Source organism: Astyanax mexicanus, chromosome 19, assembly GCF_023375975.1.
Source record: "Astyanax mexicanus isolate ESR-SI-001 chromosome 19, AstMex3_surface, whole genome shotgun sequence".
Taxonomy (NCBI): Eukaryota; Metazoa; Chordata; class Actinopteri; order Characiformes; family Acestrorhamphidae; genus Astyanax; species Astyanax mexicanus.
Genome location: NC_064426.1, coordinates 5,255,279 through 5,377,174, shown reverse-complemented (window position 1 = coordinate 5,377,174; position 121,896 = coordinate 5,255,279). Strand labels below are relative to the sequence as shown.

The following is a 121,896-nucleotide window of genomic DNA, read 5'->3' as shown; positions in this document are numbered from 1 at the left end:
AGATTATAAAGATTATAAACATTATCATCAACTGAATATGGCTCAAAAACTTGATGATCCAAAATTGTCTGGCTTTCAAATAAAAAATGTGCAATTTAAATATACATTGTTTATTAGTGCAGTGATACAGAATACTGAATGTACCCTTTGTCTGCAGGTTAAATGGTACAAATCTGTAATTATTGCTGTTAGAAATGACTTTGTACTTCAGAGGGAACAAATCTGACCCTGTAAAGAACTTTATATATATATAAAAAATGTACCTTTGAGTACAAAAAAAGTACTCATATCATACCTTTGTTTTTTAGAGTGTAATAGTAGCAGGTTGTTTCGATTGTGGTTATTAAACAAATCAATACATAACCAGTTTATGGAGCATTAACTGTTATCATCTTTAGGTTCAAATTGGCAGCAGACAGTATAACAAATGTTTGAGTCCATTATTCCTGAATTAATCCCATTAGAACATTCTCCAAAAGCCCCTCTGCCCCTGTTTAGCCGCAGCAGCCTGGACCTGACCGCTGAAGGCTGTTTAGGCTGCTGACTGGACAGTACACGCCAAGAGTGGACTTGGGGTTAATAGGGGTAATTCATCTAAGTGGCAGGAATACTATTACTGGCACCATTCCCTCCCTGTCTGCCTCTCTTTCTCTCTCTCTCTCTCTCTCTCTCTCTCTCTCTCTCTAACTTTCTTTCTTTCTTTCTCTCTCTTTAATCCTAAACAGATCTACACTACTCTCTGTGCAGGTGTGTGAGTAGGCCATGGCCTGAGCTTTATGAATCAAGGCCGTATCATCTGTAAAAGAGAGAGAGAGAGAGAGACAGAGAGAGAGAGAGTGTGTGTGTGTGTGTGTGTGTATATATAATCCAGTGTGTAGATTTGCCTGTGTGTAGATCTCAGCATCTGCTGCTGGAGGCCGCTGACGTAAGCATCGGTCAGTCAGAGTGTATTTAAACCTGCAGAGACAGAGCAAGAGAACACACACACACACACCCAGAGGGGTCTCCAAAGCAACAACGATACCAAAACACACACACAAGGTAAGACCATCTTCAATATACTGTAATTTATTTTAAATTCTAGTCATCAGCATTCAGATCTGTAATGTTATTTCATATTTTATTGAATTATAATGTTACAGTTATATTAATGATTTTATTTTTTATCTTCAAGTTATGTAGTGATGAGAGTTAAGAAAGTAAGAAGTATGTTGGCCTAAACCATACTGAAAGAGCAGGGGTGTCCAAACTACGGCCCGCGGGCCATTTGCGGCCCGTTTCCTTTTTTGAAGCAGCCCGCGAGGTATTATAGAAATTGAATGAAAGTTGGCCCGCTGTTAAGCAGGTTTTTATGTGAGATTCAAAGTTTGAACGCTAGGTGTCAGAAACGGGCCAAAGAGTCTAAAAGCGGAGAGGGTGCGCATTTCTAGCACAGAAAAATGGGCCAAAGAGTCTAAAAGCGGAGAGGGTGCGCATTTCTAGCACAGAAAAATGGGCCAAAGAGTCTAAAAGCGGAGAGAGTGCGCATTTCTAGCACAGAAAAATGGGCCAAAGAGTCTAAAAGTTGCCGTAATTAAGGAGTTTAATATTAAGAGACATCATGAAGTTAAACATCAATTTGAAAAATCTTAGTTTACACAACACTGTCAAAGATAAAGATAGTAAGTCAAGTAAAATGGTGTGTAAATGAAATAATCAGGAAAATGTATTATTTAAAGTGGTATATTTCATTATTTTTTTATTACAGAGTCTGTGGCCCGTGACTTCAAATATATTTCTCCTTCTGGCCCCCAACAAAAAAAGTTTGAGCACCCCTGTGATAGAGAATGGTTAAAGAATACCCCAAGCAGTATGAATAAATTTTAGTTGACTGTGTGGCTTTATGCATTTAAAAAAATTATCCACTAGTGGTCCCTATAAGGTCTGTGTTTAGCATTTATCAGTAAAAGTTTATATTCATTATAGAATATAGTTGTATGTCTATATATTTAGTATTTTCTTCGTATAATGTGTGAATTAGTAGAAGGTCTATATTCAGTATTTATCAGTCTCTATCCAGACAACCTAATGAAAGGAAGAGCAAGAGTTACCTCTGTTGCACCTAAATGCTTCTTTACATAGTATTTTTTGGTTTTAACACTTTTAAGTTACTACATGATTCCTTATGTGTTCCTTCATAATTTGGATCACTTCAATATTAATTTATAACAAAATAAAAGAATAGAATGAGTAGGTGTGTCCAAACTTTTTTCTTGTATTATATATAGAGTAAAAAGGTCTGTATTTAGTAAAATATACCAGTTCTGTGATCTATATGCACTTCGACAGCTCTGGAAAAAAAATAAGAGACAACTTAAAAATTGAAAACCAATGGAATATAATCAAGAGGAAGATGGATGATCACAAACTGCTTGAATTTTTGCACCAGGAGTAAAGGCATAAAGATATCCAAAAGCAGTGTGTAAGACTGGTGGAGGAGAACATGATTCCAAGATGCATGAAAACTGTAATTAAAAACCAGGATTATTCCATCAAATATTGATTTCTGAATTCTTAAAATTGTATGAATATGAACTTGTTTTCATTGCATTATTTGAGGTCTGAAAGCTCTGCATCTTTGCAAAATCAGTAGTCTCTAATTTTTTTGCAGAGCTGTATAGACTATATTGTGTGTTCCACAGGGAGAGACTGGAAAGAGATGTCATCAACCAGTAGCAGTTCCAGTAGCAGTAACATTGGTGTCAGTGATGTGTCCAGCTGCCCAACTCGAGCCATCAATGGACCCACCACACCCAGGAAAGGACCACCAAAGTTCAAACAGAGGATGACCAGACACTTCAAGAGCAAACCGCCCAAGAAGGGAGTGAAAGGGTAGGGTTAAAGCAGGGGTCTTTAGTTCCAGTCCTGGGGGGCTACGGTTCTGTATAGTGGGGTTTATTTCGGTCATACTATACTTTTTTTTCCACACAGATTTGGAGATGAAATCCCTGGAATGGAGGGACTGGGGAATGGTGAGTACGATGTAGGACTGTTTAGGACAGTTTATATTCAACGATAATAAAACATATATGAAATAAAATGCTTCTCTGGAGAGCTTTTGTTTACATCCCTCCCCTCTCTCTCTCTCTGTCGCACTCGGCGTGACTTTAGTTTCTTCCGTTCTTGTTTTTTCCACCCGTTCTCGGGCTCCCTACCTCCTTATAAGGGCTTTTTTTTTCCTGGTCATGTCCCAATTCAAGAAATAAACTCTTAAAATAGATCACTCTGTTTGAAATACATCTATATAATATATGAGTTTCACATTTTGAACTAAATTACTGAAATAAAGTATCTTTTCAATGATATTCTAATTTATGAGATGCACTAGTATAAGGAACAAAACACATGATTAATAACATTTATTATTTCACACAATGATTTCTTTACAGACATAAAAAAAAAACTTGGATCAGTTCTTTTATTCTTTATTGTCAAACAAACAACTGTACAAAAGTAGAGGACATTATTACGGTTCTCTTAAAAACTTTTTTTTTTTTACATCTGTATGAAGACCAAAGCTGATCGCTTGCGTAATAATAATGTTCCTAATGTTTACAGAATTAAGGCTCTTTATACAAAACTGATAAATGAATAGACTGCCCAGACATACATTATTAATATTTTTTTATACTGTCGGACCGAAGCTGTTCTGTTTTAAGATACAATTTTCACAGAAAACAATTTTTTAACATCGACATCATGAATGCAGTTATTCATTAGCTACAGATAGGAGTACCTTCACTTGTTTGTTAATTCGCAAAATTTGTACAGTGCAAATACTCAACAGCAGGAGACCCTGTGGACACTGATTAGCCAGAACATTAAAACCACTGAGGGATGAAGCGAGGAGCAGTGATTATTTGGTTATTATGGCACCTGATAGGAGGTGGGAGTCAGTTAACAGTCAGTTTTTGAAGTTGATAAGCTGGAAGCAGAACAAATAAGTCAAGCTGTGATGACTGGACGACGACTGGAGGATGAAAACATCTCCAAGTTCTGGGCAGGTTTTGTATTATTTAGGTGTTATTAGTATGCATTGGACAATACCTACCAAACGCTGATCAATAAATAAGAACTATTTGCTGAACTGGAGGCTCTCACTGATTTGTGCAGAGCTTAAAGAAGGCTAATGTTAGTCTTGGTGCCAAAAAGGTCTTGTGGAGTGGTTATAATGATATGGCGGTTTATGGATGCATGTTCTGAAAAACTGTATAAAATCTTCAGCAAGGCTCAACATTGTGTCTGGTCTTGCCAGAACATTAAATCAATAACACTGTGCAAAAAAAACGTAAATCTGTGTGAGATTTTCTCAACTCTTCACAATCAGTGAAAAGAAGTGTTGAAGAAATGTATCGTTTGATTAACAAAAAAACAACAAAAAACACATAGCTAAATTAGCCTACGTTCGTAATAAAATGTTGAGTTTCTTTGATTTGACCAAATTGGATGATCACAAGCCATCAAACCAAACTGAACTGCTCGAATTTTTGCACCAGGAGTAAAGCAGCATAAAGTTATCCAAAAGCAGTGTGTAAGACTGGTGGAGGAGAACATGATGCCAAGATTCACAAAAACTGTGGTTAAAAACCAGGGTTATTCCACCAAATATTGATTGATTTCTGAACTCTTAAAACTTTAGAAATATGAGCTTGTTTTCTCTGCATTATTTGAGGTCTGAAAGCTCTGCATCTTTTTTGTTATTTCAGCCATTTCTCATTTTCTGCAAATAAATGCTCTAAATGAGGAAATGTCTCTTATTTTTTTCCAGAGCTGTATTATATGGCTATTATACAGATTTCTATTGGCCACTTTCAACTTTAGGAGGGGAGTCTGAAAATGAGTGAAAAATGAATTAAAATCAAAACATAGCTATAATCAGTGTACTTTAATTACGAAGAGCTGATGAAACTCTCAGCTCAGCTCTAATTTTGGCTCCACCTGGTCCAGCAAACTAAGGCAGTCACTATGGTTTGAATCGTGGATCAAGCATCAGCAGCCGGAGTCTGAGAGAGAGCAACGAGCAATGGTGGCCATGCTTTCTTCACACATCAGTCCAATAGTGTGATGTTAGTCAGCACAGACATCTGTTAGCTGATGTATCAGAGCTGGGGATCCGGCGCTTTCCTCTGATTGCATTGGCTTCTATCGAGGAGGGATTTGAGCAATTTGTCTAACATTAAATAGAAAATGGGGTAAAATTTGAAATGAATTATTAAAAAAAATCAATTTAATCGAAAGATGCTTTAACTTTGTCCTTTATGTCAACAGGATCTTTTAAAAATAATAATGGTGCTTTAAATGGTTCTTTAAGCAAATTTTGAGCAATTTTTGTTCCGTTAAGGACCATATCAGTTACAAAAAAAAAAAAAAAAAAGACTGTAAAGAACCCTAAACTTTGTCTAACATTTAAAAGGCTCTTCACAATCGTAGATCTCTATTAAACTATAAGCCTCGTTCACCAATACATTCCTAAGAATTTACCTAAAATTCCCAAGAATTGACTTAAAACTCCCAAGAATTTTCTTAAAATTCCCAAGAATTTCCTTAAACAGAAAGTCTACATTAGATTTAGGATGTGTTTTAAAATGCAGAACAAAAAATTAGCGAATGTCGGACTCTCAATATTTTAAGACGATCTTCTTAAGACTGCTTGGTGAATAAGGCCAGTGATTCTTAAACCATTTGAAGTACCATTATTTTTAAGATTATATTTAACATTAAACATATTAAACAAAATGCCAAAATCCAAAAATGCAAGAAATGTGAAAGAACATATAGATTTAGGGGTGATGAGAATATGATGGATGAAAAAAAAAACAAAGGCTTCAAAAGCAATAAATAAACACAGTGGTGCAGCAGTGCAAAACGTAAAAATGCTTTGTAATGTGCTCGCTTTGTAAACCAACAGGCAGCAAAACGTCTACACTCTAACTCAACTGAGCCCTTAAATTATTATTAACAAAAGACCTGGATACAATATGAAGAGTCCAGAAACTAAAGAGTGTGGAAAGTGTCCTGAAACACACACCAGCTTCATTAAACAGTCTGTTAAATCCCAGCCTTCGTTAAAACACTGTCTTTCAGCTCTGAGACCCGGAGAGTTTTTTTCTCAGAATCAGTATGAATTCTCTGTCTCTGAAGGAAATGTCTTCCAGGTGTATCCAGGCCTTTACTGGTATCGCCTGTGGGCTGCAGGTGTGTGTCCGCCATGTCTGGAACGTATTTAATCTGTTGAGCGTCTCCAGATCCTGCCTGCTGCAGTCAGGGGGCTCCAACAGCGAGGGTGGGCAGAAGGCGAGCGAGGGTATGGAGGGCCGGTGGTCATCATGTGTGAGCCAGGTGCAGCTCCTCCAGACCATGCTTACCCAGGTGATAGCGAGCAAGATCCTTCCTGGTCACCAACCCAACGACCTTCACATGAAAAAAACAAAACAAAAAAAAAAAACAGAGGACAACAGGCAAGACTGGATTAAGAACTGTTTTGGTTGTCAAAAACTAGTCAGATACTTTATTTATTATTATTATTATTCTTATAGCTATTATATTATTACTTTTATTATTTTTAATACTTTTGTATTTTTGCTTTTTATCTTATTTTGATTTTCTTTTATTGTTATTACTATTTTTATAATTATTATTGCTTTTCTTTTTGTTAGTTCATTTATTTACAAGTTAGTTTTAGCTAATTTTAACCCATTTTTGTTGTATTAGTCTTACTTTCTTTTGATTTAAATTTTTTGTCAATTAAACCATACTTAATTATGATCATTAATTTTACCATTATTATTATTTATTATTATTATTATTATTATTTATTATTTTTTTGTATCTATTTTTATATTTTATTTACTGCTATTTTACAATAATGAAATTTAGCTTTTATTTTCTCTGTTATGTCAATCCCTGTTTCTGTAAATGCTCGGCTACATTGAAAATTAGGGCTGCCCTCAATGTACATCAGAATTAAAATAAAGGTTGATTGATTGATTGATTTATTCTTTTAACAGAGAATTTCTAGCAAAAATTGTCGTCAAAAATCCCAAAACTATGGGAGCGGACCTGGAAGTGACATTTAATCCTGCAGGGGATCTGTAGGGAGTTTTCCCCAATACAGTAAATATACCGCAATCTCTATACATAATCAGAACGTTAAACATATTTTCTTTTTCTTGTTCTTTGTGAAAAACAATACAAGTCTATGGTTAGAATTTGTCTATGGAACACCACCAGTGAAGTACAACTGAGATAGGTAGGTGTATGTTTACAACAGTCCTGTTACCCTGGTTAAAAGCATAAAACTGTCTAGACCTGGACTACCCTGGACTATGTGTAAGTAACTATGTTTACATAGTAACTATGTTTAAATAGGATCTCCGGTGGATTTTGCATTTTACAGAGACTCTAAGACTATAGGTCAGTGGCTGAACTGCACTTAATAGGGCATTATTACACATGTTGTAAAGTAACATATGAGATTGCAAAGACAAAGACAATGCTATTAGTGTAAAAATGTCTTTATTTTAAAATGTTTCTAACTGTTGTCTCGTCTCGCTGCTTCCTGGTGTCGCATTGCTGTTAGCAAATCAGAGGCAATACGTTTGCACTTGTGAATATTTGTTAGCGAGAACCAAACTGTAATGATGTCATATGTGTATTTTGTCGCTGTCCAATGAAAAACAAGTATCTCCATTTGTGTCGATTTCTGGTTTACTACGTAATTGTTACACACAAACCGTCCCTTACACTGAGCCAAAATGTATTGATAAATGGATCAATAGAAACGCTTCAAAATTACCTAAAATAAAATATTTTTACATTGACTTCCATTGAAAGAAGGCTTTTTCTCTCTCCTGGAAAGTTGCTGTTTTTTTCATTGGATAGCAACCATATACACGGATACTGCAGTGCTTTTTGTTTGTTTAGAGTGAGAATTTATTATTTATTACTATTATTAATACATGGCTTGTTGGGTTTGGCTAATACTTGAACCCACACGACTGAAAAACCAATAAAGAAAATGTAAAAGAAAAATTCAATAAAATAAATAAAACCAATAAATACTAGACAATTACTAGTCACATATAAAGACAATTAGAGGAATTTTACATAAAATAAAAATAATAATAAAACTACACCTAAAAACAACAAATTCAACCTGGATTTAAATCGCTAGTAAACTTCTTACCCTGTTTTCATCATCCACCACCACCAAGTGCCTGAGCCCCAGCGGCCGGAACAGCTTAAACACACGAGGGAGCGACGTTTCCTAAAGAAAAGCAACAGCAGCAGCAGGCTCAACAAAAACAACACTGCTATGTAATGGTTCCATAAAGAACAAAAAATGAAATTTATGAAATCAAAAATGTTTTTTTAGAAGCAAAAAAAAAATTGAATTTATTCAAAGAAATGATATAAATATTGCAATTTTCAACTTGTTGTTTGCAGCCCCCTAGTGGGGTATGATGGTACTGCAAGGAAAGTATGTGCCAATTAAGGCTGGCTTATTACCGCTTCAAAAAATTAAAATACTTAAAATGCGTATGATTAGGACAGGAGGGAATGTGTGGTCAATTGCTTGGGCTGGAAAAGTCTGAGATTTTTTATTCCCCCCCAAAAAGTATAAAGCCATTCTAGAACATTAATTTAGTGAGTCTAATGAGTCTGAGAACAGCAAGTTATAAGAAGGATCATCCAGGATACATCCATCAGAACCAGAACAGACCAACAGTGTCCAATTCTTCAACCCTGGCAAGGATTTACAGCAGGGAAACCCATGGTAAAGAAGCACATGGTGCTTTTCCCCCCCTTTTATTTCAATGTTCTTCGCCTTGATTCAGGAAAATTACCTTTATTTTCACTTTGTATCGGCACATGTCTACATACTTTCGAACATACAGTGCTTAAACACTGCAGAGTAACTAAGTAGTTACAGGGTATACCTGAGGCACAGTGTAGGGGGTCGGGTTCATGAACTCCGTCAGGTCCATCATGCACTCCCTCTCGTCCTGGGACACGTGGATGGACTGGATCGGAGGGAATCGTGGGTAGGCATCTCTGAAGTCCTTCAGCTGCAGCTTACGCTGACTCAGCCTTGAACGAGCCCTCTCCACAAACACCTGAAACACAAATATCATACTCATATCAAACAGCAGGATTAATTCAGCTTGGAAAACAGTTAGCATTATCAGCTAGCCATTAACTATTATGACTAATTCACCATTTTGGGCTTCATAATAAAAGCCATTAGGCCGAAACATGTTGCAAGTCCATTGTTGCAATAACAAACATCCAGTTTTTATTTTATTTAAACTACTTAATTTTACTTGGATTTTACCAAGTAAACCTTTGATCAAATGGTGATGATGGTCAAATATTTAAATTATGTTAATTCTGTTTAGCATTTAAAGCAGGTCTGGTATCTTTTATTATTCCAAAGCCACATATTTAAGCTATTAATGTAAAAACGTATTAGACTATATTTACTCTTTAAGACACATTTGAGTCGTCTAGAATCTCCTGTAAATAACCTTTGGTATGTGTGAGCGTCTGCTATAATAGTTTTGTAGGTTTTAGGTGAATAAAGGAGCAGCTATAATTAAATAGTCTAGTGTTGTAAGAGATATACAGTATTTACACCATCTGTTACAGACTGATATTCATTACAGGGAGCTTTTAAATCTACAGCAATTATTCATTCATTCATTTATTCATTTATTTATTAATTCGCTACTCAGCTCAAAATTCAATTGAATTGTATAGTTTAAAATAGTTTCTTAGCAAAACGTGATAATTGCAATTAATTTGAACAAATTAATCACAGCTTGCCAGCACTAATAACAATCATATTAATGTTTTAATAGTAGTGATTACCTTGTGCTTCAGAAGAACGATGAGCTGAGAACGAAGGATGAGGCCGCAGAGCTTCCCGGGCTGTGGGAACAAACAGAACAGGGTCAGCAGAGGTCACAAAAACACACACACAGACACACACAGACAAACACACTGCAGCAGTACCTCTTCACTGGCAGCAGCCTGGATGATCACAGGGAAACCGTTGTGATTGGTAGACGTGTTGCTGAGAACATCCACGATGGTGCCCACCTTCTCCACTCGGTTAAAGCAGGTAACTGGAGAGCTCATGACCTCTCTGTTAAACAGACGAACAGAAGAACAAAAACCTCATTAGTCCTAATTGCTGTACAGAGCCTACCAAGGCCTAATATGTCCCAATTAATTTAATGGCTCCCTTAAAGAGAAAGAGAGAGAGAGTCTTTGGTTTTACTATGAGTGAATGAGCTACGGAGCTTCTGAGTTTCCCCTTCTGAAGTCTCCATTGCTCCACCAGTCGCTCGCGTTCAGTAAAACCTCTTTTCCGTCATGTCTACCTACACTAATGTTTGAATATAATACTCCTGTTTTAATGGGAATGTTACATTCAGTCTGGCTCCCTTTATAAACTGACCATAAATCTTTTCTTGTCCATAAAACTAAATAAGACTAAAAGCTAAATTACCTTGCTGTCAGCCAGTGAGAGGTAGCAGGAGCCTCCCAGTGCAGGAAAGGAACACTCTGCAGCTTAATGTGTACATCGTAAAGGCCCTGTTAACAAAAATCAGATATGTTATTGCACAGTTATAAGCAAATCTCTAGCTATATTTAAAAAAGCTGATTATTAAAAAAAAAAAGCAGTAAACACAATCTTATCAGCAAGTTATTATCACTATTATACTATTATTATAATTTACAACTAAAAAGGACTATAATAATTATGGTACACATTTTTTTTATAATGCAAATGTTAATATTATTGCATATCGGATTACGTAAACAACTAAACAATATAAAATAAAACGATAATAAGAGTAACCAAAAATATGCAAATGCTTGGAAACCCTACTCAATTAAAACGTCTCAGCCCTTTGACTTCCACAGTTCCCCTTAATTGCCATTTCTTAATTACTTTTGACTGTGATAACTGAGTTATTTAAGACCTTTTTTATCACATATTATGTATATATACTGCACTACTTCATATCTACGACTACTTACTTCCACACTTTGTATAGCTTTTTGTATTTATATATTTATGTATATATTTTAAAGTTTTAGTTTTAGAATTTTTATTTTATAGTTTAGAGTCTTATATCCCTCACTGTGCTCTCTTATTGTACTACACTTATTGTTTGTTTGTTTCTACTGTGTTGTGTAACTGATACTGGCTGCTAAATTTCCTTCGGGATAAATGAAGTAAGTATCTATCTATCTATCTATCTATCTATCTATCTATCTATCTATCTATCTATCTATCTATCTATCTATCTATCTATCATATTTGCTTAGTCATTGGTTTAAAGACAAAAAGATGCATTACATTTATATTATGCTCTATTAATGTTAGTTCTTCATTAATTCTTGAAAAGTTAAATAAGGCCAAAAATATCAATCTTTTTTATTTATTTATTTATTGAATTTATTTATGAACTGTTCTGAAAGCTATTCCAACTTTTTAAGTTTATTTCTTTTAGGTAGATTAAATATCCAGTGACTGAATTCTTCAAGTGGATTGATTGAAAATGTTTCATCATCAGGTACATAAAATGGACCAATGCATATGTATGTAATATATAGGTTAAAAAGGAGAAAAATACAGTTTTTAAATGTCTCCCAATGCCTTAAAAAGACTTCCTGGTTTTAAATGCGTCCCTTACTTCAATAAAATAGTCTCCCACAATCTTGGCAGTCAACAGCACCAGCATGATGGGCAGACCGTAGGTAACGTTTCCTGTCGCTTCCACCAGAATGACTGTCAGACTCAGCGTCATTCTCACAATTCCACCTGAGGAATAAAAATAGCTTCAGCGCAGGACACACCTCAATCAGCTGCTATAAAAACCTCAGGAACTCAGTGTTCCTCTGTGAGCACATGCAATACAGACAGACAGCAAACACTACGACAATACAGCATTCCTGAAGTCTCCTGGCACAGCACAAGGAAGCTGCTCTAAACATTTGACATGATTTTAAAACAACCCAGTGACTCACCGAGCTGAGCTGCAGCTCCCATCAGCGCGTACTTTCCAGGATCCGCCCATACCTAAAAAAACACAGACCCAAAAAACACATCAGCCGCTCTGCACAGCTCTATCAGCACTTTAAATATATATGAAAGAACAAGAAAAATGTTTATTTAACCACATGAATATTAGATCTTCATTTTATCAAACATTGAAAGACATCAAATTTTAGAAACAAAAAAGAGAGCACTTAAAAATTGAGTTTCTTTGATTTTACCAATTTGAAAAACTCTGGAATATAATCAAGAGGAAGATGGATGATCACAAACCATCAAACCACCAAACTGAACTGCTTGACTTTTTGCACCAGGAGTAAAGCAGCATAAAGTTATCCAAAATCAGTGTGTAAGACTGGTGGAGGAGAACATGATGGCAAGTTATTCCACCAAATATTGATTTCTAAAATCTCTTTATGAATATGAACTTGTTTTCTTTGCATTATTTGAGGTCTGAAAGCTCTTCATCTTTTTTGTTATTTCAGACGTTTCTCATTTTCTGCAAATAAATGCTTTAAATGGCAATATTTTTTTTTGGAATTTGGAAAGAATGTTGTCCGTAGTTTATAAAATAAAAAAACAAACAATGTCCATTATACTTAAACATATACCTATATATAGCAAAATGAGTAGTTTTTGCCATAATAGCTTCAATAGGATATGGCAAAAGTCATGGGACACGGTACTAGATTATGTCCCATGACTTCTGGCATGTCGTTGTATGGTTGTATTCCAAAAAAAATGCTTTCTTTACTTTCTTGAAGCATTCATTTTGTCTATTACCTGATAGCTACATAAGTTGGAGTCAGGGGGTCGAGGCACAAACTTACCAGTTTTCCGGTGGTCATGAGGGACAACAGTAAGCCGAAGAGCCGCCCCCAGGCTGCCCCGATCAGCAGTGAGGGAATGAAGACTCCTGCTGAAACGGTCAGGCCGTACGTCCAGCACGCCAGGAAGAAGTAGGTCAGGGTGAAGAGGCCGAGGGTCAGCGGGTTATAGGTGCCTGAGAGAGGGCAGGACACACGTCAAACAGGGCAAAGACCAAACTGTGGGCATAAACCCACCCAACAACTGGTTTGACTACTGCAGTGCAATGCTAACGGGCCTCCTGCCCTGCGTTGTAAAACCACTTTAAATGATCCAGAAGGTAGCAGCATGCCTCATCTTCAACAAGCCAAAACCAATGGGCACGTCACCCCACTGTTTATTAAACTTCACTGGCTCCCAGTTGCTGCACTAATCAAATTCAAAGCTCTTACAATCGCCTTCAAGGTGATGACAGAACAGCTCCTTCCTACCTGCACTGATCACTACTGAAGGCTTACGCTACCTCCCGGCCGCTGCGCTCCTCCAATGAACGTCGCCTCGCTTTACCAAACAAACATTCACACAAAGCAATCCAGACTGTTCTCATACAGAGTTCCCCAATGGTGGAACAAACTACCTTCTACTACCAGATCAGGAGAATCTCTCACTATCTTTAATAAACTCCTGAAGACAGAGCTCTTCAAAGAGCATTTACTCTCCTAACACCTCTAACTAACTACCTTCTACTACCAGATCAGGAGAATCTCTCACTATCTTTAATAAACTCCTGAAGACAGAGCTCTTTAAAGAGCACTTACTCTCCTAACACCTCTAACACACTAACTACTTCTAACCTCATTTCCTTCTTCCCCTCCTTCACTCCTCTATTCCACTACTCTTCTTTGGGCTCCTTTTGCCATGCTGAGCAATATGAGATCAAATGTTAAGAGTGTCTCCACATTTATAACGTGTTTGCAGAGGTGACATGCATAAACCAATCAACGAATCAGACACAGCTTACTAACATCAATAAATGTGATCAGTCAATATCCACCAAATCTGATTAGGGCAAAAAAAATCTGTATGGATTATTGAGGCTTGTAATGTGAACTTAAACTGGAGTCAACGTTAAAATTCTACAGCTCATTTCTACACTGATTACACTATACTACAAGTGCCCAATTATCCAGCCAGCTGTTTTCCTCGAGTCTTAACACTTTACAGACGTTTTTAACAAGCTCATACACCTCTCTTGGCAAAAATGGTGCGTACATGTGTCTAAATGTCGCATAACAGCTTTGCAGCGCTTGTAAACACACCGCCTAATTTAAAGCGATCCAGAAGGAATCTGAATACCTGCAGCAGGGGAACATCTGCTGGATGGTTATAGCCCAGTTAACACGGTGCTTTCAGAAGGCAACACACCACAATCACAAACAAGCTTAAAGGAATACTGCAGTGTTTTAATGCAACCCCATCTCCACCTGATAATACTCAGTGGTGTGCAGTTAATATAGTGGGTACCCCTTCTGCAGCTCCCAGTCCCAGTCAATCAGATAAGAGTCCTGTAGCAACTGAAAAACACAGACTAATTCTTTGAATTAGTGGCTGTTTTTTATTTTAGTTAATTTATAAAATATATGCTTATAGTTTACAATAACTATAATATATATATATATATTTATATTTCCATATTAAATATTATGTAATGCTTTAAATGCACCTAATGTCACCCCTCCTCTGAAGGATGACTGCACACCACTGCCAATACTACTATAATAGGGCTGCACGATATTGGAAAAATTTACATTGCAAATATTCTTTTTTCAACGATATATATTGCGATATTAAACAATGCAGGGCCCATGATGTCACCAGCCCCACCCCACCCACCAATCAGCACCGAGCTCAACTCAAAAGAGCAAAACAACAGTAATCTGCCCTTTAATCAGGCATTTATATGGCTTTGTAAAAGGTAAATAAGAGTGTTTTTTTTCTGGGAGTAAAAGCATGAATTCAGCTGTAACTGGAAATATCTGCGCAAAACTGTGCTGGGCTTTCAGCACAGCTGTCTCTGCAGTGCTCCCTCAGGTTTAACTGTGCTATAGGTTGGTGTGGATGATGTGTTTGGGTACTTATCACAAAATGCATAGCAGTAAATCAATAACACCCCACCTTCCCCCAACTGGCATCCAGCCATTTGCGGCTCCCTGCTATTAGGGACACACTACTACTGCTCTTCCTCTTGCCCTGCCTCTAAACCCATACATCACCCAGTGCACTGCCCAAAGTACTCCTCCTGTTTTTTTTTTTTTTGCTTTTTTCAAATTAGAGCTGAGGGTGGGGCCAGCTAAAATCAGGGGGTTTAGTGACTCTTTAACAATCAGGTTTGATTGATCTGATTCATTACACATGTCATTCTTATATATGTAGAAGTGTCAGTCTACACTAAGTAATTATAACGCTGATGCATCTGTGCCACCCAGCCCTGTGGCAGTATGATGAAGTTGCTAAGGGCCTCAGCTCGGAGCTCAGTACTAGAGCTCTACTTCTCTGGGAAAGCTATCAGCGTCTGGCCTTCATGAGTGGGAGGTGAGTGTCAGGGGGGTGGAGTAGCCTGGTTGATCCAGTCAGCTGACTAACAGCCCTGTGTGCAGTTTTAAATCTGCTCAGAGACCCAGCCAGCCAGAAACACACAGACACACTACTCACTCCACCAGATGGAATTTACACAAATAAATAAGCAACAAGAAAAAGGATTAATGAGTGTGGACTGTGGGACTATCACTATCTATTGTAATATTAACCAAGTACGTTACTGACTGTTTTATAAAATCAATTAAGTAATCATTCCAGAAGCGGCAAAATAATTGTTTGGGACAAAATCTAACAAAACATTTTTAGTGAAGGCCGAATTTGCCTTCAAATATTTGTTCACTATTCAATTTTTGAATTTACATCAGCAATGCTATTCTAATCATAATTTTACACCAGTAGGGCTATTTAATCATAGATGTACCTCAGCTGTGCAATTGTAGTCATAAATTTAGCTTAGCTGTGTTATTCTAATCATGGCTTTACCTCAGCAGTACAATTCTAATCATACATTTAGCTCAGCATTGCTACTCTTATTATAAATTTACCTCAGTAGTGCTACTTTAATCAAATATTTACCTCAGCAGGGCCATTTAATCAAAATGTACCTCAGTAGTGCTATTCAAATCATACATTAACCTTATTAGTGCTATTTTAATGAAATATTTACATAATCCGTGCTATTCTAATCATACATTTACCTCAGCAGTGCTATTCAGCCGCCAGACTTTGTTGTTAGCTCAGCTAAATCTTAGCCCTAAACAGCAATATGTAAAGAGGTAGCATACTAAGACCCAGTGTGATAAATTATGCAATTTTTTCATTTAATTTGTGCATAAATTGTTTGTTATAAAGTATTTAATCATTTTACTTATTCAGATAAACACCAAATACATTTTTGGTGCCTCCCCTAGTAACCGGAGATGTTTAATTAGGTCAAACTATGAAAAAGACTTAACTCAGCCGGTCTGATCATTACTATAACACAGAAAACACACACACACACACACACACACCTGGGGGATTATGGAACAGACTTCTCACGCTCCTCTCGGGTGTGTTGAAGAACGCTGTTGCCATGGCGTTGTATTCTCCATCAGCACAGAAGAGCTGAAAAGCAGAAACATCTTTTCAATCAGAACAGCTGGAGTAGGAGCTACACTAGCAACTGCAGCAGATCATCTCTACCACCTTAAAACAACTAACAAATAACTGCATAAAATAACAGAAGACTAATACAGCTGCTGCTGCTGCTGCTTCAGAATTGTAAGATTTTAAGAACGTTATAAAATTGCAGTTACAACATTCTGCAGAGGGCTTTTAAAGGGTAACAATGGATTCAGGAAGTGGAGATACATGCTTTTACACCCAACCCAGTCCAACCTGATTTAATTAACCTGATTTGCAGTGTGACTGTGTACTCTAAACCTTTATACATCCATACCAAACACAAGGACCTCCTTTTAAAAAACAGAGCTTTGACATAACCTAAAAATAGGGCTGCACTATTTTGGGGGAAAAAATAGATTGCAATATTGTACTTTGATAGTTGTGGCATGAAATGCATGGTTTAATTTGCCTTATGTGAGCTTCCTGGATCTGGATTTCTTTCTTTTTTTATGCAGATATTTGTTTTCTTTTGTTGGATTTTGGTCTTTATGCCCGAAATCCATTTGAAGCAAAAACTTTGTGGGTTTTTTTTTTTTCTTTTTTTTTTATTGCAAAAAATAGGGCCCTACACTGCAAATCCTTAATAGTTACACTGAATAGTAGTTCAATGCTCTTATTAGAAAATTTCAGCTTAAATCTTGAGTATCTATGTGGAAATCTATCCCCAGAGACCATGCTAAAGAAAGTGCTCTAAATCTGTTTGTGTCATTATGAATAATACTTAATTGCAGTGCTTTTTTGCTGTTATAATACAACGTTACAATGTTCTTTATACTATGACTCTTTACCAGACTTGGAATAGGCCATTTGAAAAAAAAAGGAGATTATAAAGTGTGATGATTTTGAATTTTTTTTTTTTTTTTTACAATGGGGTTCAAAAACACTTGTATTGAATCTTTTATCTCTTAGAACCAGAGTTCATATTATGAGCATAAAGCCAACTCCAGAGTCGCACAACATGACCACATCATGAACTGAAACTCACAAAATGTCTGACACTACCTACACCATGTTTACAGACTTCTTATTCAAAATACACCCACCTGTAGAGGATAATCCTCAGATGTCACCGTTTCCAGAGGCTGGCAGTCATTAGAGAAATAGATCATAGCGAAGGACACGGTGGCCGTCACCGCGGCGACCAGCATGGCCTCCATCACTTGCAGACACGGCCGGTGCATGTACCTACAGATCATTCAGTTAATGATTAAGTTAATACAGCAACACCCTCCCAATCCGCTGAAATCACTTCACTCAAAGATCTTTACCTGATCCTGAAAATCGTCAGCCAGTAGTTGAGAACGTTGAACAGCGCTCCCAAAACTCCACCTGAGGAGGAGCAGAAGAATAAATTTGTCTCTCTGTGTTCAGAAACAATACTATATATATATATAAATATATAAAAGTGAATGAGGTCAAATACGGAACTTACCTATCGCTCCCATTATTATGAAGAGAGGAATCTCATAGAGACTGTACTCCACATTCTGCACAACAAAACAAAACAAAAAAAAATGCAATATATACATATACAAACAATATAACAATATTAACCTAAACAACTATCTAGAACCTTCTGAGGGCAAACTAGATTAAGCATAGCTAACAGCTAAAAAGTACTTAAGTATGGCTGTTATGATCACATCTTATGTCAACTAAACTTCTTTTGTTTTCTGCCCTGTCACAATAGCTCTTTTCTTTACGATAAATATTGTTTAAACAATAAACAACATTCTTTTGTATGTGTAAATACAGATATACATATTAAACACTGTTCTTAATTTAATTCAACATACCAGCTCAATCACATTAATACAATTTCCTCAAAAACACTGGTTTTGGGGTCACGGTACAGATAATTTTTACCATACAAAGACAAACCAGTCATTCGTTGTGCTAATAGAGGTGATGATGCAGGGTTTACTTGTCTATTAAGTTCTTTCCAGAGCCCAAATATGTTTTATCTGAAAATATATATATATGTTCTTTTAATCCTTTTAATCCTTTAATCCTTTTGGCGATATGACAAAACACTGAATTAATACAATTATTTCAGCAATACACTACTGCAACAGTGAAAATAAAATGTTATTATTGCATATGATATGTTATGGCACACTTCTAACAGAGAAATTAAATAATACAAGAATTTTATCAGATTTGTAACAGAAGTTAATTATCCTGAATGTCATGATATTAATAATAATTCACTCCATATATCTCCATATATCCAGGTTTAAAGTAAAATAAATGATACTGGACGGATATAATCTCTATAGTCTCTAGTAGATAAATAATGGGGAAATGAGAACAGCGTGAATTTTTTCTTTTGCTAAAAACAGCAAAAAAAAAAAAAAAAAAAAAAAAAAAAAAAAGTACCCTGATGTAATAAGAAGTGGATGATAAGGCACCATTTTTAAGGGTATAATATTGTTCACGAAATTAAAAAATGTTGGCGATATTAATGCGTATATATATGATATGGCACACCCCTAATGATCAGCATATTTACTGTGTGTTAACATCTGATTCTTGCCAAGATAAATGGAGAATGAAAAATAATGGCAAGTCAAAAATAAAAAAGGAAAAACAAAAAAGTGATAACTTACATCCATGTCGAATCTTCCGAAGTTGATGAGACCAGGACTGGACAGCTCTCCAGGTTTTTTGTGATAAATACTCAGGAAAAAGTTCAAGGTGAACGTGGAGACCATTGAGGCGAAGAACTAGATGAAGAAAAGAGAACAATTAAACAAAAAATAATTTTTGTTTTTGTACCTCCAAAATACCAAGAAGAAAAATATCTGAATTTTAATATGTCAATGGTTTTAGTAGGTAATAATTAATTTTTGATTATTTGTATTTTATCTATTTCTTGAAAACAACTACCACAGTCACATCATGTCAAAACACATATCAGATAACATGGAAATGAGCAGTTTTCCAAAAATAAAAGACTGCGTATTGAATCAGCAACTCTTAAAGGCAATTGATCATATTTCAACACAAATCAAACATCACTAATAAACACCCTCAACCTCTGTGATGACTGTAAAACAAAAATCCACTGATGGCTTTAAAGTCCCAATCACCACAATAATATGCATTTCCAAAAATAATATTAATATTAATACTATATATTCTTGTACTCACAATCCTCCAGGTCAGCATCTGGTTCCAGAAAGATGCTCCTTCTTCTAAACTGAACAGAACTCCACCTATTATCAAAAGGAGGAAATAAAAATATTATATTTCTTTCCCAGAAATAACTGTGATAAACAATACTTGGTGGTTGGTAGAACAGTTTAGCTGTGAAATAAAGGTGATTGGATTAAAATCCCAGCACCACACTGAGCGGGTATTACTGGTCCTGACCCTCAGTCAAGACTTTTAATCCTCCACTGCCCCAGTCAATTCTGTGCTGCCCCCAGACTGGACTTCATCAGACAAGAAAACCCGACCCTTATATATAAGCTGATGAACTTATCCTGTGCAACAGAGACAACTCTTGGCCTTCCTTTCCTAGGGTGGTCCTGGTGAGGGCCAGTTTCATCATAATGTTTTTAAAAGTCTTTGAGACTGCACTTGGCAATACTTCGGAATTTCTTAACATTTTTCAAATTGACTGACCTTCATTCCTTAAATATTAAGAAAACTATCATTTTTAATACATTTTCTTTGCTTGAGCGGTTGAGAAGTTGTTGCAATAATCTGGATTAGAACGTTACTCAAATATTCACTATTTACTGTATACCTGTAACTCTACCTCTTCACTACTTTACTTCTACTGATGCTCTCAAACACTTTATTAAGAGACAAGAAATTCAAGTAATTAACTCTTAATGAGTTCAGCACAGCTGTTAACTGAAAGCCTGAATTCCAGGTGACTCTACCTCATAAAGCTGACTGAGAAAATCCAGCCAAGACGTGCAAAGCTGTTACCTAAACAAGAAGTGCTACTTTGAAGAGTCTAAAATATTAAAAGATTTTGGTTTGTTAACTGGTTTGTTTAACCATGTTTTTCTTCATAGGCTTAAGTATTAATCTACAATGCATAACATTTTGAAATAATGAAAAATCAGTGAACTTAAGGTGTAGCTAAACTTTTTACTGGTACTGTAAAAAGTGTGGCTGATGCTGTATCTGTTACTGTAAATGCACTCTTCGGCAATTAAAATGATACAATTTGATTTATGTAAAATATGTAGCATGATTTCATACTTACAAACGAATTATCATTTTGTACACACAAGATCACCCACTGCGTGTAAACAATTTAGCAGTTTTTTTTCTTGCTTTTTCATTGTTTTGTTGTTTGATAGCAGTGAGGGGGAAGGGGAAATAATAATGGGGAAACAAACAAAATGGTAATGATGTAAATGATATATTACACATACAACGGTGAATGACAATAAACTTATAGTAGCTAACAGCATTCATTAGAAGGAGTATCCACAAACATTTGGACATCCAGTGTATTTTGCACAAGACAGTTAAATTAGTTTTTAAACACAGGCCAGTGTTTACCCATCAACAGTGCAACACGTGCACACCACAGCATGCAGCAACACAGTGTAACAACATGAAGTGTCAGTCTTACTACCTAATCCAAGATTACAATAAACAGAGCCTGTCTGTGTGTCCACTCACCAACAGGAGCTCCAAACGCAGCAGAGACTCCAGCAGCAGCTCCAGCAGACACAAAGTCTCTCTTCTCTGTGTCCCGGCGGAAATACTCAAAAATCTGCAGGAGAAAAACTGGCCACGGTTAGAAACCTGCACTGACAGAGTTACTCAAAATACTATTTCTACATGTAACTGCAAGCTGAAAACATAGGTTTAATATCTAATTTAAATAAATAAATAAATAAATAATATAAGTGTAAAAAATGGCCTCATATATCAGAGGAAAAGAATCTAAATTAAATCTGGGGTAACAGCTCGGTAGAAAAAACAAAAATTTATCAATTTTTTTTTTTTTTTTTTTTTTTTTAGATTTTGGCAGTTTCGCAATGGTCATTTTAATTTTAATAGATGGCAGCATGTAAACTGAGCATGAAGCGTTACCTTAGGGGACCTGTATGAGTTGTGAGATTTTATCTTGTGAGTGAGGCTGAACACCTGTCAACACTGCTGCCATTGAGCCGCTAGCTGCATTCCAGTGTTCTGAGTTCAATAACTAAAGACTGGAATAAACTATATAACCTATTAATCTGACCAGCACTGGAAACAATAAAAATATACTATATATATATATATATATATATATATATATATATATATATATATATATATATATATATATACAGTTGTGGTCAAAAGTTTACATACACTTGTAAAAAAACATAATGTTATGGCTGTCTTGAGTTTTCAATAAGTTCTACAACTCTTATTTTTCTGTGATAGAGTGATCGGAACACATACATGTTTGTCACAAAAAACAGTCATAAAATTTGGTTCTTTCATAAATTTATTATGGGTCTGCTGAAAATGTCACCAAATCTGCTGGGTCAAAAATATACATACAGCAACAAAATTTGTCAATTTTGGTGATGTAGCGAGTTGTGTCAATCAAATTAGCTTCATGTCATGGCCTCTTCACTTCTTGTAAGTGATTCTGATTGACTACAGCTGTTGACTTCTCATGAGCCCATTTAAATAGGGCTCATTTGACCCAGTGATTAGACTCAGCTACAAAAGCTACAATGGGAAAGTCAAAGGAACTCAGTGTGGATCTGAAAAAGCGAATTATTGACTTGAACAAGTCAGGGAAGTCACTTGGAGCCATTTCAAAGCAGCTACAGGTCCCAAGAGCAACTGTGCAGACAATTATACGCAAGTATAAAGTGCATGGAACAGTTGTGTCACTGCCACGATCAGGAAGAAAACGCAAGCTATCACATGCTGCCGAGAGGAGATTGGTCAGGATGGTCAAGAGTCAACCAAGAATCACCAAGAAGCAGGTCTGCAAGGATTTGGAAGCTGATGGAACACAGGTGTCAGTCTCCACAGTCAAGCGTGTTTTACATCGCCATGGACTGAGAGGCTGCCGTGCAAGAAAGAAGCCCTTGCTCCAGAAAAGGCACCTTAAGACTCGGCTGAAGTTTGCTGCTGATCACATGGACAAAGATAAAACCTTCTGGAGGAAAGTTCTCTGGTCAGACGAAACAAAAATTGAGCTGTTTGGCCACAACACCCAGCAATATGTTTGGAGGAGAAAAGGTGAGGCCTTTAATCCCAGGAACACCATGCCTACTGTCAAGCATGGTGGTGGTAGTATTATGCTCTGGGGATGTTTTGCTGCCAGTGGAACTGGTTCTTTGCAGAAAGTAAATGGGATAATGAAGAAGGAGGATTACCTCCAAATTCTGCAGGAAAACTTAAAACCATCAGCCCGAAGGTTGGGTCTTGGGCGCAGTTGGGTGTTCCAACAAGACAATGACCCAAAACACACATCAAAAGTGGTAAAGGAATGGCTAAACCAGGCTAGAATTAAGGTTTTAGAATGGCCTTCCCAAAGTCCTGACTTAAACCCCATTGAGAACATGTGGACAGTGCTAAAGAAACGGGTTCATGCAAGAAAACCATCACATTTAGCTGAACTGCACCAATTCTGTCAAGAAGAGTGGTCAAACATTCGACCTGAAGCTTGCCAGGAGCTTGTGGATGGCTACCAAAAGCGCCTAGTTGCCGTGAAAATGGCCAAGGGACATGTAACCAAATACTAATGTTGCTGTATGTATATTTTTGACCCAGCAGATTTGGTGACATTTTCAGCAGACCCATAATAAATTTATGAAAGAACCAAATTTTATGACTGTTTTTTGTGACAAACATGTATGTGTTCCGATCACTCTATCACAGAAAAATAAGAGTTGTAGAACTTATTGAAAACTCAAGACAGCCATAACATTATGTTTTTTTACAAGTGTATGTAAACTTTTGACCACAACTGTATATATATAATTTTATAATTTAAACTTCATTGTATAACCCTGAAAAGAATTATAAAAATAAATAAATAAAATAAATAACCTTGAAGTCCCTCTTTAGTGAGGTGCTCCTGCCCTGCGACACACCAGCTGCCACCACAGCTCCAGAGTGGATCATAGGCCCTTCCTGGGGGAGAAAAGAGAAAGGTATTAGTATATAATTCCTTTCTAGAACGAGCATTATCTATAGTTGAGTAATATAAATTAAAAACATTGCCATTAACAATCCTCCAGTAAATGAACCTTCCTACAAGTTACACTTCCCAAATTCATCCTTAACACAAACTCAATTAGAAAATCAGGAATCTATGAGTTTAGATAGATTAGGTAGGTTGAACTAAAGCCTAAAGGTAGGTAGATCATCCATGGTGTTTATATATAAAAAAAAAAAATAAATAAAATAGTCAGTCTTTTAATCCTCCTTCTCACCTTTCCCACAGCCAGGCCTCCCGCTACAGAGCAGATCACACCAAACACCTTCACCAGTAGAGTCTACACATACAGACACACAGACACAAGAGAGAGAATTATAGTACAAAAAAATATATTTCCTTGAGATTAAAGTTTGTTTTTTAATCTGAACAACGTAAATATGACAAAAATACAAAAACAAAAGAAATCTGTAAGGGGAAAATACTTTTTTACACCACTATATGAAGTACTGTAATATCTGTCTATAAAAAAACAAAAAACAAAACAAAAAAAACTTAGTCTGGCTAGCTCTTACAGCCAGTTTTTTATTCGCTTCATATTGGTGCAACATTACAGCAACCATGAGGTAGTGGTTGACTAGTGAGTTTCAACATTGATAATATTTTCCATGTCAGATTAGGGTTCAATTCCCAGTTTGGCAAGCACACCACAGTAAACTAATAATAGTCAATGAAATTGTATTCTATATAATTTATATTGTGATCTATTATATTACATACATATTACACATATTACAGAATATATAGCATTTTACAGAATGTGAAGGATGCACTGCTATGGCTTTAACTGTTTAAATCCATGACACCAAACACATACTACATTTTCTCTGTACTGTGTTATTCTATAGCAGATGAAGGGCCTCTAATTTGGTCTAAGTCTGTGGGGCAGGGGTTGTTTACCTTGAGCCGGACGACTCGAGGAACCTTCACTCCGTTCAGATAGCATTTAATCTGAGGAATTCCACTACCTGCTGCAACAGGCTGAAATACAGACAAAAGAAAAAAAATCAGACAGATCGAATCACTCCACTGTGGTAAAACTGGAATTTACAGAGGAAGCCAGGAATAGAAAGGAGAATTGCAAGACAACACAGTCCTTTACCTCAAAGAACGCAACCGCCAATGCACCGACCATGACGAAAGCAGAGTTCAGCACCGCCCAGAGGATCAAGGAGATGGAGAGACCTCCAACTTCTGTGAACTTCTCTATGTCTGAGTGATTGGTTAAGGAAATGGTCAACAATAAAACAAATTACAAAGCGATGGACTTTGGAGAGGGGGATCTGGTTAGTGTTCTAATTGTCATAACAATCTGTTATGCCTGTTTTTACTACAGAACACCAGTCAGTTACAATCGTCCTGTCTTTTAAATACCTGGGCAGCATCTCATTAGAAAGCTGTAACATTGACCACGAAATCCACAAACAGATAAAAGCAAGCCTCTGCAACCTTGGCAAGACTCTGATGTAGTTTTTTTTTTTTTTTTTTTTAAATAAGCATCTCCAACTAAAAATTAAAAAGCTACATCAACACTCTTCTGTACAGCTGTGAAGTCTGGGTCACATACAGCCACCACCTAAGATTGCTGGAGCAATACCACATAAACTGCTTGCAATGAATTATGGGGATTACACAGAGTGAACATAATCCCTATTCTGAAGTGTTTCCGAGACTGGCTGCAAAAGCATAGAGGCCACAATCACTCAACATCAACTGCGTTGGGTTGGGCATGTTGTCAAAAGGCCTCAGGAGCGCCTACCTTGGCAAATCCTGTATGGACATCTTTATCTGGAATATATAAAATATAAAGACCAGTTAAAAGCATCACTAGGGACATGCCAAATTGATCCCTCACATTAGCCACTGCTAAATGCTTCACATGTGGAATCTGGGAGGAATCACATGCACAACATGCAATACGATTTGTGGATCAAAGATTGGACTTCATTCTCATCAAACAACTCACCATTAATGAAGTGGAATGTAATAGTTGGATATGGTTGGATAGAATACCACAAGCAAGTATGCAATGGGCTAAGAGATGTACTCTTGAGAGGGTTTTCTGGTTAGTGTTATGACACCGTAGTTCCATCTAATGGCTGAACAAGAAACTGAAGCACCCATTGAGTAGGGAGTCTCACACAGATATATATTATCCCTCGTTCATTTATGTAGGTATTGTCCCTCATTCATTTAATAACCTAACCAGCAAATCATTAGGGAAAAAATAATATATGCAGACATGAACCGGCAGTTTCAGATATTTTTCAAATCCACCATAAGAATGTAAAAAAACGTCAACATGCCAACATGCCTTTCTAGACCAAGAAAAACAGCCATTTAGAGGTAAGGATACTCTCTTTGACTAAATCATACTTCACTCCAGCCAGATACTCCACCGCAATGTCAATGAAGCAAGCGATGAGTCCGGTCAGAAAACCGATGAGACCACAGATGACCCAGCGACTGATCTCCAGACATCTGAAGCTCTGCAGAATTTGATCATATGGTCACATATCAGGAATAAAAATGTTTTTTGTTTTTTTTTGGCCAAAGCCAAAAAACTAAGATTTGGCTGAATATTGAACTCAGCATTGTTTTGTTTGTTAACTGGTTTTCAGTTACTTTAGCTCAGATAATAATGTATAAGTAATTTTGTCTTGCTGTTTTAAAGAAAAAGTAACAAAAACTAATAATTACAAAATGCAATAAAAAAAAAAAAAAAAAAAAAAAATATATATATATATATATATATATATATATATATATATATATATATATATATATATATATATATATATGTTTCCTATTCCTATTTGTATTGAATATCCTATTTGCTGAATATTCAGTGCATCTCAAACACATAGATTTAAAGTTAAATTGAAAAAAGGTAAACCCCCTCAGTGCTTTGTACTTGCTCAGTGAAGCACAAAGAAAATAAACTAATACTGGTGGTTAATTCTGTGTATTGGCAGTGTTTTGGCTCACCATGTGACTCATGCGCCTTTCCTCCTCCAGAAATAACTGATTCTCACTGTTGTCATAGTCCAGACTCTGAAATACAGAAATTATACATTTACAGATATAATCCACATTCATTTATATTTGTGATGTTTTATTTTTAGCACAAAAGATACATTTGTAAACACTTCTCCACAGGAACTAAAGCTCATTCACAGCTTAATTAAAGTCAGTCTGCTGACTCATGGTGACGTAGCTTATAGAGGAAGATAGGAACAGAAAAGAAGGGGGAAAGGGAGCATCAGGATCTGAAAGCAATCCGATTCAGCGCCGGACTGAGAGACTTGTGTCCACTGAGGTCAGTCGAGTCATCATAAGTGAATTACCTCGTACTTGAGCGAAAGCAGCTTTTCATTGTGTGGAATCTCCTTTGGTTTGCTCCTCACAGGATCCTGTGGAAAAACAAAACAGCATTCATGAATCAATCATATTAACCCATTTAATCCCAAATTCTTCCTAGACATGGACATATCCAAATCACCCATCAACCCTTCTGAAGTAATTGATTACTGATTTGAAAAAACAGTAAAAAAAATAGGTAAAAAGGTGAGTTTTATGGTCCATCACAATAGTAATCAGATAAAATATAGCATACCAAATTAACATTTGCATTTCATGCAGTCATTAAATTCCTTACGTATTATCAGTATTTACATGTATATACAATATTATCATGCATATACAATATTCATCATACTTGATATATATTTGCAGAATATAGATATTTATATCCAGAACAATATATAACATCGCTCTCCAAACCATCACTGACCATCAGTAAATTTTGCATTTCATTTGGAAATTAAGAGAGCAGAGTCTGGAGGAAGAGTGGAGAAACACACAGTCCAAACTGCTCGAGGTCTAGTGACTGTGAGTCTAAAGGTCTAGATAGTTTGACTCATCTAAATTTTTTATTTTTTTATTTTTATTTTTTTAGAATTACAGTTTTGTTTACTTAGCTTAACTTATCTTAACCTTACAGGTTTTGCCACCCAGTGGCAAGATTTGCTGAATTAGAAGGGAAAAATGCTGACACCCTTGTTCCTTACTAGTGTCACATAAAATGCACATTATAATCCGGAGCATCCTTAAGTATGAAAACAGACCAGAAAATAAGACGTTTATTGATAGTGCGCCTTACAATGTGGTGCACCTTACAGTGAGAAAAATATGGTATAAGCTAGACTTTTTGTAGTTTTTAGCTTTGTTTGCTAGCTAGCTAACTCCTGGTACTCTCTTAAAAACCGCGCAGCAGGTGTTTCGGTAAATTGATTAAATAACTTCCAGCCTTCAGCATCCAAGCTTTTTTTCACATTTTAGGCGTCTTTTTCTTTTGCGTTTCTACACTTAAATATCTCCAAACAAACAATTTTTTAGTCAAAGCAACAGCAAGTTATTTGAGAGTCTGCTGAAAGTGTAAAATGCAGAAAAATATGGTACAAGCTGGACTTTTTGTAGTTAGCTTTGTTTGCTAGCTAGCTAACTCCTGGTACTCTCTTAAAGAACAGCTCAGCAGGTGTTTCATTAAACTGATTAAGTAACTTCCAGCCTTCAGCATGCAAGCTTTTTTCACATTTTAGGCGTCTTTTTCTTCTGCGTTTCTACACGAACTTTTAGTCAAAGCAACAGCTAGTTACTTGAGAGTCTGCTGAAAGTGTAAAATGCAGAATTAAAACCTGGATTGAGGATGTCTGTAACATTAACGTTATGGCGGTTTATGGTCCAGAGCAAACAGTGGTCTTGAATATGGACTGAATATAAGGAAGTGGTGTTATATAAGGAATATTATGGCTGATCTGTGTAACTACGGTACAATATGGAATTTCTTCCATATCAGGCAGCCCCCGAACGTCCCTACCAGTAAAATAGTAACACATTCAGAAATGAATCAGGTGGAAAAATGACACTAGTGTGTGCCAGCTCAGGGAACACATGTCTCATAAACAACACGTTGCTAAAACTAGAGCATGAAGCATCTGAATCATAGTTCTGTTCCTGCAGTGTGGAAGAGTCTCCCAAACCTCAGTATAAACCACACAGTTCCAACAAGCTATTCACACAAAGCCCTCTAATCCGGCTGCACATGTAACAGAGCTTATTGCCTCGGGTGAGTCCTAAACTTAGGGTACGTTCACAACCGGGTGTACAAAGTTCTGAGTCTAATCTGAGAACAGTTTAGACTACTTTGAATGGTTCTTCTGGTACTCTGGTCATAACTCTCTACATAATGTATGGCTTGTGTCACAACCTACAATACCAGTCAAAAGTTTAGATGCACCTTTTTATACGTTATTTTTTTCCTTTATTTAATTTATTTTCTACATTGAAGATTAATGGTAAAGACCTGAAAACAATTAAAGGACACATACGCAATTACATAGCAAACAGTAAAAAAACAAAAAGTGTTGGTCCTCCACATTAATCCTCGATCTAAACCTGATGAACTGAGATGGTGATTTGAGGTGATTTAATTGGGATGAGCTGGAGCTTCACAGTGTGAAGAAAAGAAAAGCAGCAACTATTGTTCAGCACCTCAAGGAACTCCTTCTTTCAAAATGCTGAGAAAACTGTTCCAGGTGACTCTCCCTCATGAAGAGACTGAGATTAAAATTTCAAGAGTGTGCAGATTTGTCCTCAAAGATAAATGTGCTACTTAGAAGAATCTAAAGAATAAAAAACATATTTTGGTTTATTTAATACATAAAAAAAAAATCTGCATGTGTTCCTAAATAGCTTTAGTTTAGCTTTCAATATTACAGACTAACTATGGAAGGGAGAACCAATAAACACCAGTTTTACATTTATTTTTACACTCTACTCACATAAATGAAATACCATAAAGATTCAGTATCATTTATTACACTGGTTATCTGTTCACTGCCTCTTCAAAAACTGGCTGTTTCCCAGCTGAAAGTTACAAGCTGAACAGGCCTAGGATAGTAACATGAGCTGAGATAACTTAGCATTTGATTTGAGACTGACTGTTTTTCTCTGTGTAAATTTAAACATGTACACATGTAATCTATTGTGGTATAAATATGACTTTGATTTAATATAGTACTGTCAAAATACTATGTGGTGCAGAGTGTCACACTGAGGAATTAAACAGTGCTCAGATTTATGAAGAGCCTGTGTGCATTGATGCCTCCATTCTAAAGAGGCAAGCTAGAGGCAGCAATAGTTTTGCAGTGGCAATGTGTTTAATTAGGTATTTATACTCACTTAACATTTTTCTACAAACACCTGTAAATCTATTTATTTATTAATGGAAGCGCAAGCCATACAAATAGACAGACATAGGCCTGCAACTTCAGATGATGTTCACATCATTCATCAGAATAGAGAAACAATGTGATTAGCAATTATGAGTGTGGTACGATTGTTGGTGTCAGAAGTAGGGGGGGGTGTGAATTTCTAAACTCCTCTGGTTGGAGCTGACAGAAAGGCTACAGTAACTCAGACATAACTACTCTGTACAAAAAAAAAAAATCAAAAAGCTGAGTCTGCAGTAGCACCAGCTCACCAAAATTAGACAGTTAGCCTAGCCTGGTCAGATGAATCTTAATCTTCTCTCAAGAACAGAGATGGTGGGGTCAGTGATATTCCTCCATGGACCTAAGCTGCATTGTATGAAAAGTTCAGGGTGGTGGTGTAATGATGTGCGGAATATTGTCTTTTCCAAGACATCAGCTCACAGACGCAGCCTTATCATTCTAAGAGAGATGAAGGGAAAGAGTGCAATCTACCCTCCCAGAAAAAACAAGGCCAATGGTGCACTCTCAAGGCTCTGGCAGCTGATGGCAAGCTGCATAACTGGGATACAAACCAGGGGGAAATGTTTTTTTTTTTACACATTTCAGTCTGTTATTACCAAACATCAATCACTACTTGAAAGTTGCTGCCTGTTTTTAGCATCAGCATGATAATGCAAAAATTAAGAAGTGAGAAGAGAACCAGAGTTCACCTCTTCTGGTGTGATGTCCTCGTCAAGGTCTACAGTGCTCAGCCTGCCTATGTGGAACACACTGCCTCCGGACGACTGCAGGGTAAACAAAGTAACATCAGAAATATGTCAAACAGCGTTCTTTCATTTTCATTTTAATACAAAACCACTGAGACAAAACCTCCAGTCAGATCAGTAGTGACTGTTGTAATCAGAGAAATTCAGAATCTAGAGAGAAGTGAGAAGTTTCGGCTGTCTGGCATTCCAGAGTTACAAAAGACCCTCTCTTTTAAGAAACAAGTTGCATGCTGCATTAGCCCAATGCATGAAGGGAACTGGTAAATCACTGCTGGGATGAATGACTACCATAACACATGACCACATGATGAGCGTAGACCAAGGGCAGAAGACATTTACTGCAGGTATAGAACAATGACCCCTGTGTGGACCATCTAAAGGGAAGAGTTCAGAGTGAGGGTCAGAACTAGATATGAGATCTTGATGGTTACGGCAGAGAATGCTAAATTTGAATTGTGAGGAAAAAAAAGGCATCGATCACCTCCAGTTGTAAATATACAACATCTTTCAGAAGATGTTTAGTAACAGACTTGGTCTTTGCTTTAACCAACAGTTCTGAAGCTAGCAAGCTAACAGAGCAACATTAAACATTTTTTTTTTTTTTTTTTTTGTGTTCCTAAGGCGACATTACATAAGATAATAAGGGCTGGATGCTATGGCACGATATTTCAGGATATAATATTGTCCATGATATTCAAAAATTGTGGCAATATTATTGCGTAAGATACGATATGGCACACTCCTAGTCATAAGTGACTTGAAACTTGTTTTCTGCCTTAATTTGACATACATTAACAGTAATGGTGAAAAAATTAAAAATACACAAAGTAAATGTAATTGGTTAAAGTATTTAAGTAATGTTTCAGTCTATCTGTAATATACTTCCATTTAGAAGTATTTCCATTTCAAGTAACTTTACCATTTTACTTTAACGTCACTACATTTCAAACTCAAATATCTTAGATTTACTGCAAAATTCATTATACACCAAAAGTATTTGCTTGTCTGCCTTCACACACACACATTAACTTGAGTGACTTTTCATTATTCCACTGATGTTGGATGAAAAGGCTAGTCTAACAGTCTATACAGTCAAGCCAAAGGTTTTCTATCACGTTAAGGTCAGGACTAAAGACTTGTCCAAAATATCTTGATAAACTGAAGCATTAAGAGTACCTTTTTCAGAGGAACCCCACACCATGATCCCCCCTCTACCAAACTTTAAATTTGGCACAGTGAATTCAGACAGTTATCGTACTCCTGGCAACCGACAAACCCAGACCTCACTCCAGAGAATCTCCACTGCGTTTGGTAACTTAAAGCTTAAATTAAGCTAACAGTTACTCCAACATGAAAACAACATTATTTTACTCTGGGTCTCTGGCTCTACATTATCTATTGTATCTAAGTACAGTGTTAAAAGAATAAATTTTCTTGAGGCACTTTGATAAGTTATTTGATTTTATTTTTAACTATGGAGGAACTGTTGATGTGCTTTAAAGAACATTTGTGAAACGGTTTTAGAAGATGTGTGTTCCCTGAAGGGTTTTAAATTAAAGAAACCTTGAAAGTTCCTTTAAACAACATTAAACAATGTACCTGGCTTAACGGTATCTAACTAATTAATAGTCTGGGTGTTTAGCTAGTCCACTACAGGCTATAAGATTAAAACTTTAAGTTAGCTAACTACAAGCTCTAGCTAGTTATTAAAGCAATTTGATGATACCAGCTAAGCTAAAATAAAAGCTAGCTGTGAGTCAGTTAACTAATTAGTTACTCAGCTAGCTAATTAATTGTTCTAATTTACAGAGAACTTTAAATGTGTTGTAAATAACACTAAATCATGTTTTACTGATATTCTATTTAGCTTTACCATTTTATTTAGTTAATTATTGCTGTAAAAGTGCACTTTTGGCAGGCTAGCACCTGATATTAGCCCTGTAAACACTGCTACACTATTCTACAACGCAGAAACCCCAGCAGCGCTGTTGTTGTGCCCGGCTCCGGGCTCCGGGCTGCGGGCTCCGGGCTCCGGGCTCCTGGCTCCGGTTCTCCTACCTGTCTGCTGTAGCGGACCTCCTCCGAGCCGTTGAGCAGCGGGGTCCGCTCCTCTCCCCGGCCGGACCACGACACCTTCTTGGTGATGTTGGCCATGTCGGGGCGGCGCGGCTGAAGCGCTTTAAAACTCTAAAAAAGATAAAACATCAGACCCGCGGCCGCAGCTGCGCCTTCACTACCTACCCATCCCCACCACCAGCGGTCATAAGCCAACTCGTGACAACGGAAAGCGAAAGCGGTCATAGCCGGCCAGGAGCCGCGCAGCACTGTGGGATTTGTAGTTTTTTAAAACTATGAACTGGGTAAGCGTATACATTTGTGCATAGACATTTATACATAGACGCCGCATCGTAGACATATATACACAGAGTTTTGTTTTGTTATTTCAGCCATTTCTTATTTTACTCAAATAAATGCTCTAAATGACGATATTTTTATTTGAAATTTGGGAGAAAGGATGTCCGTAGTTTATAGAATAAAACAACAATGTTAATTTTATTCAAACATATAACTATAGATAGCAAAATCAGAGAAACTGATTAAAAAACTGTATCTTAATTTTTTCTGGAGCTGTATTTTTTTCTTTCTTTTTGTGTGCGATGTTGGTAAGCCATACCTGTCAAGTTTTAGATTTAAGAATAAGGGATATTTTCCTCTGTACTCCTAAAGCCGTCCCACCAGCCCAACGAAGGTTCAGTATCCCTTACATTTTAAGACGGGTTTACAAAAAATCTAAAATAACCACAAGTGAACCACTTACACACTACAATTAGATTATCAGAATCTGAAATGTTGTGGACATTCCTACATATGTCATTCTTTTAATACAGCCAAATTAAATACCCTTTTCTATATATTTAAAAAAAATTAAGATTTCATGTCTTTTTGTAATAAATGCACTCTTTTATATGATATATTTTTTATTTATTTAATGGATATAAAATTTAACAAAGGGTGCACAAATTCTGCAAAATGACTGTAGGTGAACTAAAAATAGTATCATGAGCTTTTACTAAAAGGACATGGACCAGATATGTTCCATCAGTAAAAATTAGTCCTAAGGGGCCTACACAATTAATAATTTTTAATTAATACTTCTTTCTTTTGATCACTCCACCCCTGATCAGTTCAGTTCATTTCGGTCCTCTCCACATTTCTAGTTCTAGAGTCACAAGCTGTATTTTTTTCTAAAGTCACAAGTTGTATTTTTAAGCAGCTATCAGAAAAATCTCATCACAGTTTACATGATTAGCCTACCGTTACCTTTCTTTTAGAAAAATTGCTGTATATCCATGTATGTTTTAACATCAGCTGCTCTAACTAGCTGCCTGAACTCACAGCGACGGGGGGCTTTCCCACACTGACCCTCCTTTGCAAGCTGATTGGCTGTTTCTCCTGAAAGGCGGGACTTTCTCCTTGAATCGGCTCCACGATTGGTTAAGAGATCGGTCAGTGCCCTGTCTCCTCAATAATATATATTTTTTTATTGTAGTATAATACGGGAAATTTACGGGAAAATACTAATACGGGAGGACGGTGGGAAAGAGGAGTAAAATACGGTAGTTTCCCGGCCAAAACGGGAGACTTGACAGGTATGTGGTAAGCTGAAAACTTTCTTTACCAAATAATACTATAGTTTCTTCATTTTGAAACGCTTATAAAGACATTGTTTAAAAAAGCTTAAAATAAAATACAAATCCAGCACATATTTGTTCTTATTATTATTAAGTCAATTATCTCATTATTTTGTGTACAAAGTCATTATTTTAAGATGCTAAATGGTTATTTAAAAATGTTCTCATAACCAAATAATGAGATTTACTTAATTTATTTAATTGCATTTTCAGGTGATTTTATTTTAAAAGGCTTCTATAACCTCTAATAGGCAAAAAAAAAAAAAAATCAGCATTTCATTAAACATGTTTAAGCCGTTAAAAAACTAAAAATATATGAATTCATAATAAATATATAGTGCTATATATAATGGCAGGTAATTTTGCTGTTGAGTTCCTTTGAGATGAGCGACAGAACAAACAAACAAACAACAAAGCATTACATATGCATTACATAAGAGGAGACATTTTATATGATATAATAACAAGTGCATTTAATGTCACATTTCTTTACAGATTTGTGTAAAAATTGTAACATATAAATATAAAAGTATACACCACCATCTGCTTTTATTTCTTTTAGTGACAACAAGATACGAGGTCAGCGGAGGGAAGGCTGCTGAATAACTGAATAAATATATGGTTGCAGTTAGGGTCGCGTTTTTGAGGCCCTGAAGCCCATTTAGTCTACTGACAATTGTCTTATTATTTTTGGTATGCTTTTTATATACTGTATAAAGTTGCTGCTGCTTAATGCTAACTGGTGGATTTGATTGATTACATTTGGGATGAAGCAGATTTAAAAAAATTAAAAAAAAGGATTTCTTGCACCAAATCATGACTTTAAATACAATGTTCCAGGCATTCACAGATCACTTGCTTAACTGAGCCATGCAGAACATTCACATCATCCAATGTCAGCACTGCTCCTCTAGGCATGCCTCTTCCACTGGCTAGCCCAGATACTTCAGCAGGGCTTAGTGCCCGGGTCCACAAGGCAAAGCCAGCCAGTCTGCCCACAAACGCCTCGGCCTGGTCGAACCCTCCTCCTAAAGTGTCCTGCTCCTGTCCCAGGATGAAGGAGCCACCAGGAGGGATTTCATAGCCCTTCTGGAACCTGGACCCAGTGGAGATGAGGCGCCGGTCCATGTAGTGCCAAAATCGACCTTCGATGGAAGACCAAACCACACAAATATGGTGCCACTGTCCGTCGAGCATGTGGTCTGTGGTCAGTTCACGGTAGGCTGGGTCTCCAATCACAAAGTCCATGTTGCCCAGCAAACTAGACCTGCGGCCATAGAGGACCAGTGTGTTGTCGTTAGCCTCTGTGGCGTAAGACAGAAGTGTGCCCATATACTCAGCATCCACCCTCAGCCAGGTGCAGATAGACAGCTCGTGGATGCTGGTCAGGAACCGGGTGCGGAATGTGACGTAGTTTTCAGTTGATGCTGATGGAAAAAACAGCACTGAGTTCACGTTGCAGACTGTAGGATAAAAGAAAATATAGTCAAAATACAATATTGAATACACTCAAATGCAATAGACCAATGCAGTCATGTTGTTATTTTATTTTTATTTTTTTAGTCGCCACCATGTTGTTTATGCCCATATTTAGGGTTCTGTGTCTAAGCTGCATTTGTCTATGGACAAAATTAATAGGTTTTTCAAAAACAAGCTTCTATCACATTCTGTGTTAAATAAAAAAATATTTTTTGCACTATAAGGTGCACAGAATTGTAAGGTGCACTATCAATAAACGTCTATTTTCTGGTATGTTTTTACATATAATGCGCACCGGATTATAAGGCGCATTTTATGTGACACTAGTAAGGAACACGGGTGTCTTGTTTTTTTGTCTTGTTTGACTTGATTTACAGTAAGCTTAGATTTCCAGATTTCCACTAACTCTGGAGCATTAGCGACTAACCACTAATGTTGCTCCAGCAGTGATAGCAGTGGGCAGTTAGAGGCTAATGTTAATACTGCTCCAGCCTTGGTGCTGGAGAACTAAACTGAAACTCCTGTATAATGCTGCAGTTCCTCCCTGGTAGAATTCATACATAAAGCGCACCAAATTAAAAGGTGCACTGAAGGTTTTTGGCAAAATTAAAGAATTGTGTGCCCTATATTGCGAAAAATACAGTATGTTTAGAACACTTTTTACAGTGGAAGTTGGGGTCAAACTTGGTGGTGTAATTTATTTTACATTTAATTGTATTCTGAGTCCATTTTTTACATGAACGTCACTGAATGCTCTGAATTACGAGATCGTTTAAGAGTCATATTTTTCAAAACTGACAGAACACAATTAGAAAAGTTTGAAAGAATTCTCTCTGCTGCATTTATTTATATGGGAATGTACAGGGTTAAAAGTTGTACTGCAGTCAGCCACCCGAGGGCGAGAGAGACAGCTGTATAACTGCTGTCCTTTAATCCATTCCTATGCAGTGTCTTCTACTGTAACAAGGAGCAAACAAAGCAGAATGAATGTGCTACTTAAGTTCCTGGAACAGAGAAGAAACACAGAGAGAGAGAGAGAGATAGAGTGATGTGTCTGTCACTCAAGGGCAGTGTTTGTCATTCTTTTCAATGGGAAGGATCTGTAGGTTTGTACAAAAAAGTATTTTTTGAAAATAACTCCCTAGAGGAGTCTAAAAAGACAGTAAATATAGTGACAAAATGGTTTAGTTCACAACAGTGCATGCATCACAGTTCTTTACATATTCCTTTAAGATTGAGATTTTTTTTTTATAATTATTTTTTAATTTTTACACAAAAACTGTTGTGATTCTTTACTGAATTACATTATAATAAAATTAACTACATATATATTCATATATATATATTTAAATATTTATTATACTTTGTGTATACTTTAGGCATTATTAACCCAAATTACTTCCGGGACACACATTATCTTCACATCCTGATTAATACAAACATTTACATGAAATAATGTCTATTTTTTTTAGTTTGGTCTATTAACAATCACTTCAGTATAATGTCTGTTTTCTGTTGAATATAATTTACTATTATTTTAGCAATTAAAAATTAAATCTGGTCTCTTCTATAGGAAATAGGTGAAAGGCAGTGAGATTCTTCTCATCTCATTACTTTGAATAGCATATTAATCAAAATGTTAGAACTGTTATTAATATTGTAATCTTCAGTCTTTTTAAAATTTTTTCATCAATTTTTAAACGTGCTGTTTGAATTTTTGGTGCACAAAATGAAAAAATGGTGGAAAATGGCAACTTTCCTAATGTCAACTCATATTCAACATATTATGACACAGTACTACCGTGATGAAAAAAATAATTTGTGATAATAGCAGTATTGTGTCTTGTGTCTGGTGCTTTTATTTACACTGAAGATTTTGGGATTTTTTTGTATATAATTGAATATGTTTGCAGTTTATATGCATGCATGCATGCATGTATTTGATACATTACTTTATTTTTATGTTTATTATATTATGCAAAAAAGAGTTTAGGTAATTTACTGTTGTGTACAAAATAGAGAAAAAATTATTATACTTACATGAAATAAAACTTGAACATTTATTTGGTTGCAGTGGTATATTTTATATATAATTTTATATAGCCAAAAAACATTGTTAACTCAGGGTGTGACGAGATCTTTTGCCACAAGATTAAAACAGCATAGCATTTCTTGTTCTCGTCTCATGACCCCAAAATCCAAAATTGTCTCTTTTCTCATCTCGTGAGATGAGTGTCTCATTACAACCCTATGGTTATCGCAAAAATACCCTATAATAATTTTAAAAAAGAAAAAGTACAGAGCAGAGAATTTCCATGTGTAACTCTTGTGTATACAGGACCGCAGGAATGGTGCCAGTTTACACCATCACTCTCGAACTTTCTCTGCTTCTGCTGTCAGCAAGACATCAGCACGTTCCTCAGGTGACGCTCATGATCAGGGTGGGGCATCTGTAAGCTATTTACCTCAGATATGCTCAGGAAGCTGCTCTGGACACACCTTTCTCAGAACACAGTTGCAGCCTGAGTGTGGTCTAATCATCACATGCTCTATTAGTCATTCATTTTTATCTGATCGCTTCAACTCTAAAAAAAAAAAAGTACGCTAAAGCTGAACGAATGTAGGCTTTTACTGTGTGTTTCCAGATCTTACACCCCATTGAACTTAAGCTTGGAATTAAGCTTAAGGCCAGGGACACACCCATGTACCATGTAATAGTCAACTAACTCAATTAGTTATCATTGATGATGACCATGGAAAAAGATATGGCACTATTTGCGTCATTACAAATATTGTATGTATGATACTATAGACGAAATAAGTTTTAATAAAAATATATTTATGAAAATGCAAGGAAAGATAAAGCAGAAATAAAGTTTGATAGATAGATGACATCAAATTCCAATGGGGGCCAATGAAACCTTCAATAATTTTGTAGGACATAGAGGAATTAGAATACATTTAAAATAAAGTATTTTAATTTTTTTTTAAATCTAAACCCATACATCACCCAGTGCACCTCCCAAACTAGCCCTCCCATTTTGTAGCTTTTTTCAAATTTGAGCTGAGGGTCAGAGATGGTAAAAACAAGTGTGATTAGCCAAATAATCAATTATACATACACAAATTAATCATGAACTGAAAAGTGCACAGCAGTCAAAGATGGCAGGTTAAAACTGTACTTGATGCTGAACGTACTTGTAGCAGCTTTCTTTGGCGTGTAGTTCTGCGGGATCTTGTGTCGTTGAGGAAGATGAAGGAGAGTGTTGGTCTGCTCTTCTTGGACAGACTGTGATGTGGGTGGCATATTGGTTTGCATGAATGTTGCCACTAAAAAAAATAAAAACAAAAATATATTTTTAAATATATATATTTGTTTTTACCTCTAATTTTACCTCATTCTCTCCCCAATTACCCAACCCACTCGGTAGGACTCCCCTATCACTAGCAATGCCCCCAGTATTGGGAGGGTGAGGATGAGCACACATGTAAAGTTAGACTCCGCCTTTTTTTTAAATTAATGGGTAACATTATAGCATGCTCTTAGGAAACTACCGTATCCACAGCTCTAATACATCAGCTATCAGATGCCTGTGCTAAACAACATCACAGTAATGAGTTATGAGGGGAGAGAGAGCAATCTACCTACTAAGAGAGAGCATGGCCAATTGTTCTCTCTCGGACTCCCGCTGCTGATAGCAATCAAAATTTTTTTTATAAATTTTCTCATTACAGTACGTTAATCTACTGCATTGTTTTTTGTTTTCTTTTTTCCAGTGTGTGTTTGGTCACCTGTCATGTGGTCTGGTTGCCTGGTGGCTCTCAGCAGAACCCTGTTTTTCATCCTTTCGTCTTTGGAATCTTTGGACAGACGTGTCTTCTCCTTTCTTTTTGTGAAAGCTGGACCCTGCACGGTTCTGTTCAGTGCATTTTCAGAACGGACAAGGTAAGTACCAAGCAGAGGTCTCTGGATGCTCCTCACCTGACTGTCCAGCTTACTGATCTGTTTCTGAAAGGCCTCCTGAAGGACTTTAATCTCACCCTGCCGGGCCTCCACAACATTAATTCGGCCCCGGTGGGTCACCAGCTCCTGGGTCAGGTTGACCATAGCTGCCTTATGTTTGTGGAGCTGATTCAGAGCCAGACGACTGATTTCCTTCATCACCCGCTCGGTTCTGGTCAGCCTCAGCTCCAGACGCTTGGTCTTCCTCCGCAGCTTGTGGCTCCAAGACTTCAGCGATTGGAGATCCCGCTCAGCCTCCGTCCGGAAAGAGCTCAGCTCTCGGGAGATGCTCTCTAACTGCCGGGTCAGCATGTGAAAGCGGGTGTCAATACTGGTGGAGAGGTTGGAGCTTTCAGCAATGCTCCTAAGATGCGTGAGTGTCATCTCCTGGAATCTTCTAAACTGAAAAGCAATTATGAATATTAATACAGTAGAGATCTAGTATGTTACACTATACAGCTCTGAAAAAAAAAAAAAAAGAGACCTGATTTTTTACCAAATTGAAAACCTCTGGAATATAATTAAGAGGAAGATGCATTATCACAAGCCATCAAACCAAGCTGAACTATTTGAATTTTTGCACCAGGTGTGGCATTAAGTTATCCAAAAGCAGTGTGTAAGACTGGTGGAGGAGAACATGCAAAGATAGCACCACATACTTAATAGTGAGCACCAGATAATGGCAGCTAGCAAGCTATAGTTAAACTGACAGATGTTCCACAGTAAAATCCTCAGTTAAAGCTGCTGCTGCTGCCCCTGTGCTAATCACTCTTGTGGTAAAGGGAAGCCACAAACGGTAACTGAGTGCTCTGAGCTCCAGGCTAACTTTGGTAGGGGATCTCGGAACTGCAGTGGTCCCCAGAGGCTGTTTATAGCCAACTACTGCCCCACTGCCTTGTGGGTAAGTTTGTTTTGAGGCACAGGTTAGGAGAGCACACTCTGAGAGTAAAGCAACATGTTGGTGGCATGTTAGGTTGTGCTTCCACAGACTGAAGCGCTGACAGCCACTTTCCTTGTTGGGTATAAAAAAGCAATAGGTTTGAGCCGCATGCTCCAATACTGCCATGTTGTCTATTGTATTATTGTTCCAAAGGTGCACAATCTCTATCAATACTCTTGGTTTTCCAATCGAAAATTATAAACTTAATCCTTGCATGACTAATTCTATCCACCATCCAGTTTCTCCCCTGCACCTTTGCTAAGTATCTAATGTCTAAATTTAGTTTAAAACATACATTAGTCACAAAGTATTCACTCTCAACACACAGTAAGCAGCACTGTTTAGGGAGTGTGGTACAATTACTGGAGAAAGTAAGTAAATAAGTAATACATAAATCTACAATTTTTTTTCGAAATTACTCCTTTTGCTTGGGAGTTGTATTACGGTGCCTGACTGTAGGTGACTCTTGCGTGTCCTTTCCTGAGGTGACCCTGATGAAAGCCAGTTTCATCATAGCATTTTTGATTATCTTTAATGGTCCTCTGCACTTAAGGATACTTTCAAAGAAAGATTTAGAACATTAGAATAGAGCTATTTACTGTATACTTGTAACTCTACCTCTTCACAACTTTACAAGAAAAAAAAATAAAGTAATTAACTCTTGATGAGTTCAGCAGCACAGATGTTAACTGAAAGCCTGAATTCCAGCTGACTCTACCTCATCAAGCTACTTCTGGTTTGTTTGCTAAATAATTTAGTTAAGATGTGTCCAAACTTTATTGGTACTATATATTAACCCTTGTGTGGTGTTCGGGTCTGTGGGACCCGTTTTCATTTTTCATCAAATGATACTAAAAATATATTTTTCTAACTCAAACTCATTGGCATTGGCTCATTTTTTGTGAAAAACATATATCAAAACACATTTTCGATAAACACACACTGTACACCCCCCCCCCCCCTACACATTTATATTACATACAGTATGTTTGGCCAAGGGCTAATAAACATTGCTTCATTTGTAAATTTGAAACTAAACAAATTTTCTACTCATATCTTGAGTTTAATTCATTTTCTTTTACATTTTATTAAAAAACTAATAAAAAAAGAGTAGCACTTTTTAAAAGAAATGTAACATAAGAAAGGTAAAGGGCAAATATTAACCATGTAAGCTGTTTATATTGCTTGCAATTTAGGTGAAGAAAGCATGTGTAAAGCATTTTAATGTAAAACTGCTTAATTTTGCTGAATTAAATACAAGTAACAAAGTAAACGAGTAGCAAAAATATGAACACCACGCAAGGGTTAATAATTTATTACAATGAAGTATTCAAAATAATAAATGTTCAATTTGGTTTATTTTTTGTTTGTTTGTCACCTCAGATTTTAGGCTGAAGGGCCACTTATCAGAATTTTACTTAGGGTGACAGGACTGGCTCTGAACCCACTGTAAATTAGTACAGCTAATAAAAGAACAATATAATTGCTGCAGCACCTTCATCCACACAGCTAGAGATTTAGCTTTTCTTCTCAATGCTGTAAATCTCTGTACAAGCTCTACACTCGACAATAACAGACCAAAGCTGTAAAGCGTTCATGTTACAGCACCAACCTGCTCGTCCAGCCTCTGCAGCCTTTGATGTAAGCGTTTCCTCGTTTCTGCGGATGTCGGCCTTGACCTCTGCCCGAGGCTCGGCGGCACCTGAAGGGTGATGATGAGGATGAGGAGGATGCCCGCGGCTAACCTGCTGCTGCCCATGCTGTACGGGACCCCCTGGACGGGCTCGTGTGTCAGTGTTTTGAGTGAGCGGATGTGAATGGGTTGTTCTGTACTGAGGGGCAGTGTGGCATTTCCATTAGTGCAGACTGCTCTGTAAGACCCACAGAGGGCCAAGAGGGGCGGGATATAGAGCAGAAGTAGATGGATAAAACAGAGCAGCAACAAACAGGTCCAAAACAAGATTACAAGTTCACACGCACACACATACACACTGAGATCACTGCAGGGCCTATGCATAGTTAACAAACACAGAGGCATGTTTACATGCATGCGTCAGGACCCGGGAGGGCTGCACTGCACTTCTGAAAAAGAGACACATTGTTGTGTTTCACACAGAACACACAGCGCATGTCTATGTGGGCGTATGTCTATGTGGGCGTGTGTGTGTGTGTTTTTGTGTGTTTGCGTGTGTTTCTCTGTGTGTGTAGGCGAGTGACAGCTCTCTTTGTCAATGCTGACACATAAACATCATCAAAACAGTGCGTTGAACTGATTTATTTAAATACTACACTGTCTTGCGAAAGTATTCATCCCCTCAAAAGTCACCCAGTTTGTTTGAATGACAAAAGACAAAGATATTGATGTGATGGACAATTATAGCCAGATGTCACCAGTCACAATCTTTACCACCCACTGCGCTGCTGTCCACTGTGGGTGGTCATAATGCCTCTGATGATGTATTCCTGGTACACACGTTACACTGTGGATCGAGCATTGTTAAATGCACACAACGCATCAATAAGCATTCTGTCCTCAATCACAAGATAATACCTCACAAAGTATACAGAAATGTTGTACATTATATATATATATATATATATATATATATATATATATATATATATATATATATATTTAAAATGCAGCTTAAAGTGCTTAACCCTTGTGTGGTGTTCATATTTTTGTTACTCGTTTACTTTGTTACTTGTATTTAATTCAGCAAAATTAAGCAATTTTACATTAAAATGCTTTACACATGCTCGCTTCACCTAAATTGCAAGCAATATAAACAGCTTACATGGTTAATATTTGCCCTTTCCCTTTCTTATGTTACATTTCTTTCAAAAAGTGCTACTCTTTTTTTATTAGTTTTTTAATAAAATGTAAAAGAAAATGAATTAAACTCAAGATATGAGTAAAAAATTTGTTTAGTTTCAAATTTACAAATGAAGCAATGTTTATTAGCCCTTGGCCAAACATACTGTATGTAATATAAATGGTTGGGGGGGGGGGGTGTACTGTGTGTTTATCGAAAATGTGTTTTGATATATGTTTTTCACAAAAAAAATGCTTATTTAGGAGTATTTAATCCTCTTTATTAACAAATAAGTTGTGAAGTATTGACAATTGTCTTCATGATTTATTTACTTTATCAGTATCGCTGTAACGGAGGGAGCAGACGGGAGGCGGATTTATAAGCGTGTAAGACAGACTTTAATAAATAACAAATAAACAATTAAACAAACAGGGAAATAACGAATAAGTAAATGTACATAAACAAACAGGGAAAAACGTGAAACAGATAATAACAAAACAGGGCTAGGGATATATACAGGGATAAATACGTGAATATGTACAAAACAAGAAAATAACGTGACTAGGAAAATAAACGTAAATATAAACAAGAAATAAACAAGGAAACAAACTAGAGAAATAAACAGAGAATAACTACTAAACAAAGAACTGTGGAACGTGGAGATAACTACTAGAAACGTGGCAAGACAAACGACAGTGGAAGGTGCAAAGTCCGACGGATAAACATGGACTATAAATAGTAACATGAAACACTGAACACCTGGGGAAGGGGGGAGCTACAAATTAGACACACGTGACGGAAAACTACTGGAAAAAAACACTAGGAAACGGGGAAAACACAGGGAAACATAGCGAGGCCGTGACAATCGCAGCGTCACAGTATCTTTTTATCCTCTTTATCCTCTTATCCCCACCTATTGATCTAACCTGAATTTAAACATGGGGGTGGCAGCATCATATAATCAGGATGCATAACAGTGGATACATTTTATGTCCAGATTCTAATCCCATCAAAAATCTGTGTTATTGTTTAAACATTGTGATGCACAGGCATTTCTGAACAGGCAATCTAAACAAATGGCTTTGATTCTCACCAACAAAACCTGCTTAAATCCATTGATCAAGTTTTGATGTGAACAGTTTAAGAGTGCCATTTTTCGGTAACACTTTACAATAAGGGTACATTAATAAACACTACTTACTACAGAATGTCTCAACGTATTATTAAGTGATACTAGTTAAGACATTATTAATCATTACAACATTTGTTAACTAATGTCTTATTCATTATTATTTACAAAATGTCATTTTTAACTTTAAAATGTAGTAATTTTAATATTGTTTTAATTAGTGTCAGTTAATAATTAGTTGAGACATTACTTATACTTGTTGCAATGATACTGTACGTTCTTCACACTAAGAAAAGTAAGAACAGATTTGTACCTAAAAGGGTACAAAGCTTGTCGCTGGGGCTGTACCTTATATTGAGGTACAAAAAAGTACCTTTCAGTGAAAGTCCTTTTTTGTACCCATGGTTTTTGTGCCAGTAAAGATTATAAAGATTATAAACATTATCATCAACTGAATATTGCTCAAAAACTTGATGATCCAAAATTGTCTGGCTTTCAAATAAAAAATGTGCAATTAAAATATATATTGTTTATTAGTGCAGTGATACAGAATACTGAATGTACCCTTTGGCTGCAGGTTAAATGGTACAAATTTGTACTCATAGCTGTTAAGAATGACTTTGTACTTCAGAGGGAACAAATCTGACCCTGTAAAGACCAGTATTGTACCTTTGAGGGTACAATTATGAAGAGTGTACCTTTGAGTACAAAAAAGTACTCATATCGTACCTCTGTTTTTTAGAGTGTTAAGTAGTAATTTTAAGAAATCATTCAGCTGGAATCATTATGTAAATAAGGGTTTAGAACCAATGATAAAATACAGGGCAGACTGCAGGTCCAGGGCTGGGGAGCTCTGGCCTACAGCAACAAAAAAAAAAAAGTGGAAACGCCTCACAATATGCCAATACATCAATGACACGACAGGGCTTTGTCTTCACAGTTTCTTCGTTTCCGGAATGTTGTTGCACACGTTTTGGACAAGCGGTCAGAGATCATACCATTCCATTCTTCACCAAGAACCACCCCCACCACCACCACCACTAGAAACCCAATACTGAACTGGTTACACACAGTAACTTTGACTTTCTCTAAGAATGAACTGGTAGAGTAGCAGAGTAGAGTAAAATACAAATTACCAGACTACTGAATGTCACTGTGTTGATAATAGCCTTGAATGCTATCAGGAACACTCAAAGACAATTTTATGGACATTGTAGTAGCCTAAACCAAGACTAAATAAGAAATATAGTTACATCTCTGAAATTATAATAAAAACAATGATAAAAAGCAGGTCACAAACATCTAAAGAGAGTAACTAGATAGAATATAATTATATATAAATCTGATCTGTAACTGTAATGTGTACACTGATTCTAATTTGTAAATCAAATATAAAACTGTGTTACTAAAGTAGCTTGTGTCATTTCACGGAACAGTCAGTTACACTGTATTTTTCTGTATTTTCCCGAAAGTCAACTAAGAACAATTAATTTAGACTATTTACTAAATTATCCTTACTATTTTATTAGATTTATACGTAATATTGCACAATATTACATTTAAAAAACATTATACGTGATAAATACAGTTAAATAAGTACAATTTACTAAATTACTAAGCAAAAGTCAGAAGTTTGTACACATCCCTTCCCATTCAGATAGATAGATACCTTATTGATCCCCGAGGGGAAATTCAATGTGTTTTCTTACTATTAATGATTTTTTTATATTGTAAATTTAGTACTGAAGACATTAAAGTTATACAGGAACACAAGTAGAATCATTTTGTATTTCGTGTACATGCATTGGGGGTGCGCCTGTTTTGACAAATCACTGCCGAGGTAGCAATAAACGTCTGACTGCTGATGTCTGCATAGGTTGTATTCAGTCAGTGGAGCACCTATGTTATCCGTTGATAGAGGATTTACCTGAATGCACTTTATTTTGAGATCACCACACCCATCGATATACAGTGCCCTCCATAATTATTGGCACCCCTGGTTAAGATGTGTTCTTTAGCTTCTCATAAATTGAGTTTTGTTCAAAATAATATAGGACCACGATGGAAAAAAAGAGTAAAATACAACCTTTAACTCGAGTGAATTTATTCAGTAGGAAAAAAATCCCACATTAAGAAATAATTATTTAACATCAAATCATGTGTGCCACAATTATTAGCACCCCTGATGTTAATACTTTGTACAACCCCCTTTTGCCAACAAAACAGCACCTAATCTTCTCCTGTAATGTTTCACAAGATGGGAAAATACAGAAAGAGGGATCTTTGACCATTCCTCTTTGCACATTCTCTCTAAATCATCCAACGACCTGGGTCCTCTCCTCTGCACTCTCCTCTTCAGCTCACCCCACAGGTTTTCAATGGGGTTGAGGTCTGGGGACTGAGATGGCCATGGGAGGAGCTTGATTCTGTGTGCGGTGAACCATTTCTGTGTAGATTTGGCCACATGTTTAGGGTCATTATCTTGCTGAAAGACCCAGTGACGACCCATCTTCAGCTTTCGGGCAGAGGCCACCAGATTTTGTTTTAAAATGTCCTGGTATTTTAGAGCATTCATGATGCCATGCACCCTAACAAGGTTCCCAGGGCCTTTAGAAGAGAAACAGGCCCACAGCATCACTGATCCTCCACCGTATTTCACAGTGGGCATGAGGTGCTTTTCTGCATACTCAGCTCTTGTGTTACGCCAGACCCACTTAGAGCATTTGTTGTCAAAAAGCTTTGTTGTCAAAAAGCTTTGTTTCATCTGACCAAAGCACACGGTCCCAGTTGAAGTCCCAGTACCGCTTAGCAAACTCCAAACGTTTGCGTTTATGATTGTGAGTGAGAAATGGTTTCTTCCGTGCATGCCTCCCAAACAGCTTGTTGGCATGTAGATAGCGCCTGATGGTTGTTTTGGAGACTTTGTGACCCCAAGAAGCTACCATTTGTTGCAATTCTGTAACAGTGAGCTTTGGAGAACTTTTTATTTCTCTTATCATCCTCCTCACTGTGCGTGGTGGCAAAATAAACTTGCGTCCTCGTCCAGGCTTGTTTACCACTGTTCCAGTTGTTTTAAACTTCTTAATAATTCCTCTGACAGTAGATATGGACAGGTGTAGGCGAGTAGCGATTTTCTTGTAGCCATTGCCTGACTTGTGAAGGTCAACACACATCTGCTTCACTTGCATGGTATGTTCCTTTGTCTTTCCCATGTTGAAGATAAATGGCCTCTGTGTCACGTCATATTTATACCCCAGGGAAACAGGAAGTTGTGAATTACTAATTAAATGTTCCTACATACTCTGATCAACTTCGTAAACTACTGTAGAAGTGACAGAAATACTTTTAATAAATGTATTTCCTAAGAATTGTTAGGGGTGCCAATAATTGTGGAACAGGTGATTTTAAGAAGAATAATTATTTCTTAGTCAGGGATTTTATTTCCCCCTTAAAATTTACTTGAGTTAAAGGTTGGACTTTACTTTTTTTTTCCCATCGTGGTCCTATATTATTTTGAACAAAACTCAATTTATGAGAAGCTAAAGAACACATCTTAACCAGGGGTGCCAATAATTATGGAGGGCACTGTAGATATATTCATAAGCTCATTCATTGCAATTTAAATAATGTAGGTGGAAGGTGTGAAAGTTGTTGGGAATGTTGGTGGGGGTGGAAGATAGCAATGAGCATCACCTAGGATGATGAGGGTAGAGAGCGTCGTTTACCCACCAAGAGAGAGCATGACCAACTGTACTCTCTCGGACTCAGGCTGCTGATGTCAAGCAGCACATTTTGGGATTTAAACTGGGAGTTCTGGCGCCTTTATTATTTTTTTTCAAGATTGTAGCAGTAAATTTATTATAATTTTCCAGTAGGCCCTCAAGGAACAACTTAATTTAAATTAAATTTAAATTAATTACTCTATCAATGCAGTGACCTCACGCCAGAACAGCATAGCAATAATGGTTTTCATTGCTCTCGCTGGAGCATCAAGCATAACGCACACAATAGAAAAGCGTCAGCTGGAAAACAATAGTCTAAATACTGAGGTGATTATTAAAGAAGCCACACCCACAAACAGTCCATCCAGTGCTGATGAGCAGAAAGTCCTCTGCCCTTTTTTGGTATGCAGAACAGAGAGAGACAGGCCTGCTGGAATGCAGGAGGACAGGCTGGCCCAGCTGGCAAAGGTGTGTCTCCCAAACACACACACACACACACACACACAAACACACAAACACTCTGTCTCTGAGACACATGAACCAGCTGTAAGCCCGCAGCTGACAGCACCATCCAGCACCCCGTCCCACGCCCTGTCCCCTCCCACATCTGTCACACAATACCCACACTCACGCTGTGACGCTGTGACTGAGGCAGCTGAGGAATCTCCTGCTGTAAAGAGCAGAAACACAGAGAGTTTACAGAGTTTAGAGCTGCAGACAATAAAACACCTCCAGCCTGAAGATCTGGAGATCTCAAGATCTTCACACACCTCCCCAAACAACTCGTTACGTTGGTCTCAGAAATGTCAGAAATGTTTGTGTAAACTGAGAGATATGCAGTCGGTGAGCAGATTAGCAACAAAAAAAAAAGCAAAAAAAAAGTGTTTTACATTTTTTTCATTTTCAATAAAAATATAATAATAGTTTATTATAATATTTTTGTTTATTATGTCATTTTATTTCCATAACACATAGAGAATAAATAAATGAAAAATTAATCTCTGAGATATGAGTAATGAGGGTAAAATAACAATTTATTTTTTAATATTATTTTCAACGTTAAAATCTTAAGAATTGGAAAATGTTATATTTTATTCACAATAGAGCAAAGAACACATTACCAGAGCTGAGGCAACAAAGTAAGTAATAAACTAATAAAAAAAAACATCTGAAATGAGAGCAATAAAAAAAAGCATTCTAATTTTTCTCCTTGATTATTAAATCAGTTTTTAAATCATAAACTAGCAGCTGCTTGAACACCAGTGTGACTGCTTAGAGTTAACCCTTGTGTGGTGTTCGGGTCTGTGGGACCCGTTTTCATTTTTCATCAAATGATACTAAAAAAATATTTTTTTTCTAACTCAAACTCATTGGCATTGGCTCATTTTTTTTGTGAAAAACATATATCAAAACACATTTTCGATAAACTGTACACCCTGTACACCCCCCCCCCCCCCCCAACCATTTATATCACATACAGTATGTTTGGCCAAGGGCTAATAAACATTGCTTCATTTGTAAATTTGAAACTAAACAAAATTTCTACTCATATCTTGAGTTTAATTCATTTTCTTTTACATTTTATTAAAAAACTAATAAAAAAAGAGTAGCACTTTTTGAAAGAAATGTAACATAAGAAAGGTAAAGGGCAAATATTAACCATGTAAGCTGTTTATATTGCTTGCAATTTAGGTGAAGCAAGCATGTGTAAAGCATTTTAATGTAAAATTGCTTAATTTTGCTGAATTAAATACAAGTAACAAAGTAAACAAGTAACAAAAATATGAACACCACACAAGGGTTAAATAGATTTTACATTTCCATGAATGAGAAAGCTACTATACAAAAAAAAGAAGCCAATGCCTGTAGCTGGGTTTCTTTGTAGCTGACCTCAAGGACAAAGACTGTTGACAAAGTAAAGAATACCAAGAGTTCTGTAGCAACTGTTAAGCATGGTGGTGAGAGTATCATGTTCTGGGGCTGTTTTGTTTCCGGTGGAACTGGTGCACTGATACACGCTGATAAAACTCAATGGAATAGTGAATGATAAAGAAGGAGGACAACCTCCAAATCCTTGTCACCCCAAGCTAATATTTATTCAAGCATTTTAATCAGCAATTTCAGTTAAATACGTCATATAGCAGATGAACACATTGATATTTTCGAAATTTGAGAAATAGGATTTACAGAAAGTGTGCAATAATTCTTAAAACTAAATTAGGCAATTTGGGGACCCTTGTCGTTTCATTAATTTTATACCCTAAGCACTTATTATTGGAACACAATCCAATGTTTTGACCCTTGACCTACATACACAGGTGAACCCTGTGTGAATTATGAGAAAGGGTTAAGGGTTAATTGCAACTTTTTCTCCTCTTTGCATCTTCTCTGAAGAGCGGCATCATGGGAGCCTCAAAACACAACTCCCAAACAACCTAAAAAAACAAAGATTGTTTAACATCCATCATGTTATTTTAGCTCTCAGTTTCCACTGTGAGGAACAGAGTGAGGTGATGGAAGAACCTCAGACACAGTTCTAGTTAAGACCTGAAGTGGCAGAACAAGAAAAATCTCAGATAATCAGAGAAGAAGGATGGTGAGAACAGCCATAGTCAACTTAATCACAGACCTCCAGAGCTCCAAATACCTACATAATCATCTTAAGCTGCTGCAGATAATAGTGTCACTGTGAATCGTTCCACTATTCACTATTCAGCGCACTTTGCACAAGGAGAGGCTGAGAAAAATATGGAAGAGAAATGCAGAAAAAGCCCTTTTCTGAGCACACGCCACAAACAGAGTCGCTTGAGGTATGCTAAAGCTAAAACACAAAAGAAGAAGTCAGCTTAATTTTTGGAATAATACATTATTGGTGGTGGTTCCATCATGCAGTGGGGCTGTGGGATCAGTGCAGGTACTGGGAATCTTGAGAACATTGTTCTAGAACAGGGGTGTCCAAACTACGGCCCGCGGGCCATTTCCGGCCCGTTTCGGCGAGGTATTTTAGAAATAGAATGAAAGTTGGCCCGCTGTTAAGCAGGTTTTTATAATGTGAGAGTCAAAGTTTGAACGCTAGGTGTCAGAAACGGGCCAAAGAGTCTAAAAGTGGAGAGAGTGTGCATTTCTAGTGCAGAAAAACGGGCCAAAGAGTCTAAAAGCGGAGAGAGTGTGCATTTCTAGCGCAGAAAAACGGGCTAAAGAGTCTAAAAGTGGAGAGAGTGCGCATTTCTAGCGCAGTAAAACGGGGCTAAGAGTCTAAAAGCGGAGAGAGTGCGCATTTCTAGTGCAGAAAAACGTGCCAAAGAGTCTAAAAGCGGAGAGAGTGCGCATTTCTAGCGCAGAAAAACGGGCCAAAGAGTCTAAAAGTGGAGAGAGTGCGCATTTCTAGCGCAGTAAAACGGGGCTAAGAGTCTAAAAGCGGAGAGAGTGCGCATTTCTAGCGCAGAAAAATGGGACAAAAGAGTCTAAAGCGGAGAGGGTGCGCATTTCTACTGCAGAAAAACGGGGCAAAGAGTCTAAAAGTTGCCGTAATTAAGGAGTTTATTTTAAGAGACATCATGAAATTAAACATCAGTTTGCAAAATCTTAGTTTACACAACACTGTCAAAGATAAAGATAGTAAGTCAAGTAAAATGGTGTGTAAATGAAATAATCAGGAAAAAAAGTATTATTTAAAGTGGTATATTTCATTATTTGTTTTATTACAGAGTCTGTGGCCCGTGACTTCAAATATATTTCTCCTTCTGGCCCCCAACAAAAAAAGTTTGCCATAGCCAACTTAATGCTATGACTAACTGTTCTGCCAGTCTCACGCCCGTCACCCACAAACAGGTTATACAGCAGGCCCACTTCCTGTGGCTCGTGAATATTCATGAGTGGGAGGAGTTCAGGTGAGGCAGTGAAAAGCTGAGACACCTGTCCTGGACTGGCTTCAGTCACACTGACAACCACTACAACAACAACAACACCAGCAGCTCCAGTACAGGTAAGACCACTGTAACTCACTGTGTACTGGGACTGGGTGGCACTGGGTTGGATGGTTTTTGGGGTTTGGAACAGTTTAAGATTAAGATTTTCAGAAATTTAATTAGTTATGTTTTAGTAAGTAGATTTGTGTTAAAAGGAGAAATCTCATGCTCTTTCACAAGGTTTCTGAATGAATGGACTGATATAAGTACGTATTTGAGGAGTGAAATGAACTGATTTCTTCAGTAAACACCTAAAAAAAAACTCTACTCACCGATCGACTTCACGCCACGCCCAGTTTTAGTCTACAGCTCAGAGCAGTTTTTTTAATACTGTAAAATTGTATACAGATTTATATAGATTATTATGTCAAAATGTGTCATAATAACATTAACATTTATCCTATTAAAATTCTTCATAGTAATTACTATAGGGCTGGACCAACGTCTGCAATTGTACCACACCTTATTCTTACTTTATAAAGGAGTAATATTACGTAATTACATAATTAGATAGATAGATACTTTATTCTATCTATCTATCTATCTATCTATCTATCTATCTATCTATCTATCTATCTATCTATCTATCTATCTATCTATCTATCTATCTATCTATCTATCTATCTATCTATTTAATTACACATGATGTTTTCAATTTTTTAATTAAAAAATATTGCAGCTTTCAATAGACATCAATATATTATTATTATACTATATGTAATATTATTATACTATACTATTATTATAATATTATTATACTATATGTAAGCATTTTTCAATTAGTCATCCCATGATATCATGAAATGTGTATATACAATTTAAAAATCGATGGAAGCTCACATTATGTCAAAAAGTAAAAAGAAAAAAAGTAAAAAATGCAAATAGAAGGATTTAGCTTGACAGCAACAAAAAATGCTATAAAATATAACTTTAAGCAACCTCTAATTAATAGTCTGTTAATGTGTTTATTATATAAGCATGAATAATTTCAGTCATTTAATACATTAACTTAATAATTTATTTGGTGACATTTTTAAAAAAGCTAAACCTTATTAATAATGTTTTTTTTTTACATTAATTTAGTTTTTTGACATTCATTGCTCATATAAAACTGCCACATAAAAAAAATATGTGGACAAACAATTTTAACAAAAAATAAAAGTGTAAAAAATAATAATATTTTGCCAAGTAAATTATTATTTTTTTATTTAGATGTCCTAATTTTAAAATTGTTATTTATTATACATTAATTATGTTTTTTTTTAGATCTATGATTATTATACTGTGAGATTTTTTTTGGTAGAGGTTTTAATTAGTAATTTTTAAAACACAAACTATAACAAAGTATAGGTAGTAATGTTTTTTTTTTAAAAGGATATGTTTTTAACTTAACATGTAAAGAAATTCAAAGAAATCTGTAAAAGAAATGTTATAAAAGTCTCACCATTATTTCATGATAAGAAAATCCGATACCTTGATTAGAATGGAGATGATTTCACATTTGAAATGATGTGAGAGTCAGAGTTTCTGTAGCCTGTGGTGATAAGATCAGTGCTGGTGAGGAGTGATGAAGGCTGAAAGTGAGAAAGTGAGAGAGTAAAGTGAAGCTTCCGGACGGAGCTGATGAAGACACTGATTGGAAGTGTCTATAAATGATGAAGATACTGTAAATAGATACTGGTGATACGGTTTTAATATTTATTATTGGACTTTTTTAATTTATATATATTTTTTATTATTTTTGGCCTGAGAACTATGATATAGTTAATCTGTTTATTAAGAGATTTATGTATGTGCATATTAAATTAATGTTATTGCAAATGATGATACTTTTTGTAAATTTTCTCATTAGAATCAACATTAATTTTCTAAAACAATGTATTGATTTTTTTAGGAAACTATACAGCTATAGAACAGTTTATATAATATAACTCTAAAAGTTTAATTTAAATGTTCATAAAATCTGTACAGCGCATTTGGTCTTTGGATCATGTAATCTGAATCTGAATGTAATGAATATACTTATATACTTATATACAAATATACTTGTATATTTGCACATTTATATGCATCATAATTAATGTAGCTACATTTCTAATTTATCATTAAATATTCACACAGTTTAAGTTGGTGCATGAAAAATTCACAGTATATTTAAAAACAATAACATAAATTAAAAAGAGTTGATCAGAAGCATTTTTTTATTTTTAGATGTTTACTTATGACAGTTATAGACATATTTTAATAGCTAAGCAATAATTTGTTTGGTTATTATGACAGGCCTACCTCCAGCCATTACATTAAAAAAAAATAATTAAAAACTCAAATATACAAAATAGGGTGTTTCCATTATTTTGTCCATTGTTTACACTTGGCCCTATAACAGTGTCTAGTAAAGTCTAGTAAAGATTTGTCCATGTGAGAAATCAATAATCACAGATATTAAACTTTAGAATAATTAAACTGTTCTAGATTCAGTTCTGTATAATGATAAAAAAGGGTTATTAGAATATCTAAAACATTTAAGAAAATAAAAGCATAATTTAATGAAATAGCCCATTAGTCCACAGCAGCAGCTTGTTTTGATTTTTTTTTTTTTTTTTTGAGTTTATCAACATTATCAATATTTTAACTCACTACAGTTCAGCCCCACCCATCCCTGTTAAAGCTATAAGGAGTGGTGTAAAATGTACAGCTTTTGGAATGAGGTTATACAGCTATCCTTGGTTGCCAGTCACTCTCTCTGGCCCCACCCTCTTTTCCCCGAACACTCAGTACAGTGCTACACAATGCTTACAGTTCTCCTCCAAGCGTGTTGAGCCATCCAATGACGTTATATGAGTGAAGGTTTATAAAATATCTTGTTAAAAACTTCCTTTGACTCACAGGACCCACATGCTAGCCTTCAGCCCTCCAGCACTGAGAGCATTGTGAGATAGGCGGAGTCTAGCTCATGCGTGGGAACTGGGAATTACTAAATTGAAGAGAAAGATTAAACAGAGCAGCTGAATAAGTTGAAACACTTCATTAAGCGTTACCGCTTTCAGACCTTGCGACCATTCCAATGGACATCACATTTTTTCAAGATGTTTTGAGTTTATATCAGTATATTAATCTTCATTTGTGTTCATCAGAGGCAGAAAATGAAGAAAAGAAAATAAAGCTGGTCAAAAACGGAAAATAAAGATTAGCACAATATGTCAACACTTCAGTGCTATCTTACACCCCGTCAAGAGTCTGTTTGCACGCCTTGCGCCTGCGCTGTTAAAATAGCATCAGAGTTTAGGAATAAATCTACACTGATGTGCGCTGTGGTCTGGAAGTGAAGCGTGTTCAGGTTAATTTTCCGGCGTGTTTCTATCTTGGCATCAGGAAATACAGGAGCGCCACTGACTAAATAAAACCATGACAACAGTCAATCGTCAGAATTAAAATTTGCTGTCCAATTTTTTTTTGCTCTTTTTTTTCCTTCACACTGTCAAAATTTCATAATGTATGGACCAATAGAAATGCTCCAAGATGACTTGGAATAAAATATTGTACATTGACCACTGAAAGTTTTAAAGGTACAATATCAATCTCAACTCATGACACTGGCCATCCAGGACCAAGATGTGGTATAAATGAAGCTATAGAGGAGCAGCAGAACCTGCCGCAGAGCAGCATTCCTCTCAGAGGTTTAGCTTAGTGAATTTTTTGTTGCTGTTTGTCATCAGAGGCGTTCACTGCCTGTTCATTCATCACCCAGTTCACGCTTTCAGAGATCGTAACTCCTGCGAGAAATTTCTGACAGATCTTTCACAAAGAGTCTGGCCCAGCCCAGCATTCCAGCAGCTCTGATGATACAGCATCAGTATCTGGACACTGACACCATTGTTGTAACGCTGCCTCTTAATTGATTTCAGACATCCCAAGTTGCAAAAGTAGATTTCAGGGAGGTTACCCTACCAACCCACCCGACCACCCTCAACCCCCCACCCCCCAAAAAAAAGAAAACAAAACAAACAAACTTGCACACACACCAAAGGATAACGAAACTTTACTTTACTTTTATATTAATTACTTATAAAACTAATTTTTTTTATTATTAAATTTAGAGTATTCAGAGGTGAAATGAGTTTTATCTTTTTTCTTTTTGGAAGGCCCTGCCTCTGCTTTCCTTTTTTTTTTTTTTTTTTTTTGGAAAAAAAGCCTTTATTTGACAAAAAATGACAGTTACAATATCACAAAAAATTGCACAACATCAAAAACATTTCATATTATATTACAATAATTATTAATATTGCCTCCGCCATGATCTGCTTTCTCTCACTCACTGAACAAATCCCATCCAGGAGGGGGGAAAAACACTGCCCGCCCACACTAAAAACTGATTGGCTGTCTCACAGACTCTTTGCAGAGAACAGGCCAATCAGAACCCTCTCTGTTTTCTCTCTCTCCTTCCCACACGTGATTAGAGAATAAAAGTCTGTGGCCTGTGTGCAGTGCGTTTGGGGAGCTCGTTCTGAATTCCGGGAGATTATATGTGACTCGCGAGCATCAGGGAGCCACTACCGAAATACGGGAGACTCCCGCAGCTTCAGGGAGACTTGGTTTGTCTGAGCTCTGTATGTGACCCTTCCGCTCTGTTCTGTAAACTCACTGCTGGACTTTAGCTATACTGTATTTAGGGCATCATATCTCTTTAAAAATATATAATATCCACCCTCATTCCTCTGTGATAAGGAATTTTCCGGTTCCACACTAAATACAGCAGCCTTAGTAAGGTGATGGATTGGGAAGGAAGAAAGTAAGCCAGTAAGCGAGCTACCAAGGTATACTACTACCAATTTAATTTTAATGCTTTTATCAATAAAAAAGCTATAATACATCACCATTTTTACAAAGAAAATTTATGGCTTTCTAAGCTCCACCATCCTGACATGATTTCTTATAACCCTCAGTTTGGAAGGTGCCTCTAAAAATATATATATATGTTTGGATGTCATGTCCATATTTATAATCTTCCACCCGTAATTCCCTTTTTTGATAGGAAGCTAAAGTTCTATTCGCTAGTTTTTGGTTTAAATTTTCCATTCCCCTTTAAATACAAAAGGAAATTAATTAACCAACGAACTATAGTGGAGTACTAACCGCATTTTTTTAAATGTTTGTTATAAAGAAAGCTTAATACACTGGGACTACATTAAACTAAGATAGTTATCCTATTTTTTTTTTTTTACCAAAGCAGTCACTACATTTGTGGGTTTGTTTGGTTGAGGGCTCCGTCATCTTGTTGGTGACTTCTCATACCTCTTGGTTTGGAGTGTGCCTCTGAAAAAAAGCTGTGTTTGGAGGGCAGAGGAAGTGGTAGGGGACGGGGTTAAATGAGGCTGTGTCTTTGTCTCTTTCTGCTCTTTCTGTCTCAAGAGTGATGCTTTTTTAACTGTGGGGCAATCAGGGGGGCAGTTGCCCTCCCTGCTACCCCTCTAAGTCTGTCTATGATAAGTGACTGTTTACTGTAATTTAAGGTGTTTAACTGAAAGTATTTTTGTAATGTCATACATTTTTCATATATAATCCCTTCATTTGCACGGATAATTAAGTGAGGAACAGTTTCATCACTTATCACATATTTTCTGATGTATTTAAGAGATAAAAAAGACTAGATTAGATAGTAAGATAGTAGATAGTAAGAGTTAAATTAGTGTTTGGTCTATGCTCATAAGAACTTTTGATACAAAGTCAAAAGTCTCCACCAATAGGCTGGAAAACAAAAGAAAAAAAAACAAAGCATGCCTTTCAAACAAAGAGAGCAGAAACTTAAGGAGTGGCCAAAACAAAAAAAAATCTGGTACATCTTGAAGTGGAAGGAATGCTTTGGTGATCTTAGCAGCACTAAAAATAGTAATGAAAAAAAAATGGACATCCAAAGCTAAAGCGGCTAACGTAGGTGATCATATTATTTTTCAGGAATTAAGTGAAGCTCATTTTACGTTTTACAATCAGATACAATCCACTAGTACCACTCAAGACAAGAAGATGATAGAAGACATCTAAAACAAGATTCTTTGGACAGATGAGATCAAGATTAACTAAAGATCAGAGAGATAAAAAAGGGTTCGTGATCCAAAGCAACCCCACATCATCTGTCAAACATGGTGGAGGCAGTGTCATGGCATAGGCCTCTATGGCTGCCAATAGAACTGCCTAACTGGTAGCTCTTCAAAGAGCACTTTCTCTCTTAACACCTCTAACACACTAACTACTTCTAACCTTATTTCCTTCTTCCCCTCCTTCACTCCTCTATCCCCTTACTACCCTTCCATCTCCTTTAAGCCCTGTCTAAACAATGTTTTTACCTTTAACTTCTATTACCTTTTGTACTTGACTATTGTAAGTTGCTTTGGACAAAAGCGTCTGCCAAATGTAATGTAATGTAATGTAATGTAATTATAGATGATGTATCTGTTGATAGAAGTATCAAGATGAATTCTGAACTGTACAGAACTCGACTGTCTGCTCAGATTTAGTCAGAAGTGGCAGAACTGGTAGAACCATAGCTCACTCTATAGATGATTACTGGCTTAACTATCCCAAAAGCCTTCCAAGACAAAGAAATGTAAATGACCTTAAATGGTTAAATTTCAGGAAAAAGCTGAAATATCCACAAACAAGAAGCACTTAAAGGCAGTTGCTGTAAAGGCCTCTCAAAGCATCTCAAAGAAGGAAACTCAGAACTGGTGATGAGTCACAAACTATGAAAAGTGGCTGCAAACCCCAAACAGTAAATGCAATATTTTTGTGATGTTTTCATATTTTGCTTCTTATTGTCAACGAATTGGACCAAGAGGCCAAAAACCAAGGCTAACCATTGACTGGATTATATTCTAACATGGCCTTAAAAACTGTAAATTCTTTTTTACTTGGACAGAAGGTGTATAATGTTTGGATGCCCTCTGGTGGCTACAAACACCAAGTGGTCCACTGCTTATGGGCAGTTCATGCATGGCCTTGCTTCATCGTCTTAGATCATTTTAAGAGAGAAAATGATTTTAGTCCTAACTAGCAGAGAGAGGAATCATCAGCAAGATACTGGCTTTAAAAATTCCATATTTGTTTGTGCTGAGATAAGAATAATTTTGATTATGATCCCTAAAATAATTCAAATGTTACGATGATTTGGATTTCATTTGGCACCTATTGATTCCTATGTTTTTTTTTTTTCAAATGCCTTCACAAACATGGATAATTTGTTGCATGGGAGTATCATGGTTGACATAAGCAGCTGCACATTAATAAATAAAATCTCTCCTCTCTTTTTGTTCCAGTGTGAGCCCTTCTGAACAAAGATGAGTGCTGCAGTGAAGGACCCGCCGCCCTACATCATTCCAAGTCAGTTCATAACATCCCTCTCTTTAATACTGGACCAGTGAGAAGTTTAGATCTAGACTAAATCATATCTTCAGTAAAAAAAAAAAGAAATTTATCTGTACTGTTGACTAAAAAGTCCAGATTATATTATTATATTGGACAGATAATCACTGTTTTCAGTGAAGACCTGGTTTAGTCTAAAACTAACCTGCAAACTTCAGAGTTCAACACAGTTTATCATCTGGCGTAGTATCTGATGTAGTATCTAACTACTGGATCTTCAGTGACAAATTGTAATCAACTGTGCAGTTTAGTCCTGGGCCAAACCATATCATTAGTATTTAGACAAAACCAAATCTTCAGTGAAAGACACCGGTCAACTGTGCAGTTTTGTCCTGGGCTAAACTATATCCTTTAGTCTTTAGACTAAACCAGATCTTTGCAGTTTGCAGGTTAGTTCTAGACTAGTTTAGTCGTTTAGTCGTGAAACAGTTTAGTCCTGGGCTAAACCATATTTTTCACTCTTAAACCAGAAAAAAAAACAGATGAAAAACACTGTAGAACTCTGAAGTTTGCAGATTAGTTCTAGACTAAAGTTTAGTTCTGAAACAGTTTAATCCTGAAACAGTTTAGTTCTGGGCTAAACCATAGTTTTAGTCTTAAATCAGAGAGAAAAAAACAGATGAAAAAACTGTGTAGAACTCTGAAGTTTGCAGGTTAGTTCTAGACTAAAGTTTAGTCCTGAAACAGTTTAGCTCTAAAACAGTTTAGTTCTGGGCTAAACCATATTTTTAGTCTTAAACCAGAGAAAAAACAGATGAAAAACTGTGTAGAAATCTGAAGTTTGCAGATTAGTTCTAGACTTATGTTTAGTCCTGAAACAGTTTAGTCCTGACTCAGTATAGTTCAGGGCTAAACCATATCTTTTAGTCTTAAATCAGATTAAAAACTTTGTTAAATTGCATGTTAGTTCTAGCCTAAATCAGATCTTCTGTGAAGAGCAGTAATAAACTGTGCAGTTTAGTCCTAGACTAACTAGATCTACAGGAACAGAAAGAACAGTAAGGAACAGAAATCAAGGGGTAGTTTCCTAGACAGGGATTAACTCTAGTCCTGGACTACACAGCGTTTTGAATGGAGGTTTATCATTAAAAGAAAAGTATAGTCTAGGACTAGGCTTAATCCTTATCTAGGAAAGTGCTCCAACTGTTTATGTTAGTCTTGGACTTAACTGATCTTCAGTGAAAGACAGTGATCAACTGTGCAGTTTAGTCCAAAGCAAAACATACTTTTTTAAAGATTCATTTATTAATAAGACAGCTGCAGTACTATAGCAAAACCTCAACTACTAATAACTAAGAATACTGTTATTGTAATGAAATTAATGTTAATATATAATAGAGGATAGTATATAATTCTAACGCATTTTTCTTATCGTTCTTCATGTTTTTCCCAGTGGAGGGTTCAGGAGACAATGTCAAAGTCTACAAGGTGCACACGCCGTTCAACCCAGCTTCTTCTGAAGACTTACAGATGAGGACCCATTCTTCAGGGGGTGAGCATCAACAGCTCTCTGAAGATCCCCCTAATCACCCTAAATCCAGTGTTCATTATACAGTATATTATACAATATCTCACTCTCACTCACTTTTCCCCTCCTTATTGATCTCGCAGTTCAGGCCACTTCTGCCGACAACGCCAAGAATAAGTATGTGAGCTACGACTCGGAGCTGGGCCGCTCTCCGGGCACCACCACCTGCACCAGCTGCAGGGAACAGGTCCTCACCAACGTCACCTACAAAGTGGGCGCCTTCGCCTGGCTCATGTGCATCCTGTTCATTCTGTGCGGGTAAGCAGCTGAGCAGTCAGTGCCCACATGGTTGAAAAATCGTTGCTAAAGGGCCTTCTAGAGTGCCAAAAAGGTACAAAGTGACCTAATAGCTGTCCTTCTTGTGGGAAAAATGTGATTGAGTGTCCGCTAGGGTGTCCCTACCTCTTGATGTGCCTCTAGATCAATACATTCGATACTGTGTTTTAATCAGTGTCCATCTATAGGTGCCCTTGTGCCCAGTGCCCACATATTTTCTGTAGAGCACTGCACCAGACTGTCTCTACTGAAAGGGCACTCTTTGGGACACTGTTTAGTAGAAGTGGCATAAATGACACTTCTTTATGACCATTTTTCTACTGAAAGGACAGAAGGGCACCCAAAGATGACACTCATTAAGATATTTTAAAGAGCCAGTAAACTGTTAACCATTTTTTACATTAATAGAGGAAATATGTTCCTATAAATTTGTGAAACATACCAGTCATTTCTGCCTCTGCAGCGCCCTCTCATGTTCAACTGTGCTATAGGTGTGGATGACAATATGCAAATCAATCAATCAATCAATCAATTAGTAATTTCGCACTGCTGCTGCAGCTCAGCCAATCAGCTCTCCCTCCTGCCCTGCCTCTAAACCCATACATCACCCAGTGCCCATCCCGAACTGCCCCTCCCATTTTTTTAGCCTTTTTCAAATCAGTGGGTTAAGTGGCCCTTTAAGACATTATCACCATATCTTGATCTAGAGGCACATCACCATAATGTGGTCATGTTTTCTGACAAGAAGATTCGTCATTAGGGCACACTGATGCTTTTGTGCCACAGTAGAGGTATTAGAGCACTTTGGAAATTCTTTTTTTTTTATTTAACATTTTTAGCTCCTTTTCCCCCAATTTCCAAGACCATTTACCCAACCCACTCATTAGTACTCATTCCCCATCACTCGTAATAGCACATGCTTCCTCCGACACATGTGAAGTCAGACACGGAGTAGCATCACAGCACAGTGCATTCGGAGGAAAGCGCAGCGACTCCGTTCCGATACATCAGCTCACAGACGCAGCCTTGTGCTGATCAACATCGCCCTTTTGGAGTGATAAAGGAAGAGAGCACCACCTACCCACCCAGAGAAAGCAAAGCCAATTTTGCCCTCCTATAGGGCTCCGGCAGCTAACGGCAAGCTGCATGAACAGGATTCGAACCAGGAAATGCTTTTTAAACCAAGGGGGCACCAGAGACCATGACTATGTGAACAAACAGAAGGAATTAACTGATGTAATCATTTTTTTTACTGTGTTTTAGGTTGGTGATCGGCTGCTGTCTGATTCCATTCTTTGTCAAGTACTTTAAAGACGCCTACCACACGTGTCCCAGGTGCAATCGGATTCTCCACGTGGAGAAGAAGCGATGCTGCTGACCCCAGCCGTCCTCCTGAGCCCACTGTTGTACCCACTGCTGCACCATTGCTGCCTCCACTGCTGCACCATTGCTGCCCCCACTGCTGCACCATTGCTGTACCCACTGCTGCACCTCTGCTGCACCACTGTTGCACAACTGCTTCCAAACTGTGTTCCAAAAGCTCAGCTTGTGAGAATGCCACGATTGCACACAAATCACCATTTAGTCGCTTGTTGTTGTTGCAAAGGCTAATGGACATTACTGCACCGGTCCTTCTCTACCAGAATGTATTAATAATGTAATTTTACCTTATTTTAAATTAGAGGTGGGACGAAACTACCCAACTAACAATTTCAGTTAGTAAAACAATTTCTAAATGTTACTATTAATGTCTTTAGAGTGTTCAAACAATTTAATGTAAATTTGTTTTAAACACACTGGTAATGTAGCTGTAAATTCTATATATGTTTTTAGAATCTTACTTTTAACGTTTTCATAATGTTAGTATTCATCTGGCTGGGAATGTTATGTAAGAAACATTCCAATAACATTGTGATGAAAAACATCATATCACACATTTTCAGAACATTCCTGGATTTTTTTTTTCTGTAATGTTAGGGGTTATCCTACCTTTCTTAAACCTTTCAAAACATTGCTAAATGTTCTTATTATGTTCTTTGTTAGCTGGGTAGTTCCATGTACACATTTGAAATGTCTCATATACATAATTGGAAAAAGTGAAAATTAAGTGGCCCTTTAATGTTTTTTTTTTTTGTAATAAAGCAAGATTTTAACTTTTGAAAAAAAAATAAAAAGAATAATAATTATAATGCTTAAAAAGACCTGTCAAAAAAATAAAGACACTTTTAATAGATGAAATGGCTTAAAAAAAAGGACATTTTGAATTTTCCTATAAAAGTCTGACAACAATGCAAAAATTAAGACATTTTAGACATTTAACTAAACTTAAATTTAAAGTTAAACTTAAAGTTAAGAGATTTTAACTTGCTAAGATGTCAATTTTTGCAGGGTGTTTTGCAGTTTGGGGACCCAATGCTTTATGTCCAGTGTTTACGAGTTTATCAAGCTTTTCTAATCTTTAGCAGTCTTCACTGGTTCTGGAGAGTCGAGGAAAGGGATCGAGAATATCTGGTTAATGTCGGGGTCATTAATGGTGACCCTGGGAAGAGTTGAACAGAACAGAAAGGGTATTTGACCGAGAAAATAATATTAAGCTACTTTTTTAAATATATTTACCTCACCAAAATAACCTGCCTTACTCCAATTTGTAGCCGTACAGAGCACAGAAGCACCAGGATGGGTAATCATCAGCTAACCGTCACCCAGAAGCACAAATCCAGCCGTTAAAACGTTAGATAAGTCTTGAGGTTATTCTTTTAAAACGTTTTGCTTTGTACATATTAATGCTTTATCTCTTTTTTGTGACTTATTTTGTTTGTTTTTTTGTCTCATTCTGTATCAGTAGTCTATGACACTTAACATGCCAATGTATGAATAGACCAATGATACGGTCGGAATTCATTTATGAATTTCCATTACAATTATATGTTTTCTCCGTATTCTATTGTATCCGATGGGATTTAAAAGCATCACTGTGCTATTGCCACCACAGAGCCTAATGCATTGAAGGGAATTAAAGATTAAAGTTTTATTTTCATACTGGACTCCCTGTCTGTCATTGTTGCAGCAAAAGAGCTTTGGTTAGCATGATAAAGTTATGATAATTAACTTTTTTTTTTTATTTATCTTAACTCAAAATGTTTTGAGTTAAGTCAGGTTTTTATATTAGTTTAATGAAGTGGAAATATGGAATGAGTTAAACCTCTCATTGGCTCTTGGAACCATTTATTTACATAGTGGGTTTTGTCTCCTTCTCCCCTTCACTCACCATCAGTGTGTAGTCGTGTCCCCTGATGTGCTACCTTTTCTTGTGTTTTATGCAATAGTTATATGGCTATGAGAGCATGGCTGACTAACTTATATATGAAATCTCATTAACATTTCACAGTACAAATATGTTAAAACAACTAAATTAAACTAAATAACTGGAACAAATGAATATAACTTATGTTAAATAAAAATAAACTGTTGTTTAAGCTCAGATCAGCTCTCCCTCCTGTCCTACCTCTAAACCCATACATCACCCAAGCCTTTCAAGCCTTTTTAAAATTTAAGCTGAGGGTGGAGTCAGCTAAACTCAGGGGGTTTAGTGCCCCTTTTGAAACAGCTCCATAACATCAGTCAGTATTGTAGGGGGTCCCTAGTGTGCAGGTTTTTAGTGCCGACCAGAGGTGGTCCAAGAAAGGACAACCAGATAACTGGCAACAGGGTTTTAGGCAACCCAATGCTCTATAGCTATTTTAGAGCACCAGTAAAAAAAAATGACCTAAACTACCCAGCTATAGTAGCTTTTTGTACCTGATTTTCTTTTCCACCTACTCAGAGATCATCGTTCAGATTCTTTATTAGTGTCTGCATTGTGACACAGTCATAATCAGATCAATGACACAATAACAAAAGGAGATGGCTGAAGGGATCCTGAGCTCGAGTGAATTCTCTGTAATAAATCGAGCTGCAGCTAGTGTGACTCCTCGATAGTTAATGTGGTGATGCTACTGAAGCAGCGAAGACGAAACCGAAACTTCACATGAAGCGTTTAGGTTTAGAAGTGTGACATTTTCACTTAAATGTCTGATATAGGTCATAATAAAAAAAAGTTTAAAAGGTAACTATTATAAGACAAAGGCATCAGATCGGGGACACTTTTACCTGCTGTTTAAATGTAGCCTTAAATCAAAGCAGCACCAAAACACCTTGTTTTTTAAAGCTCATATAGGACCCTTTCCGATCACAGTCAGCAGATTTACAACAAACGAATTCCCCAGCCCATTCCGTTTTTAATTGCAGCCAATCAGAAACACTGCAATCAACATAGGACAACATGATATTTTACGTGAAATTTACATTGTCTTTGTTTTAGTAGGGGGAGGAGCAAAATGTTCCATTGATAATTGCAGCAGCTTTTATAGAAAATTTTTATTCAACATACATTTTTCAGCAAAAAGGCAATATACAGGAATAGTTGTCGTACACTGCTGCTACACGGAGGAATTAGAGTGGAACAAAAAAAACAAAAAAAAAATCAAATTAAAATATGTGATTTGCAGGTCATTCTGTACTGCACTTAAACAAGACAAACTGTTGCAAGTAGTTAAGGGAGGAGGAAAGGGCGGGAGAAGAAAAAAAAAGGGTAAAGACCAAATAAAACGGAAAGTCAGCGTCCAAAATAAAACTACACACAAGGAATATGAACATCTGAATTGATCTGTACCCAACAAAGTGTGTCTTTAATTTTACATGTCCATTCTTTAAATATACAATTTTAAATGTTGTCTTTACAAAGCCAACTACGCACTAGGGAGCACCCCCTGCTGTGCTTACAAAAAAGAAAAAAAAGGATGAGCAATAAGCAAAAAAACCCCTAGAAAACAAACAAAAGAAGAGAGAAAAAGTAACAAAAGAAAGAAAAAAAAAAAAGGAAAAAAGGAGAAACCCCAAGGATTCGTATTGGTTCATTTAATGCTGGTTTCTCTAAGTTCTGAACCAGTCTACCAAATGTCTGCAGCCTCCTGCCAAAGCCCGAAGCACAGTACAGAGAACACGGAGCCTTCAGTAAGCCGCCCCACCCGCCAAACTTCAGAACAATCCCACGGCAAAGCGACTGAGGAGCGCAGGAGGGGGACAGAGGATGTGAGGGGAGGGGCCAGGGGCCAAATAACAACCAAAGATTACATTTTCCAGTGCTGAGAAATGTAAAACCTTTGATATTTAAGTGCCAACGTGCAAGATGAAGTACAGACAATTTTATATCAGTTCTGGTTGCATTATTTATTTTTATTTTTTTTTTAAATCTAAAAGGATGCTGTGGATTTTTGATTTTTCATTTATCATACAAGAGATTTTCCAGAAAAAGACAAACTGAACCTCCTCCAATTGAACTAAGTGAGAAAGAACTGTGTAAACATGAAAAATTGCCTAGTTGCACTAAAGGACGAGAAAAAAATGGAACCACTTCAGGGCAACTAGCAAGCTATAAGCCATCTGAGTTGTTTTTGTTTTTTATTGTTTTTTTTTCTGTTTTTTTGAAAAGAAAAATCCTTTCATTTTACTTAACTTACTTGCAAATGGCATAAACTTGTCATCCTTACCCCTCGCTTCGCAGCAGCTTTCTTGACGGAACAATTAATTCATTTAAAAACGAAATTAAAAAGGAAAAAAAAGAAACAAAAACGAAACAAAAAAAAAACCTGTCTAGAAGTTCATACTGATCCCCTCCTTTCGTTAAAATCCAATTAGTTCTTCCAGACGAAATAGGCAGTTGATAGTGAAGCCAAATCGGAGAGGAAAAAAAGGGAAGGGGAAAGAAAAAAAAAAAAGAAAAGAAAAGGAAAAACCCATGAGCGCAACTCCGTTTTGCTGAAGACTTCATACATTGGGCCTGTGTGCCCAGACAGCAGGTGGTAAAAGTGGTGCACACAAGACAGTTTGGTTAAAGTCTTTAGTAGGGTCGGTTAAGGTGGGGAGAGCTTGTCAGTTGTGAATCTTAATCGCCTTCTCCAGGTACGTGTAGCGCCCTCTCTTTGGAGCCTTGTTGAAGTGATCGAGACCTAACCAAGGCCTCGGGTGGGACATGTTTCCTGGAAACAGAACAAAAAATGTATTATTTAAATGTACAAAATAACCGTCCCCTTCAGAATACATATAGTGAGACAGATGCAGAGCAAGACGCTAAGAATGATGATGCAGGCCTGGTACTCTAAGGCTACGTTCACATTACAAGCCACATTGCTCAAATTAGATTTTTTTTTTTGATCAGTTCGGATTTGGCTATCTTGACGGTTCACAGTCAACAAATGTAAGTGATCTGTATCTCTGTGTAATGTGAACGAATGTGTCCCTGAAATGTCTCACATGCTGCACATTGATACCTGTATAAACGTCATCTTCTTTACCAACAACTAAAAACCTCATTAAAGAGATGACTCATAGCTTTATAAAGGGAAATGGATGCATTAGCAGCTCATATGTGGAGCATCTTTTGCTCGAGTCTCAACATTTGACACATTATGAGCAACCAAGAGCCACAAAGCAGTGTAACATAGGACACAGTACAATAAGAACACAGCTTGAATCAAAAACTAACCTGGTTGTGGCTCGAAGTCCTTCAGATTCACTTCATAGTCATCCTCATTGATGTACTGATGCCGACCCATCATGACAATTGCAAACTTAAACTACAAAGAGAAAGAAAAAATGTTAAAAATCAGCATTAAAAGAAGTGTGCACAATTTCTACTGGGTCATCAGATCAGGACTCCTAATTCTGCGCATAAGAGACTCAGTCTGCTGACATTTAGAATCCAGAAGAACATTTTACACTTTTGGACCGAGGATGTTGTTCCATCATATAAATCAATTTGTTTTATACCATATATGAACTACAGTGTCATCTTCCTTAATACACTGGATTCTCAAATTATCTGAGCTTGTTTGTCCTGTTATTTACTGAAAATTGTAATTTGTGCCATGTTTTATTACATATTGCTTTTGCTATACACATGGTTGTGTGTTTTTAATCTGGTCATGTCCTGAGATATGCTGTTCTGTGTTGTACACTTAAAATGCTATAAAATATATATTAAAATATATGAATGCAACTGACAAATATAAACAAAATAAAAGAGCTAAGGTTACAGATATGGTTGGTTGTTGGGGTTTTATTGCCACTTCAGCAAAAATGTGGCTATTTGTGGCATACACTTGGTTTTATATGTCTAGATAGAGTGCAGTTGTTTCAAAGATTACAGCATGATAAGAGAAATGTAACATAATACATATACATTAAATTTGATGTTTAAGGTTAAGATGTGATAAAAACTTTTAAATCTTTTCTAGTAAGTTTTTTCCAAAAAGGTCCTTTTTTTTCTTTTTCTTGATTGGTTATGGGCTGGACAGTCGATGAGGATGTGTTTCATAGTTACAGATAAAATTTTGTAACTTCTTAATTATAGAAATACACTAGATTTGCAAATATATCCTATCTAGTTTGGTTTACTATATTTAAATAAACTAATTAATAAATAAATGCCACTGGTAAAAATAAAATAAAAAAAGAATTTTTGCTATAGTAAATGTGTGTGTTTGGCGTACCTTCTCAAATTCTTTCTCCTGGATATCCAGCATGCTCTGGATCCTCCTCATCACCTCTCTGAAGGGTTCCGCCTGCAGCAGCAACACAACAGTTTAGTATTAAAACTACAATGTATTCAACAACAATGTCTAGACCCGCCCACTCCCACTGCTCATTTCAGCTCTCACTCACCTGGCGGATCTTCAGCAAGAATGGAATACCAAAAGTCCCAAAGACCTCCTTGTGGAAATGTGCAACTGGAATCAGCATCTCATTTTCCTTATCCAGGTCCACCTGGTCAAGCGGGATTTCCTAAAACACAAAGCAGAGATTCTGCTTTAAACTCAAAATTTAACAGTGTAATAATTTATTCATAGATATATAAAGGACCTGACAGAAAAAGACATGCAGGGAAACGGCTCTTACCTCTATTCTGAATGTTCGACTGGCTGCAGGAGACAAACATTCTAGCAATTCTTCCTCTTGGTGAACCCCGATAATTTTGTAGCTTACAATTTCTAACAGCCTTTTGGTGGAGAGAAAAAAAAAACAGACATTAACAAACCTAATCACAAAACACAATAAAAGACTTAAGGAAAATCCAGAGGCTAAATCACAGCTGAAGTAAATTAAAACACTATTTTAAAAGAGTAAGACGCAGTTAATGCTTAGTCATGGACTCATTTACCTTTCTGAAGAGAGAATCTACATTTAGAATATGCTGTGTAGTACAGGACTAGACTTAAATCTGTCTGAGCCTAGAGGAGAACTGCTCCTCTCTAATTCACTGTCTAATACTTCAAAAGTAAAGCTATTTAGAAAGGGTCCTCCAAGCAAAGATCTAATGAAAGGTTTCAGTAAGGGTGCAGCTGAACTTACCTCAGCTTCTCTGAGCCTTTATCAGAGAGCTCCACTGCCTTTTTACATTCTTCCAGAAGGTCTCGAACACAGCCATGCTTGTCTGGGTACAGTGTGATCTCCTGGTGTGGAAATAAAACATGAGAACGTTAAAGCAACATCCAAAATTGGGAATGGTAATAAATGTATCTCAGATTAGGTTGCTTCTAAGGTTTAGGGTTGCATCTTACATGATTTGCAGTTTAAAATACAAGTGGTTCTAATAATTGAAAGTTGAAATTAAGTGTGATCCATGTTGAAGCAAGGATTACAAAAAAATTTAATATATATTTTTTTATTCAGCATCAACTAATCTACAGAATGTGCAAAGTGCTGTAGACAGAAATACAGTGGGTGACTGGTAATGGCTGCTTACTCATAGCATAGCTTGATGTCATTTAGACTTTTAAAACTATGATCTGCAACCTAATGCTGGAGCAGAAGCTTTAAATTTGAGGTATGTAATAGCATATTCGTTTAAAAGATCCCTTGCATATATATTTAAGTTAGGGCTGCATTAGTGGTAAATTAAAATCAATGATTCAAAACATTCTTTTACAAGCCCTTGTTGTTAATATCAAGCTGTTAACACAGCCACAGGGAAACTTAGAGATGACACGGAGCTCTCCTTAGACACTGGATTATACTTCAGAATGCACACTTGTGACTGAAAAGTGAGAAATAAATCAGTAAACCTGTCAGAAACTTTGGATTCAATTAATTAATCACAGTAGGATATTATTCAAGCCCGTTACACCCGTATAAATATGATTTATGGTGATGCATTCTTGAGTAAAGCTGAGAAGATGACAAGGTGCGGCACCTTTGTTATGTGTTGTGTTGTGTCACATTAAAAGTAGTCTTTCTGTAAAATTGTGCTTTGAGCTTAACAGTTAAGTATACCTTGAGGCAGAGAATTAATTATAATTATTTTATTATTATTATTATTACCTCCTCCCGGAACTGACTGTTGAGCCATATGGACTTGAAACTCCTCCTATTTTCAAAGTCAGTGATCTTCATCTTGAGCTGAAAAGTGGGTAGAGACATGAATAAATTAGACGACTGAAGCTGAAGCTGCGCAGAAAGGCTCAGGTTGCCGTAAAGAGAGCTCAGGGCACAACATCATCATTAAGGAAGTCACAGTATACTGCGGAACTGTTTACCCTGGTATTTAGCTGTGAACAATGATCTTTGTCTAGAATTGCTTCATTAGTTACTTGTAAAAGATTTGTAGACATCATGGTCAAATTTGTACACTTTTACACCGCTGGTAGTAAGAATTACACTACTGTTCGCCTCACCTGCTGGTAATAGAGCTTCTTAGGCTGCCGGGGCTTGAAGAACTGCAGCAGGTCTCGGAGAGTGCCCTCATAGTTGTGCCTGAGTGGGTTGCCTGGGCCATCTCTGTACCTGTAGAGAAGATTCATGCAAAAAAGAAACTCTAATAAACTGTTGTAAGAAAAAATAATGAACTAGGAAAATGACTGAAGCTGACGGCTCACAGAATTTCACACTTTCCCTTTTGGTTGATTTGTGTTATAATACTGAAGGCAACAGAATTTTAACATATGCTTCTGAAAGCTGTGCATTTCTTATACACCGTTCATTAAGATTATTATGACTTTCTACACTCTGTTCCTATAAAGTGGAGAATTTTTCAGTTCTATACTTACAGCCCCTAGGCCTTCTGTTTCTTTGCATACTTTGGTTTTACAGTGTTTCAATTGAGATGTTTAAAAACTCCAACAGGTTCAAGGGTGCATCCCTAAAGTAAACCAGGCAGATACAAGGCAGAAAAACAGCACACTTACCCCTGGGACTTGAAGAACTGTAAGAGCATGGGGTCAGTGTTTAACCTCTGTGCAACAGTCTTCGCCACCTAGAAACAATCCAAACACAGGAAAATCAGCATTCCACCTCGAGCGGAACATAAAAACACTAAGCTGGTTTGACTGAATCATGCTGGAGCACAGTTCTTCCCCTCCCCACTCCACCGCTGGCCTGCACTCAGACTGCATTTAAACAATCCGTGCCCGAGCACGCCTACATCACTCACTGCTCTGTGGGCTTGCAGGTGTTTTGCCGAATTCAGCACACCAGCCATGAAAAGCACCCTCTCTTGCAAGTGCGTATGTACCGTCTTATTGATCACAGTCAGCCTTACAAACATAGTGATATAGCGTGTGCTTCTGAAAGGGGGTGCTTTTCCTGGTGGGGGTGCTAAATTTGGCACAACACAACCATGTTTTGTTTACTGGAACACTGCATCGCTGACATTATCCTGATCAGTGCTTGGGCATGGATCGCACCCACACTGCATGTGTACCGTGCTCTAGTCCAAGTGAACCATTCCCTGGGTCACCTCTTTAAGTGGACCAGGGCACGGTTCAGAGCGATCACAGTAGTCAAACGAGTCATGCTTTAGGAGGTAATCGTTCACGGCATGGATTTCCTAGTGTGAATATAGATAGCTGTTGAATTGTTAAAGATAAACACAACTCTACCTGGAAGTAGTTCATTCTGTTAGACAGCGTCACAACGAAGCCTGGGTCGTTGTGGATGGTTTTGTCACAGAAGATGACATCCACACGGTGGTACAGGTCTCTGAAGTAGTCTTTTGCAGTTGGCAGCTCACTGGCGTCGTTCTCTGGGTCGTCCCTTGTGACAAACAAACAGGAGAAGAGAAATTTTATGACTTTGTCTTGGGTAGAAAAATAGAATGAATGAATGAAACACACTGGGAAATCCTTACTTTTGGAACACGATGATGTCTCCATCCATTAGCTCATCCAAAGCTTTGTCCAGGGAGACATCATAGTCCTGTATACGCTCTGTTAAATTCGGTTTAACTTCCTACAATGAGCGAATTGAAGAACACGTTAGGGTATAACAAACACATCAAACACAAAGACTACAAAGTGATTTTTCAGACTCACTAGGCCTTATTTACTAATTTCTTAAGAATATAAATTCATTAGATTTATGAGATACTTTTTAGAACCATAAATAATTTTTTTAATAGCTAGTGAATAAGGCCTGGTGTATTACAAATGGATAAACACAGAAAAACTTGCCTCATAGAGGATAAGACTAGTTCCCTGCTGAAACCCTGCTCTTTCACACATGACGGGCAGCAAGTCTCCTGATGGAAAAAAAGGAACAGTGAAACTTAAATTTCCAGTCTTACACAACAACCACCTTTAACACAGCTGTCAAATGGTACCATCTAGGGTTGCAACGGTATGAGATTTTCACGGTATGATAACCGTCTCGGAAAATACCGCGGTATCACGGTTATCACGGTATAACAGTTTGTTACATATATTATTAAACTGACCCTTAAAGAAATTACAACAAAGTTTTTTTTGTTCAATTAACTATTTATTGTAGAAACTACACCATCAGGTGAAGGAAACCATGTTTTTCCACTACTCTTAAGGGCATTAAGAGTGTATATATATATATAAAAAAAGTTGGTATATAACCAGATACTGCAGAAAGAGGGGATTTATTTCTGACATGATCCTCACAATAGAGATTTCTATTTTAAGGCTTTCACACCTTAAAACCTTCAACATATGAAAAACAGGCACGTCAGAATTAGAAAATTAACGCATGTAAATGAATGGCGTCTTTCACATCCAGTCCGGCCAGGACCTTTACACGGACACGTGAATCCATCGTAGCACGCACTTCACGCCTGTACCTGCGTGCCCAAATTTCGGATAACTCAGTGCTTTTGCGGGCGCTTACCGCATGGGTTGTGCACGACTACAAAGAGGTTTTATTTAGGTTATTTAGGTAAAATTATAAACTGAACACATACTTTGCGCTGCACAGCGGGGTGGTGTTCTCGGAGATGGGAGAACAGGTTTGATGTATTTCCTCCTTTAGCTGTGACTACGGCCACATTGATTACAAGCTTGTTGATTACAAGATTACAAGTCTGTTTTCAGGCTGTTTGAATGAGCGAAATATGATCAGAATTATGTTAATTAACACTAACATAGAAGCATAGAACTATTATTTAATAAAAATGATTTTTAAGAACAGCTAAACACAGTGCGGAGAAGTTCACGTGCGAGAGAGAGACACAGAGAGAGAGAGAGATTTGCGTGTTCTGATGTGAGCTACTCACAGGTAAAGGTTCTCTTTTATCTCCTCGTGCTCATTTTAGTCCAATTCATAATTCTGCAGTTTCTCAGTGTTTTCTGTCGTATTTTGCGGCTAGCGCGAGCGCTTACAACTAACACCGCGGACCGCGAGGTGCAGCCGCGCTGCCGCTGTTATGCCGAATCCGACTCCCTGCTCAATCCGACTCCCGCTTCGCGGACAGAATCGGCACAACACCTCCCGCTGTAGAACTGCGGGAGTGAAAACAGCGCTTATAAATAAGTTAGTTAAGTTTCACTTTCAGTTTTCGTTATTTGTCTGGTTCTGGTTCGGGCAGAGAATCTAAGCTCTAGTCTGATGCACTTCTGCTGTTCTCACCGCTGTGTGCTGAGTAGCTGAAGCGGAGCAGAGTTGCGCATGCGCGGGTGACTTTCTCCGCTGGCTTGAGTTTTACCGGTAATAAGCAAACACACACGGTATGATAACCGTGCATTTTAATACCACGGTATACCGTGAAACCGGTTACCGCTGCAACCCTAGTACCATCAAGTTACAATTTTAAAAGTTACTTACGTATTTTACAGGATATAGGTGTGTAGATATGTCCACAATAATTTAAGCTTCTGGTTTTGGGGTCATACATCTTCAAGAACAACATGACATCGTCTGAAAGAAAAAGAAGAATGCTTTAACATTCAACTGGAAAAACAGGCCTACAGAAATTTCACTCCAATGTGGGGCAACATTTTAAATCAAAATGAAAGTTTTAGTGAAAGTCACAATATTCAAAAATAAGTCTACTCTTTGTACTTTCTTTGGATCACACTGCTCTGATTGGATACAATGAACCACAGTCTGCCATTAGGGCTGAGTATCGAAATTCAATACCAAAAATGCAGCAACCAAAATGTCTCGTATTTGATACTTTGCATGAAATGCACATCATTCGAACTGTTAACACACCACCACTGTGCTGAAATGTCTGTCTGTCCGTCTGGCTGGCTCGCTCACGCTCTCTGTCTGTCGGTCTCTCTCTCGCTAAAAAGTATACAGTCAAGCAGACACTTACTGTCCCTCTCTCAAACACACAGGAAAATACCAGCATTTAAAAAAATTATCCTCATGATTATAATTAAGAGTAATTATGAGAATAAGAATACTCATGTCGGCTGTTAAATAAATACGTCCCGTGAGAATAATTATCGCTAATAATTATTCTAGAAAAAGGTGTAGAAAAAAAAGTATCTGCCACCAATCAAAAATTAATACTGTTTCTATAGGAATGTAAACATCCTGAAATATTATAAAAAAATACTGGTATGTTTAGATCAATAAATATCACAAAGATATGTTACACTGCCGTTTATTCCAATAACACTATCAACGCAGTAAAACCTAAAGCTGAACAATTCTGTTTGTGTCCAGGAGGCATACTCACGGTCTTTGTCGAACTTGGGTAATGTTGCACCGCTTGCAGCCATTTCTGGGTCTACCGTTTCCAAAAATATTGTCCACGGATTCTCGTTGTCGCTCAAGTCAATCATCTGAAAAGAGCAGCACAGAGAAACAGTTTGATCTAGTAATTTAAATGCAACCATATACAGCATAAAATGTGGTACGAAATGTGTGTGATGCAGGTCATCCTAATAAAGAATACATAAAGCCTGCTGGTCACTTACAGACTTGTTGCAATCAGCCTCATAATCCAGCATGGCTGGCCGCTTGGTGCCATTGCTCCTGGCCTGCATGGGCCACAGCCGCATCTGGTCCTGTGGGAAACCCTGCAGAAAATCAATATAATCTTCAACAAATCCTTACAAGAAATTTGGGGCATGTGTGTCTACAACTACAAAATAAATTGTGTTAATTATACCAATTAAACAAACATGTTCTAACATAGGTGGGCCTGTCACAATAACTTATCCTAGAAATATCTGCAATAACCAATATTGACTGACATTAATAATATTTTGCCACTAATATAATATAGACAATAGAAGACGTGTGTTTTTACCATGGTCTGTGATAGGTTCTGCACAAACTCCGCTAGGGTCGAGCTCTTCAGAACCTTGAATATTGTGTACTTCACTTTCTCCTCATCGTACATGTCATTGCCCTGGTGTCCACAGAACTGGTCCTCTGTCACCATCTTCAAAGACAAAAGCACACCAATTTTAAACCACATGCACAAAAAGGCTTTCAGCTTTCAAAACACTGTGAATAAAAAAAAAAAAAAATTAACAGAGTCATGAAAAGCATTAAAAGAAACACCTTTTGTTTAATAAATGACCATTAAGACAGAAGGAAAGTGCAGAAATGTGAACTGTGTGGGTGAAAGAAATCTGGATGCATAATAGGGACAATATATTAGCTGCATATGGATATTGCATTTTGCATTGAAATCCTTTAAAAAGCTCTGCTGAATCAAAAGACAATTCGGATAAAAACAGGCTTGCTTTATTCAGGACATCACAATTAACCCAAGTTGTGTTACATTGCTACTGTAGAGAGAGACTACACAGAATTCAAACTGGTAAAAAATAAATTGTTACCGTATTTTACAGACTATAAGGCACATTTCAAGCAACAAAATGAAATGTGAAGAAATGTGCTTAAAATGTAGCTTGTTGTAACACTCCGATATACTTACCTCTGTATGGCGAAAGAGCTAGCACTGCAGTTAGCGGCTAATGCTAATACTGCTGCAGCAGCCTCGGTGCTGGAGAAACTTCACTGAAACTCCTTTATAACGCTGGACTTGAGCAGAGCAGCTTTACTACTCCTTACAACCTGACCAGTAGAACTCATACATAAAGGCACATCGGATTATAAGGCGCACTGTGGATTTTTAGGAAAATGTTTTGCGCCTTATAGTGCAAAAAATATGGTAAATAAATTAAACATACTTATCAACTCATCAACTAATCAAAATTCACTTAAACTGACATTGAAAAACTCCCATCAACCCTTGCTAATGATGATTATTAATTAATATCTTTATTTATTAATTTAACCATCATTCTTCCCGGTAATACTTTCTTCACTGTTTTTACACATGCAGTCACATGACTACACGTAGAACTCAAAACAGAACAAATTGTAAAATTAAAAATCGGCTTGTACTGAAGAAAAATGCTGGGTCCATCATTCAAATAAAAGAATGGTTCATTAAACATAATCTTAAATTAAATGTCCAATTAACCGTGAAACAGATTTGACATCATTTTATTCACCAATAACTAATCTACAGTGACTGATATTGCACAGATTATTATTGCAGTGAAGCTCAGCGTGAAAGAGTTCAAGAAAAAAGGCAGCTTCTTACCTGTACTTGCATGTAGAGATGAGCCTCCTGGCGCTCCTTCCGTTTCTGTGCCTCCACCCTCTTCTCCTCCTGCAGCCGTTCCACCAGCTGCTGAGGGATATCCATGTCTGTGACTGGCTGTAGCACTTCACCTGAACAGACAGACAAACAAAAGATTTTATGATTATTAAATACAGCATTCAACGTAACAGAGAAAAATAAAAGGAAAGGGAAAAACAGTATTTCACAAAAGTGAGTACATCCCTAACATTTGGTTAAATATTTTACTATATCTTTTCATGGGACAACATTGAGGATATGACACTTTCACACAATGTAAAGTAGTCAGTGTAGAGCTACAGGATAACAGTGTAAATTTCATGTGCCCTCAAAATAAGTGAAAACGGGCAAATTGTGCCCAAATAGCCATTGTCTCTCCAACAAGCATCATGTGACTTGTTGGTGTTACAAAGTATCAGGTTGAATAGACAGCAGGTGTTAAATGTGGTGTTATCTAGTGAGCTCTAGTGCTTAACTGCATGCACAAGATAGTTAAGGCATTGCTGGTGGCCACACAAAATATTTACACTTACGAGTGTATTCGCTTTTGTTGTATGTGGACATTAATAGCTGTGTGTTATTTGGAGGCCAAAATAAATTTACATTCATTCAAGCGGCACACTGATTACTGTACATTTTATCTAAATGTTGCATCTTCAATGTTGCCCGAGAAAATATAAAATTAATATATTTACAAAAAATTGAGGGATGTACTATCATGTCCTATGAGTTTTGCCTTGTCCCCGCAAATGGAAGCTAAAGATTGGCTTCCTGCCCTGGTTGTGCTCTATAGCCAAGTCGCTTGTCTGTTTGAGGGGACAATTCTAGATAGATTATGCCAGGTAACAATCATTACCATCCACTGAGCTGTCCACTGTGGGAGCTAATGCATTCTTTGGTCTGGATCAGGGAACATCTACATAACTCCAAACATTTACCTAGCCTTGCCATGAGCATGCTGGCCAATATTCAAGCTTACAATGTATACAAGTGTGGGTGTTCCTAAGCGGTTCCCTGAGGTAACACTTCACAATACAAGTGACTGTATAGCTAAAAAATGTTAAGAAAATGAAATGAAGGCTAAAATAATGTATATGCCTAGTGCTATATTTGTGCAACACAGCACATCAGCATCAAGTTAAAAATGTTGTAAGCACCATACCTGAAAACAAATACATTTAAATAAAACCCTTCTCAAAATAGAGATATAGTAAGATCAACAACAACAGATTTGCACTCAATGCCATTTCAAACAGAGAGCTCTGTTCAAAGCGATCCAAGCTGTTCCGATCCAACAGGCTGAGAAACAGAGTCTGCTTAGTGCTGATGAGCAGCTGTTCCAGAGTGATCTGCGCTTCCCACTCCACAGCCACCAGACAGTCACCAAACACACACACACGGGTGTGAGCATTTGGTGTCCGGCAGTCTTAAAAAAAATAAAAATAAAAATAAATAAATAGCTAAGATGAGAAACACTCACTCAGTTTAGACTCTCGGATGTACACCAACATGTACGCGTTGGTGCAGTGACGTACGGAGAGGTCGTCATCATGGCCACCGTAGTTGTGTTCTATGGCTTCCTCTTTAGTGCAGCGGGAAACAACGTCATCATCAAATTTGCACCACTGATGAGAGGGGGAGGGAAGCGTTAGTTAGAACAAACACAAAAATTAGAACTGGGAATTTTTGTTTGCATGCATTTTTAACTAAATATCACTGAAAACTTTTAAAGACCACACTGCACACTGTTTAGGGCTGTCACAATGACTGAACTGACTGGAAATTTCTGAGCGATTCATCGATTAAATGTCAATTTGTTTAAGAAAATGCTGTAGTTTTATATTGATGCCATCCTTAAAAAAACTGCTATTTTTTACTTTGACAGTTACAGTTTATTAATATATATTTATAATATATATATTTTTAAATTATATGATTAATAAACCAACAGGAACGCTCAAATACGATTTTTTATTTTTCATTGCCTTTCACTAACAAGTAAAAAGGTTTATGCGTTATCCAGTAACTGATTCACTTGTTTTTCTGTCCATTTTTTTTATTGGCTGATGAAGGGAAATGAGGCAGAAGAGTTTTACATGTAGCATGCATATGCAGCTCTGACTAACCTAATGTATTACAAAAAAAAAAGCACGTCCTAAATGGTTTCTACTGAAACGAGAAGTTAAGATACAAGGACTTTGAATACGACGCCATTTTTTTTTGATGACAAAGTGGAGACCTGACCTTTTGATATAGGTGTACTGCTGCTTAGTGCGTTGTATAATGATTCCTGCCCTAACAAACCAAGTTTGGTTAGCATTAATTGGATTTAATGACTGTACAAATCAGGGATGCCGTAGTTTCATTTCCTTCCATTCTATAGAAATTAAGCAAACACTGGCTGCATATTGACAATGCATTTGACATTTAGGCAAACAGAGTCTGTGTAGTAGCAACTATAGGCATAGTCATACAGACCATCTCCTATGTTATATCCTTTCAGAACAAGCATCCCTAATCACTTGAGTACTGAGCTCAGAGTGCAGGAAAAAAATGATAGCTCATTTAATAAGTGAATTGTTTTAACATTAAAAATGAGGTTCACGTGTTTCATTACATAAAGATTTGCATTTCCATCAAATTTTACTTAACTAAGTTGACTAAGAACATTAGCAACAACTCTGAGGAACCTTGAGTGTTCTGGTAAGCCAGGGAAATATTAGCCAGCGGTTCATCCCACATAGCTCGTTTTAACTTGGTAAATGTGCAGGCTACATCCCGATAAACTCCCCGATAAAGCTCTGGACAACGAAAGGGCTAGCATGGATAGGATGGAGGCTAAAGCTGCTCCAGCAGTGCTAGCAGGGATTAGCAGGCTACAGGGCAATAATACCTATGAACAGGGAAATAGCTGTTAGTGGCTAATGCTAATTCTACTCCAGTCTTTGTACTAGAGAACTAAACTGCTCCCTATATCCTGACTGGTAAAATTTTGCCTTACAGTGCAAAAAATATGATATCAGCCCACACTGGCGACGATTATACTTTAGACACTTGAAAGACAGCTTAGAAAAGAAAATGAACATCTAGTTTAGAGTTTGTCAATATAACGATATATTACTGTATCATAATACATTTTCTTATGATATTGACAATATGATTTACTAAGCATATACAGGATATCAGTGTTGAAAGAAAACTGAACATTTTAATACAGAGAATATAAAAAGTCCTGTTTAATTGAGTAATGTGGCAAAATTTAAATAAACCACTGTGCTACACAAGAAAGTATCTGAATAGCAGCTCTTAAAAATCTATCACTTCTGATGCATTTTGTCTGAGCGTCTTTAATTTTCATGATATGTTTTAACTGAATCATACAGCTCTCTTTGTGTGCAATTATGTGGTGACTTGACTTTTAAAAGGTGCTCTCAATGTTGTCTACAGTCACTTATTTGAATCAGGTTTGCTGGGAGCAGGAGACACTAAAATGTGCAGAGCTGTGGTACTCTAAGACAAAGACTGAAATCCACTGCAATGTACTTATCTGTTGTCTGTTCAAAATTACATTCTAGTTTACATTCTAGTTACTAATTATATTTATTAAATTCTAGTTTGTTCTTGTTCAACCAAACTCACTTTTGTTTGGTTGGTGTAAAAACATATGTATTAATATGTATATAATTCAGCAACATTAAAGATAGTGATACCGACAGCCCTAAAGCAGTTCAAATGCAGCCAAACAAAAAACACAACCAAAACACAAAAAGAAAAGCTATTTAAATTATCCAGCATGCACTAACTATATAGACAAGATAAGGAAAATGGTTCTCACTATTGGTTCCGTGACACTCACTTTGCCGTCTCCTTTGGGGTTGAGATAGACGACATAGTGGCCTCCGTGGTTGTCCCCGCTGTGCACCAGCACTGCATGCAAGATGTAGTTGGCAGGATCCTTCACATCTGGCTTCTGCAGGAACTCATCTAGTGGTAGCTGCTCAGGAAACTCAAACCTGAAGACAGAGAACAAATGGTAAATCCACACAGAGTAATGCTAAGACAACAGGCGTATCTTTAGATGAGTCACTTACAGGTTTAACTGAAGTGTAAACCTTGCTTTCTGCATTACGTATACTTATCTTAACCACCTGTAATCCAGGTGATTTGATACATCTCTTTAAAAAATGTATTTAAACTCTGAACACGCATGCATGTAGTGCCATGGGAGACATCCATGGGAGATTTTTAAAAAATGGAGAAAAGTCTTTTCTCTGGGTTTTGGTTTTCTGTCCACACAAAAACTGCATTTTAAGCCATTAAAAATGTAGGTTTTATAAAAAATATCTCCAGGACATAGATTTAAGACCCTTTCGTGTTTTTAAGGTTTTTTTTTTTTTTTTTTTTTTTTTGAACGTGAAAAACTCTTTTTAAAAATATTTTTAAAAACGCTGCCAAAAACACGCAGTTAACTTGTGCGCAATTAGAACCAACTAAGAGTGAAATTTACAATTTTATTGCACTGTGGGCAGAACATCTTGTCCTCACACTTCTCAGGCTAATCAGGAGACTATGTCCATGCAAACAAAGTATAACAGTTTTCTTTTCTAATTTTTAGACTTTCCCTCTTTGTAAAGATCAAATCAGGGCTTAAGTCATGTTAAGTCCTGATGTTTGAAAATGTAGCGTGGAGGAAACAATTAGCTGCGTTTATTTCTATTTTGGCCGTTACGCTTTTTCCTTTGATGAATTTGACGTCATACTTTGTGAGCTATTCATGCCCCTGCTGGGCAGGTGTGTTCATGCTAGCACTTTAGGGCACTTGTGTGCAAAGAGATTTCAAAAAACAGTTGTCAAAAATATCCACTGAGGTCTGGAAGGGGCCCTAAAGCTGGTTCATACCTACTGTGATTGTGAGGCCAAAGTGCTGCAATTGCAGACTAAATGGTGAGGCGTGGAAGCTACTTTAGGTTGCTGCAGGTGAGAGAGCGCACACATCAAAATTTTAAAACATACAACCCTCTACTGTTTATTGGCTAAACTCTCACTCCTGCCTTACAGAATGTACACACCACACAAACTTTCCCAATCTGACAGCTGACAAAAACACCTCATCCTTTGCCATCATCAACCAGATACATGTGTCTAAACATACTGATCCCACTTAATCAAATTGCAAATGTCGTCATGGAAAAAATCTATTGATAGGGGTGCTTTTATTAAAGCAACTAATCACTGAACCGCAGTCCTGTGGAAATGTAAAAAAAAAAAAAAAAAAAAAAAAAAAAAGTGTTTACCTGTCATTTATCTTAATGTTTTGGTCAGTCTGGGGGTCGTACATGAACCTCATGAGCTGTAAGTGCAGGATAGGAGGGAAAGTCAGAAACTTCACCCCTTTTTCAGCTTCCTGGAACAGAGAAACATTGGGGTCTGTTAGATGAGACAACACATGGAAGATTTTATACATTATTCCTACAATAAAAATATTAGCAATTTCACAGTTCTTTAAAGGGCTGGTCTTTCACTCTGTACTATGGGTGTGCTACATATCGTACACAATATTAGCATAATTCTTGCAAAGTGTTTCATTTTATTGTGAAACTTTGAGAATATTTGTATAATTGTTTGTTTGCATTGTGTAGGCATACACTAAAATAGTCTGCACTGTAAATCTGACATTACTTTTCTGTAACTTATATAGTGTTACATTATTTTATATACTAATTAAAACCTTGGTAACATACTGTTTACGGTTGCTGCGACTACTGAAGATCTTAAAGTGTTATACTAAATTAAACTTTACTTTTATAAAAGTTGAATTAGTATATTTTTGTAATTAATAAAATATTTTTAGCATTTTATCATATTGTCAAGAACATTATCACAAAAATACCATGACATTTTAAAGGTCATGTCACCCAACCCAATCAGTACAGGCAAACAATGCACATCACAGGGTTGATATGTGCATCAGAGGCTGTTCAGCCTCCAGAGATGATTAAATGGAGATGATTTTTTCCTCTGTTATGCAGAGGTGGGTGGCAAACTTCTACTGGTCTCTGAATAGGTTATCAAAACTAAGTGGGAGTTTTAAAAATGCAGTATATGATTTAAATAAGATACACTTATACAAAATTCAGCATTTACCTGGTGTTTTTTGTAAATGGGAAACAAAGTAACTTGGACAATTAAACAACATTATTAAGGCCCATCAGAATCAGGGGCCTCTTATGCTTATGCACAGAAGGGTAAAGGGCATTGAAAGGACATGCATAAACATGTGTGTGATATCTAGTTAGTGGACCTCTTGCTTCATCTTACTGTGGAACAGTAAAAATATCAGTATTGTTTTGTTTGCATTTGTTCACGAATGTTTGTGATAATCACAACTTGTTTGTTTAGCAGCAGCAATTGTAGCAACAATTTACTAAATCATATTGTAATAGAATAGAAGCTTCTGAATGAGAACTGAAAAAAGGAGTTTGTGTTCTTTGCTTACGAGTTCAAATTTCAACAGTCCTTTTTTTCACAATCATATAAAGCACCTTTAAAAATAATATTTTCGATTTTACTACTGCCGTTGACTGATTCTCGGGTTAGTTTGACATTTGGTCCAGTTGTGGTATGACCGAGCTGAAGGTACCGGTCTAGAGTGTTTGTCTCAAAATGTACTGTAGTTTAAAATTTAAATTTGTGCATCATTATACTCCTAGTCTGTGTGTGTGTGTGTGTAATTCTGGTGAGTCAGAGAGAGGAGATTTGCACCTGTAGGCCATGCTCCCCCGCATCATACTTGTTATCCCCATCCAGCTGCTCCACAGCCACGTAATCTTTGAACGACTCAAAGACTGCAAGAGAAGAGGATACAATCACTTAATAGAAATCGTAACTACATAAATGGCATTAATGCATATTAAATCAGCATCATTATTTTATGATGTAAATGTGCCAGATTTAGCCAAATGGCTAATTTTCTTATGTAGCTCTTGGCCAAGTTTCGGTCGTAAGTGGAACGATCTCGAAAAGCACAGTTAAAACAATTTCACTAATTAATAATGCACACAAATTATATGAAAGTACAATACATAGAATTATTAGACATAATACTGAAAGTTCAGAAACTGTGTTTAATAAACATGTTTTCAGATTTCTGGAGAATAAATCAATAGAATTACATCCTTTTACTTTTAATTAAAGCAAAATCCAGTTGTGTAATGCATAATAGCATATCCAATAGTAGATCCATTTTACTTTACACACAAATTCTCTGAACAGTAAAGTGATCAACCCTTTCAAAATTTCATAAATAAGACTTCAAAACTGCATCCAAAAAAAAAAAAAAAAAAAAAAAACATTATTTTTTTAAAATCAGGTTTTTAGACAAATCCTCTCTACAAACTACAAAGCGCACTGCAGAACACAGCAACGTCCACAGCAGAGGCTTTATTGATCCAGCAGGCTGCCAGTAGATGACTGGACTTTTCTGTGCAGCACAAGTGTAGACATCAAGTCTGTACATCTGCGTTTGCAAATGCTTTGTCAGGCGACTTCATTCCAAGTCCCTGAATTCAACACTTTGAAATTAGTGTCAAACCCTGTTAACCAACGTGACACTTGTCTCACTGCAGACAACAAACAGCCCCAGAGCGAAAGAGTACTCACTGTTTTTCTTTCCTTTTATGCTGAGCTGGATGTCGTAGTAATCCTCTATTCGTTCAGACCTATAATCCACATGCTTACACTGGATGTAGGACTACAAAAGAAAGAGAGGAGTGCTTACTTATTAGTCCAACCAAATAAGTCACAAACAGAAAAGAAGAAAAACCACACTGCTCAGCCAACTCACCACCATCTTTCCTCTGAAGAGCTTTGGGATCGTGCCTTCGACACAAGTTCCTTTCATCTTGTTCTCAACATTGTCCAGAAGCTGGAATAGAGGCAGGCGCATACTTATGTTCTCATTCACTTCAACAGTCATTACCACAGTTAGAGGAAACGGGGGGTTTAATCTCAAACAAGAACTCTCAGGAAAACCAGAGAGACAGACTTACCACTCTGCACAGCTCCTGCACATCATGCTGCATAAAACTATCCAAAGTCTCCCACCTATTCAAACAGAACAGAACACGTCACAACACTCCCGCACAGGACAACAACCCTGCACCTAAAATAATACCACTTCTCTACCTGGGTTTATTATATATTTTTTTTATAAAAAACAATTTGGCCACATTTAAAACATCCTAAAAAATAAATTCCGTCCGTATTGGCCATTCTAAATGTACAAAAAAATAAACCTTTGTAGTATCTGCAAAAAATATTTATACTGAAACATTTTTGAATACTAATTTTCACAATTTATGCGCCCCACACCAACACTAACACTAAATTACATCCACTTCACACATTATTGACCGTCTTTAAATTGTAATTTAAACAATTAGCCTGAATTTTACATACAACTATTCAGTCTAGCTTTCAGTTTTTAACAGTCATAAATTTAACTTCATAGAAAATCAATGTTCTGTGTAATATATGGAAACATTTTAGGTCTGTCTCAGTGCTCTTGTCATTTCTTTTATAAAACCACATAAAAAGTGCTAATAATAAAATGTGTGATGTCACTTCCTCTGGCAGGTAATGTGGCAGAGTGTTATTTTGTATTAAATGCAGGACATGCTGTGTGAAATCTAGATTAAGGTCAGAATATAAAGTTTAAGCACAAAGTGGTGGAAAATGTTAACTTTAATAAAAGAAAAACAGCTCAACGATAAAAAATCTTTACATTCTGAAAATACACCTTAAATGTCCTTCAGGATCAAAAAAGCATCCATCAATATCTACCTTTTAGAAGAAGCCATACAATAAAGAACCCAAAAGCCTCATACCCAAAGGACTTAGTCAGCTTCTTTGTCCCGACGGGCTTATCACTGTGTTGGAGTTCATAGAAGACCCTCTGCAGAGCAAGAGGAACACTTTTGGAGGAGTCATCGCCTTCGGTGGGCATCATGTATACCGCCTACAAGGGAGCAAAAGGACAAACACAAAAACAAGCCGTTGAGGGCCCATTCCACATGGCCTGAGCAAACCCACTAAAGTCTGTCTGCCAGCTTTTGCACAAAGCACCATTCTTACCCGCCGGAGCTGGTTGGTGAAGAAGAGTGTTTGTAGTAGGCTGTTCATGTAACATGTGGCTCCCTGGTTCTTCAACCCTACATAACCTGTATGCTTCTTAGAATCCCATCTAGAAATAAAAAGGAAAAGAACATTTATAATAGCTCACATTTTTATAAAAATCATTTGTTACTCTTATTTTTATATATAATATACAGTAATTTACTTACGCCACTCCATGTGGAGCATCAGCCTGGACATAAACCTCAAACGTGACCTTGTCATCTTCCACAAAGCCTCTTTCTGGATCAGTTACATCCTGAACACCCAAACACAAAATCACATAACATTATATAAAGATAAATAAAATAAATTTAAAAGTGAATACAATATTTATTATAAGTATTTGAAGTAAATTTTAAGGAAAGCTGGCTCTGATCTAAAGATCAGCTGATATTCAGCAGAACTTACGCTCCATGACATGAAGTTGGAGAAACCCCAGTCGTTTTCCTTGTGGAAGAACAGGTGACTGATCCGACGACTGAATGACTTTTCATCGTCTTTGTAGTTGATGATCTTCAGCATGGCTTGAGCGTGACATGACCATGATCTATGAACCAGGAAAAGAGACCAATCAATCCAATAAATGCATTTTTACACCTGTAGTTGGTTTCTCTGGTCTTAATAAGTTAACAAGATTGAAAACCTAAATTTGTGCCTGTGTGAAAACAAACCAAACCAAACCAAACCATGGGAAAACCACTCAAAGTATAATAATACATTATTACAACCCACAAGTACATTCTCCATGTTTATTGGTCAGGCCTGTCTGAGGATGGAGCAGGAAAGTACATACAGGAAGATGTACAGGAAGGTCCTGTATTTACTGACTGGTGCATATTTTTGTGGCCGATACGGTTTTCTAATGATTTGGAAAATATACCAGTTTAAACTGTTTTTTGAGGCAGTTCAGCTTAAATTCATTCATCTTATGTTCTCGCCACAAATTAACCATTCCATTTTTTTGGGGACAAGACTAACACCAGTGTCTGAATGAATCACCAATTTAACCAGATTCAAAAGTGAACATGTGAAAAAGCTATGCTTATTGGATATAAGCAAGTGGGCAGAAGAGTTTACAGACAGGTTAATGTCTCTGGATTCTCAATTCCTTCGGGAAAATTGCAAACATCTAAACAGATGGTAAAAATTATGAAGGTATATTTTAGCTGCATATTAAACAACATGGCCAATTATGAAATAACCAAATTACACAGATTTTTTTTTTTTTTTTAAGATACATTACAGCACTTGCAGGTTTTCATTTAATTATATTTTTGGTAAACTATATTAACACAAAAAAGCATAACATTTGAATAAAAAGTATAAGGGAAAGTAAAAAAAGTCCAAAATATGTTAAAGATTCTGTCCAAAAAAAAAAAGAAGAAGAATGAACCGAGGTCATTGTAAAACACTAATTCACTTACGTAGAATCTGACTCAGCATTACACTGCAGAAAGAAGCCCACACTCTTCTGGTGAGGTCTGTCTGGGTAGAAGCGGGGCATCACCATGATCTTCCATGGAAGATTCCTCACGAAACATGATGGGCTGAGAACCGACTCGCTCAACCTGCTGAAACGCTCCACCACAAAGCGGAAGGTGGCCTCTGAACGCCAGCTTGTATCTATTTCCAAAAAAAGTGCAACTTTAGTCTCCTGCGAAAGTGATTTGTACTTTGTACCTAATGCTTCAAAGCCTACAAGATGACAAATCAGACTTAACGAGTTGTTGACATGCTGATACAAGAATAAAAATGTGAACTTTACCGTCCTCCATGTCTTCTTCTGTGTTGTTGTGTCCGTCCGCCATTGCCACATTCCCATTGATGACAGGATTTGGAGGGATTCTTGGGGGATCATCTGTGTCCCCAGCTGAGGAAAAACATCAAGCAAGGGAGAGGTCAGTCATTGTGATAAAACACTCACTTCTAAACAGGCACTCTACTCACAGAAGGCATTAAATGGTTTAAAATACCAGCTAACTTAAGAAGCTAGGTGAAAAAAGAGGTCTTTGGATACAGTAACGCTCTTTGTCAATGATTATGTACATTGGTGCATCTTTACATAGAAGCTGTTCAAAGAAATAAATTAGTAGAAGAAATTACAAAAAAATGGAGATTCATCATTTGAATACAGCATCTTTCAAAACAACATGACAAAGGGACCAATAGAAAATTACTTGAATTACACTAATTCTGAAAGCAAAGAAGGAATTTAAAATTTCCTGTAGAATTGCTCATTTAAAGATGCTTCTCTTTGAACAGTGACAAATGTCAAATGATGACGAATTAAATCAAATGCGAGGAAAATGACTCAACATAAAAAATTCTTAGCAGTAACCCAAAAAAACTGCTTATTTCTACTCTTCACTTGTAATGACCTGGCAAAACAACGCCAAAATGGCACTGAAGGTAGGTGCAAGGAGCCAGCAGAAGCTTGGTCGATTTGGAACAGGGCAGAAGAGATTAATTCCTTATCAGCACTCAATACAGAAGCTTATGTAATTTTTTAACAGCAGCTTGAAACTAAACTTCTAGGCCAATTTTTGAAGTACTAAGGCTTCTGGAAATAGGTACTGTACAATATTACAGTGCAACATCTAGACAAATCAGGCCATATCCAGAGGCAAAAGAGGCAACTAGTGTTAGGATGCTATTGTTTTGTCCACATCAAAGTGCAATTTCTATGTTACACCTGCCCAGAGGAATTAACTGGATTTAAAACGTGTAGAGTGAAAACATCTAAGAATAGGCAACATGGGTTAAGGACTCTGGTCTAGGGTAACGTAAAGATGTAAAGAGTCAGGCTTTTAAGGTCTTTTTAAACTTCTGTTACATCGTAAAGACAAATCTGTGCCATTTGACCTGCTTTCTAACCGCTTGGTCAATCACAGCAAACATATTACTCCCATTCTCCTTCAAACCAAATACTTTTTTTTTTAGAATTATTTTTTTTAAAGAATCATCTGAATTTCTCTTTTGGAGTGTCTCTTCATTTGTCATGACCTGTCAAAATAATGCCAAAAAGAAGGCTGAGTGCAAATAGCTAGCAGAAGCGTGGTTGATTAGAAACAGGCCTGTAGAGATTCACCCATTTACCTCAAAAACACTAAAGGGAAAACAGAAGCAGTAATAGGAAATTTAAATGGCAGCATGCACAATTCAGGACCAATGCCTGTCCATCAATTAAAGGAATCAAGGGAACAACATTAAATGCAACACTAGCTAAATCAGTCTATGTCCAGCAGGCTGAAGTAATGCAGCAATGAAACAGAGTTGCTTTGTCTACATTCAAAGGCAAATTCAGAATTGACCCCTGCCCAATTGATTTACCCACCTAGATAAAAAAAGTTAAGAACATCACCAACATAGATTATTATTATTATTATTAGTAAGAAGACAGGCTTTTTAGGTCCTTTGTTAAAATAAATGGTAAAATAAAGAGCATTTCGAACTAACAAAATACTTATTATAAATAAGGATGAACCGACGTGGGAATTCTGGGCAGATGCTGATATTACACATTTATAATTAAGAGAGACTAACCACCTCAGTATAACTTTAGGAACAAATGTGACTTTTTTTTTGTTCTAACTTACAATAAAATACAATAAAACAATTAAAAATGAAAAGTTGCTCCTGGAAAACTTAAAAGGTTAAATAAAATATACATATGTATTTTTAAAACACAAATAAATCAATTAAGCTAATAAATAAGCTGCATAAAAAAATTATTGGCCAATCCAGACATATTTCCCATATTATGCACATCCCTAATTTATCATAAACCATCCAACTCTGTATGTCAAAAAGGAGGAGGAATGCAGGTGCAAATAGCCAGTAGAAGCTTGGTTGATTTGGAACAGACCACAAGAGATATTCACACTCATTAGCTATCACTTGGACAACACAAACGTGTGTACACAGCTCTGGAAAAAAAGGCCATTTAAAAAACTGAGTTTCTTTGATTTTACCAACATAAAAAAACATTTTTGCACCAGGAGTGGCATAAAATTATCCAAAAGCAGTGTGTAAGACTGGTGGAGGAGAACATGCCATGTATTAAATTGAGATTAAAAACCAGGGTTATTCCACCAAAGATTTCAGAACTTCTAAAACTATGAAAATGAACTTGTTGTCTTAACACTGTTTGAGATCTGAAAGTGCTGCATCTTTTGTTATTTTAGCCATTTCTCTTTTTTGCAAATAAATGCTCTGGATGGCAATATTTTTATTTGGAATTTGGGCGAAATGTCTGTAGTTTACAGAACAAAACAACAATGTTCATTTTACTCAAACATTTACCTATAAATAGCAAAATCAGAGAAAATGATTCAGAAAGTGAAGCAGTCTTATTTTTTTCCAGAGCTGTATTTTAAATATTTAACTGCAGCATGCATAAAACTAATTCTGGGCACACGCTTTTCCTAATCAATAAAATGCAACACCATCTAAACCAGTCCATAACATCCAGCAGGCTGGAGAAGTGATGCAAACTTCAGAGCTAGACCTGAGCAGAAGAAGTGGCAGTCAGTGATGGGATGCTGGCTGAAAGTGACACAGCGAAAAACATCCAAACGCAGCAGCAGCAGCCAGCCTTCAGCAACGCCCCCTGTATGGGGCCCGGAAAAGTCCAGACAAGCCCCAAAGCCTATCTATCAGCCATGCTAGCCCACATCCTAGCGAGGGTTATAGCCGTGTGGATCTTCATCCCGGGTTTAATTCGGTCTGAACGCTGCAAACCGCGTCAAAACCGTGTCAAACACAGCAGCGCCAACCGCCTGGGTTTTATCTATCTGCCTACAATGAAGCAGCGGCATCAACAACATGCTAGCGTTAGCTAGATAACTAGCCAGCCAAGCTAGCAAGCTAACGTGCGCCGTTGTTACTGGTGCTAACCTGCCGCCATACCTGCAAAACCCTCCTTTCCAGCACGCATAAAGACGGCTATCCTAGAGATACGGCTCCAATGGTAGCACATTTCCAGCTCTAACATTACCCTCCTCTCCGCCTCCACTTCAAATGACTCGCTTTAGCATGAATGCTAACGCTACCATCATCATCCTCATTTCATTACATAAATAAACCCATCCCGCAGTGAAACCGGCTGCAGGCGGATCGACAGCGCGGCCCGGGGGCGGCCGCTGCACGGAGACCTGGTGCAGAGGCTGTGTTTTCCCCTAAACATAAAAAAACTCCTACCCAAGCGGGCCTCGCATGGACGGGATCACTGGCAAAAACACGGGCTAGCTACGGTCCACCATCTTGAAATGAAAACGACACACACACAGCGAGAGAGTCGCGCGCACACACACACAGATACACACAAACGAGCACACTCCCCCAGCTCTAGCTCTTCCTATGCGGCTCGTCAATGCACATCGACCCCTTCTCCATCCCACACTGAGCTGTTTTCAGCTGTTTACAACACCAACATAGCTTCCTACAGTCGTGGGGATTCAAACCAAACATACCAAAGTTGATGAGGCACCTTACAGCAATAAAGAACGCATCTGAGATGCAAACAAACCATGTGTATCCATCAATAATTTAGTAAAACGCTGCATTACTAGAAAGCTGCATTATTATCATTAGAGATGCTATAGGGTCTCAGCAATAGGGTTGCAAGTAATTTTTATTTGGGTAGTCGATAAATGTAATAATTATTTTTTCGATTAGTCAGTGATTATTTCTGCCATGTACAGCTGAACATGAGACTTAAAATGCATTTAAATGTCTGGATGTTGTTTAAAACATGGAAATTACTGATCTGTTGTGTTTGAGCACTCACAAAATACAAACAGCACACAATAACTACCAACATTACAATAGCTAGCTAATTAACTAGTTTAGAAAGGTCACTTATTAATTTAGCTAAATATTTGATTTGTTCACTGCTGATGTTACTTTGCTCCCGCTCTGCACCGTTAGAGTTCAACTAAATATGAAATCAAGTCACATTATTTTGATGGTTGCATCAATGATTTAGTTGCATCATCGATATCAACATCGATATCAATATTTTTAGAGATGTACCAAATATTGGGCAACTTGAATGCCCCTTAAATGAGGGGAAATGCATTTTACTGTGTCTACTGGGATGTTAAGACCATAAGTTGAGTGTTTAGTAAATATTTTTAAATTGCAGTTCTCTGTTTTCTCACTGATTAAAAAGATTTTCTTAATTTTGCTGCATCCCTAACTGTGTTTTTTTTAATGTATAGCCTATTAACCTCCAAGCCATTTCACACCATCCAATATTTTGATAATAACCTAAGCTTATAAGCTATGCATATAGCATTTACATGTATATTATACACATACACAACCTCAAAACACAATCAAATTTCAACACACAACACAGAACAGAAATGTAGTGATCTGAATATACCATGTGTGTAGCAATCCACTAACCTAACCCCACCTATAACATCACACACACAGCTCAATGCATAAAATGCATAAAACTAGAATAGAAAGTGACAGTAAGAACCACAAACAAGTATTCTGAATTGTCTTAACCATCTCCACAACTAAAATTCACTCTGCAATATCAAGTCATGCTTGTTGTTTTTCGTTTGAAACATCTACTGCTGCACTCCTCTGCATCAGCCTGCTATTAAACATTTGTTTACATCTTAAATCAGGAGCTGTATAAGAATAGCTTTACATTAGCAGTGTCATTCTGTTGGTTACACACACACACACGCATATATATAAAGCCTGTTTACACAGCCCGTTTCTACCTGATTTGCACATCATACAATGCCTTGCTAATATCTGCAGCTTAGTGACCTGCAATTATTTAATAACCTAGCTATGCATCTATACAGTGGTGGACAGAAATAAAGATAATGTAAATTGTTATTATACTTTTATTGTGCATCTTTTCCTTCACATAAATTAAACGTATGGGCAAATTTTTGTGCCACTACCCAGCAGTCCATCAGTCAAATGTGGAGAGTGCCTATGCAAGTGATGCAATATATTTATTAAACATAGAAGTTGTAATATTACAATAAAGGAAAGCCCTTAGTAAACCTGTTTAAAGCAAGTTTACTAGACTTAATCTTGTAAATAAGTTGCTAAAAAACATTAAACCAAACCTTTATCAATAGCCATTTGTTTTGATCTAAAAAAACTGTACAAAATTGTTTGCCTTTAGTTTCTGAGGTCTATTAAAATTACCAACACTAGTGCCCACCTAATTGAGTGACGTTCTATTAAAGATGGCCATGCAGTATTTTATCCTAGTTCATTAGGTCAAGATGTACAATAATAAAAATAACATTATAATTCAAATACAGCCATTTACCATAGTACTTTTTATATTTGAAATGAACATCTTAAGGGTGGACATTTTATTTTATGGTAATAATATTTTACCTTGTGTACCTCTTATATGTATATCTGGGGTAGTTTACCACTGTATTGACGATACATGCTCTGCTCACTAACATCAGCAGCCCTGATTCCCTTTACCTCTGTCAAACATCTACAACCATCATTAAAGCAAAAATGTGAACAGTAAAAACTTAACTACCAACATAACATTAGCTAGCTAGTTAACTAAAAAATATTAGCCAAGTCACACCTATTAATTTATCTACATATTTCATTTGTTTACTGCTGACTTTACTTTTCTCCTGCTCTGCACAATTAGAGTTCAAGTTAGGCTAGTCAAAATCAAGTCATCTTATTTTGATGGTATTAACTTACTACATATCCAGCCTGAATTTGCTCATTTAATACTTTTATCTGCCGTCCAGTGAGCTCCAAACCTGTTCATTCCACACATGCAATGACTTAATAAGGACATACAAGCACAATTTGAATTCTGTTTTTTGCAGTTAAAGTGGTCTTGTTAAACACAAACACGCTGGATTTTGTTGGTGTTTTTGTTGTCAGTAAAGCAATTTAACAACACAGTAATTTGTGTTTTTGACACACCCTCAAATCTGAAGGTCTGGGCTCCTCAATATGTCTTAAGTTTCTCCACTAGTAAACACAAATCTATGGTGTTCATTTACAGCAGCTAAAATTGTTTTTATTTTTACCATGTAAATATTGTGCATGCAAAGGCAAACTCCATGCTTGTTTTTGTTGTTTTGTTTTAGCTCAGGTAGTTATCAGCTAAGCTCTTCTTTTAGGTGGTTGCAGATTCTAGTGAACCTGGGGAAAAACTGCATTATCTTCTCATTATAATTTAGAAATTATATATTTGCAGAAAGGTTTACAATAAATACACATATGTCTATCGGAACAAAGTACATTATAAACACTGGTAAATAAAAGGTTAGTTATGTATGTACATGTATCTTAGGTTTCTTAACTTGCTGTTATTTTCATATTATATGTTTGTTTTGTATTTTGAGCCTGTACGACTGCTTTGAGACATTTTCTGATCCCAATATGACTTCCTGGTAAAATAATAAAGTAATAATGCACACACTGCCAGATAATTCTGAAACGACAACATATATTGTGCAGCCCTAATCTCAGCCTAGTCGTGCTTATTCATTCATTTTGCTTTTTCTTGATCTACTTCCGAATTAAAATCTAAGCTAACTACCTAGTTAAACGTTGCAATTGAACTCAAAATGTGTTTACTGCGGTCACAAACCTTACTCATATTAAGGGTTAGCTATTTTAGGGAATATTATTGGGTTATTTTAGGCTATATTTTAGGCTAACTGGCTGAATGAAAGCCTCTCAAAGCGCACCACGATGCTTAGCTAGCGCTAGCTGGCTAACGGTGGGGATCAGCAGGCGTATAGTGTTAGCTCATGCTGTGACTTTTAGACACAAACCAGCAAATTCATTTAGCGTTATCTAAATTCATAAAAGTAACAATATATATGTTACACACGTGATTTAATCAGATATCTTAAACGCTTTGTAGGTTTGGGCTCAACTAACTCTAGCTAGCTAATAATAGCTAAAGCCGTATGACTAGCTATATTTTAAGACCGCAATATTTAGCTAGCTAGCTTAGTCATTAGCTTAGCGTGTTAGCTAGCTACCTAATTAACGGGGACAGCCGATTTAACCAAATAGTTTAGCTAGCTAAGCTAGCACTAGTTTGCATTAAGTGCCCAACTAACCTAGCTAGTTAATTACATCACCAGCCCCGCAGTATGTAGTTGTCTTAGCCATTAGCTAACTACATTGGCTGTTAAAGAGGATAGTAGAGTTAATCAAATAACCATTATTATCAAGGTTAGCTAGATAGCTAACATTTAACTAGCTAGCTATATATTTATACAGTGTAGTATTTAGCCATTAGCTCAGCGTGCTAGCTAACGATGTCAGAACATGAGATTGACTAAAGCGCAGTAGCTAGCTAGGTTAGCTAAGCTAGCGGCTTTGCTAGCTTAGGTTAGCTCGCTAGCTAATAAACAGAGCGCTAGCTAAGCTAACCCTAGCTAGCTAGCAAAGTGATGTATGTGTGCGTGTATGAAGCTGAAAATGTCGTGCGTTTTGTGTGTTTTAAACTGTAAACAGGCACACCATATACACAGATCCCAGAAAACTTCCCACCCTACACACGCTGCAGCTAGCTACCTTCCATCTCCATGTCCTCCGGCTCGCTGAGCTGCTGCTCGCCGGCTTTCTGTTGCTGCTGTTGTTGTTGAGTGTGGTGGTGGTGGTTCATGGTGGCGATGTCTGCTGCTGCGGCAGGAGGATGATGGTGATGTTGCTGCTGCTGGTCAGGATGTTGCCTGTCTCTTTGGGCTTTGTCTCCCTCTCCCTCGACCTTGTCCTGTGTCGGTTCCGTGGGGACAGTGGACCTAGGTGGCTGGTGGTGGTGCTGCTGGTGGAGATTGTAGTGGTGGAGGGGAGCTGGAGGATGCGGAGGTGGTGGTGGAGGTGGGGTGCTCAGGTCGAGCCTCTGCGCCTGGGCCTGCTGCACTAGCACGACCTCGGCCTTTCCTGCAGTCAGCGCCGGGGTTGGAGTGAGGGAGGCCGGTGGGGGAGCGGGCAGAGACACGCGGACGTATTTGCTTGCTATTCGCCCAATCTCGGCGCCTTTGGTGGGGGGGCGGCTGCCTGGCGCTAAGAGTGGATAGCTAAATCTGAGTCTACGAGCCCGGGCTCCAATACGCTGGAGGCCCGATGAAGTAAAAAGGAGAGAGTCTCAGAGTCTATTTTCCCCCCGTTTTTCCTCCTCCTCCCCCCCCAAACACACTCTTATACACACACTCACTCACTCACTCTCTTGCACTGAGGGGAAATTCAGGTCAGCAGCAGCTATTTAGAGATTTTTTTTTAAGAGAAAAGAAATTAGTTAACCAGAGCTAGTAGCTAGCTAGGCTTCAAACACAACAACTTTCCCCCGCAGCGCTTTTCCAGTCCGTATGCTCCTCCAGCCGTCCCTCTTGTAAGAAGGGGGAGCGGGCAGAACAGCTATCCATTCAAACCAGCGCTAAACGCGGCTACAAGTTTAAAGAGACGGCGGTGCTTCAGCTCGACTCTCCCACCCGCGGAGGCCCCACGGCGAGCAGGCGCATCGCCGGCGCTTTATCCCCAATAAAATAATAAAAAAAAAAGAGAATAATTCTGTCCGTCTGCGGCCGCGGCGAGTCTGCCTCTCTCACTTTCACTCTCTCACTCTCTCTCTCACACGCTCTCACTCTGCCCCCCTCGCTCTAACTCTCTCTCTCTCCGTTGCTGTTCTAGAGGTTCAGTTTTGAGGCAAAACTCAAAATGGCGGTCGCGCTCCTCTCCGAAATGTCACATCCGCGCGGGGATGCGCGCGCACGCTCGCCCAGGCACATACATACACGCGCGCGCGCAGCTCAGCCAGTCACAGCGAGCAGCGGCTCCAGTATCGGTCAGGTAGAAAAACAGATTATTTACAGAGTCAAAACCTTTACTCCAATTAATATAATTCTCCCCCATCATACAGATTTCCCCCAGTTTAATCAACTCATTTCGATTTCATGAATCATCCCTGTAGTTTAATAAATAATTTTCCTCCAATTCTTATATGTTTCTTTCAATTTAATACATGTTAATAAATCTTTCCCTCAGTTTAATACACCATTCCTTTAATTTAATATATTAATTTAATAAATCAGTTTAATATACAATTCCTTTGATTTAATAAATCCTTTCCTCAGCTTAATAAATTGGTCCCTCAATTAAACAATTAATTCCCTTAGTTTAATATACTGTCCCTTACATTTAATAAAGTGTTCCTCACTTTAATAAATAAATCAATTAGTTTAACCTACTGCTCCTTACATTTATAACATAGTTCCCTTATTTTACTATACCATTCCTTTCATTTATTAAATTGTTTTCTCAATTTAATAAATCCTTCCCTCAGTTTATTATATCCTTTTCCATTATATTAGGATAAGGGTCTTTTAGCAGTGACTAAACTGAACTAACCCCCTTCCCCTCTTCACTAGTTGTTTCCTCTAATTATTAAAGAAATCACTAGTTTTTCATTTTCTGGACTTAATAAATCATTTAATAGTGTTTGGGTCTTGTTAAGAAGATTCACATGTTTAACAGCTGAGATGAGGAATCTCTTTATTTTAGATGTGCCACCCTAAACCTGTAGACACCTGAATCCATTTCCTTTTGTTTATTATTCTCATTGTATTGACAATACAATATCAGTGCTTAAAGAACACTGACCCGACTGCATGTTTCATTACAAGGAATGCAGTCCGTTTTAACTGGATAAAAGAACATGACCATTTGAATAAAAATTACTTTGCTCAGTATGGAATATTACTTGAATTCCAGTTTTTAAGGATCTGACACTACAGATGCATTTTGATTTCAATCATATGTTTTTATTCTATTAACCAGGCCTACATATAATAATGTGAAATAAAAAAAATGACATTAAATGATAAATTGAAAACAGATATGAATAGGTGAGCTTTGTGATTTGAATATGGTCAGATCAGTGCGGAATCAGTGTGATGATAAGGGAGGTCAGTGAGAGATGAGGGGACTGGTTATTGAGGGCTGTGTGAGCGTAGAGTAGAATTATGAATAGAATTTCCAGTGAAATATGTGAATGGTGAAGTTTGTGGAGGACAGGCATAATGTTATCACAGGAATAGGAGAGAGTGAGCCACCGTATACAGCTAAGTTCTGACTGTATTGAAGTAGCATTGTTGCGTTGAGAGAGGACAAAAATATTCTAATGAATGGTATCAGAATACTGGCACAAGCATGCCTGCAATGTCTTATGTATTCTTCTACTAACAGATTGGTCTGGTAGGTTTATTAGGTGCAATTGCTCTAAACATTCTGACAGTATTTCATTATAAAAAAAATTGGCTCAAAAACACAGAATTTCACACAGTAATGTATTTATATCATTATGCATTGAAATTACCCTTTCAAATGCTTTGTGAAGTTACAGATTCTCACCAGAAAAGGCTCTAAAAATCCCAGAATCTCCAAAACTTACAGACTGTCGCTTTAACGTTCACTTCACTCAATAAATAAGTATTATAAACATACAGATAGACAGAAAGACAGACAAACAGACAATCATAGAAGGCATTACCATCAACAGTGGACCAGCAGCTTCTGGCTTGAATTGTCCATGGATGGATGGATGGATGGATGGATCTTATTAATCTTTTATTAATCTCCTATTAATCCTATTGATATTATAATAATACGTTGGAAATGCAGAGTGTGATTTCCTTTCCTGTGTTTTGTCAGTTTTGCAAAATAAGTGGTGCAATAACTGCAACAACCCAGCTGCACCACTTACACCTAGTGCATTCAATTCACCACTCCTCTACTGACTCAACAATTGCAGATTTTTTTTTTGGAGTCAAGACCCTTTTTGGTGCGAAATAAGAGCATTTTAGAAGGTTTTACACTGACAAAAAAAATCATAGGATAGCAGTGTATAAACTAATTATAAAGTGTTACCTCAGGATCACCTATACCGGTATAAGTTGGAGGCATCTGATGAGTGAGGCTGCACATGGGCAAGTGTGCTCATTAATTTTTTGTATGAACAGACAAACTACTCACACATCACAGGGAAATCACATCCACATTGCAAAATGCAGGAGACCCCACACATATCTCACAGGTCATGGAACACAAATGTTTACCCTCTTACAAGGACATGAACAGTCTATAGTGTTATGGTACATTTATTTTAACAGAGAGACACAAAATATCAACAAAACATTAAATAAATGTTATAAAGTTTTCTGATTAAATAATAACAAATCTTTATTGTAATGTAACAATTGGGAGCATCCAAACAGCTCATGGAACATATGATTCCTGACAACACACTCTTTCAGCTAATTCACATAAAATAGATAGATGGATTTTTTGGTGGAAATACAAAAGCAAGCAAAAAGAGAGTTTTGCATGATATGTCCCCTTCAGTGCATAGACTTCATTTCCCATGATTCTTTTGTGCACAAATATGCAAATATGTATCGATAGTAATGTGTTATTTGCAAAAATATAGTTTTAATATTTAATATCTTTTGTTATTTTTAGACGTGGATTTTGTTAGTTCAGTTAATGACCAAATTAAAAGCCCTTTTCCTTTCATTTCACTGTGATAGTCAGTTCTTTGTCAGTCATTTACAGACGTTTCTGTCAACCAATCAAATTCCCACATTTCCTCTCAGTCTCATCGAATGAAACTTCGAGAACCAATCGCTTTCGCTCCTTTTCTGTTGAGGGCGGGGCTTCGTGACCAATCTCTCTTTCTCCTCCGTCGAATCAGTAATACAACTGTTAATTGCTAGGAGGTGCCAGTGAGTGAGTCCTCTGTGAATGGGAGTAAATGGAGCTAAACTGCTATAAACTTAAATAAAAAATGGTCTAACTATATGTCCAGGATATTTCTTTTATTTTCGACAGTAGAATGAAGTATTTGGCTAAAAAGCCAAGAAAACCTGCCTGTTTTTTTTTTTTTTTTTCATTTTGCCAGTTTGTTTTAGTCAGTAAAAGCACTGCATTACTGCTACTGTGAGCTAAATGACTACAACCCCTGGCAAAAAGTATGGAATCACCAGTCTTGGATGAGCACTCCTTCAGACATTTCATTCTGTAAAACAAACTCTGATCAAAAACATGATACAATAATAAGGTCATTCCAAAGTGCAACTTGTTGGCTTTCAGGAACACTCAAAGAAATGAAGAAAAAACATTGTGGAAGTCAGTGAATGTTACTTTTATTGACCAACCACAGGGAAAAAAAATATGGAATCACTCAATTCTGAGGAAAAAAGTATGGAATCATGAAAAACAGATAAACAAAAGATGATTCAAAATACATCACTAGTATTTAGTTGCACCACCTTTGGCTTTTATAACGGTTTTCAGTCTCTGAGGCATGGACTTGATGAGGGACAAACAGTATTCTGCATCAATTTGGTGCCAACTCTTTTTGATAGCAGTTGCCAGATCAGCTTTGCAGGTCGGAGCCTTCTTGTGGACCATTTTTTTCAATTTCCACCACAGGTTTTCAATTGGGTTGAGATCTGGACTATTTGCAGGCCATGACATCGACTGAATGTGTCTTTCTCCAAGGAATGCCTTCACTGTTTTTGCCCTATGGCACAATGCATTGTCATCTTGGAAAATTATTTCATTATCTCCAAACATCTGTTCAATTGAAGGGATGAGAAAACTGTCCAAAATGTCAATGTAAACTTGTGCATTGATAGAAGAATTAACCACAGTCATCTCCCCAGTGCCTTTGCCTGACATGCAGCCCCATATCATCAAGGACTGTGGAAATTTGGTTGTTTTCTTCAGGCAGGCCTCTTCATAAATCTCACTGGAACGGCACCAAACAAAAGTTCCAGCATCATCACCTTGTCCAATGCAGATTCTTGACTCATCACTGAAGATTTCTTACGGTTCGGTCACATACATTGGCTCCAGCTTCTTCCCATTTATGCTTCATCTGTTTAGTTGTACTTTTTCGGTTTTCAAGACAAATGGCCTTAAGTTGCTTGTCTTGACGCTTTGATGTCTTTCTCGGTCTACCAGTACGCTTGGCTTTAACAACCATTCCATGCTGTTTGTATTTGGTCCATATCTTGGATACAGCTGACTGTGAACAGCCCACATCTTTAGCAACCATGCGTGAAGAGTTACCTTCTTCAAGAAGTTTCACAATCCTCTCTTTTGTTTCAAGAGACATTTCTCTTGTTGGAGCCATGGTTCTTGCCACTCTAATTCGTCCAGCAGCCCTCCAAGGTGTCATGACTGCAGGTGTTTTTAACTGCAGACTAACGAGCAGATCTAATCTGAGGCAGGTGTCCATTTAGGGAAAGGAATTTGACTGGGTGTGTCCTTATTTTCTACCTTCAATTTGAGTGATTCCATACTTTTTTCCTCAGAATTGAGTGATTCCATATTTTTTTCCCTGTGGTTGGTCAATAAAAGTAACATTCACTGACTTCCACAATGTTTTTTCTTCATTTCTTTGAGTGTTCCTGAAAGCCAACAAGTTGCACTTTGGAATGACCTTATTATTGTATCATGTTTTTGATCAGAGTTTGTTTTACAGAATGAAATGTCTGAAGGAGTGCTCATCCAAGACTGGTGATTCCATACTTTTTGCCAGGGGTTGTAGTTCTTGAGCTGATGCTTGAGTTACAGTCAGAGCATATTTGAAAGGCAAATAACTGGAGTTTTAAAGCTTTAAAAATATGTATGCAGTGCTGAAACATTGTGTATTGTTATTTGTTGAAAAATAAGTAAATTTTTTAGTATGAAAATAATTAAATATTTATAAACCATGCTTTTTTGTTCAGTTAGGCATCAAGCTATATATATATATATATATATATATATATAGCTTGATGCCTTTCTTAAACACTGCCCGCCCACACAAAAAAATGCATTGGCTGACTCACAGACCCTTCATTTTCCATACTCAATTAGGAAAAACAGTCTGTCACCTGTGTGCGCATTTGTGTTCACTCTTGGGCCACTCGTTCTAGATTCCGGGAGATTTCATCTAACTTGTAGGCCTCAGGGAGCCCTTATTGATATGTATTAGACTCCTGCGACCTCTGAAAGACTTGGGAAGTGTGTGATTTTATTATAAATAGGCTGCTAATTTTTTGCCTTTTTTAAGACGTGTATACATCGGCTGCTATCGTTAAAAGAGGCTCACATTTTTAAAAAAAGCGTAACTTTTTTTTGCAGTTTTATATTATTTATTTCATTAAAGGTTATAAGCTAAATATATGCAGTACTATCAGTCAGTGATACCAAACAAATTCTAGGACAAGAAAAAAAAGGAGAATATATAGAAAATACAGGCAATAATGCGTTTTAATTTATAAAATAAAACGCATTTATATAATTGTAAATATTTTTTTAAACATATTTGACTTTAAAACATGTTTGGCTTCATTTTAAAACACATAAAGGGCGGACCTTTCCCTTTAATTTGACTGTGTTAGCTACGTCATTTCTTTGTGTCACTCTTTGACAGACGTTTTTGTCAGCCAATCAGATTTCCAAAATTTTGCTCAGTCTCTGCCACTGAAACTTCGCGAACCAATCGCTTTCGCAAGGGCGGGGCTTTGTCGCCGAAAGCTTCGCGTTTTCATTTTATAACCCCAAACACGTCAGTGAAGTTGGACGGGTAGCTGGATGGGTGAAGATAAAGCTGAAAATCGTCTGAGATTTACTTTAGAGATGTTAGATATTAACTGAGGACAATAGCGGGTCTGTAATCACCTACATTTACACACGAATTTACAAACTTCAGCGCGGGGAAAACAGCTGACGGAGCGCGAAAGTTTGCCGAAGCGGAGGACATGGAGGAGAAGAAGGAGGAGAAGAGGGGGGCAGAGATCCAGGAGCACGGCCCGGAGCACTGGTTCTCCAGCTGGGAGAGGCAGTGCCTGGCCGAAGCCGAGCAGGACGAGCCTAGCGGGGGGGAGGAGGTCGACCAGAGCCAGGAGAAACTGTGGCACCTTTTCCAGAATTCAGCCACGGCCGTGGCGCAGCTTTATAAAGGTCTAGCAATGCGCTGCTTCGCTTCTTCTTCAGCTAACGATGGTTATCTTTATCCCACCGGATGCAGAGCGACTGTAGGGGGGCTGGTTAGCTTTAGCCCTCCGCTACAGTGTGTTATAGCTAGCTGAGCTTTCCGCATTTATTAACCCTTTACCATGAATAATACTGTTAAAATAACAAGTAGCTAACTAGTTGGCTATTGAAGCTAGCTTAGCTTAATACTAGCTAAGTAGCGTTAGCGTTCACATTACGGTAATAACCCAGCAAGCTAACTAGTTATCTTCTCCAATTCTCGTTTTAAGCTAGCTATCCTAAGCTAGTTAGCTTAGCTATCTAGCTAAATGTTTAGTTGGGTGTAAATGCTAGCTTATGTTGTAAAGTATTAAGATGGCTAACCTAACTAGCTAGCTAACTAAGCTAAGCTAAGCTAGGTCATGTATTTATGTTATTATGTGACTTGAGTAGCAAAATTGAACAGTTTCGTTGTTGTTTAGCTAGGTAAGCTAATACGTTAACATTTGTCTTAATTGACTTAGCTGACAGCTAGCTTAACTTGAGTAAAAAAGAGACAATTTTGACGTGGTTTCCCAAACATGTTTTTTTTTTGTTTTTGTTCATTTTACATGTGACTAGTTTAACGTTACCTAGGTTACCTAAATGAGCCAGTGTTTCATTTATTTTCATTTATACACCCTAGCTAGTTATTTAAAATGGCACTTTTTAAGATTGAGCCTAGTTCTAAACTATATTTTCCTTTTAAATGGGACATCTCTATCCAGAGTGTTGTGTAGTTCAAATCTTGCTACCTGTCTAACCCCAATTGACTAGGTTATTAGCTAGTTAACTAAGCTAATGGTTAGCTAGCGTTAGCTATGTTGTGTATGCAAATTTAACAATTTAATAGGTCACTCAGTTAGCTAGCTAACGTTAGCCATCATTGGTCCCCAAAACCAGTTGCTTAGCTATCCATAGCTAGATAAGTGGTTGGCATAATTCACAGCTTAGTTATTAGCTAACTAATACGTTTGCTTGGAGTGTGTTTCATAATTCTAACCATAAGCTAAAGATATACATTTTAAAAAGTCTTTAAGACAAAAGTGTAATAGCTAACAAATCAGTTTACTCCAAAATGGAGTCACTACACTGGAGCCTGTTTAACTTAGGTTAGTAAGCTAAAGATATAACTTGTAGCTTAAGATTTGAGTGTCTTCTTGTCTCTTTTTTGATGTTAATACATCTAGCTAGCTTACGATAACCTGCATAACGTTAAATAAGAATTAGCTATCAGCTAGCTACATCATAGCTTTCATGTTACAAGCTAAGCTAATTAGCAACCGAGCTAACAAGAACATATCCGGTGTCATAAATGTGCTGAAACCAGCATTTAACTCATTATTTAAATTAACCACGTTTTACAAGCCAGATATACTTATTTTATTTATGTTAAAGTTGGTTTTATACAGCTGAAGTTACATTAGCCAACACCGGATGGTTTTGACAGTGCTTTGTGTGTCAGGGTTAGCGTTAGCAACCACACAAGTAACCGAGACTTGCGGTATCCGGTGTAATGACGAGTTGTGCTACCGTGTCAAAACGTGCTATCCTATTGTAGGGTTATATTTAGATAAGATGTTTAAGATAAATATACAAAAAAACCCCACCATATTAGAAAATGCTCGGTAGAATATTTGGATAAGCTATTAAGTTATGGTCATAAAGGTGATTTGAAACAGTATTTTTTATAGTTTTTTTTTAATACATTTTATATTTGCCATTTCATGAATTATCATGAAAACATTAAAACATGTGGCTAGGCGCATTCACAGTGCCGTTGGGAAGCATAATATACAGTAAGACCACTTCACTTTCTGAATCAGTTTCTCTGATTTTACTTTTTATAGGTTTGTTTATTTTATAAACTATGGACAACATTTCTCCCAAATGCCATATAAAAATATTGTAATATAGAGCATATATTTGCAGAAAATGAGAAGTGAAATAACAAAAGATGCAGAGCTTTCAGATCTCAAATAATGCATAGAAAACAAGTTCATATTCATAAAATTGTAAGAGTTCAGAATTGGTGGAATAACCCTGGTTTCTAATCACAGTTTTCATGCATCTTTGCACATTCTCCTCCACCAGTCTTGCACACTGTTTTTGGATAACTTTATGCCACTCCTGGTGCAAAAATTCAAGCAGTTCAGCTTGGTTTGATGGCTTGTGATCATCCAACTTCCTCTTGAGTATATTCCAGAGGTTTTCTAATTGGTAAAATCAAAGAAACTCATCATTTTTAAGTGGTCTCTTATCTTCTTCCAGAGCTTTAAATATGGGATGCATAACTTGAGTTAGTACACTGCTTATAGCAATGTGTACCAATCTTGATAATTACTTATAACATTACTCAAGAAGGGTAACTATGTAGTATAAAACAGAATTGTCAATAAACAATAAAACATTGAAATAAAAGGAAGCTCTAAATATTAATAAATTAGCCAATTTATCCACTTTGTATTGAGTCTCCAAGTTACCTAGCTAGCAGATACTTCAACTCCAAATGGATTAACTATGCTTTTTATGGTTGATTGTAGGCAGACGATTATTGTATATAGTTTAATCATGTTCTAGACACATTTTTAGGGTACCTACAGTACCTAATTTTGTCTTCCGTAGTGTTGGGCCTCTAAGCTGAGTGTGTGGAAAACATGAAGCAAATTTAGCCAGGCTTGTACTTATGTACCTCCATATAACTTACTGTGTGTCGGCATATGTATGTGTGTATTTATATTATTTTGTGAACTAAGCTGTGCTTCATAGGAAAGGGGGTTGCCCTTTGGAAGTACAAAAGCATGCCTGCAATCTGAACCGTTTCAGTCACCTCTACAGTCACCCATCACATGTCCTTACTTTTATTTTTGTCTTCCAGATCGAGTTTGCCACCAACAAGGACTCTCGCTCTGGGTGCCCTTTCAGAATGCTGCCACAGCAGTGACCAATCTTTACAAAGGTAATGTTATGGCTGACCGCGTGTTTTTTTATGATATGTCACTGGATGCCCAATTGGCCGTGAATGTAAAGCTGGTGTTCTTCCATGTTTCAGAGAGTGTAGACGCACATGAGAGGAGCTATGATCTAGGAATTCAGACTGGCCATCAGAGACGCAGTAAAGATGTTTTGGCTTGGGTGAAGAAACGAAGGAGGACTATCCGAAGGGAGGATTTGATAAGCTTTCTATGTGGCAAAGCACCTCCGCCAAGGATTTCAAGAGCAGCACCCAGACTGTCTCCTAACCGTCAACCTTCATCAGATACCGTGTCATCTGTAGAAACTGATTTACAACCGTTCCGTGAAGCCATAGCACTGCATGGTAATTTAATGAGCACATGGTACACTACATAATATTTATTGAGATAAAGCATTGTGAACAGTATCAATCAGTGACTCTGTGAGATGGTTAGTAGATTGCCTCAAAAAGATATTTTTGAAAAAGCAACTTATTGTCTTTGTTTATATTGTTGGGCAGTTCCAATGCATTTCTAAAGTCTGTTTTAGACAGTTTGAGACTAGGTTTAATTTCTTTGATCATAGGTCTGTTGGTTTGTTCTAATTGTTGATTTAGTAACTGCACTGCACTTAAAAGTGCTGGGGAAAGTAACACAGTGTCTCTAAAAGTGGGTAACATTGTGCTAACTAAATATCAATTCTTTCCACATCTTAGAAATATAATCTAAACGTTTAAAGTGCTTTTAAATCCCATGTTCAGCTGTTTCTTTCATTTTAAATTAAGTTGATTTCCAAAATAATTATTAGTTGGAGCCTTATTTATTCAGATGTTCATTTGCTCACCAAACATGCATGCTTATGCTGGGAAAGCAGGTGCAGGCAAAACATAGCCAACTAATGCACAACAGTGTTTTACTCTTTGGCAACTATAGTGTCAACAGTGTGCTTTTAGCAAACAGGCTATTCAGATCTTGCAGTAATAATGTAATACTTAACATATAAATGTAATTTACCTGTATCTGTAATCTGTAATTTGAGCAAATTTGTCCGTGAAGTGGATGCATTCACACATTTGTCTTTGTGGAGGTGATCTGCAAAAACGTATCAGTTCACTGGTTAGGTTTCTGTGCTAACGGGGAATTAGATTTCAATAGGATACATATAAGAACTATCACTTCAGCCTGGTAATGATAATGTAGATTGCTTAATTACTCATAAAATAACTAACAGAATTAAACAGAATAAAACAGCAATAACAGAAGAAATTGTTGGTAATTTCCATGTGCTTAAATTGTTGTGACAGGCCAACCTGAGTGTAGTTAAATTCTAAAGTTTAGAGTCTGTCTACACAGTCAGACAGTGCAAGGTGAAGGAAATTGATTCATTTGTATTTTGTTTACTTCTCCTTTTAAAATCACATTATTCATATGGTACCTGATATGGTGACTAATTATAGTAACACTAATTTGGCAATTTTTTATAGATGATTAAATGATCATGTGTATCTAAGCGTGATTATCCTGCACCAAATAGACCTTACACGTCACACACTGGATCTGGCCGGTTTGTGTTTGCAAAACATAGCCGGACAGACTCGTTCGTCTGCCAGCAAGGCCTACTTCATATGTCTGCTTATGTTTTTAAACATTAACAAGCCCCTTTATTTTGGATTTGGCATTATGCAGTAACAGACTGGGACTTATAATTGCATAATTATGTACATTTATTTATTTTCTTTTACTTGAGAAAAAAAGACTTTGCTGTTTGGTGGAAACTGGAAATGACTGAGAGCTACAAACTCCTTGCCATTTCCATTTTTAATAATGGAACAGCTAAACAATGGATTTAAAAGCGCAAAAATTGTAGATAAAGCTGATTGTTTTCTTGAGAAAACATAGAATCTGTTGTGTTTTTGGCACTTTTGGTTACAGAGATTGACCTGAGTGTTAACTGAGTGAGTTTCTGTTTCCAGCACTTTGGTTTTGCGGTGCTGTTACAAATTAAGCTAGTTGACATTGAAATAGAAACAATTTTTTATAACTGACACTGTCGATTATTTCGACTAATTGCTGCAGCCATATTTTGAAACAGCTTTGGACTGTCTTAAACTGGTTAGCAGCAGGGTCACACCTTAACAATAGCTGCTTTATTTAGGGATGCACAGAGTTTCTAAAAAGGATTTGGCAGTAAATGGCACACACAAATACATTTAAGAGTATTTTGTATAAAAACCTCCAAAATCTACCTTCTTTGGAAGGAGGATTAATTTGATTTGTTTTTCAGTTTCATATAAAATATATTGGTTTATTGACAAGCCAAGCCTCTGATTTACACTCTGAACCACAGTACAACTTCTTATCTCCCTCAAACTGTGGTCATTGTATGTTTTAGCATGTGCTATTCGCTATGTGATGATGAAGATGATAATAATTAGTCCCTTGAGAAGTTGTGTGCATACTCTGAAGTTCTATCATATCAGAAATTCCAGGTTAAACACTTGTCTTCCTAAACCCTACCCACCATCCATTACCCTTGTGGTTTGACAGGTTACTGTGTGTTTTGGTTCATGCTCATGTTTGTGACTTTCTCTCAATGTTTTGTAGGTCTAAGTGGAGCGATGGCGAGCATTAGCGTGCGTTCCAGCACTCCTGGCTCCCCCACTCACGTCAGTAGCAGCTCCAACTCCAGCCGCAGGAGAAGCGGCTTTCACGACGTGGACTTGAACACTTTCATATCGGAGGAGATGGCGCTGCACCTGGACAGTGGCGGGAACAGAAAGCGGACATCAGCCCAGTGCACTGATGTCATCACAGACTCGCCGACCCATAAACGCAACAGGATGATATGAGCCTGGTCAGCAATCACAAACGCACTATGCTGCTTTTTTCCTTTTTTTTTTTTTTTTTTTGGAGAAAAATAAAAGCCACTTAATCCTTCAGTACCTTCATGTCCCCTCCCTTTTAAAAGGAAAGGAAGCAAGGGCCATTGAACACCTCGCATCTCAGAGCTTCAATAATGACTGGCGTAAAGCTGACAGACAAGACCTATGGACAGAGACAGACAGACTTACAGATGACTCGACAGACACATGGACCACTGCTGTACCTTTTTTTTTTCTTTTTGAATTTATTTAGAACAGCTTTGTTTTACTACATTTTGCCACAAGGTGGAGTCAGTCCACGTAGGAAACAAAAGGAGTTCTGCACCCAGACGTGTGCTAACGTGGCTAACAGTGAATGAAGCAAACTGTGACCAGATACGTTGGTCTCATTTGCATATCGTTAGCCTGCTGTTACAACCGCCACTGCAGCGTTTTCTGCATTTTTTGGAATTGGGTGCTGTTAAGAGTAAGTAGTTAACAAGATTAGATTCTGCCAGCTGCCAAAAGACACTGATCTTTATGATTTAACATATGGTAAATGAGAATTCCACTTATTTTCCTTCAATGAAGTCTGTATAATTAAGCCATTATGCTGAAAAGTGTCATTCAGAGTGATCTGGTATGAAATGGTTAATTACAGAGATAATGACTGATTCTAGATTTATGTTACAGCAATGATGAATGGATACAGCTGCCCCAATGATTATATATCACACAGATATAGTGATGCAGTATTTAAATTCTGTATTACTTATGATATATGTAATGCATTCATAAGTAAATATTTGGATGGCTAATTTGTGTGAAGTCAAAAATTCTCGATTTCTTCTAAATCTCTTTCTTTAACCTACCTTTTAATAAGAGTTTGAGTTAAATTTGAATTTCTACAGTGCTACGTTTCACATCAGAACGCTCTGATTAACCAAGATGGACATCTTAATGGCTGAATTAAACAGAAAAATCACATTTCGTGCATATTTAAGATAACTGCAGACAGGGATTGTTTAAAAATGAAAGAACTGATGATGGAAATACAAGAGAGATACAATTGAGAAATTAATAGAATAAAAGGTTTATAATGAAGCATTTTTTTTCCAGATCAGTGGCTCTCAACCCTAATCCTGATCTGCACATTCTAAGCCCTTTCACACCTGTACAGTAACTCAGAATATTACCTAGAGAAGCCATGCGGATCTATAGAAGCCCATTCCGGCCACCTAAAATTAAGAAAGAAAAAATCCAGCACACTTTTTTTCTTCTGAAGTAAACTGCTATCTTATAATTTTGAGATAGCAAGTCATTATTTTGAGATAGCAAGAGTGTTTGGTTTTGGAAAAAAAATATTTTAAAATAATGACTTACTATCACAAAATAATGAAATAGAGTTGGTATCTCAAAATAACTACATACTATTTTAAAATAAAATCTTTTTAAGGTGGAGGGAATTGGCTTCCATACATGTGAGTTGGGTCAGAGATTATTCCACCAGCCCTCTGGGTAGTGTCTGAATGAGCTTGTATGAAAGAAGCAGGTATTTTTCTAGAGAATTTACCCAGTGGGTCATACTGAACGTCCAAAAGCTCCGCCCCTTGCCAAAACCACGCAGAACATTTCCTTTTGTGTTCTCGCATCCCACATGAGTCTCTGGTTCTATGCCACATGAACAAAAGGGCAGCTGCAGGTAAAGTCTGGAGAGCTTCTAAAGCTCCTATGTGAAGCTGGCCCTAGTGTTTTTAACCTGCTCCTAACACATCAGATCTACCTGATCAGCTTTTTAAGAAGTCTAGAAGGCTAGGGTGATGTTAGAACAGGAGGTTCTTCCAAGAACAAGGCTGGGAACCACTGGTCTGGAAATTATTACATATTAGCTGCGTTCCAAAGCCTAGGCTACAGTAGAGGTAGAAGAAGTACCATATAAAGGCTTCTTCTCAGGCTTTTTGATCACACAGTGTTTGAGTTTCTTGAGGAACTTTTAGTTCTTCTTCTGTTTGAAACTGTAGAGAAACACTCTAAGGTGCTTTTAAGGAACATTTTCTTCTTCTTAACATAACATAAAATTAACATAAAATGAAGGCTTAACTGCTCAATTTCTGTGGTGCGCCTTCTTTTCCTGTGAATTGTGGGCAAATAAAGTCCATAGATTCAAGGATACATGATTTGTGTCTTCCAAATCACTCTATACGTCAGCTGCATGTGAAAGGTCCTTCACTTTGAAACAACCCTTAGTGGCGTAGCAGCTGAAAAAAAAAAAAAAAACCTAACTAACCACAAAAAACTAACCACAAATGCAGCCTAGGCATTGGAACACAGCTTATGTCTGCAGTAATTGTGATCCAAACCAAAAAAGTGGGTAGAGATTGGATTAAAAAGCAGATAGTCTGGACTGACCACTCCATTAAAACCATTAAAGCGCAGTCTGATAACTTCCCCTTATAAGGCTAGTTGGACATTTTAAGTGAACTGGCCAGACATGTGCTTCCACAAGGCTGGAGTTTGATCCAGATTGGACCTACTGGAGCTGGTGTTGATTGACGGACAGTATTTTCACTTCCGTCACTGATTGCTTGCTTTCACCACACCGTGTGGGCTGAACCCTCGACTCCTGGACTCTCCTGACTGGCTATCTAGTTACAAAAGTCACTTTAATATATTATTCATCTTGCCTTTGTTCTTCTATCATGGCCGTTCTGTTCTGATGTGTTCTATTCAGCTGGAGTATTAATGGACAGAGTGCAAAATCAGTCTTATTTCCAAGCTGCTGTGGACTGAAGAAGCGTTTGTGGATTTGTGGAAGCAAAGATCTTGCACTAAAACCACTGAAAGAAGGAAACGCACCAGAGGAGCGTACGTTTAGTGCAATTATTGATGTTTATATTACATGGCTTGAAGTGGCAGGTCCCTGGCTCGAAACCATGTGTCAAGAGTGCAACACAACAAAGTTAACGAAGTTAAAGACGAGCCACCTCTTCAGAGGAGATTACTGATGACCAGAAACCTGTGTTGGCTTAAATTTGAAGTGTCCTTTAAACGTGTTTCTCAAAAGTACGAAGCCGAGGACTGCCTGGACCGGACGCTGGACGCTTCAGATTTCGAATACGAATTTCAGATTCACATTTACAACCAGGCAGACTGAAGTCAGTGCAGTCCTCTGGATCTGAAGAGTCTTGAACTTTGGGAATTAAACCTCTTTAAACCACTAAAGTTAACAAATTCAAGTACTATTCAAATTCTGTTTTGTTTGTGGAAAATTTAGAGTTTTGAGAAACATTTAGCTGTTAGTGTGACATTGTGAAGCAAAAAAAAAAAAAAAAAGCAGTAAAATAATTTGGTATAATTAGTTTCAGTACAAAACAGAGAGCTTAATTGTTGATGTTAAAAAAGAAAATAGAACTTAAACTTAAACTTGGTTATTTATGTTAATATAATGTTTTGTTAATGATTTGCCCCACGTTAAATGCTGTACACCGATGTGGTTGCATCCATCACTACTATTTTTCTTCTCTTCTTTGTTCTTTGTGTTCATTGGATAACACTACCGCGTCTGTACAGTTCATGTAGGACCCAGTAATGTTGTTTTTGGACTTTGTCTCAACACAGAGATAATTTAGCTGTCCTTGAAAACATCTAGGGGCTGCGGTTCATACCGCAGTTCTGAATTTTTGTCGCACAAACAAAAAAAAATTGTGATGTTTACAGCACTCTGCCACAGACCTGTTCATAAATTATTTGCTGAAATAAAACTAAAATTATTACAACAGCGTGTCTTGTGTTTCTGCTTTGATGTGATGTGAATTAAATTAATACAGCAGTTATCCTAGCTGCTCCACCTTGTAGATAAAGTAAAGTCAGAGACAGAAGCTCTGAATCTGTTGCTGCACAGTTTGTATTGGTCATCCTCTAGTCCTTTATCAGTGTTTTAACAGGACGCTGGCCACAGGACACTGTTGGCTGGATATTTCTGCCACTCAGATGGGCTTTTGTCATCTTGAGGTGTTTAAAAACTCCAGAAGCACTGCCATGTTTGATAAAACCCAAATAATCAGTAATAGTTCTACTTAAACTTCCACTTCTGACACCAACAATCATGTAATCGTCGAAAAATCACTATATATATATATATATATATATATATATATATATATATATATATATATATATATATATATATATATATCATATATTTCCTCATTCTGATGGTTGATATTAACATTATTCTAATCTGCTGGCTTATACAGTACATGACTGAATTGCAGCCACCTGATTGGCTGAATAGATTTTTCCCACAAGAAAATAAGTAGTGAATTCATGCTATTCATACTATAAAGGAACACATAAGGAATCAAGTAGTAACTTAAAGGTGTTAAACAAACGAAAATACTCTGAAGCATTTAGCTGTTCTTATATGAACTTATCCTGTACAACAGAGGTAACTCTTGCTCTTCCTTTCCTGGGGCGGTCCTGATGAGAGCCAGTTTCATCATAACCTTTTTAATTCCAGCTCCAATATCAACTCTACCACTTCACTACTTTACAACTGAGGCTCTCAAACAAATTTATTAAGAGGCAAGAAATTCAAGTAATTAACTCTTCATGGGTTCAGCAGCACAGCTGTTGACTGAAAGCCTGAATTCCAGCTGATTCTACCTCAAAAAGCTGAGTGAAAAAATGTGGTACAAGATGTGCAAAACTGTTTAATCTAATTGAAAGGTGATAATTTGAAAAATCTAAAATTAGACAGTTGAGGCCAATTTAAGCACAATTGTTTACTAGCCATATGCATACTTTCATAAATTATTTTTAAGTTTGCAAAAAAAATAAATATGCAGTTGGGGTTGGATCTTTGCCTGCCGGGAGACGGGCGGCAGTGGTGGGTCTGCGTGACGTCACCCGCCAGCCACTTTTTCATCGACCCGGCAGTGCCAGGCACGTACCCGGCAGTACTAAAAACTGACAGGGGGCTTGCTGACAGTACGCCGGCACTACTAAAAACTGTCAGGGAGCTTCCTGACAGTACGCCGGCAGTTTCAAAAACTGTCAGGTAGCTTCCTGACAGTACGCCGGCAGTTTTAAAAACTGTCAGGTAGCTTCCTGACAGTACGCCGGCACTACTAAAAACTGTCAGGGGGCTAGCTGACAGTACGCCGGCACTATTAAAAACTGCCAGGGAGCTTCCTGACAGTACGCCGCCACTACTAAAAACTGTCAGGGAGCTTCCTGACAGTACGCCGGCAGTATTAAAAACTGCCAGGGAGCTTGCTTACAGTACGCCGGCACTATTAAAAACTGTCAGGGAGCTTCCTGACAGTACGCCGGCACTATTAAAAACTGTCAGGGAGCTTGCTGACAGTACGCCGGCACTATTAAAAACTGTCAGGGAGCTTCCTGACAGTATGCCGGCACTACTAAAAACTGCCAGGGAGCTTGCTGACAGTACGCCGGCACTATTAAAAACTGTCAGGGAGCTTCCTGACAGTATGCCGGCACTACTAAAAACTGCCAGGGGGCTTGCTGACAGTACGCCGGCAGTATTAAAAACTGTCAGGGAGCTTCCTGACAGTATGCCGGCACTACTAAAAACTGCCAGGGAGCTTGCTGACAGTACGCCGGCACTATTAAAAACTGTCAGGGAGCTTCCTGACAGTATGCCGGCACTACTAAAAACTGTCAGGGGGCTTGCTCACAGTACGCCGGCACTATTAAAAACTGTCAGGGAGCTTGCTGACAGTATGCCGGCAGTTTTAAAAACTGTCAGGTAGCTTCCTGACAGTACGCCGGCACTACTAAAAACTGTCAGGGAGCTTCCTGACAGTACGCCGGCAGTATTAAAAACTGCCAGGGAGCTTCCTGACAGTAGGGGGCTTTCTCACAGTACACCGGCACTATTAAAAACTGTCAGGGGGCTTCCTGACAGTACGCCGGCAGTTTTAAAAACTGTCAGGGAGCTAGCCTAGGATGGACTCGTTCATATGGGAGTGGACCTGTTTTGGCATTATGGGAAAATCATGAGAAATTACATTTTAAGCATGAATAATAAAAATAAATAAATAATATAAAATAAACAATACAGTGATTTTTTCCCAAACTTGCAGGAGTCATAGCCTAGGACAGACTCTTTCAAATTGTAGAGATCATGAGAAATTTAATTTTAAACATGAATAAAATAATAATAATAATAATAATAATAATAATAATAATAATAATAATAATAATATAAAATAAACAATACAGTGAAATTTGCCGAAACTTGCAGAGGTGATAGCCTATGTTTTGGCATCAAATGCTAACAGTGGAACTGTTTTGGCATTATGGGAAAATCATGAGAAATTAAATTTTAAGCATAAAAAATAAATAAATTAATATAAAATAAACAATACAGTGAAATTTGCCCAAACTTGCAGGAGTCAAAGCCTAGGACAGACTCTTTCAAATGGTAATGGAACTGTGTTGGCATTATGGGAAAATCATGAGAAATGTCGTTTTAAGCATAAAAAAAAAAAAAAAAAAAATTATATAAAATAAACAAAACAGTGAAATTTGACCAAATTTGCAGGAGTCATAGCCTAGGATGGACTCTTTCAAATGGTAGTGGACCTGGTTTGGCATTATGGGAAAATCACAAGAAATTTAATTTTAAATATGCATATACTATATATATGTTTATATCTATATATTTTTGTAATTAATATAAAATAAACAAAACTGTGAAATTTGCCCAAACTCGCAGGAGTCATGGCCTAGGACATACTCTTTCAAATGGCAGTGGACCTGTTTTGGCATTATGGGAAAATCATGAAAAAAAGCATATTTTAAGTATAAATAAAAAATAATAAAATTTATATAAAATAAACAAAACAGTGAAATTTGCCCAAACTCGCAGGAGTCATAGCATAGGACAGATTCTTTCAAATGGTAGTGGATCTATTTTGGCATTATGGGAAAATCATGAGAAATTTAATTTTAAACATGAATAAAAAAACAATAATAATAATAATAATAATAATAATAATAATAATAATAATAATAATAATAATAATAATAATAATAATATAAAATAAAAAATACAGTGAAATTTGCCCAAACTTGCAGAGGTGACAGCCTATGTTGTACTCTTTCAAATGGTAGTGGACCAGTTTTGGCATTATGGGAAAATCATGAAAAATTTAATTTTAAACACGCATACAATTTTTGTATTAATATAAAATAAACCATACAGTGAAAATTGCCCACACTTGCAGAAGTGATAGTCTAGGATGGACTCTTTTACAAGGTACTGGATCTGTTTTGGTTTTTTGGGAAACTCATGAGAAATTTAAATTTGAAGCATGGATTGAAAAAAGTAATATTAATATAAAACTCTCTCTCTCTCTCTCTCTCTCTCTCTCTTAAACACTGATGGGATATTATATCAAATAGATAATGTACTGCACAAAATATACAGTGAGGTGAGTTATTTTAATCCGTTTTTTCTCGTTTCTGGGCTTAATGTATGTCCTAATTAATATAATAGACTGAAACGTGTCGGTCTCCCGTTCTCTGTGTTTTTTAAGCGTGCTCTCCGCTCTCTGCACGTGTACGCGCATCTAAACTTAAAGCGCGGATGACTTGACTGAGAATTTCCGAAGCGCGGATAGCTTGACTCCGGTCTTACTGTCAGCAAGCTCCATGACAGTTTTTAATAGTGCCGGCGTACTGTCAGCAAGCTCCATGACAGTTTTTAATAGTGCCGGCGTACTGTCAGGAAGCTACCTGACAGTTTTTAATACTACCGGCGTACTGTCAGCTAGCCCCCTGACAGTTTTTAAGTAGTGCCGGCGTACTGTCAGGAAGCTACCTGACAGTTTTTAGTACTGCCGGGTACGTGCCTGACACTGCCGGGTCGATGAAAAAGTGGCTGGCGGGTGACGTCACGAAGACCCACCACTGCCGCCCGTCTCCCGTCAGGCAGAGATCCAACCCCCTCTCTAAATATGAGAAAAACTGAGAGAGCGCTGCAGAGGTGGAAATCACCACAATAAAACATTTTTTTTTTTCCAAAAGCAAACACTCTTGCTATTTCAAAATAATGACTTGCTGTCTTATAAAAATGAATTAGTATCTCATCAGATTAATGAGATAGCAGTTTACTTAAGAAGAAAAAAGTGTGCTGGATTTTTTCTTTATATATTTTAGGTGGCAGGAATGGGCTTTTATAGATCCGCATGGCTTCTATGGGTAAAATTCTCAATAAAATGTTTTTTAAAGGTTAGGAAATGTCTAAAAAATTATGCTCCATTACTTTAAAGAAACACATTTGAGCTTTTAATGAAAAAAAAAAATGGTTTAGAATTTAGTGCTTCTTTAAGTAGATATGATTTTTTTTACTCTTACTGTCTGTGAATTCTGGGTCGGGAGGCAGTGCTGCAGTGCAGATCCACTGAGAGGCGCTATTGCCTCAGGAATAAAGTAGAAGTGAGAGCAAAAACAGAGCTGAGTGGAGTAAAATAATAGCACATATAGTTGTGGCCTCTGTGTCTGTTTTCATTTCCGTTGTAGAACAACATTATGCTTAACCCTGTTCTACAATAAACCATAGCCCTTTATTTATTCTTACAACTGCAATACCTAATCTAAAATCAGGTTTACTCCAGACACTCAGACTGGATCTCACACCACTTAACCTGGATTTAAGAAGAAGAGGAGGTGGAGGAGAAGAGAGGTTATACTGTGTATGTTAACAGGAATATGATGCTCGTTTGACCTTGCCCACCAAAGCTCCTCCTGACCTGCTGTTTTTAATGACCACCTTAAAATAGCCCTATCTGTAATTCCACAGCTCCAGCCCACCATAAAATTCAGCTAGTGTTCACTCTGCACTCATACATGATGCAGGTATGAACATCAACAATTTATGAAGGTCATAAAGTCCCCCCCTTCACACACACATCACCCCACTCCCTCCCTCAGGCCCCTCTGGAAATACAGTGCACTCTCGTTCAGATAGACACAAATAAAATCCACAAATCCACCAAAAAATAACTTTAAATTGACACAAAGCACCAACGTTATACAGACACTGAATTATGGTTTAAAGTCTAATTTTCATATCCATCAAAAAGCTTTTTTTTTTTTTTTTTTTTACAAGCTCTAACATTACACAGATGTTGAATTTTGGTTGGAAATCAAATTCACTTATCTTTAAAAAACAAAACTGGGTTGTAATCAAGCTCTAATTTTCGACAGACATTGAATTTTGGCTGAAAATAAAAGTCACTTATCTGTTAAAAACCAACACTGGGTTGACCTCAAGCTCCAACGTTTGACAAACGTTGAATTATTGTTGGAAATCCAAATCACATATTTATCACAAACTACAAATGAAGTTACATTTTGGTTGGAAATCAAAGTTTCTTATTCATCAAAAAGCCTATTTCGTGTTGACATCAAACTCCAACGTTATATAGATGTTGAATTTTGGTTACAAATCAAAGTTTGATATTCTTAGGTTGATATCAAGCTCCAACATTATACAGACATTGAACACAGTCCAAAGTTAGACAGATGTTCAATTTTGGTTGCAAATCACAGTCACATTCACCAAAAAACAATATTTGTTGGGATCAAGCTTTAATGTTACAGAGATATTAGGGTTTGGTTGGAAGTCAAAGTGACACATTTATAAAAAAAACAACAACATTGGATTCACATCAAGCTCTAACGTTAAACAGATGTTCAATTTTGGATGGAAAATTAAATTTACATATCTATAAAAAAACAAACTGGGTTGACATCAAGCTTCAATTCATCTGACATTCAAACAGATGTTGAATTACTATTTATCACAAACCACATTTGGGTGAAAATAATTTTTAAAGTTTTATATCCATCGAAAAACACAACTTTGTGTTTACATCAGTCTCCAGCATTATACAGCTGTTCCATTTTGACTGAAAATCAATGTCACATGTACAACAAAATACAACTTTGTTTTTACATCATGTTCCAACGTTAAATAGATGTTATATTTTGTCATATATCCTTTAAAAACGAAAACAAACATTAGGTTTGACATTTAATCAAAATCAAAGTCACATGTTTGTCAAAAAACAACATTGCCTCTTGAAAATATATTTCTAATACCATGATTGAAAACCAACAATATATTAACAATGATTGAAATTGATTGAAAATTTAAATCACACAGCTGTCAAAAAGCAACATTGGGTTGACATCAAGCTCCAATGTTGTACAGACATTGCATTTTGTTTGGAAATCAAATTCACTTATTTGTCAAAAAGCAACATTGGGTTGACATAATGCTTCAATATTAGGCAGATGTTACATTTTAGCTATTTAACAATGACTGAAAATCAGCAGCATATCATTAATGTGTCTTACATTAGAATTTCATGTTGAGTGGACGTTACAATTGAAAGCTTTGGGTTTTGGTCACCTCGACTTAAAACATTATGTTGGTGTTTATGTCAATATGATGTTGGCAGGTGACGTTTAATTCCTTAAAATTACATCTAAAATATAAATGTCTAAAATATCAGCTGTTGCTGGTATTATTTAGACATTAAACGTTGTCTTAATGTTGAATCGATTTTGGTGACTTAGAATCACGAGCAGCATTCAACCAGATAACAACGCCTATCATGTTGGTGGTCATCTGGGTGGGTTCTGACTGTGACTTGCGGAAGAAAACCTGACAGAAGGTCAAATCAGTCATCACTCATGAGTCAAGAGAACATGTAAAGCCTCTCAGAAGAGCATGAAAAATATATTCATAATAATAATGTGCAGTAAAAGCTGGTGTCACACAGATCACATTTCATACATGTCTATCTGGCAGCAAGGAAGCGCAGAGCATGCAGCCTATCAGGCAGTAATTATTCATGCGCTCGGCTCCGAGACTCGGCTGTAATGACGGAGAGCGATTTGCTATGCCGCTTAATGTTTTTTTGAACAGACAAATCCTTCGCTCCGCACCTTCCATTTTTGAGGAAAATAGAGCAAGAGAGTCCACTAAATGAGTAATCAAATTTGCATGGGCTGATGGAAGGCCTTCATTAAAGGGAATGTGTAACGGGGAGCCCGGCCGCTGATGTCAGGAGTGTATTCAGGGCTGATTCCTGACGCGATACTGTGTTACAAGCCCTGCAATCTCGCAGCAATACTGATAAGAGCTCAGAGTTCACCAAAGCATCTTCACACCAAGAGAGTCATGGGGTGCTTCCCAATTGTGTACTAACTATTCAAGCCATTATGTGGAGGGCCACAAAAAATATCTGTTTTGGAAAATGAAGTGTAATGGGATGGAGTGATACAGACTAGTAGCTCTCCAGCCCAGATGGTTGCTAAACCCAATTGCAGAACAGTTCATCTCAAAGCAGGTAAACCCAAGAAGAAAGAAAGAAAAAAATGTTATAAGCTCACGGCTCCTCACGTGGGATCAAACCCGTGTCGTCAAGGTCATGGTCCAATACACTACCACTGCCCCGACTAGTGAATTGAGACACGGGCGGAAAAAAAACGCCCTTATAAGGAGATAGGGAGCCCAAGAATGGGCGGAAAAACGAGAAGGGGCGGAAACTAAAGTCACGCTGAGCGATATGTAAACAAAAGCTAGCCAGAGCTCGCCAGTCCTTGGTCTCTCTGGGTGTGTAGATGGCGCTCTTTCCCCTATTTACTCCCAGGGTTATGCCGATCAGCACAAGGCGTCTGTGAGCTGATGTAGTCGCTGTGCTGTCCTCCAAACCTGATGCGATGCTAGACGGCAATGCTGCATCAGCAGTAGTTGGAAAAGAGGCGGAGTCTGATGTGTCGGAGGAAGAATGTGTCTTCACTCTCCTTGTGTTGAGGCATATACAGCTGAATGTATGGGACAATTGGCTGGATAAACTGGGGAAAAAAGAGAGAGAAAAAAAAAAAAATTGGCCACTAGAAAAAACTTTAATACACACTTTCAATACACACTATTCAGTTAAAAATTTTGTTACACACTTATACAAGCTGA

General features: G+C 37.2%; 6 protein-coding genes across 6 annotated transcripts; 3 read left to right on the top strand and 3 right to left on the bottom strand.

The window, feature by feature from the left end:
* Positions 1–990: 990 nt before the first annotated feature.
* LOC103022544 (retinal cone rhodopsin-sensitive cGMP 3',5'-cyclic phosphodiesterase subunit gamma-like) lies at positions 991–6,266 on the top strand. Its single transcript, XM_049468263.1, has 4 exons — positions 991–1,041; positions 2,682–2,871; positions 2,971–3,011; positions 6,181–6,266. The coding sequence occupies exons 2-4, from the start codon at positions 2,699–2,701 to the stop codon at positions 6,264–6,266; spliced, it is 300 nt and encodes a 99-aa protein (XP_049324220.1). The 5' UTR covers positions 991–1,041; positions 2,682–2,698.
* clcn7 (chloride channel 7) lies at positions 3,449–33,211 on the bottom strand. The gene is made up of 25 exons (XM_007245554.3): positions 32,986–33,211; positions 30,871–30,945; positions 27,233–27,298; positions 26,874–26,939; positions 26,242–26,374; positions 24,988–25,097; positions 24,786–24,866; positions 24,103–24,165; positions 23,717–23,800; positions 21,332–21,425; positions 19,835–19,899; positions 19,291–19,407; positions 18,114–18,168; positions 17,950–18,010; positions 17,725–17,866; positions 16,528–16,621; positions 12,940–13,112; positions 12,082–12,133; positions 11,748–11,875; positions 10,553–10,638; positions 10,054–10,186; positions 9,910–9,969; positions 8,979–9,155; positions 8,225–8,305; positions 3,449–6,450 (listed from the first exon to the last, which is right to left on the bottom strand). Exons 1-25 carry the CDS (start codon positions 33,079–33,081, stop codon positions 6,364–6,366), a joined length of 2,379 nt encoding a protein of 792 aa, XP_007245616.3. The 5' UTR covers positions 33,082–33,211; the 3' UTR covers positions 3,449–6,363.
* Positions 33,212–35,091: 1,880 nt separating this feature from the next.
* Positions 35,092–42,830, bottom strand: LOC103041747 (pentraxin-4). The gene is made up of 4 exons (XM_022677733.2): positions 42,654–42,830; positions 39,891–40,503; positions 39,297–39,428; positions 35,092–36,082 (listed from the first exon to the last, which is right to left on the bottom strand). Exons 1-4 carry the CDS (start codon positions 42,798–42,800, stop codon positions 35,442–35,444), a joined length of 1,533 nt encoding a protein of 510 aa, XP_022533454.2. The 5' UTR covers positions 42,801–42,830; the 3' UTR covers positions 35,092–35,441.
* Positions 42,831–52,607: 9,777 nt separating this feature from the next.
* On the top strand, positions 52,608–64,933 carry si:ch211-157c3.4 (LITAF-like zinc ribbon domain-containing protein). Its single transcript, XM_007245555.4, has 5 exons — positions 52,608–52,693; positions 59,987–60,050; positions 61,486–61,584; positions 61,704–61,878; positions 63,160–64,933. The coding sequence occupies exons 2-5, from the start codon at positions 60,008–60,010 to the stop codon at positions 63,272–63,274; spliced, it is 432 nt and encodes a 143-aa protein (XP_007245617.2). The 5' UTR covers positions 52,608–52,693; positions 59,987–60,007; the 3' UTR covers positions 63,275–64,933.
* Positions 64,934–66,297: 1,364 nt separating this feature from the next.
* Positions 66,298–97,744, bottom strand: usp7 (ubiquitin specific peptidase 7 (herpes virus-associated)). Its single transcript, XM_007245558.4, has 31 exons — positions 96,578–97,744; positions 88,782–88,886; positions 88,441–88,639; positions 87,425–87,563; positions 87,184–87,272; positions 86,975–87,083; positions 86,728–86,858; positions 85,891–85,945; positions 85,686–85,766; positions 85,502–85,592; positions 84,605–84,687; positions 83,137–83,246; positions 81,699–81,855; positions 79,323–79,467; positions 77,804–77,934; positions 76,493–76,627; positions 76,158–76,259; positions 75,917–76,022; positions 75,052–75,144; positions 73,440–73,507; positions 73,118–73,218; positions 72,870–73,023; positions 72,177–72,244; positions 71,667–71,775; positions 71,314–71,391; positions 70,345–70,445; positions 69,892–69,991; positions 69,658–69,777; positions 69,486–69,557; positions 68,480–68,570; positions 66,298–67,973 (listed from the first exon to the last, which is right to left on the bottom strand). Exons 1-31 carry the CDS (start codon positions 96,666–96,668, stop codon positions 67,867–67,869), a joined length of 3,321 nt encoding a protein of 1,106 aa, XP_007245620.2. The 5' UTR covers positions 96,669–97,744; the 3' UTR covers positions 66,298–67,866.
* A 5,855-nt stretch (positions 97,745–103,599) lies between these two features.
* On the top strand, positions 103,600–113,656 carry hapstr1 (HUWE1 associated protein modifying stress responses). Its single transcript, XM_007245560.4, has 4 exons — positions 103,600–104,014; positions 106,944–107,024; positions 107,118–107,384; positions 109,624–113,656. Exons 1-4 carry the CDS (start codon positions 103,813–103,815, stop codon positions 109,866–109,868), a joined length of 795 nt encoding a protein of 264 aa, XP_007245622.1. The 5' UTR covers positions 103,600–103,812; the 3' UTR covers positions 109,869–113,656.
* The last annotated feature ends 8,240 nt before the right edge of the window (positions 113,657–121,896 follow it).

Coding starts and splice junctions, on each gene's coding strand:
- LOC103022544 (XM_049468263.1), top strand. CDS start 2,699: ATGTCATCAACCAGTAGCAGTTCCAGTAGCAGTAACATTGGTGTCAGT. Junction 2,872..2,970: donor CCCAAGAAGGGAGTGAAAGG/GTAGGGTTAAAG, acceptor TTTTCCACACAG/ATTTGGAGATGAAATCCCTG. Junction 3,012..6,180: donor AATGGAGGGACTGGGGAATG/GTGAGTACGATG, acceptor CTGTCTCTGAAG/GAAATGTCTTCCAGGTGTAT.
- clcn7 (XM_007245554.3), bottom strand. CDS start 33,081: ATGGCCAACATCACCAAGAAGGTGTCGTGGTCCGGCCGGGGAGAGGAG. Junction 19,408..19,834: donor AGATGCTGACCTGGAGGATT/GTGAGTACAAGA, acceptor TTCTTCATCTAG/TTCTTCGCCTCAATGGTCTC. Junction 10,639..11,747: donor TGGGAGACTATTTTATTGAA/GTAAGGGACGCA, acceptor TTTTGTTAACAG/GGCCTTTACGATGTACACAT.
- LOC103041747 (XM_022677733.2), bottom strand. CDS start 42,800: ATGGGCAGCAGCAGGTTAGCCGCGGGCATCCTCCTCATCCTCATCATC. Junction 40,504..42,653: donor TGCAGAGGCTGGACGAGCAG/GTTGGTGCTGTA, acceptor ATTGCTTTTCAG/TTTAGAAGATTCCAGGAGAT. Junction 36,083..39,296: donor GCCAAAGAAAGCTGCTACAA/GTACGTTCAGCA, acceptor TTTATCCTACAG/TCTGCAACGTGAACTCAGTG.
- si:ch211-157c3.4 (XM_007245555.4), top strand. CDS start 60,008: ATGAGTGCTGCAGTGAAGGACCCGCCGCCCTACATCATTCCAA. Junction 60,051..61,485: donor GCCGCCCTACATCATTCCAA/GTCAGTTCATAA, acceptor TGTTTTTCCCAG/TGGAGGGTTCAGGAGACAAT. Junction 61,879..63,159: donor ATCCTGTTCATTCTGTGCGG/GTAAGCAGCTGA, acceptor ACTGTGTTTTAG/GTTGGTGATCGGCTGCTGTC.
- usp7 (XM_007245558.4), bottom strand. CDS start 96,668: ATGAACCACCACCACCACACTCAACAACAACAGCAGCAACAGAAAGCC. Junction 87,564..88,440: donor AATGCTGAGTCAGATTCTAC/GTAAGTGAATTA, acceptor CCTGGTTCATAG/ATCATGGTCATGTCACGCTC. Junction 84,688..85,501: donor CATAAAAGGAAAGAAAAACA/GTGAGTACTCTT, acceptor CTTCTCTTGCAG/TCTTTGAGTCGTTCAAAGAT.
- hapstr1 (XM_007245560.4), top strand. CDS start 103,813: ATGGAGGAGAAGAAGGAGGAGAAGAGGGGGGCAGAGATCCAGGAGCAC. Junction 104,015..106,943: donor CGTGGCGCAGCTTTATAAAG/GTCTAGCAATGC, acceptor TTTGTCTTCCAG/ATCGAGTTTGCCACCAACAA. Junction 107,385..109,623: donor TGAAGCCATAGCACTGCATG/GTAATTTAATGA, acceptor AATGTTTTGTAG/GTCTAAGTGGAGCGATGGCG.